The 128921-nt window shown below is 39.3% G+C and overlaps 14 protein-coding genes across 23 annotated transcripts; 6 read left to right on the top strand and 8 right to left on the bottom strand.

Moving 5' to 3' along the window:
- Window positions 1–404: 404 nt before the first annotated feature.
- Window positions 405–5787, bottom strand: RB195_000505 (uncharacterized protein; the record flags this gene model as incomplete). Its single annotated transcript, XM_064196892.1, has 10 exons — window positions 405–580; window positions 679–813; window positions 2269–2400; window positions 2454–2550; window positions 3292–3414; window positions 3665–3748; window positions 3841–3895; window positions 3955–4055; window positions 5549–5644; window positions 5734–5787. 10 exons carry the CDS (start codon window positions 5785–5787, stop codon window positions 405–407), a joined length of 1053 nt encoding a protein of 350 aa, XP_064052773.1.
- Window positions 5788–12394: 6607 nt separating this feature from the next.
- Window positions 12395–13056, top strand: RB195_000506 (uncharacterized protein; the record flags this gene model as incomplete). Its single annotated transcript, XM_064196893.1, has 3 exons — window positions 12395–12483; window positions 12842–12889; window positions 12987–13056. 3 exons carry the CDS (start codon window positions 12395–12397, stop codon window positions 13054–13056), a joined length of 207 nt encoding a protein of 68 aa, XP_064052774.1.
- Window positions 13057–14634: 1578 nt separating this feature from the next.
- RB195_000507 (uncharacterized protein) lies at window positions 14635–20874 on the bottom strand (the record flags this gene model as incomplete). 2 transcript variants are annotated; one of them, XM_064196894.1, is made up of 12 exons in its annotated part: window positions 14635–14772; window positions 14906–15039; window positions 15095–15214; window positions 15274–15322; window positions 15389–15469; window positions 16567–16692; window positions 16775–16888; window positions 16941–17047; window positions 17102–17229; window positions 19272–19366; window positions 19422–19553; window positions 20737–20874. In XM_064196894.1, 12 exons carry the CDS (start codon window positions 20872–20874, stop codon window positions 14635–14637), a joined length of 1362 nt encoding a protein of 453 aa, XP_064052775.1. The 2 variants fall into 2 exon arrangements, with proteins under 2 accessions (XP_064052775.1, XP_064052776.1); XM_064196895.1 differs by lacking the exon at window positions 20737–20874 and adding an exon at window positions 19608–19613.
- Window positions 20875–23954: 3080 nt separating this feature from the next.
- On the top strand, window positions 23955–32023 carry RB195_000508 (uncharacterized protein; the record flags this gene model as incomplete). 2 transcript variants are annotated; one of them, XM_064196896.1, is made up of 15 exons in its annotated part: window positions 23955–24119; window positions 24198–24341; window positions 24399–24470; window positions 24592–24719; window positions 25645–25713; window positions 25792–25918; window positions 26354–26450; window positions 26533–26651; window positions 27226–27332; window positions 27728–27829; window positions 28803–28906; window positions 28990–29093; window positions 29296–29430; window positions 30443–30547; window positions 31910–32023. In XM_064196896.1, 15 exons carry the CDS (start codon window positions 23955–23957, stop codon window positions 32021–32023), a joined length of 1692 nt encoding a protein of 563 aa, XP_064052777.1. The 2 variants fall into 2 exon arrangements, with proteins under 2 accessions (XP_064052777.1, XP_064052778.1); XM_064196897.1 differs by lacking the exon at window positions 31910–32023 and having other exon boundaries at window positions 30443–30616.
- A 427-nt stretch (window positions 32024–32450) lies between these two features.
- Window positions 32451–41961, bottom strand: RB195_000509 (uncharacterized protein; the record flags this gene model as incomplete). Of its 2 annotated transcripts, none has more annotated exons than XM_013440663.2 (6): window positions 32451–32499; window positions 32609–32812; window positions 35412–35507; window positions 35589–35754; window positions 36265–36422; window positions 41795–41961. In XM_013440663.2, 6 exons carry the CDS (start codon window positions 41959–41961, stop codon window positions 32451–32453), a joined length of 840 nt encoding a protein of 279 aa, XP_013296117.2. The 2 variants fall into 2 exon arrangements, with proteins under 2 accessions (XP_013296117.2, XP_064052779.1); XM_064196898.1 differs by having other exon boundaries at window positions 41795–41820.
- Window positions 41962–44231: 2270 nt separating this feature from the next.
- RB195_000510 (uncharacterized protein) lies at window positions 44232–64760 on the top strand (the record flags this gene model as incomplete). 3 transcript variants are annotated; one of them, XM_064196901.1, is made up of 21 exons in its annotated part: window positions 44232–44318; window positions 45666–45732; window positions 45809–45876; window positions 47507–47596; window positions 48238–48414; window positions 48477–48572; window positions 49285–49366; window positions 49886–49994; window positions 50061–50148; window positions 50974–51066; window positions 51769–51852; window positions 53355–53450; window positions 53626–53718; window positions 53771–53791; window positions 59617–59706; window positions 59804–59929; window positions 61127–61259; window positions 61374–61524; window positions 62501–62571; window positions 62778–62878; window positions 64641–64760. In XM_064196901.1, the coding sequence occupies 21 exons, from the start codon at window positions 44232–44234 to the stop codon at window positions 64758–64760; spliced, it is 2043 nt and encodes a 680-aa protein (XP_064052780.1). The 3 variants fall into 3 exon arrangements, with proteins under 3 accessions (XP_064052780.1, XP_064052781.1, XP_064052782.1); XM_064196900.1 differs by lacking the exons at window positions 44232–44318; window positions 45666–45732; window positions 45809–45876; ... (5 more) ...; window positions 50061–50148; window positions 50974–51066 and adding an exon at window positions 56431–56489 and having other exon boundaries at window positions 51763–51852; window positions 53626–53791; XM_064196899.1 differs by lacking the exons at window positions 51769–51852; window positions 53355–53450; window positions 53626–53718; ... (6 more) ...; window positions 62778–62878; window positions 64641–64760 and having other exon boundaries at window positions 50974–51135.
- A 3911-nt stretch (window positions 64761–68671) lies between these two features.
- Window positions 68672–74722, top strand: RB195_000511 (uncharacterized protein; the record flags this gene model as incomplete). Its single annotated transcript, XM_064196902.1, has 8 exons — window positions 68672–68729; window positions 68889–68944; window positions 72365–72437; window positions 72506–72778; window positions 73475–73537; window positions 73626–73706; window positions 74185–74292; window positions 74622–74722. The coding sequence occupies 8 exons, from the start codon at window positions 68672–68674 to the stop codon at window positions 74720–74722; spliced, it is 813 nt and encodes a 270-aa protein (XP_064052783.1).
- Window positions 74723–76399: 1677 nt separating this feature from the next.
- RB195_000512 (uncharacterized protein) lies at window positions 76400–90313 on the bottom strand (the record flags this gene model as incomplete). 2 transcript variants are annotated; one of them, XM_064196904.1, is made up of 25 exons in its annotated part: window positions 76400–76609; window positions 78343–78432; window positions 80552–80609; window positions 81612–81770; window positions 81833–81915; window positions 81976–82099; window positions 82216–82305; window positions 82640–82714; window positions 82777–82904; window positions 83322–83399; window positions 84262–84344; window positions 84411–84510; window positions 84567–84713; window positions 85728–85919; window positions 85992–86070; window positions 86136–86210; window positions 87153–87281; window positions 87414–87509; window positions 87718–87800; window positions 87937–88020; window positions 88415–88579; window positions 88640–88783; window positions 88842–88925; window positions 89979–90152; window positions 90218–90313. In XM_064196904.1, the coding sequence occupies 25 exons, from the start codon at window positions 90311–90313 to the stop codon at window positions 76400–76402; spliced, it is 2826 nt and encodes a 941-aa protein (XP_064052784.1). The 2 variants fall into 2 exon arrangements, with proteins under 2 accessions (XP_064052784.1, XP_064052785.1); XM_064196903.1 differs by lacking the exon at window positions 78343–78432 and having other exon boundaries at window positions 84411–84494; window positions 84563–84713.
- Window positions 90314–90568: 255 nt separating this feature from the next.
- RB195_000513 (uncharacterized protein) lies at window positions 90569–94948 on the bottom strand (the record flags this gene model as incomplete). The annotated part of the gene is made up of 11 exons (XM_064196905.1): window positions 90569–90631; window positions 91093–91258; window positions 92079–92173; window positions 92228–92357; window positions 92944–93074; window positions 93136–93256; window positions 93875–94006; window positions 94289–94412; window positions 94465–94561; window positions 94700–94840; window positions 94895–94948. 11 exons carry the CDS (start codon window positions 94946–94948, stop codon window positions 90569–90571), a joined length of 1254 nt encoding a protein of 417 aa, XP_064052786.1.
- A 217-nt stretch (window positions 94949–95165) lies between these two features.
- On the bottom strand, window positions 95166–98938 carry RB195_000514 (uncharacterized protein; the record flags this gene model as incomplete). The annotated part of the gene is made up of 8 exons (XM_064196906.1): window positions 95166–95276; window positions 95470–95566; window positions 96466–96632; window positions 96689–96820; window positions 97275–97380; window positions 97444–97598; window positions 98711–98803; window positions 98864–98938. 8 exons carry the CDS (start codon window positions 98936–98938, stop codon window positions 95166–95168), a joined length of 936 nt encoding a protein of 311 aa, XP_064052787.1.
- Window positions 98939–99317: 379 nt separating this feature from the next.
- On the bottom strand, window positions 99318–105518 carry RB195_000515 (uncharacterized protein; the record flags this gene model as incomplete). Of its 2 annotated transcripts, XM_064196908.1 has the most annotated exons (16): window positions 99318–99470; window positions 99525–99665; window positions 101528–101614; window positions 101794–101964; window positions 102059–102225; window positions 102280–102364; window positions 102426–102545; window positions 102625–102756; window positions 102830–102895; window positions 103148–103297; window positions 103353–103500; window positions 103553–103735; window positions 103813–103916; window positions 103994–104164; window positions 105387–105455; window positions 105516–105518. In XM_064196908.1, the coding sequence occupies 16 exons, from the start codon at window positions 105516–105518 to the stop codon at window positions 99318–99320; spliced, it is 1950 nt and encodes a 649-aa protein (XP_064052788.1). The 2 variants fall into 2 exon arrangements, with proteins under 2 accessions (XP_064052788.1, XP_064052789.1); XM_064196907.1 differs by lacking the exon at window positions 105516–105518 and having other exon boundaries at window positions 105387–105437.
- A 908-nt stretch (window positions 105519–106426) lies between these two features.
- On the top strand, window positions 106427–112158 carry RB195_000516 (uncharacterized protein; the record flags this gene model as incomplete). Its single annotated transcript, XM_013436096.2, has 14 exons — window positions 106427–106489; window positions 106554–106670; window positions 107774–107842; window positions 107901–107939; window positions 108003–108053; window positions 108639–108695; window positions 110096–110180; window positions 110246–110388; window positions 110463–110559; window positions 111412–111543; window positions 111607–111736; window positions 111796–111878; window positions 111928–112024; window positions 112083–112158. 14 exons carry the CDS (start codon window positions 106427–106429, stop codon window positions 112156–112158), a joined length of 1239 nt encoding a protein of 412 aa, XP_013291550.2.
- A 1565-nt stretch (window positions 112159–113723) lies between these two features.
- Window positions 113724–118578, top strand: RB195_000517 (uncharacterized protein; the record flags this gene model as incomplete). 2 transcript variants are annotated; one of them, XM_064196909.1, is made up of 12 exons in its annotated part: window positions 113724–113826; window positions 114720–114866; window positions 115927–116095; window positions 116160–116295; window positions 116587–116688; window positions 116747–116819; window positions 117667–117790; window positions 117851–117893; window positions 117951–118046; window positions 118114–118245; window positions 118314–118352; window positions 118417–118578. In XM_064196909.1, 12 exons carry the CDS (start codon window positions 113724–113726, stop codon window positions 118576–118578), a joined length of 1326 nt encoding a protein of 441 aa, XP_064052790.1. The 2 variants fall into 2 exon arrangements, with proteins under 2 accessions (XP_064052790.1, XP_013291549.2); XM_013436095.2 differs by lacking the exon at window positions 113724–113826 and having other exon boundaries at window positions 114731–114866.
- A 275-nt stretch (window positions 118579–118853) lies between these two features.
- On the bottom strand, window positions 118854–123887 carry RB195_000518 (uncharacterized protein; the record flags this gene model as incomplete). 2 transcript variants are annotated; one of them, XM_064196910.1, is made up of 5 exons in its annotated part: window positions 118854–119034; window positions 120100–120248; window positions 120339–120450; window positions 120572–120698; window positions 120822–120861. In XM_064196910.1, 5 exons carry the CDS (start codon window positions 120859–120861, stop codon window positions 118854–118856), a joined length of 609 nt encoding a protein of 202 aa, XP_064052791.1. The 2 variants fall into 2 exon arrangements, with proteins under 2 accessions (XP_064052791.1, XP_013291547.2); XM_013436093.2 differs by lacking the exons at window positions 120572–120698; window positions 120822–120861 and adding an exon at window positions 123826–123887.
- Window positions 123888–128921: the final 5034 nt, after the last annotated feature.

Raw genomic sequence — 128921 nt, forward strand, 5'->3', positions numbered from 1 at the left:
TATTATTTTTAAATTGAAAAGCTTCCACCCCTTCCATAGGAGCAGCACACGCTGAAAATTTCTGCAAAAAAAAATTGCAAATATCCGCGAATAAGCAAAAATTTGTCGTACAAACACTAGAACGAACAAATTTGTCGAGGTATGCAGGTAAAATTAAAAAATTTACAAAGTGACAAATTTATCACATCATCGATCCGTATTAGAGGAGGAGTGCAAATCAGTGCGAACAACTAGAATAGAGACATTATCGATTTTTACCTCAGTGTACATATACGTCATTTCTGGAGCGAGTTTTAAATAACAATAACAATGTACGCTCATCAATTGGTTTCTAAGGTTCTCCGGAGGTTTCACCTCTCACCCGTTTCCCATTCATTGTCGGTTTTTTTCTTTAAAACAAGACACTAAACTAGTCGTTCGTATTCCGGAAGTTTTCCCGTTCCGATTATATTAATTTTTTGAGGTTTTGGAGGATAAAAAGCATATACAGCCAGAGAAACCATCACAAGTGTCACTCCAGTTATCAAATTCAACGTGAGTATTCGTTCTCCGAGGAGGATCGATGTGACCGCAGTGAGTCCTGAAATTTTCGCAAATTGAAATTTCAAAAATTTTCTGAAATTGAAATTTCCGGTCCTCCTGATTTCTCGAAAATTTCTATAGTTTTGACCTACTTACCGATAGCTATAGTTTGACAGTATGTTTTTCGAACATTGTCAGCATATTTCATTACAGCAGATACCACTATTCCGCCCAGAGCAGCTGAAATCGTGGCTGTCCAAACAAGTGACGTCCATCCTTGAAAGATCCCCTCTGAAAGCAGAGAGTCTTTGTTTTTAATCAAAAATAAAGGCAATTCGAATTACATGCAGAAAAAATTATAAATGATGAAGAAATTTTAGTTCTCTATTCATTGATCGGTTAATTTTGACCGCGCATGTAATTTAAATTAACTTAATTTTCAGTCAATTAGTTTGAATTTTCAATTAGCTGATTTAATCTGGATTATTTTTACATATAATTCCTTAATTGCCTTTTATTGAGTTAGCTCCAATAGGAACTCCGTGACTATGATCATCCCATTGACGATAGCGCGCTTTTTTGCATGTCTGGTGAGGTGCAGATTTTTATTTTTCTTGTCTATGTTGTGTATAATATTATTCAAAGACAACAAACCCATTAATTTGAAAAAAAAATCCTAAATAATCAAGAGTTCATGAAAAATAACCGTGGAGAAGTGTACATGTCACCATTGAGACCATTTAGAGTCAAATGGTTAAAGAGTGCCCTACTTTTTATGTGGAGTTTACTCTACAAAATATTATTGAAAGATAATAAACGCATTAATTTGAAAAAGAACTTTAAATAATAAAGAGTTCAATGAAAAAATAACTGCGGAGAGGTGTGCGTCTCACCATTTAGAGTCACTTATTGTATGAGATATTATATTAGTTATTAGATATAGTATATTATATATTATTATATTATATGATATCATTTAGAGTCAAATGGTTGAAGAGTCCCGTATTTTTTTATGTAGAGTTTAGTTTACAAACTCGGTTTAGGATAATGTGCTATAGGAGCTTTTGATTTTTTTTTAGGTAATGAAATTTTGTAAAACTTACTCCTCAAGACAGGAACTGCAGAATGAATGTAACAATCACTAAATAATTGTTAAAAAACTAGCTTATCAAGCTTTCATTATAATTATTACTGTCAACGTTCCGGAGAATTGCCAGTGTTGAGTCCTCTACAGTAGTAGGTAGAGTTCGCTACAGATCCTGCATATTCACAACGAAAGCGAAAAACTCAGAACAAAAGCAGAAAACAGAGGGTAAGAGGAGATCAATGGCACCATATTATCCGACAAAGCGACCCTTTACGCTTGAAAAAAGGAAAAGGTGTTGCGGCTACGATTCTCTGTTCTACATATTTTTAAATGTTTTTTTTTAATCATTTCATTGTTTTCAGCGGTTGAGCTCTTTTCCTCTGATTCGTGGATTTTTCCTGTCTTTGATGTTTTCACTTTTCTCTTTTCTCAAAGTACATACGAGGCTCTACTTATAATGCAAAATAGAAAATATTCTGAAAGCTGCCTTTAACAAGTAACTATCACCATAGCCGCCTCTCCTAGACCTTAAAAAGATCCTCTGGATGGCACCGGCTTCTATTTAATTCAAAATGTAAGGCCGAAATAGAGTCAATTCCCCTTACTGTCATAAATTTACCAAACGTACTTGTAGCTAAGATTTAAAGCAGAAAACTCACTTTCCAGAATTTTTGCTCCATCGTTGGTGCACATTGTGAATGTAGCAAAAACTAACGTCATAATGCTGAGACGCATGTTTTGGATCCACATATTACTATTCGCATACTTCAACATCTTTTCAAAATAAACGCCTGAAAATTACTAGCAGCAACGGACGTGAAACCACGAATATCACAAATCGTACCAGCAAATGCACTCGTCCAACACATTCCTACAGTTGCGAGCACTCCGAGCCATTGATTCCCGCCTGCTGCACTTCCTTTGCTTTCTAAGACGTCTGTCTTAAAACTCGTCTATGGAACGTAATAAGAACTAATGTAAATGAGAAAAAGTAAGGCGCATAAATTGAAAAGTTAGAGAATTTAGGGTGCAAATGGAAAAGTTGGAGGCAGCATAAAACAAAATTGACGTTGTTGGGATCCACGAAAATATAGGACCAGAGGTGTGGATTACGATTAAGTACGTTATCACGCTCAAATCCCTCTACTCGTCCTAAAAAGTGGCGTGAGAAACAGGTTTCGAGTCCAAATTTTCCTACGAGGCACCTTATGACGCGCCACCACTGCACTCACGTTGCGCCTGCGAAACAGCGGACGAAAAACAGTGTGGTTCCCTCAGCAGCCTACTCAAACAAAACGAATGAGCAAACTGCTGAGACTCGCTCTCGGAACTTGAGCAGCAGTGGCGCGTTATAAAGGGCCTCGTAGGAAAATTCGAACTCAAAGGCGATTCCCACGCCGCTTTTTTTTTTGGAACGAGTAGTGGGAAATGAGCGTGATCACGCTCATACTCGTAATCTACACCTCTAATCCTACTTTCTTCGTTAAAGCTCTCAACATTGTCAATTTCGTGATATGTTGCCTTCAAGAACACAGTCGCCGCAGAATGTGTTTAATCGAGCAGACGCGTCGCGTCTGCCGCAACTTTCGCACTGATTCGTTCGATTGAACATATTTGGCTACGAGTGTATATTGATTGTTTGTATCACTCAACTAGTAGGTTAAGGTAAGTCATTAGCTCACCTGCACAAGTACAACACCGATACCGGACAAGCTTAGTGCACCCCATTGACATGCGGAAATTTCCTTTTTTAGCATCGCCACGGTAAGTATAGCTGTCGTTAATATCCGTAGTTGATAAGTTATCTGGAAATAATCGCATCCTACCTTTTCCATCCAGAACGAAATAAAAAACGAAACGAAATGAAATGAGTGAAAAACGAAACGAAACGAAATGAATCCAAAACAACTTGTCGATTTTCAAATGGAAGTAAGAGCCAAGATTGTTAACAAACTTTATTTCCGCGTCGTCACCGACAATCGACAAGTTGCAAACTTTATGCCAAAATTCAAAGAAAATCGAATTTCTACGCATCTGAATCCAAAAGAAACATACAGTGTAAGTTGTGGCATCTATATTCCCTAGTGCTATGTAGTAGAGATTATTCTGGACAGCATAGGCGATAGCTGGGACACTGACCTTTAAATTTCTAACATAAGCATATTAACAACTTTGAGAAAGATCAGACTAGGAAAAAATTGAGATTAGAAAAAAATCAGAAAATCAACAACCTTGAGGGTTTCCGCCTTGTTTATCCACAACGTTGAGTGCAATTGTCTTCCAAAGCTGGAAATTGTCGGGATTATGGAAGAAAAAGACGTCTTAAAGACATCTCCATAACTAACCTCGTTACACTTCCACAGGAGTATAAAATCACAGATGAACATAAGGTGAATTTAATGATCTCCATGATAAAAACACATGTTGTTGGAAGAAAAGCCTTGTCCTTAAAGCGTTATTCTGATTTGACTTTGTCAGCAACGATCGGATCTGTTTTTCTATTTTTTTCTTTCAAATGATTCCCACGGTTCTTAGTACTTGACCCTCGCATTCCCAAAATGGTAAGCGCCTCATCCGTACCGTTGACTACCTATAGTCGGGCTAAAGCGACCTGAAGCTGGCTACAGTTGTGTAAGCGGCTGAGGTACGAAGCGACGCGGAGGAGACAGATGTTGTAATCGATATGGGACCGAACTCGCGAACTGCAGCGATGAGCGGCGCTGGCATGGGTCCCTACTCGATCTTAACCGCCACGCTCCACCGCGTCGCTCCAAGCGCAGCCGCTTACGCAGCTGTACCCTGGTCTATTTCGCGTTGACCTTACTATAACTCGACATCATTGCCAAACCTCAAAAGTTTGGAATCGAGTTCTTTCTTTGTTGCTAGGATAGATTCATCTTTCCAACGGAATATGCTTTAGTTCTTGTATAATTAAGTTATGGAATAACCGTAAAGTTATAGGATAACCCCATAGCAGAAATGACCTCGCGAGGATTAAAGGCATCACCCACGAATCTGAGGTGGTGCAGATTTCAGGTGGAGTATTCGTATACGGGATGGGAGACTATGGGGAGGGGGTGATTCCGTCCATTTCTTCCTAATTGCCGTAAAAAACGTTTCGGAAGATGCGGCACGTGCACAAGGCTGGCGCGTTTCAATTGAACTCCTTGTAGAAAGTACCGCGCCGGAACGCTTGAAGCCGTATCGTCCGGGCCGTTTTTTTTACGGCGATTAGGAAGAAATGGACGGAATCACCCTTCTCTTCATAATCTACGATCCCGTATACGAATACTCCCTCTGAAATCCGTACCACCTCAGATTCGTGGAGTGATGCCTTTAATTTGATAGGACGTTCACGAATATGTAGCAACATCAAAGTAAACAAAAGTGCACTACGTGGGCTATTCTGAATAATCGAGCGCGGAAAAGCGAAGAGATTTTTGATGAGAATCAACTACATGGAATCATCACATCATTATTTCATTGGAAGCATTTCCGGAAGGGATGCTTCAGTCACTAAGGATAGTATAACTTGAGCGCAATTAAATAAATATCTCTAGTACTTACGCAGCTTACCAACATGGTTCATTTCGCTTTGATCCTACTATAACTCGACACAGTGGGGTCAAAATGTTGTTGTGGTGGGACTCAACCGATGTCTTATTTCTGAAAGCTCTACCTTTTTTTTCCTTAGTAGCCTTGACTTACATGTCTAAGACTAATGCTTAGGTTTTAGGGCGCCGACCAACTTAATTATTCACTTCCAGAAATAAGGACGCGATTGAGTGCCCCCTCCAAAGTATAATTTACTGAAAGCGAAAATTCACGAAAACAAAATAACTGAAAGCAAAAATCTTAAGAATTTAACATAAGAAGAAAAAACAAAATCCTCTGCCTTTGTAAATAAAATAACGTCACTTAGTTCCACATCTCACTCACCTTGTTGGTTGCTCTCACTAGGAAAGGCATGCCTGTGTGTTGAACCACAAGTAATATCATACTGAAGAATTCCACTGAACATACTAAAAACTGCACCTAAAAATTAAACTTTGAACCAGGAATATTGGAATAGATGACGGGGAATAAGTTCCTACGTAGAAATCTTCCAAAATGTTCCCTTTTACCTGAGCAAGACGATGCTTTTGAATAAAAATGATTAGGGCACGAATCGATAACATTTCAGCAGAAGCAGTGTGCACAGAGATTATTAGATATCGTCACCACGTTCGCAAACGTGTTGTTTGTACGTGGCAATGTAAGGACATTTGCGAGAAATTTTACGCGTTTGCGTGTGAGAAAAGTCAGAAGCAAACCGTTAGCGCCTACGAATATGGGATTCTCTCCTTCAGAAGCCTCTGATCTTCGAAAACTGGTAAAATACAGCATACCACGGATCTGACATCGTACGGGAATTTGCAGGAAAAAGCTAGAAATGGATCGTAGATTGCAGAATCTGGGGCAACTCTGGGTTCATCCCTGCCTAATCTTCGTAAGAAAAAACGGGGTGAAAAACGACGATCATTTTTTTCCAAATTTTTCTATTTGTTTTTTCGCGACGATTTCAGTTAAAACGCACCACCTTTGCACACGCGCCGCGACTGCATGCGAGCCACCGGAAATCGTAAACGTGTTGCCGTGACTGCGTGCGAGCGATCGGAGATCAGAGATGTGTCCTCATCAGCCTATTCAAGTAAAACCAACAAATAGGCTGCTGTTAAGGGGACAGAAAATGTGCATAGAGGAGCTCCCTAACGAACCTCGTAGGAAATAAAGCGCTTCCCACGCCTTTTATTTACGATGACTGAGGAGAGCTAATCGGAACCAGCCCTGATCCAACAATCTACAACTCCATTTCCAGTTTTTCCACTCGGATTCCCTCATCACGTCAAATTCGTGGTACGCTGTCTTTAAACTGAGGGTTTTGGTGTGTTTTGAGACCTCTGGTTCCGGCATTACAAGAATGTTCTCCAAAGTTTTGTTATGAAACTTGCAACCTACATCACGAACTCTATCTCCCCTACCTACACTAAAAACGAAAATCTCTCCAAACGCTAGTTTTAATATTGTAGACCCGAACACACAACTTCTTTGTGAAAGAAGGATGCCACCTCGCAATAGCTAAGCATTTTATTAACTGTTTTGTGGAACTGGAACTGGAATACGTACGTTCGCTGTCAAAGCCAACCGGACCATTTCAACCATATTAAACAGAACGGCTGGTTCGCTCAGGAAAAAGGGCACTAGCATCCGATTTTGCCATATCTGCGTCGCGTCTGCCCAGCTGAACGTGATTAGCGGTGACGTATGCTCTGCACATCAAATAAATGTTATAGTTCTAGCGTTGCAAAATTGTTCGTTAGAAGGTCCTTGCATACGCTCTGGTCCTTTCTACAGCTTATTCATTGGTTTCACTTGAAAAGGGCGGTGAGGAGCCATCATTGATTTTTATCCACTCGCCCGACGGCGCGGAGCGTGTACAAGAATGGAACGCTTTCACGTACCTCGTGGGAACAAACGCTAATTCTCACGCTGTTTTTCAGGACTACAAAGGGGAAGTGAGCGGCTCGACGTTCATACTTGTAATCAACACGCAGAACTAAAAATTTTCCCACACGTTTTCCAACTGTGTCAGTTTCGCGATACGCTGGCTTTAACGTTTGTCTGCTTCCGTGAACGGCAATTAAACTAGTAAAAGTGTCGAGCCTTTGAATATTAAGCTATTTTCTATGACATCAAAAATTCGGTTCTCCATGATTCCTTATTGTTTTTGCATCGTACTCACCTTCTTCATAATAGGTATTTTCTGCCTTAGGAGGATTGCACTTTTTTCTGGTTGCAATTCCATTTTTGGTCTTAAATTTGAAGCCATGTCCATTGTTTACTCTGAAAACACTAGAATTTGCAGTTTTACCATTTACCAAGAGTTGGGAAAAACACGTACATACATAATAATCCAAACGAGTGTCGTAAAAAAATGTAATAGCTGTAAAAATGAGTTGCTAGCTACTTGATGAAGGAAACAATAAAGCAATGGCAGCGTTAGTCAAAGTTTATAAGACTATTTATTGAGGTTGAATATACTTTTAGGGAAGGAGAAAAAATTCAAAATGTCAGCTATTACTGTAATAACTGATGATGGATGTGTTTTCACACTATCTAGTACTCGGTCCTGTAGCAAATAATGTAAAAACGCTTCTGAAAAAAGATATACGGATGGAAATAGAAAGAAAATAGGTTTCTTATATGTCTTATTCATTTCGTTCAACATTTAGCAAGCAGTCATATTCTTTCTTTTTTGTAACGTATCATCAAATACTTATCTTCTTATCCTCAACATTTGATTATTTTTATGCGATTTGTTGAATTATTCTGGAAGATAATACTTTATTAAATTTGAAACCGCGAACAGAGCACAGCTGAGCTCAGTGAGCAAGACGACAGTCTGTTGGCCGGCAGGCACTGCTCGCTATCTTATCTACTCGCCAATTTCACGCCTGCAAACTACATAGCACTAGAAGTGCTGCAGGAAAATTCTAAAACCTTACGTCCCACTCTCCGAAGTCACAAGTTTGGACGAATTAGAAAAAGTATCATGAAAATACGTAAAAATAAAAAGAAATTGAAATATGCATGTACGCTATGCAACTAAATGTAAATAGTACAGTAAAATTCAATCTGTGTAAAAAATACGTATATTATATGTATTTATAAATAAACAAGTAAATTTACTTATTTATTTGTATATTTATTTATTGAACGATACCACAATGCTACGATGTGTCGTTGCATGCTTCCTCTTAATCTGTTCACATCAGTAGTGACATCATCCATGTTTCTCCGAACTTCAATACAAGAGAATCTCTCCATCTTGTTTTTGGTCGGCCAACTTGTCGCTTTCAAACCCATGGTCACCATTCGGTAATCACCTTCATCCATTGCTTCGCTTTTGCAGCAAACATCTTTCTGGCCCACTTCCATTTTCATTCAATTTCGCTCTAGACCTGATATCTGGGAGTTTTGCACTGCTTTCAAACCACATATTCGTACGATGCATGAGAAAAATTACGCCAAGTATTGCTCTCATTATTTGCCGTTGAGCTATCTGTAGTGCTTGAGATCCTTGCAGCTTGTAGCCCACGTCTCACACCCGTAAAGGAGAGAACGTTCGGCGCACTTTCTATGAGGTCGACGTTTGAACTTTATTGGAACTCTTCTGCTTGTGAAGTATGCACGGAATTGGTTAAATGTATTCATACCGGAATGACTTCATCTATTTAGCCCATTTTTTAGATTCCTATCAAAAGATATGCATTGACCAAGATAAACGAAGTTCCTGCAGTAATGTAAAGGTGATCAATCAGTGAAGATCGGTATCTCTCCAGAACTGGTCAAGAGAAAAAGAAAAAAAAAAGTCTCAGGAAAATTCATTCTCACTTCTACAATTTGGCTTTTGCTGCTCATTCTTGAAGCATTAACAGGAGCTCTCGATGTTTGCACGCGAAGAGAACTACATCATCTGCGTGCCGGAGATGATTTAAACGGAGCCCATTGATGTTGATTCGCCTGCTAATCCAATCTAGGATACGGAAGACGGTTTCCAAAATGGCAGAGGGCAAGACAGATAGGGTCTTCTTGTCGAACACCTCGTCTAACGTTGACAGGAACTTGGTGGCCACATATTTTGAATGGTACAGCAGCAGACGCGTAGATAATGATGATATGTTTGATAAAAGATGACTTATCTTTTGATCTTTTGATGGACTCCCTGTTGGCATAACAATGTCCAGATCATGTCATTTTCCACAAACCGAGTCAACAAAGACTATGTACAGAGGAAAATTATACCCAAGGCTCTTCCCTATAAATCGGTTAATGACGTGAATGTGATATAGGGTGAAAAAGTTGCGTCGAAAGCCAGCTTGCTAGACGAGTTGATTAATTTCTAGGGGAATCATCCTTCTTTGTAAAATTCTGGAGGTAACTGCGATATATCTGACGGGCAATAGTGCAATTGGGCTGTAGTTTATTGACATTAAGTTGTTCCCCTTTTTAAACAGCAACATTACTGGAGAATCGGGAAGCGTAGTCGGAAAGTTTTCTCTCTTAAAACAATTGTTAAAAAGTTTGGTCAAGGAATCTTTGAACACATCATATCCAGTTATCAGCAATTCGGCAGTGATCAAATCTGGACCTAGCGCTTTTCCATGCTTCATTTTCTTTAGTACACAACTGACTTCATGTGCTAAGGTTGGTGGCACATCGTCGAGTTGATAAGATGCTACTGATCTGGGTAATCTTGTTGAAGAGAATAATTGTTCGTACAATTCCTTGACTTTTTTCGCGACGTTACTGGGAGATTCCACGATTGAACCGTTTTCTTCCCTTAGTTGTGCCAATGTTTTGTGAAGATTTATTTCGCCTGCAGAGCTCTCCATGGCTAGCATTTCTAGAGATTACTTGATGTAATCGCATCAGATGGTTCTGGTCACTGTCTCTTTCTAGAGAGTTGCAGTGGTTTACTGACGATTGAAAATCCCACAGTGTTTTTGGAAGACTTGATGTAAGATTCGACATGGGATTTCATACAGGCTTCTTGTGATATCGGGAATATGGGTCTTTTTTGTTTTTCTGGATGTGGCATCATTAGCAGATATCTTTATTGCTGCTTTTAGTCGCTCATAATTACTTAAATAGTTGCTTCAAAGTAGAACGGAAACGATTTATTCAGAACTGTCTTACACTTGGAGTTCTTTGAAAAATAGTGGAATTAAGACGACACACGAATTTTTGCCATGACAAGCCGATGATCACTATTAAATTCGAATCTACCAATGATATCTACGTTAAGGAAAGTGGAGGTGTTGATAAGATAAAATCAATCAATCAATCAAATTTCTTGGAGGTCCTATAAACTCCTCTCCAAATTCTCCACATCCAACTTTGGAACTAAAGTCCCCAACGACAAATTTGTATGTAGAACATCTAATTTGTGGAGAACTCTGGAAACGTGATGACAGCGCTTCAGAACAATTTGAAATAAACCAGCGTATTTGCTGTCATTATGCTCAATTATTGGTGCGTATACTTGAACTACACAAAATCGTCTAGTTTTTGTGAGAATATCGATGTGAGATACTCAGTCACAAAAGAGATGAAAGGAGGGGTAATTTATCCATTTCTTAGTGACCAGAAACCGTGTTGAATCGGAACAATAAATCATATGGCGTTAAAGGTTTAGAACTCCGTATCCTCGTGTCTGTGTGCTACATAATCCAACAACATCAAAAGATACCTCTTTTGTGGTCTCTTCTAACGCAGCGATTATTGTGCTGGAGTATAGGCTCAGACAATTCACAGTAGTGTTAGCAGTGAATCTGTCACGCAGTACACATACAGTAGGATCGCTAATTCTTCTACAGAAAATTTGCGGATTCGCTTCTTTTTCGTCTTTTTTGCATAACTCGCCTCAATTTGATCTTTATTATGAGATCTACACCTCAATAAATTCGTGCTCTTCCGATTAAATGTAATTAGAACTTTTAAAACATATCAAGGAAACAGTTTCCGAAAAAAATTACCTGTGGGCACATATTAACAAGGCTGAGTCCGAGATAATTGCGCCCCAAGGATATATGATTTTTGACGTGGACATATTTTCCGGAAAGTGAAATGATGGTTAAATATTCGTAATCTACATAATATTACGAAAAATTTGATATATTTCACAGCTATAACTCCATGACTCTGAAGATTTTGTAAATTTGACAAAAGGGACATGTTTGAACTTCAGGAAGGACCGACTTTACCAGCTTAAAAATTGTTTTCTTACATATGCAATGTGCGTAAAAAGTACAGTAAATTTTATGTATCGGAAATATGAATATAATTATTTATACAATTTACAATATATAACCATGCATACATTTTCGACATTTTTGGTTTGCCTGCAGTTAATTGAGGTGATAAGACCTCTACCACTGCATGTAAGATTTGTGTTCTGCACGAAAATAGGTGATGAAAAATTCGAAAAGGAAGGAGGAAGAGGAAAAGGAGACCTGCAAAAATGTTTAAAAAAAAACAAAAAAATGGTAAAACCTTAGGAAAATTACAGAATGATGGGAGGAAGTTGCTGGAAAGGATGGAAAGAATAGCAAAGAAAAGCATGTTTCTTCATATTCTTTGTCTACAAAAAAAACTGGAAAAGATGAGTTTTCAATCTCGCAACAACTGGGTAGACCGATGTGCGATCCAATTTGAGGTCAAAATCTGGAATTTTTGAGCGCGAAGACATACAGCAAGCGGAATTTTCAGACTTTGCTCCTTCTCAGTACACATCAATCTCTGCTTCGGCGGACTTATCGTCTGGATTAAATGCGAAGAACAAAGGTGTCGAAAATGTTCAATTTTGTCCGCTTGGCACTTAAGTTATCTGAAAGCGGAGAAAAAAAAAGAGAGAAATCTACTTATAAAATTGAATGGTCATAGTAGGCCCATCTTAGACTGGAAATCCTTTTCTGAACAACGAATTAACACTTTTCACTTACGAAAACATTCATCATCAAGAAATTATTCCTCAAACTATCTAAAAGATCGAAAAGTAATCTTACAACGCCATTAATGCAGTCGCTGTGGCTTTATCCTACCTCTACCTTCTAAATAACCGAGCCAGCTTATTATTATACTCCCTAAGAAATTTAATTTGCGTTAACTTACAGTTGCTGTTTGCGGAAGGTACTTTGAAGAAATTTTCGTTGCTCCAAGCTTCTGACGGCGAATTTTGGAGATATGATCGTTCCACAAGAGCGGATCAATGCGGTTAACCTAGCGCAACGGATTGCAAATTTTAACGGTTACATCCCTGATGTACCGCATAGGTCAGGTCCTGCAGAACAGGGATGTTATGCCACAATGAATGGCTTGAAAAAGATCAATTTCTGCTTGCCTTCGATAACCAACGACTTGAGCGATAGGGACTAGTGTGATATGATAAGGTGCGGTTTCGAGGACCGAGTGAGAGTTATGGAAGTACCTCCCACGAATCTCCAGGAGCAGTTAACTTGGCACAGAATGAACGATCGTTTTTCTCTCGCTAAGATCTTGAGTCGAGCGATAAGGGCTAGTGTGATAAGGTGCGCTCTCGAGGACCACGTGAGGGTTATGGGAGTACTTCCCACGAATCTCCAGGAGCAGTTAATTTGATACGGAAAGAACGATCGCTTTTTTCTCGTTAAGATCGTTGTTTAACGAATTAAGTCGAGCGATAAGGGCTAGTGTGATAAGGTGCGCCTCAGGACCCGTGGTTTCCATCTCCGCTTGGCCTCTCGTTAAGATCGTTGTTTAACGAATTAAGTCGAGCGATAAGGGCTAGTCTGATAAGGTGTGGTCTCGAGGATCGAGTGAGAGTTATAGGAGTACCTCCCACAAATTTCAAGACCCAGCTAATTTGAGATGGAATTAACATCAGTTTCTCTCTCTCTCACTACGATCGTCGTTTACCACAATATTCACGTGAAATAATTATGCAAAGGCAGTACACTTTAAAAAATTAGGCAGTGCGACCACTAGAAAGATTATAATGACAAGCATAAAAAGATGTGCACACAGGCTGAAAATTTGCGACCAATGCGATTAATTATTTGATGCAATCTGTGCACACAATCTTCCACAATGTGCACAAAGAGATTTAGCAGCATACGTGAATAAAATTCACATTCCATATGGGAAACTATACGTCAGAGATGACGCTCAAAAATTTCAAAGTTAGTGAACACAATTAAAAGTGGAACGGTTAGGACTAAATCTATTAGCTAGAAAGGAAATTTTCTCCAGATTCACTTCATTCATATTACAAGATAAGATCATAGCAACAACACCAACAATTCAAACATACTCTACGAGTGACGATACCTTTGCTGTGGCCTTTCCTGGGATCTTCTTAAAATCCACACATAAGGGATAATCCATAATTCATATGGGAAATTAGTGTGTTGTCGAGAAAGACTCTTTGCACAACTTTCTATTTTCACAATGACTACCCTATAGGCAATTAACTGCAGATAGGATCCGAAATTTGATGCTTATGAATAAGGGTAATATGAAGAAATTTTCCCTACGTTAATACCTTTATTCCCATTCCTTTCACTTTTAAGTGTGTTCCCTAACTCAGAAATTTCTTCTTCTTTTCCTTTTTTTGTTTTTTTTTTCCGTCAGGATCGCCAAGCTTTGAAAAAAATGTGCCAGACGTCTAGTGAATATGGTTTATGATAGAAGGTTCCCAGTCCTAAGTTCTCCAGAGTTCTCTAAGTTTAAATGCAGTATGCAGAAGCTTTCGATGTTCCCTTATTTCCAATGTTAACTGGAGCTTTGGAAGTAGAATTGCGGGGAAAACGCGAAACATTTTCGCGGATTCGACGACCAGGAGTCTCAGGAGGACAAATCCATGATGAAATGAAGGCATAAAGAGTTAGCTCATCGGGTAAGCTGACGCCATGGGTATTTCTGACGCTCTCGGTACATGGATTTCTAGAGATTTGATGATAATATTACGACGATCGTAGAGATTTTTAGTGATTACTCATAAGTGTACATCGGATTGAGTCCTACACATTGAATAACTATTTCCAAAAATGTCCACAGTTGCATTTTCGGATAACGTAGCCCTGAAGCTACCTGAGAATTACTACCGTAAACGTGAGAAAGAACTCTTTGAGTGGCAGACTGTAACAGGTAAATATTTAGCATCAGAAATCCGCTTATTAAGAAAGAAAAGGACCATTTCGAAAGTGAATCCTTAAGTTAATAGGAAAAGAAAGCAATGAACTGAAAGCAATTCATTTTTGTGATTTACGAAAAATTTGAATTGCGGAACATTTCCAACTCTAACCGAGACCACCAGTTCAACAACAATCAAAAGTTTTTCTGTAGAATTTGAGTCGTTTATTGTAGATTCCGATTAAACATAAAGTCGGATATGGCGCTGCGTGAGAGATGATTGGATTGATCTGCATGATTAGATAAAATAACTTCTACTTGAGCAATTGCTCGACGGCGTAAAGAATTATGAACGTGGCCCTTGACGCAGTCACTGTAGCACAGCATGAATTCCTCTCAGCTCGATGTCGAGTACAAAAAAGTTCCCCGCTTCGTTCCCATGGTGTAGCAAACTGCAAAGAATACACTTAAGGGCATGGAAAAAAAAATTAAACAAAAAAGTCTGTTATCTAGCAAGTTAGTGAAGTTTGGAGAAATACCGAAGTAAAAAAAAGTAAATCCGGATAGGAAATGAAACAGCCTTGCCTCTTCAGGAAGATGTTTTCCTAGTGCAGCCAGCCAACCTCCTGCCTCACTCACCGCCTCTCCTTGAAGGCAATCAGCTAGGGCGGCCAAAAAAGCGTCAGCAAGCACATATCTATCGTCCGAGCTGGGAAAACCTAAATCTTTCTCATATGAATTCTCGAAAATTTACACTACATGTACGGAAGCTACCCGGATAATCCAAGCCAAGAGATCGTGCGAGGTGCTGATTTGCTGCCAACATATTCCGATATTCCTGCTTTAGGCAGATGATCCATCGACGTCCCTCTTCATTAGCAAGTAAATACGGATCTGGAACATCCAACGAGGAATTTACGTTAATAACGGAATGAAATCTCATTAGTTCCCACTCCTATCTCCTACATAGAGACGATTGAAGCGATCATCTATGTCCTCAGCCTGCAATTGCTCAATTTTCTCCGCAGTTTTGTATGTTTACTTCGTCAAAACTTGGTGATCGCGTACCTCATCTGTGTACAACCCTACACGAATTCCTTGCCTCCGAGCTATTTCAGGCTCACATCTCCCCAAAATCTCCATCACTAGCTGAAAGATAGCTTCATTGGCTTCATTACTATGTATGTACCAATGATACAACAAATCGATGTAACTACGCGACGAGGGGGAAAGGAAGTGGAATACATACATGCACCTCAGTAATAGGGTCCCAAAGACGTGAAGCACGGTGGTGTTGTGAAAGCGGTTGCGCTCGAAACAGTGCGGCAGAGTGTAACGGTTAGGATCTGGGTGGGCCCCTTGCTGACACCATTCCTCGCTGTAGTTCGCGATGGTCCTACCTCGATCCCAACTACTATCTCTACGGCGCCGCTTCGAGCGCAGTACCTTGTATAACTGCAGCGCGCTTCATGTCACTCTGACCCGACCATAAATATAGTGGGGTCAAAACGACATGAAGCACGATGCAATTGCGCACTCCGCTTTTCTCGAAGCGGTGCGGTGGAGAATAGCGGTTAGGAGCGCACTGGAACCGTTGCTGGCACCACCCATCGCTACAGTTTAGCGACAAAGGTGAGACATAGTGGCGTCTTGTACTTTCTTGATTCTTCGATGAGTTTGGAAACAGTGTTACTATAGTCAATCGTGCTGAATCCTTTCCTGCCACTCTGCTTGCTCGCACGGCTGTCTCTCATCTAACACCTCTCAGTACTGTTAAGGATCACTTTTGTAAAGATCTTGTAGACGACGGGTAGTGGCAAGAGCGGTCTTGCTACTTTTTCACTGTTTAGGAAGCTTACACTCCGAAGGTAACGTATCAGGCGAATCTAGTGCCTGGCAAGCAGCATAAAAAAGCAAAACATTCCGTTGATTTTGTGATAGTGTGCTTGCGAGGTTTTTGGATTGAACTCTTTATTTGCCTGACGTTTCGGCTTTTTCGGCGAGGTTTCAAGACAAGAGAACATTCGAACTATTCCGTCAATTGATGTCTTTAGCTTTCAGCTCTGATCCCACGAGTTTGCTGTACTTTCCAATCACCTCCGATCTGTTTTGTTATGACCGAAAGAGACAAATAAACGCACCTACAGATCGGGGGATCTAGGTAAACATTTTCACTTTTTTAAAACATTTCTGGACATACAACACGACATTTTCTGAACTCGAAAAATTTCAAAAATTCTACTAACTTGTCTTTTATCCAGTTGAGTGGACGCAATCGTTAACGGAATTCGATGTGTTTCATTAGAGTGAAATTCAGCTCTACTCCTTTGGATTTCATTAGAAATTTGCCATGGACCAACCACGGTAGAAAACTATAACAAAATTTTCTGTGATTGTGCAAAACTGATCATACAACAGATTTGATATGTTCCACATAAGGAACAAGGTCCATACCCTATCTACAACTCCATCTCTTAGATTGAACTCATTCATGGCATATTCGGCCATGAGGCACATTCCATCAACGTTGCCGAATGTTTGAACTGCAGCAATAAGAAATCGCAGTTCCTAAAAATATGCTTTATGAAATAGTAGCAAATTTTTATATGTTTAATTTCACCTTGATCTTATCGATACATCCATCTGTTTGACTCATTATCGCATCTCTGACCATTGTACGATCTTTTTCATACTTTGTCGCAAAGAATTGATCCAAAGACTCATCTCCTGAACAGACCTTGTGCTCTCTATGACTCTGTGTCAGCATTTGCTCATTCTAACCATCTTCAATAGTAGTAACAGGTTGTTCAACTGCAAAAAATTCATCCTCCTCGATCTCGTCATCTGTTACGAACGGAAGGCGGCGGAAATCCTCAGAGCGCTGTTCCGCTCTACGACGTCGACGTGGTCTTAAATACACTTTGTACACTCTTCAAGAAATTTCGGTACTACACAGTCTTTGAAAATAGAAAAAACGATGGTTTGCAAACTAACTTGAGCTTCAAAAACTAAGAAATGCACTATGACTTATTGCCCTGAAAGCGTAGAGAAGGGAAACCGAAGAGTTAATTGCAGTAGACAATCCCAATGGCCCTTTAATGATGGCAGGTGCAACTCGCGACAGAGCCTCGCTAGCTCTAAAGGTTACTAGTAATCCACCCAAAACTCTCCACCCTCTAGCGACAGTACTGAGAGTGACATGAACAAATGGACCCATTTAGCCTTAAAGGCATCACCCCACGAATCTAAGGTGGTATTTTCAGGTGGAGTATTCGTATACGGGGTCGTAAATTATGGAGAGGGTGATGATTCCTTCCATTTCTTCTCAATTGCCGTAAAAAACTGCCGGAAGATGCGGCGCTTGCACAAGGCTGGCGCGTCCAATCGAACTCGTTGTAGCGCACCGGTACGCTCGAAGCCGTATCTTTAAAAAGTCTCTATCTTTTTTCTTTTTACTATCTTTTTTACGGTAGGTGATGTTCCTTTTCAATCAGATATAAGTTTGGAAACCTCAAACAATAAAAAAAAATTTCGCTTACAACTGCGAATGTTTCTGTCGTAGGTGATGATCCTTCTCAGATAAGTTGGCAACCGAGAAACCAGCAATGGAGGAGAGCGATAAAGGATGAGTGTTACATGTTTTTGTAATCAGTCCGTTTAAGATGTGCCAACGCGTTCACTTCAATTCAGAATCGTTTGAGGTTTACGAACCGGCGTCTAGCCTATACAATGTCCTGCCAAACAATATATGAAGGCAGTGTTTTTATCCTCCTAGACAAGTTTAACACCAATTTATCGACCCGGGAGATGAGCAGTTTGGTTGGCACAAATGCGATTTCGAACTATCGATCGATCGTGGAGTCACACCAGAAATTCTCACATACACCACTACACCCGCCCCTGGGGAGGGATAGAGGGAACTAGAGTGGAAAAATGAGGGTAAATAAAGGTTGGGGGTATACCTGTCAAGTACGGAGCGCGAAATATGTTGTGTTTGCAAAAATTATGGGAAACGATTATTTTACAGACGTTAGACGTCATGAATAATAGAAAAAAAATTATTCCTCCCAGACTGCTTCAAGAAGAGTAAGTGGTTTTTATTCACATCTAAAACAGTAGCTGAGGAATGAGCTATGAACCACGGAAATTAGATGGTAATCAGTTGATAAGTGTTCGTTTTTCATCATTTTAAACTTGCAATGCTTTTAGGAACGTTATCATTGCTTGCGTGGAGATCACTTATGCAAATCCATTCCATCTAATACCGCAAAATCTAACGGTCCACTCATCACCACAAGTGCAAATACTCAAACGTTTGTGTTGAGTGTTTCGCTTCGTGTAATGTTGTGCTTCAAAAATCAATAAATACTAACTGTTGTGTCAGTGTCGAACATACGAATATAGTAACAACCGGGGACAAAGAGACGTGCTAATTCAGATATATCACCAATTTCCCAACAAGCAATGTTCATTGCCGATGTCTCTGGCGATGACCTAAGTTTTTACATAAGCTCTCGGATTTTGCCCAGGAGCACCATTTTTGTGCTCCTCTTTACAGCACTCATATGCGAGAGGTAGGACTCGTCATTGCGCTGTGTGTATACTCGGGTCATTATGACATGTTGCTTGGTGTAATTGCGTAAATAGTTGGGCTAGAAACGGCGCGGTGGGGCGAAACGGTTGCGATTGAGGAGATTCTCGTACGAATCACTCATTGCCGCAGTTCATGAGAGCCTGGTAAAGGTCCCGCCAAGGTCCGCACCGCTTGCAGTGCCTCGTTGCAATGGTGAAGTAGCATGTTTATTTCATTTGGCTGCAAATATTACACAACACAACGTTGCTTTTCAATTGGAATCACAAATTGAAGAAATTGAAAATTAAATTGAAGGCTGCAGAGCGTTGCTTTTGATAGTACCATACTAGTTATCACCTTAAAATTCTGAGTACTTACACGAATTCACTACTTCTCACGGGGTTCGATTGTATATCGAAACATCGCCTCCTCGGATCCAATCGGGCCAGCTCCATTGCACGATTTATCCAAATCTGTAGTCTAGACTACCTTAGGCTGGCTGTTATGTGCACTAATCCTCCAGACAACCTGCTTCTCATGTGCTGTTAGCTTCTGCCATGCTGGCCTTGCGCGCTCGTACAGTAGATCACAGACAGGAGATTTTGCGCCACCGAGCTTCCCGCCAAGATGCTCTGCATACAGTGAGAAACCGCACTCCGTCTGGAAGAAGAACTCCATTTGGTTGTTAAGCGAGCAATATATACCGTCACTTACGCTCATCAAGCAGAACAACTGCTGCTTCCTCGCTGTTGAACTCTAAGTGAACATTACCCCATTCGTAAAGTATGCTATGAAGATAAACATGCTTACACGCAACTATCATGCTATATAAAAATCGGTTTATTCGGTCACGTGTGGACGTGTGTTTGAATTTGTATGTGTAACGAAGTTCCAAAAAGCTGTGAAACAGATCCAACGGCATCGAATTGGTACGTCGGCGCTAGTAATGGTATATTAGAGTCAAAACGACGCGAAGCACGGTGCAGTTGCGTAACCGGTTGCGCTTGAAGCGGTGCGGTGAAGCGCAGCGGTTAAGATCGAGTGAGGACCCTTGCTACCGCCGTTCATTGCTGCCGTTCGCCATGGTCCCACGTCCATTTCAACCGCTCTCTCCGCCGCGTCGCTTCGCGTAAGCACAACCGCTTACGCAATTGCACCGTGCTTTATGGAGTTTGACCCGACTATAAAATGGGTTGAGATGGACTCCGTAACGTCGAATCGGTAAACACCCATCAGAAAATGTTGGAATGAATGAGACGGGCGGCATTTCGTCTGATTGATAGGGTGTTGCCAGAAATAGCAAAATGGGTGAGACGGATCTCACGGTGTCGAATTGCTGCCCCGGCAAATTGGAATCAACGAGATGATTGGTGTGTCCAGACCGCACAATAAATCGAAGCCGTTCGCTCTTTAGTGAATCAAACCTTGTGAGATTTTTTTTTATGGCCATAACAACTGTACTTGCGTTCTTCCTTTCCTAGTGTACACCTCTGTTTATCCACTCTTCTATATGTTGCCCTCATCAGGCTTGCCAGGGCGTTTCCTCAGAAATTGCGCACGAACATACAGACAGCTGTTGAAATAGTAGCTAGCAGTTTGCATGATCAAGCGTTGAACTCTTATCTTCATCAGTATGATGGTGACGTTCACGTTCACGTTCATTTCACGTTTACACACCATTCTATTTTAAATGCTGGGAACAAAGACGAGAAGTACTTCGTCGTAGACTTCGAGAAATGGTTGCAAGTTGTAGCGGTACCGAAGGAAGATGGATGTACGCAAAACGGTGCATGCAGATATTGCAGTAGTCTGGACAGAGCCGCTTGTTTTAGTTCACAGCAACCTTCAATTCAAAGTTACGAGAAGCAATTTGTTGCCAAAGATCCATGTCCCCTCCGGGCATTTCTGTCATCAGGGTATTCGCTTTGCCAGGTTGCTGGATGACGGGACCTTTTTGCAATATATGGGAAATTTTTCTCATAGGGCAATACGAGTCGGGTCAAAGCGACATGAAACACGGACATTTGCGCAAGCGGCTGCGCTCAAAGCGGAGCGGTGGAGCGTAGCGGTTGGGATCGTGTAAGGATCCACGCTACCGCCACACACCTCTGCTGTTCGCCATGGTCCCAGCTCGATTTCAACGGCGGTCTCCACCGCGCCGTTTCGAGCGTGTACACAAATGTACCGCAACTACACTCGTGTTTCATGTCGTCTTGACTATATCTTATTTCACCTCCAATATTTTACGGTGAAACATCCGTTTTGAATTTCATAGTGACGCGGGGAAGGCTTTATCGACGTTAAACAACGTAGAAGTCGCATATCAGTATTATATACTCCAGAAACCAATCACGCAGTTGATAACAATGAATCAATTAACAGATCCAAGGAAAATGAATACAATTTTTCTTTCGAGAACAACAGAGGCTATTGTAAATATTATACATATTTAATTGCAGATCCGGAAATGGAGGTCGAGTAATTGAGAATCTGAACAGGAGATAATGATGAGGTCAAAGTTGACAATGGTAACAACGTGAATAACATAAAAACAATGTGCAAAATGTACAGCCACCTAAAATTATGGACGAGATACTATTACATTAATTCATTCTCATTCACCTAACGAAACGACTACTCTATACAGGAGGAAGATCGAAATACGCTTGAAAGGCTGTGAAGGATTTCCATCTGCCAGCCAGCATAACTCTTCCTGAGTCGATTCCACGCCGAATCGCAGATGTGGCCGCTCCACCGCGAAAAGAATGGGGTGTGAGTCGACGATGACCCAAACAAGCTTCCGATAGCGCGTTCTGAATTTGTCGGGCCACGTTGTCCTTTGATGGAGGTCTTCCATTCTTGTTTCTGAAAATAAAGTCGGACGCTTTGAAAGGTGAGCACGCATCGAGTGAGTCCTAGTTTTTGCGAGCTGTATTCCACCGGAATCACCGGTCTATTTGATCGGTTTTGGATTTTTTGATGAACAGCCACCAACTGAGCCTCCGTGATAAGCAGACCGAGAAAGAAGGGAAAAACAAAAAAAAAAAAAAAAAAAAAAAAAAAAAAAAAAAAAAAAAAAAAAAGCTTTTATGATTTGTGACGTTCTGTAGCCTTTGTCCTGTGGCGAGTGGGAGGTCCCGCCTTTTTGTGCGTAGTAGTGCCCGTTGAATCTCCATGTCCCCCCAGTAACTGGACCGAAGAAGTGGTTGTGCGCTACATGATTCTTGATCTAGTCCTTTCTTTTTCGATGAGATTCGCGAAAGGTTCTGGTTTTAGCGCTGAAAGCGGGACTTTGAATTGGCCGACGAACTTCAGGAAGTTTTTCTTGACCCTTCTATAAATACGAAGCGTTACTGGCGCTACTGGTCGATCGATACAAAAATCGATCACTCTGGATTCCAAGCCTAAACGTCAGGCCATACTCGCTGTATCTTCTGCTCTTCTCCTTCGGTGATCAAGGAGAAAGACTGAAAAAGAAAAATCTATGACCTTTCATCTTAGCAAGTATTATACCCTTTTCTTATAATTCTCCTCGTAAAAAATTGGGAGGGTGGCTGGGGCACTTTGCCGTCGATAAGCCGGAATGGCTATTGGTACCTGTGATCCTTGATCACGCCTTTTATTTCGTAATAGTGTCCCGCCCCGAACAGAGAATACCCAGAGGACACTATTACGAAATCACCCTATGCCCCACTGACCTATGATATACCCGCATGTACGCCAAAAAACACTCAAATAACCTAAAGCTGCCATAGGACAGCCTTTACACGCTAATCAATACCATACGAAATTCAAAACTCCACGTGTGTGAAGTAACTGTCAAGAGGAGGAGTTGTAGATTGTGAGGGAATTGACCAGTGTTCTTATTGTTGATGGTTTGATGCGTTGTGTAGAGAGATAAACTATGAATAAAGTATGTAAATAAAAATAAATGAATGTTGGTGATAAAAATGATAAATATGTTATGCAGACGAATACGTTGTTCGGCTTCTTTCGTTTTTAGTAACTACGAGTTTCAGAACTACAGGTGTTATGTACACTACCAGATGTGATCTATCGTAATGCTTTCATTGAAACACTGGATTAAAGGCATCACCCCACGAATCTGAGGTGATACGGATTCCAGGTCGAGTATTCGTATACGGGATCGTAGATTATGGAGAGTTGGGTGATTCCGTCCATTATTTCCTAATTGCCGTATAAAAGGAAGATGCGGCGTGTGTACAAAGCTGGTACGCTCCAATCGAACTCGTGGAAAATAGTGCGCCGGAGCGATCGAAGCCGTATCTTCCGGGCCGTTTTTTACGGCAATTAGGAAGAAATAGACGGGATCTGGAATCCGCATCACCTCAGATTCGTGGGGTGATGCCTTCAAACCAATACATTAGTACCTCATGTCGAAGATGGAGGCATAACAAGTAAGCTTCTAAGAAGTGCACCTGCACCTTCCCATTGCTACTAAACACAACTTCCTTGTTCTGTTCAGGACACATAAAACCGCGGTTGAGTGCCTCCTCCCCTCAATCAAACTTTACCTCTCCTATGTTGTTATTGTTCAAGGTCTCTATCTATCGTACTTGTAATGTTTCTGCCCTTATTGTGTGTTTACCACTTGCTCCGATGTGCTCCAATCAAAAATCCACGTCCCAGTGACAATATCCGGCTTTCTTTCTTGTATGATTGCCATTTATTTCAATGTTCTTCTTTTGTTCGTGGTAGGACCTCAAGAATTGCAGAAAACAGCAAACCAAGTAGCTACCTGCACGATGCGGGACCCTCGGCACACCCGCTAGTAAGTTTAGGTGCAAGTCCTCGGTCGGGTTCGAATTACAAGCCACGGATAAAGTGCCTATTCTTCCCTCACTTGTGCATTTACACTTTCTTGATTCTTTTTTTTTTCTTAAATCTAATATACACTTGCCCATTTGTAGGAGATAGCATGCTTATTGATTTTGTTCAACTTTTGATTCAACAACAATCGCTTTGGATTTTGATTTCGGTAATTTACTATGCCTAACGTTGTCCAACTTCAGAATCCAAGTCAAACACTCCAAGATACCCATGGAAGGGTCTTTGGAGTACAAGACAACCTTGGGTTTCAATAAACCTCAGCAGTTGCACAAAAACACGATATGTGAGGAACATCCTGAAAATCCAAATAGAATTGATGTATGTCGACATCTTCTAGTAGAAAGCGGTCTGATAGGAGAATGCCAAGAAATCGATGTAAGTTTGCTTGCACCTTTCATGGATGTTGGAAAATTATTGAAATCCTTGGATTCAGTTAAATTATCGTTTGTCCAGACATTTCCTTCTCTGGACGATTTGGATCTGCGTCAAACGCACGCCGAAGGTCACGTGAATAGGCTATTGAAAGAGGCAATATCCATGGACCAAAGCTCATTGAATCAATTATGCGAAGACTACGACTCTGTGTTTATGTCTCCGGTTTGAGAAACTAATTTGTATGCGTTGAAAATGTAGTCTGAAGTTCTTACCCTGCAGGGTTCAGTCGAAGCTGCGAAATCAGCTGTTTCGTGTTGTCGTTGGTTGGCCGAGAATATCGTTGAGAATAAGGTAATCTTTCTTCTGTACTTCATTTTTTATCTTTCTTTATTTGAACCAGCGTTTGTACTTGGTGATTCTTTAGAAGGAAGCTTCTCTACTTTTTAGTATTATTTCGATTGATTCCATTTAGATTCCCAATGCATTTGCCCTTGTCCGACCACCAGGACACCACGCTAATCGTTATTCGGCTTGTGGTTTCTGCTTATTTAATAACGCAGCACAAGCTGCAGAAGCAGCATTTAACTTTGGAGCCGATAGGTAACTTTCTGATTTCGTACTATAAATTCAGTCACCTATTTTTTTACCGTTGTCACTTTTTATTAAACCTCCAGTTCCGCTTGGTTTGTCCGTTATAGTATTTTTATATCTCAGTAGTTTATAAATATGAGTAGAAGATAATTTCTCTCTCTTTCTCCCATCATTACATTCTACGTTCACACTTACGAGGAATTCTTTCCGATAGCAAATGTGGTAAAGAGTAATATTATAAAAGATTTGAGATCACCTTAAGTGCAGGGGATTCAGTTCAAAAGTTCTCCAACGATTCCGTATTAGAGTAGGAAAAAAAAAAGAAAACCGCTCATAAATAAATGATATATGTATATAATTTGCAGATAAAACTCTCTCATCCGAAAGATAGTACGTTAATTTTTCCGATAATTCTTGTAAACTGACTTGATCTGCCTTTATTGCTTTATTTCTATCAGTATTTTTCAAGTCGCCCAATTCTTCCTTTTTCGTAGTTCTCCTTCTCCGACTTTTTCGACTGTACATACGTATATAAGATATATGTATAATGTAATAATGCAGGCTCTTTTCTGAGTTTCGAGTTTGCACCTCTTACCTCACATAATGTACATAAAGGGGACAACATGAGGTGCACTTCGGTATACAGATTGCTCAAAATTTCCCATCCCACACATACCATTTTCCGTCAAAATTCAGAGAACTCTATCGTCTTAAATGTAGCTCTTCCTTCTTCCTTTTCCCACCATCTAATTACTAAGTATTCTCACTTTTCATGAGCTTCGACGCTAGTCTTTGTTATTGTCCCATCTCAAAAGTGATCTATGTTCAACTTCTTTTGCATAATTGCTAAGTGGAGTGAAATAATCCCACTTCCAACAGTATCTGCTTGCCTATTCATTTCTGTGTTTAACGAAAAAAAAGAGAGTATTTTAAGGACTCTAATAGTTGATCTTGACATTCATCATGGACAAGGCACCCAGCAGATATTCTACGAGGATAAGCGGTTTGTCTTTGATTCCGTAAAAAGATTATTTACTTACTATCCCTCTTCTTTGTCACTACAAATTCAGGAATCTTTCAGTGTGTTGGTTTTCTCAATACATCGTTATGAAGACGGAAAGTTCTGGCCGCACTTGAGAGAATCAAATTACGATCATGTTGGCGATTGGGAAGGAGCTGGCTATAATGTTAACATTGCATTGAATGAGGTGATCACGCTGTTTTAGTTCACTCATGGGTTTTACCGATTCAATCAAAACAACGTAAGCATTTTTATTGATTTCGCATAAGGTCATGTGCGACAGTTTTACGAAGAGGAGTAAAAATTTGCACGGGGGAGGGGGAGGATTGGTCACCAGTCTAGAGGTGGGGGATGTTGGCATTACGGCAAGAAATCATCGCGAGTCTCTATCTCCCAAAAAGAGAAGAAGATGTGTCTCTCAAAACTTTTATATTCTGTATTCCATCACTATTTCAGGACTTCGTTCATTTTTCTTTTTTCTTTTTTTTTTGTTGTTTGAGGAACTTCTGTACTACCTTTACATATTATTTTGTCAATTCAATGACTAAGATTTCGATTGAAGATAAGGGCAAAACATCCATTTGGATTTCTTGGTGCAAATTAGATTTATGAGCTGATGTAGACTGGTTGTGGAGACGCTGACTATATGGCTATTTTTTGGAACGTTCTATGGCCACTTGCTCAAGAGTTTAACCCAGATTTTGTCATTGTTTCTGCAGGTGATTTGATCCTCGAGTTGATTCTGTTTGATTCTAATTTCTGATAATTTCAATTTATCGTTGAACCATAGTATGTTTATAGGTTTTGATAGTTGTTCTGGTGATCCATTGGGAGAAATGAGATTGTCTCCGGATGCTTACTCACATATCATCTACCACTTGAGCGGACTGGCTCATGGAAAATTGCTGTTAATACTCGAGGTAACAGTTTCTGTGAAACAGTTAGTGATCATCGTTAATGTATTGTTAAAATTATAATCTCACTGTTAGTTTTTGTTGGAAATACTCATGAAAATTTTATTCCTCAAACAATTGGGTCCCTCCAAATTTTTTTGTATCTCGTCGCACAACAGCAATAAAGTTTACACTGATTAGCAAGTTTACCAATTTTTTCAACCGAGTTCCAAACTGGATAGTTGGGTTTAGTGGATTGAGAAGGATTTTATAGGAACCGTTTCTACACAGCTTGTTACTTTGAACATTTGCGCTAGCGAAAAAATCTTTTTAAATAGGGCGTCAGCGGTAGAGCGGTATTAGAAAACAAAGTTTTCATGCTAGTTGGACGGTTTCTAAGGAAATAGAACTGAGAAAAGCACGAAGTTTTCAGTTATCTAGAAAAACATCCGTTTATTTATGTAAGAAATTAGTTATCTATTTGTAAGTTTCTCAACAGTTTTTTTGTGGTTTGAAGTGCATAACCACCATAGTTTCAATAGAGAATATTTTCTCCGTTTTTCAGTGATATTTCGCCTTTGTTTATTTTTTGTTTCAATAGGGAGGTTACAATCACAATGTTCAATCTGTTGGCGTTCATAGATGTTTGCGTATTCTCTGTGGATACAAACCGTTGCCGATAACGTTACTAGAGACTCCGAAAGCAAGGTATTTATATCTACGACCTTATTCATCTTCACAGTATCGTTTTCTAAAATTTTGCTTATTCCAAAAATGTCTGCATCACCAATAATCATAACCAATTGCATCGTAATCAAAACTGGGAAAATACGCTAAAATGACCTTTCTAAATTCTATTACAAGATATGTTCCGCATTTGTTTGGTTATTCTGGGTGTACTTGGCTTAGTTTGGTCCCTTTTTTGTTCCTTGAGACGTATTAAATGAAATGAAGTTAACAAAGGTATTTTTAATTGGTTAGTGTAGCATGTAGCGTAGTGGCAATGCGTTATTTGAAATAATGACAGAAGTTACAGCCTAATATCGAATGCAGTCACCAACGTTTTGTAAATTTTTTTATGGTTACAGAACATTTTCGTTTAGTACCGTGGTGTCCTGCCTCAACTGCATCTCCGCTTTAAGAGGATACTGGAATTGCTTCGACTTTTATATCAAAGCCAATTCTAAACGCAGATCCTGGAAAGTGTGAGTCCCCGTCGGTTTCTTCAGTTCATATTCTCTTTTTCAGATTCACTTTTAATTCAGTTTCCAATCCATTTGTACTTAATTTGGTGTCAAAGTCCTGACATCGCTTTATTTTGGCGTTAGCCCTGTTTTCGGTCACTGCGTTTTTGCTCTCCCAAGCTCCTTTCTTTATTCTTTGCTTCAGTTTTGTTCCTTTAAAGAGTCAATGATCGTTGATTATTTCTTGCTACTCCTTACTTCCTCTTATACTTTGTGAATCTTGCACATTTACACTTTAACTGCTGTTCACAAGTAGCGCCAAAATAAATAAGAAATTTTATTTTATATTACCATACACTGTTACCTTACTTTTAGAATAACTTGCAGTTTTTCTGAAGCTGTTTACACTCTGCAGGTAGCCTTTACAGGGGCGCCAACGCCTTAATGTTAGTCAGAGCCACTCATTCGTTATCTTCGCAGCCGAATCCTTCTTTTTTTGCATGCCTTAATCCTTTCTAAATTTCTCCTCGTAGAGGATTCATCTTCAGAAGATCCGAAACGATTGATTTAATGTTTGTTTTTATGTTTAAAAAAAACGAAATAATAATGGATAAAAATATCTTCTTCCTGAGAAAACGTTCAAAAGTTTTAATGATTCCGAAAAAGACCTCTCTACAGTCATGGTCTTGCAACCTTTCTACCTTGTAGAGGAGCCTGGCCCAATAAATAAGTTGATGTCGTGGGCAGTGACTATGTTGTTGATAGGTGACCTGTTTCAATGAAATGAAAAGAATATGAAATAGAGGTTGGAATTGATAAAGAATCATTTATTAGCCTTATATCACCACTACAAGGGATTTGAAAATGTAGATTCTCGAAGCCGTTCTCTTGAAAATACCTTTGTTTCATAGCACGACTAACCTTGAACTGAATTCCAATTTATATTTGTTAAATCTGTCTGTTATTGGTTACTACTATTTCTTCTTTGCTTTAGGCACAATCCTTTCGCCTCTTTCAATCCTCCTAATGAAAACGAAAAAGAAAACACCAGAGACATTGTGCAAAAAGATCTTCTCAAGCATACTCAGCCATTTATAAGTGAGTGATTTTTAGCAGTTTGTGGATCCCACTTTTTTATATTGCTATGTTGACTCACATCTCTTGAATATTCTCATCGCCAGCAACGACCAGGTCGAAGATGTTGCTTGTCCATAATGGTGACTCTTCAAAACATTTCAATTCTATTGAGCAGGAACACCCTGAACAGCCGGCAAGGACAGCAAAGGTAGAAAGCTATCTTTGATTTTTCTCCTTTCGGCACAGCGAAATTAATTTATATTTTCCAGTTGCATTTTGTAAAATTGATAGGTGCTCTGAATCCTATTTCTTTCTAATTCCAATCTTGATACTTTTTTCAATACTCAATATTCTGAACTTTTGCTTTCTTTGAAGTTCTCACTTTCCTAACATCTACCTAATGTATACAGATTATGGCACACTTGGAAAGCTGTGGACTCACTTCGAAATGCGAGGTCATACTAAATGATCGCATCGTAATAGATTCCGAGCTGGAATCTGTCCACGAAAGGCCATATATTCAGAAGATGAAGCGTTGTGCTGAGGTTGGATTAGTGGATTAATTTCTTTGTTGTATATAAATTTGAAATTTATGAATAGTCTGGAATGATATTCCGGAGTTTTCGAAGTTCTTATAACGATGTTCGAGGGTTCAGATTTTACGCGAAGTCTGACCAATTAATGTCTACAACCAATTAATATATACACTGTGGTTCCATGAGCCTCTTTTATTGTTTGTTTTAGTATAAAATGTAAAAGAAGGCAAAATAGACTTTAAAAAATCCAAGAAAACGTAAGTCGCAAAGTGTTGTACGGGATGGGACATAATGATTTCCCTAATTTTGAAGGGAAATAAAAAAGAATCTACATAAAAATACCAATAAAACATAATAAATATTTCTGACAAGTGCATGCAATACTATTCTGTTTATTGAGTTTTAAAAGTTATATCTAATGGGTGGAGGCCGTCGTCAATACATTAATGATGACGTTCCTGGAAGTTACTCATCACTTTTTAAATTAGCTCTGGCGGAATGGCGTCGATTTTCTGCCAGATCCTGTCCTTTAAGTCCTCTAGGGATCGAGAACAGTGCTAGCAGCCTGCGTCTACCCTTGTGGAGATTAAACGCTCGGGGAAAGCTTTCTCCTAACACTAGCGAACGTCGTGCAATGTGAGCTGCGGTACCGTCTTTTTAAAAACTACGCAAATCCTCGGAATCTAAATTGGCTAGCTTGGGGCGCAGAAAGATTTCCAATAATTCAGCGTACTGATCACCATTCATAGTTACCGTTGTACCATATTCCTCAAAAAAGTATGGGGTGATTGCACCAATTTTTAAGACTCAATAAACTCAAAAATGATATTTCATGTACTTTTCAGGAACATATTCCTTTTTTTTCGTTCGTAGATTATTTCATGTGTTATAGATGGGAGATTCCACATTTCAAAGCGCTGTAACAAATGCCCCACAACATAAATCTTGAGTTCAGAATTCTGCTAGCAACTTTCATTAGGTGGCCATAATTGATGCTGTTACTTTTCTAGAATTTTTGCAGATGACTGACTCCGAGCTGCGAATAACAGAAGATGGACTGAATTCGATCTACCTTACTCGTGACACATTCCATATAGCGAGTAGAAGTGCTGGCGCGACACTTGAGGTAATCATTTTAGACTTTTTCTCCATTATCTCTCCAGAGCTACGTATAAATATCAAATGGTCAACATAATAAGGCAAATATTTGTTGATACGAACTCTGTCCTCTTAGATGAGCTTGTCTTCATGTGGTCTGTTTTTATATGTAGTTGGAAAAGGACAAAGAAAACTGTTAGAAAATTCTGACAGTTTTTTGAAGGATTTTTTTATTCTTATATTTTTCGAACACATGCGAACATTTCACATATTGAGTTAGGACGATAGGAATATTCGAGCGAGAGCGAGTTTCGCTTTTTCCGGCATCCTGCTATATTACTCAGTTTTTAGAGCTTCTTTTGCAAATTATGCTGTTTGCACACACCACATCCAACGTAAATCTCTCTGTCGCTGAATTTGAACTACATTAATAGTAATAACGACTGTGTAGCTAAAATATTCTGCTGATCTGGGCCAACAACACTAGCAAAGTGTCGTTTGGTGGCAGATATTTCGTAATTCCTTCTGGGTTTGTGTCAATGGCATCTATCAATTTTTATAATACTATAACTTTAACAAGCAAAAATAACACGGAAATTGTAAATTTCACCAGTAAGCCTCAGAAAGCATCAAGTGAAGGTGTCACCATTCGAAACATATGCTTTTTAATAGTACTAGCTGAAGAAGACTAGTTATTTCTCTTTTATTCTTCCTGGCTCTTTCTTGTTGCACTGCTGATTCTATATTAATGCTCATTCGAGGTCAGTTTTGAAAGATATGAAATAAGAATGAAGGGGCGGATGTAGCGCAGTTGGTAAGAGGTTTGGTTGTGACTTCACGATCGATCGATGGTTCGAATCCGCCCTGTTACCGGCCAGACATTTCATCTCTTTGGAGTCGATAAATTGGCACCAGACTTGTCTGGGAGGATAAAAACACTGACTTGACTCAACGGCTCATTCCAACAATTCATTTTATGGGCTAGATACGCGTTCACTAACCCCAAACGATTGCCCTTTTTCCGCTTTATGAGATCAAAATCATATCCGACTAATCAAAAGTACCGGAAACTAATGTAGTTCTTACACATGTCGATATTTCGTTAATACTAGTCAGCTGTTTTCGCATTCCAAAGTTGCACAAGGTATTTTTGCTAATGAAGCTGTCTTCCTTACTTTTGCCAGCGGAATTGGATCCTAATAAGTGCCTAAGGTTTTCTGCCAGGTTAGAATTGGATAATCTTGAAATTGGTCCAATTTGACGAGAAGCAACGAGGTACTTTTCGGTATCGTTAACATGAAAGGAATGATAGCCTTGAACTTGATTGGGTACAGCGTGATATCTCAGGATTTCGAGGTTTTATGTATGTTATGTGACCCGAGACCTTTAGATAACTGTAATTCTGAAATCGGTGGAATGGGGTTGGAAAGTGCCCGGAAGTACGCAAAGTATGGCTGGCTTTGTGGTTTGGCTTCTGTTTCCTTTTCTGCTCATTCAAACTTAATGTACTAATGCGGCAACAAAATGCAAAAAAAAATCCTATCATAGAGGTACAGTGCGCCGATTTCGTGCTATATTTCGTCGGTTTCTTTCCGACAGATTGTTGACAGTGGTTTTTGTGCAGACGAATGAATCTATGGAGAAAAAAAGTTGGAGAAATTATGTTTGTTATAATTCTTTGTTTGCTTACTAATGTGACGAGGTTTTCGCGGTATAATTGCGGAGATACTTGAATTCAAAACGACGTTCTTCTTTTTTGATGAAGTGACAATTAGACCTTTGTGTATTTCACTTAGTTGAGCGCAGTTGTTTCTCGTGTCGTGTCTATGATGTTGTCGACGAAAACCTTGTAAGTGCTTCTTTAAAGCTAGCGTTTGAACCGTAATATTGCAGATATTTGATATTTTCTCTAAAATTCCTGTGCTTCCTTCTCACAATAATTTGTCGTCTTTTCCCTTGGAGACTTCTCTGTTGTCGTCCCTAAAACAAGCTGATTTATGCTAGTTTTAGTTTTTTTTTTATTTAATGATCCATCACGCTCTGAAGAGTTATCGAGCCTACGCGGTGAATAGGAGTTCCGTCAGCATACCTGTTAATAGCCGCTTTCTTCCTCCATCTTTGATCCAGAAATCCATCTGAGACTAGAACTCTGAAGAACAGCATGCCATTGATGACTAGGAATACAGCTGGTCCACCCAATGCGATGCCCACATAGAAAGGATGCATTTTGTAGATGTGTGACACAGCCCAGCGTACGAATAACGCTTGTGACAAGAATCGACAAATCACGAAGCTAAAAAAATAAGAATAAAAATTGAAAATCCGATTTTCGCGTTTTTCACATTCATCACTTTCTAATAGCCTACTCATCTCAATTGCTGTCAAACAAACAAACAACTTGAGGCCAATATTTCTAACTATACGATTTTATTTTATTTTATTTTTATTTATATATTTTCTTTTATTTTTTATTTTATTTCTAACTATATTTCTAACTATATGTTCACTTTCTTGAAAAAAAAACCGTTTCAAGTTGGATTGTTATGGTTGGTTCAGCCGGTCTTTTCTTTGGAAATGATATTATACAAGTTGTATTTTAATTTCACGGGAAAACTCATTTTTTCAACCCATTAACCGACAGCGTACTTTCTTTGCGTACTTGGCGCCAATACACTGTTACGAGCTATATTTAAACAATCAAACAATAATAAGAGGTAATAACAAACCTATGAAGTACGAAAAAAACCTTTAAAAAATTAAGAAGTCATGAAATTTGTGCGATGCAGTTCATTGAACCATTTCCGATTATGCCTAATGGATAATTGGACTATCTTCTGCATAGGATTGGTCTGCAATTAATTGTTGCTTGCTAATTACTTACTACCACCACATAGTTTGCGCTTTTGCGCACGCCAAACATTTTATCTTCTATCTTTGCTCCTGTAAAAATTCTTGGAATGGCAATAGGTTTGAATGATTCTATCAGCTTGCGCAAGTTTCTATCGTTTTTTTAAAAACAGTTTTTCAAGTGAGAAACAGTCTTTCAAGCGAGAAAGTTACTGAAATGTAGACGGATTTTTTTTATTTGAAAGAAAAACGGATATGAAGAGATATTGCTATTTATTTGAAAGTTTATCCAAGAAATTCTGTTTTGTTTTCCGTGCCTATGCATTTAAGTTTTTTGTCTGCTATTTTGTCCATTGATCCTACTGTTTTCTTTAATATTCCTGTTTATTAATTCACATTTTGTTTCCCTGTATGAAGGCAAATCAAGTTGTATAATAAGAGCATCTGTGGTGGATTTACATATGCTAAGTTCACCATGGAAACGGACGATTGCTATAGTCTCATGGATACGGGAACGAGGGCTTTTGACGTTTACGAACAAAACATGCGATTTATTATGAAAATGTAAAGTGCATATTCGAATTTCCATTAAGTACATGGTGACAGTGGAAGTTTTTTGGAATATTTCTGACATTGGAATAGGAGCGAAAAGCTATGAAGACTATGAATTTTTAACTACTGTCTCTTAGATTAACTTAAGACTTTGCGAAAAATATGGATAGTATAAGTTCCCCTGAAGCTTTATGAACCAGTTTCCTAATAAACTAATAGATTTTTTTAAAAAGAAATTCCATAGATTCAAGAAAAGCATTAATTCGACATAAATTAATGCAAAGAAGCTATCGATGTAAAAGTTTCTTACTTTGGTCGTTTACCTCTTGGGAAATATCATTATCAGCTCTTAATTTAACAAATATGACAATAGCTTCACTATTTCGAATTAGCCCATTTTCATTGTTCTTCTTTTTTTTATTATATGTTTACTGAAATTTTGTTTATTTTTTTGCAATTGAAGAAAATCAGGGAAATTTTCATGGAATCTGTAGTATTGTACGGTTACATGTACGTCCACTGGTGGTCTCAAATTGTATCGCTCAGAAGCTAACAATAAAGACCACGGTACAACTTTAGAGCATAATAGAAGGAGAAGGTGAATTATTCCCGTTCCTTGTTCTGGAGAAGAAAAAAAGTTTTCGGGCATAGTTATGCGCCCAGCGGCTATGCTATTAGAAACAGTATCCAGTACGGATCCAACGATTTTTTGAACATTTTTTTTAGTGAGATTCCTGGCGTCTGAAGTTCTTAACTGCAGCATTGATTGTGGGAAGAGCCCGATTACCCATTGGAAGTATGACACAATTCACTCAGAGTAATCTCAGCAAAGAATACATGCACCTCTTCACGTAATTTAAAAATCTATCAGCAATCCTGGACTACGGTATCCCGGTAACCTTGATATGGATGTTTTGGAAAAGGTGGTGATATGTTAAAAAATCGCTTACGTATTTTGAACGCAAAGTATTCGTATTACTTACAGGTTAGAATTCGTAGTATTGAGAGGAGTATAAATAAATATTTTGGTTATCAACAGACACTTACTTTGAAGGAGATTTTTTAAAGCAAAAAAAAACGGGTTTTTCCTACTAGCCATCATCCTTTCTAAAGATGTTAACTTGATCCTGTTCCGTCAAAAATAAATTTTTCAAAGCTAGCAAAATTGCCCGTAACCTTGGCAAAATTTTGTTTTACTGCTTTGAAGAAGGAAACCGATGGGAGTCGGAGCGTAATGACTTGCAGGTTTTTTTTTTCACTTGAAAAGCTAAAGCGAGTAAAAAGGACAGAAGAAATTATACGCAACTGAGAACGTTATAAATATTATGGCTGTAAGATCTGTGTAAAATTAGCTGCAAGAATAATCGTATACGCTTTTACAAAATTAGAAGTCGTTCTGAGTATTCTTTGAGCAGCACCTCAACTTATCATTTTGAATACTTTTTTGGTCAACATATGAGCAACAAATAGAAAAAAAAAACAAGATCACTCACGATACAATATTGCAGCGAACGACCCTCTTGAAAACATCCGGTTGCTGTAAGGACAGCCCTGATATTTGCATTATCGTACGTGTGTGTAGAAATATGCTGAATTTTCATGTTTGGAGAATCACGTGCAGTTCCAAATGGTTATTTTTTCTCGTCTTGCGAGTTTATCACTACCGTTACCTGTTACCTTCCATAAGGAGTGCCCAGTAGTTTGCGAGTAGGAATTTCTGGGGAAGAAGGCCACTGAGCAAAGCAAAGCAGGTAGCAATATGATGTAGGAGCAACTCAACAGTCCATCTGGACCACTCATGGTTCATCATGTCGAGTGCATCATGCACAAAGTAAGCTAAAAGAAATTGTTCCCTTTGGTGGCCAACAATTAAAGGCAGCATATCACGAATCTGATGTGGAGAGGGAATCCACAGGGAAAACTAAAGATGAGGTTGTAGATGGCGGGATCAGAGATGGTTCCGCTCACTCCTTCTTAATCGTCCTAAAAAATGGCGTGGGCACCGCTCTATTTCCTATGAGGAACATTAGAACGGTCCTCTGTACATACGTTCTGGTCCCATCAGCAACCTTCTCATTGGTTTCACTTGAATAGGCAACCCAGGAGAACTCACTGGCTTTTGACCGCTGCGCTCCTGGATGCGGTGCGTGTACAAGGGTGCCGTTTTGCAGCTGAAATCGTCGTGAAAAACGGAGCCTTTGACGCCGTTTTTTTACAACGCTTAGGGGAAGATGAGCGGAACCATCCCTGATCCTGCAATCTACAACCACATCTCTAGCTTTTCCAGCGATTTCCATCACTACGTCACATTCCTGATATGCTGCCTTTAAGCGATGAGCACCTCACCTATAGAAAGTATCGGCAGATGAGCGGCCCAAGGCTCATACCAATGAATAACGTTTTCGAACATCTCTCTAACATGAGTGAAAAAGAACAAAGTTGACCACAAACCCGAGATCATAGAATGAAGAAGACAGATCGATAAATTCTGTAGACGGTACTTCCTGAAATTACATAGGGGTGAGGATGTTTCAGAGAAGTTTCACATATTGAAATCTTTAAGTCTTTTGCAATCTTAAACTATTCTATGTCAAGCTTGCTTTGTAGTAGTTTTTTTTTGTGCTGTTCTCAATTAGTTATCCAGAATAAATGGTGAGAAAGACAAAAACTACCGAATATATACGCTGTTCTGAAATATTCTGGCATTCTGTACATTTTTTGGCGCTACATATTTGTTGTTGATAGTAGAAAAAAAAAGTTTGTTTTTGTTTCTACAAGGAAAAATACCACAAAAATTACGATTTTCTTCTCCCTAATCGTCGTAAAAAAACGGCGTCGGAACTGCTTTATTCCCTACGACTTATGTCAATTAGAACGCTCTTCTATGTACACGTTCCAGTTATCTCAGCACCCTAATCATTAGTTTTACTTGAATAGCTGAGGAGACCTCACTGATCTTTGACCGCTCGCACGAAGATGCGGCGCGTGCACAAAGGTGAACAACTTGCAACTGAAATAATAAAAAAGGGCTTCTTCCATGCCGTTGTTTACGACGATTAGAATGACTTGAGCGTAACCACCCCGAATCCCGCAATCTACAACCCCATCTCTAGCTTTTCCTGCCTATTCTCACTACGCCAGATTCGTGGTATGCTGTTTTTAACGCTTCTCTATACTACCAGTTAATATTTAACTTTCGCTTCCGGATAATCACATATTGCAGGTGCAAATAATTGTTTGAAATCAGCCGTCCGGATCAAATCTGTCCTAATTCACAAAACATGTACAGTAAATTGTATACGAGAAACTGTTGGCAGCAAGACTGTACCCACCTAGATTGTGCATATTCTTGCCATCGACATTCAAAACTCCGTAATATGCATGGATGAAAGTCTGGAGATCAGTTCTCCATTTATTATCGCCTCCACGCTACCGAAAAATTTTGTGCACTCCACAGAAGTGGAAGCCTTTAGCAGTTTTAAAGTTATTTTACCGAATAAAAATTTGATGGAGGACCCCGACACATCCTTCTCAACAGTTTGGGAACGATCATACACCGTAAAAGTCATAGATTGAAAGAGCATCCAGTTCAACATCAGTTTACTGTTTCTTGGCAGAGTTCTTGAAGATATAATCTATAGTTAATAACCCAAATGAAATTTTTATGGATTCGGCAAAGTACTGAAACCAAAATAGGAGGTACTGCAGTTTTTTCTTTCTACCCCTAAACAAATTCGAGGTCTGACGATGTGTTTGGCTTGAAAAGAATAAATTGTACGAATTATAGAATTTGATCAATCTCTATGGGGATCCGCATCGCGTTTGACTTAAGTTTAGAATCGTTTGAGGTTCTTGAACTCGTATACAGGCTTAAAATAATCTGCAAAGGGCGAGCCAATGTGTCAATTCAGTGTTTTTATCCTCTCAGACAAGTCTGGTACCAATTTCTCGACACCGAAGGGATGAAAAACTTGTTTGGTTCGGAACCATCGATCGTTCAGTCGCAGCCGAACTTCTTTCCGACTGCGCTACATCCGCCTAGTTCATGTCTTACATGTATGGAATGCAACTTTTGCCTATTAACTCGAAATTGACATGAATTTTCCTATACACGCACTTATTACTTTCGCAAACCGGTTTGCCACAGTCAGAGCAACTGACTTCTTGTCCTCAAAACCTCTGACAAGTTGTTTTGAGGAGCATAGAGATGCTTCCCTTGAAATATTCGAAGTAGATTTGGGGCCTGGATACTTTCGCTTTGAGCGGATTTCCGGGTTTTTCTCCGTCTCGCTTGGTTTTTTTTTTTTTTTTTTTTGAACTCAAATGCGTAGTTCGTAGGACTTCGGTAGAAATCCTCAAGTGCAATTCTTCAATTTTCAGTCCAATTTCTCAAATTGGGATTAACATACGACCACGTTATCACCAGGTCAATCTAGTTTTGACTCCGTGTTGGGACCCACAGAAATGCAATTTTGTAGTTACTTACTTTACTAATTACTTTTGTGAGGATCAATTTCAAATGAGAAATATAGTTGGGTCAAAACGACATGAAGCACGGACCGTTGCGCAAGCGGCCGCTCTCGGAAGCGGTGCGGTGGAGACAGCGGTTGGAATCGAGGTGGGACCATGGCGAACTGCAGAGGTGTGTGGCGGTAGCGTGGATCCTTACACGATCTCAACCGCTACGCTCCACCGCTCCGCTTTGAGCGCAGCCGCTTGCGCAAATGTCCGTGTTTCATGTCGTTTTGACCCGACTATATATATGGGGACTTTAGGACGGTAAAGATGTGAGTATTCCGGGAAATCGTGAACGTGATAGCGTAGATACCTACTTGCTAAGATAAGTCTCTGAGAAAAGAAAAAACGCAGCGATAGTAGTAACAATCACCTTGGAAACAGATCCCGCTTGTTACTATAGAAGTATAATTATTATAAGTTTATTATAATTGTATTGGTCGTTCTTCTTCAACTCAGCTCCTATTCACTTGGTCTGAATTTCTATCTTGTAGCAGAAATTTCCCAAATAATATGGGATCCTGGATCTATTGGCGGAGGAGGTGGCGTTGAGCGATTCAGTTCCTAGTTTAAGAGATCTTTTCCAGCTGTGTATCAGCTGAATAGAAAAGTTAGTTTTGCTCAACTGAACCCTCACTAATTTAATATATATATATATATATATTTGTGAATGACACTTTTTCTTTTCTCTTTGTTTTCCGTCAAATGCCATTTTTTGAACATAATATTTGCTCATAAGATATTTATATACATTTCTACAAGCTGAGATCTATTCTTTAAAAGAAAAGTGAAGTAGTGCCACAGAAAAACCTCGAAATATAAATGTATTTTATTTAGAACTAAAATTAGTTAATTACGTGACGCTCATATTTCATGAGACAATTGAAGTAGACATTTTTTTCGGAACTTAGGTTGTTTTCCTAATTATAAAAGGAGCACGGGGCAAAGGATGAAAATGTAGACGAAATTCGCACAGTGGGAGTACGTAACCTGAAAGGTAGCATACCATGAATCTGACATGGCCTAGATTTCTCATAGAAAGCTTCCATACGATGTCGCAGATTGCGGAAAACCACATGGTTCCGCTCATCTCTCCGTGATCGTCGTAAGAAACAGCACGGGAATCGCAAAGTTCCTACGAGGCGCGTGAGAACGTGCCTCTCTGTACACGTTCCGTTCTCCTCAGCAGTCCATTTATTACTTTACCTCGAATAGGCTGGCGAGGAGACCTTATTAGTCCTCGAAGGCTCGCTCGTTGATGCGGCGCGTGCGCAGAGGTGGCGCGTTGGAATGCGAGCCGTCGTTTAAAAAAAATGGAGGCTCATGAGCGGTTTTTTATAGCGACTTTTTTCACGGGAGTAATGAGCGGAACCACCTGGTTTTCTGCAATCTGCTATTCTGTACCGAAACTTTACTTGGGAAAACCATATCACGTCAGATTCGTGGTATGCTGTCTTCAGGCATTCATTAAATACACCTTAGCAACAAAAGTCTGTTGCTCAGTTATTCAAAGCTGCATGTTTACTGAACCTTCAAGTGTTTAGAACGTGAACTTCGCTGATCAATTCGACCACAGTACAAGTCCTTGCCATGTGCTATTCCTAGGAAAAATTGATTTGTCTATCCCACCCTGTACATCGCTATCGTTAGCGTATGCTCCTCCTTAGGTTGGCATTCTTTTGCCGAAGCATATGCGTAAAAACGATTCAGCGCCTCCTCCTCAAAATTGCTTAATTGGTCGTGTTACTTATCTGCCTATTGAGGCACCGCAGAAAAAGTAAAGAAATAGAAGAAATAGGAATCGATATTGTTATCACACCGCAATCAATAATATCACCGGAATTGAAGTAGCCCTGGTTCGAATTAGGTGGCAGTGCCGGCAACATATCTCGCTCTACCGTTAATACAGTAATGTACGTAAAACACCACAAGAACACTTAAGATTCCGGTCTAAAAGGCAGGAGGGAACTAAGAAAAAAGGAGTTTTTTTTTTGGGTACGTTATTTCAAGAGTCATTTCTGAGAGCGATGAAAACGGGTCCTTTTTTGATGGTCCGGTTAATACTTCACCAGCGTAAAATGGTGAGTCACATAGGGGTTCTTTTATCGAAGTGAATTTTATTGAAAAGTACAATTTGAGTTCTTCATCGTAATGGCTGAGAATACACTTCTACGATTTGTGATAGGATTAATCTACAAGCGAAACGCTGATTTCTCTCCTTTTCTTAACAGTCTCACTGGCGACGGCAGATGCTGGTAGGAAAGATCGTTGTCTTGTGTAATAGTGCCCTCAGGGCACCTTAGCTGCTTTGAACATATTTGCATTCCCTAGTCAAAATATATCATAAAAACAGAATAGAGCCTAAAGTAAAAAAAAAGTGTAGATCATTTCTTCTTCCCAGACGATCCACTTTTAGATTAGCCTTCCCTGACGTTCTTCAGCAAGGAAAGGGGACAAATCCAAAAAATAATAATAAAATATGAAAAGCAGATCCAAAAAAATGAAATAATAATAAATATAGAATAAAATGAAATAAAGTTATTAGTTATATGCAATAGTGAAAAATTAGTAATCCATGGAACAATAGATAGGAGTTGAAGTTATCAGGATCAGACTTAGTGAAAATATTGTCAGCTATAGCCGCTGGTTGCACGTATGACTACGTGTTGATACGGATTTATCGTACGGATAAGCTCTCTGCGGCTCTCGGATGTTAACTCGTACGTTCCGGGAAATACATAATTTCAGTTCTCAGTAAATTCTATTCATAATCTATTCAATTCAGTAAAATTCATTTATTATTTGTGAGCTTTTTCCGTGACACTATGCACTTCACTTCTTCCTGGCATAAATAATAGCTTTTAGAAACAAATGTATATAAATATCTTAAAAGTTAGCATGATCGTCTCGAAAATGGCATTTGACTGCAAAAGAGGTAGAAAAAGAAGCGTTATTCATAAATATTTTCCTTCATAAGGTTTTTTGGATGTTTTTTCAGTCTCAGTGATGCAACGATTCTGTTAGAATCACTAGAGTCATCGTCGTCAACGATAAATCAATATTCGCCTTTTCCTTGTTTGCACATCGTTTTTACGGTGAAAAGCTTTTAAAAAATGGAAATGGAGAAGCAGCGATTGAAAATCGGAGGTTTCTCTTCGAGAATGAACTGAACTGTAGGAATTAGAATTTCACTACTAATTTTTTTTATATTACAGTAGCTTGTTGTTATTTACAGCTTAATTATTTTACTGAGTTGGTTCTGTTCAGATCATAAAAACATTGAGTAGCTTAGTATGGATGGTAATTACAGTTACGTGGATTTTTTTAAAGAAACGATATATGGTGAAAATTACGAACGTACTTGAAGCCGGTATAATTCTGCCACATATAGGTTTTCACAAATAGACTAGCAAGTCGAAAAACGGCGAAATAGGTAAGAAATGGTACGAAAAACGACGAATGAAAGACATGTGAAAACGGTGGTAGTTCGAATGCAGCTCGATCATGGAAGGAATCACTGGCACTCATCCGAGATCCACTAAAAACAACGCGTTGTAGTAGTGGAGAAGAGATTATGCGAAAACTCGAACAGCGAAGTAAGTTACGGAGCAGACGAAAGAAAAATGAGAACATGGTCTAAGTGGTAGTAGAGGTATGAGAGGGTAGGGGGGATTTGCGTTGCGGCGACGAGGACACCACGCCCACCGGTCGACCTAACGATTTCGAAGAGCAAAGCGCAGGCGAATGCGCTTGACTGTACGTGTGTGCGTGTGAGTCACGCCGTATTGCCACGTTTTACTTCGTCGAAGAGCTTATCAGTGACGATTTTCGGCTCGACGCCGTGGAGCGGTGTCGACCTACGGATCTGAAAGATTCCAAGCCATGAAAAACAGCATGTCGACGTTAAATTGATGAGTAGAGTTGTTTTGACTTATTATAAGCACAGACGAGCGCGCAGCCCAAGGATTATGCTAGTGCGCCAGCGTGAATGTTTACATACACGGCTGCACTCGGCAACATTTTCCTGCACAATCAGTGTCAGTCAACTTTAATTGTGTTGCTGCGAAGAGTCCATGGACCTTTTGTAACAAATATTCGATTCTGCTCCTATCGCTTATTTGGGTTTTATTCAGTTTGCACAACTGTGTGTGAATCATCCGAATTCTCGTACTGAACTGGTTTCCATTGACTTATAGATAGTTTACTTTTGAATTTCCACGGAAATCGTCATTTTTCGTATTCTGCTACTGCTCATGGTAGCTGCCCTTGCAATTCCCCGATTTAAGAAAAGAATTAATCTAAAATTATAGCAAGGTATACGAAATTGCGGACCTAGTGGTTGCTGTCAAGAGTGCTGATAATTCTGTTTAAAAGAGAAATCAAACATATCAACATTGACGGAATAGTTTTCAGAAGGTTTCCGTCTGGAAAATGCATCGTGGATGAAACTTTGCATTAATTTTCAGTAGTAACTAACTAGTTATTAATATCTGAGTAGCGGTAGAAGGAATAAAGCGGACAAAAAAATGAAGCAAGTTCTGAGCTAGTTTCCTTGGCAACCTCTTAATAAGCGAACATCTGTCATCTCTGAGAAAAAAAAGTAAGGATCTAAAACACGAGTTAAAGAAAATGTATGGGTACGTGCAGATGAGCACGTAACTAGCATTTTCGAGGTTGCGTTTTTCATTGTGCTGATCCAAATCTATGATAACGTATAGTCCTTACCCGTTCAACATCACCAGTACGTCGGCCGGAAAATGTTTTAAGCGAATTTGAGCAAAGTGTGATGCAAAACCAATTACTTCTTGGGACTAATGTTAGTTAGTAAGATGTCATGACATTTTTTTGCGTTTTATTTTGTTTTTTTGAAAGGATCACAATATTATATTTATTTTTAAGGTGGAAATGTTAAAGATGTTGATATGACGTTTATGCATCAACGTGGTATTTCGAACTCCTATAACTAAGATGAGATTTATCCTATTTTATTTATTTTGAAGAGTTTATCTCCGTGAGAGAAGTGGATACAAAAAGTATTAGGAGCTTCCGACGTTTGCAAAACAAGGTGCATAAAGATATGATGTGTGACGGATATTATAAGTGCATAAAAATTGCTCGCTAAAAGTGTCTCCATCATCCACCTCATGCGGCCGCCATAATGAGGCACGCTAGTGGCATTAGAAGGTATAAGCCTGCGATTGACGAAGAAAACAACTTAGTCGAGTCGTACATGAATTATGAGCGTCTCGTATGAACGTGATGTAGAAAACCCGCTAAATATTCCCCTAGCCAAAATCAGAAGTAAGAGCCTCGTGTTTGCAGCAGAACACTTTTCCCCTCGTTGCTCAACACCATACTATAATATGTAAAGCGCTCATTTATACGTATGTCCGTGTGTTCTCGAATTTCAAAGTACACTCAGAGATCATGTATTCCTCAAACTTCCGTTATTAGACCGATCCACTGCACCCCTTGGTATGCTCCTCGTTCTCCATAACCCTTTCGTGCATTAAAGAAAAATAAACTGTATGGAGTTAATCAGTCCGCTTGAGTTGCGCCCCCACTTTCACTTCAATTCAGAATGGTTTGAGGTTTGCGAAAGTGTAACTGGCCTATGCAATGACTTGCGTGGCTAGCCGATGTGTCAGATAAGTGTTTTTGCCCTCCCACTCAAGTCTGGTACTGATCTGTCGGTCCCGGAGGGATTAGAGGCTTGGTGGTGAGCACCAGGGCGGACTCGAACCTCCGATCGATCGCGCAGGCAGTGTAACCTCTTACCGACTGCGCTACACCCGCCCATGTGGTACATTACACGGGCGGAATATCGGAATGTAACGTACGACGAAACGAATAAGGCAACATTTGAATGGAGAAAGAAGCATCAGGTTGAACACTGCTGTAATAAGCGATGAGGAGCGAGTCGAACAGCGAAGAGGTTGTGGAACATCACCATAAGCGATTATTGGATTTCTCTTTTTGTAGTACGGTGGAGGAAATCGGCAATGGTGATCACAAATATATTTGTTTGCTGCTCAATGCTCTCCATAGCTATCGATGTTACTTTTTTTTGCAATTTTGCTCCAAATCTACCACTTAAGCTCTGTGAAATGTGATGAAGGCTTACCTATAAGCTTCAAAGTGCTGACCGCGGACATTAGTAATTGTGGCAATACAATACCTTCAGACAATTGTAATTATCAATTATCGACAATTCTCAACATATTGATGTTCTTCCTTCTGTTGCCACGGGGGTAGTGAAAATTTTATCGGCTGATGCCTTTACATTTGCTGATCATAACTTTGCATATGCAGGAAACTTTCAAACTTCCTGAATTTTTAGAAATCTGTGGACTTCTTTTGTGATATGGTTATTTGAGGTTTTTAAGTGTTTTTATTATTATATATAGAGAAGTCAAATTTTACATATATGTATATATATTCTAATATCTCTATGCCATTGAACGTTGAATGTCTTTCTGACACAGGTAATCTAGGTTTTTTAGTGCCAACTTCACTTCCATTAAGAATGGAGTGTAAAGAAATATTTAGCTTTTTTTCATAAGAAACACAGATCACTTTTTGGAAGTTTTTTTCTTCGGTGAACCAAAAAAATATTAACTATGGATTGCCTATACTTCGTATTTCTCATGATATGAAAATATTGTTGAATGCATTTTTTCAAAGCTGTTCTGTTTCCTTTTGTGTTATCCATTTATCATCCAGCGAACATGTCATAGCGTCCGATCGATAATCACCGATTGGTGACGATGCCACACTCACCTAATTTCCATCCAAAAAATTTGAGATTGGCGCATTCTACTAACAGAGATCACTTTTAGTATGGAAGTATCAATTTATCTATCGACCACCACCATTTTCTTCCTTGGTCTTCGCGCACATTCCACTAGAGAGTTGGAGGCCATCAGTATCGTTTCGGTTATGGCCTGCAACGAAAACTACGAGTACTTTTCTCAAATCTCATCTGGAGACTTCATAGAACTTATACTTTAGAGTTTTACGATATCCATTTTTTCCTCTATTGAATTTATTTTATTATTTAAAAATCTCCTGAATGGTCAATTCTTTCATTTTGGTAGAGAGTGAACATATGGTCAACCCTTTCTGTCTCCTAACTTCGTTAAAAAGTGAAATCTAAAGTGGTCAGCTCTTTTTTCTCGTCCTAAATCATGATGTTATTTTTTGATATTATTTTTATTTATTTATCATTCCAGTGCGTTGATCATGTGCTGACCGCAGGTGTTGGAGAGCGTAATGCCTTTGCTCTAGTAAGACCTCCAGGTTAGTTTTTTTTTTCTGATGTCATCACTGCACAGGTATGTCATTCCATAATCGGCGCTCATTCTAATTAATTTAGGACATCATGCTGGTGTTGCTGAACCGAGCGGTTTTTGTATATTCAACAACGTCGCATTGGCAGCCCAGGTGACTCTTTGATCAGATTTGTTGATGTTCAAAAAATAAAAGCTCACTAACTTACAAGTTTTCTTTGCAACTTATCGTCTCTACGAGGTGCGTGATTAAGGCAGAAATTTTTGGATTCCAATGTTTAAAAAAAAGGCACTACTTTTTGGGCTGTGCTATCTCTTCCTGAGAAATGAGATTTTTCAAAAGTGCAGGATTAAAATCTACTTTCGGCCTACGTAAATTTGCAATCAGCACAGAAATGGCCGCCGTTTTGCAAAGAAAATCTTCATTGAATTTGCGTTTACGATGATCTTGCTCATCTACCATTCGTAAATACCTTCACAAGAATTCTTTCATCTTATATATTTCGAGCCTGACCCCCTATGATGAAGGACCAAGACGAGAGGAGCTCGCTCTGAAAACTATTTCAGAGTTTGCACTTACAACCCAAGAACAGTTCCCTCAGCCAAAAATCCAATGCTTTGTCAATGGCTGTTTGCCAACTTTAGCCTACGATGAACTCATGTTGGACACATTTCATGAGGGGCTGGAGGTGCTGATCCGCACCGAGAAGTTCTCTTTTCGAGCGCAGCCTCCGGTACTGAACTTAAGTCATTTTTTTTCGGGCTAGTAGCTACTCTTATCATGTATTTCTAGCGGCACGTATGAGTCCTATCAGAAGGAAAAGATCTTAGACCGGTGGAGATCTTTGCGAACCGTTCTTATCTACGAAAGGTGACCGAAGGGACCTTCCACTGCTGCTTGTTAAACTTGTTACTGCGCAACTGTGCTTGTTCAGCGTTTCGTTTTTGAATCATTCGTGGAGATCATTTTCACGCCCATACCAACGACGTTGGATGAAGCCAACCCTCATAAACAACCTTGAATTTGTCAGAATAGTAACAGGAGGACGTTAGGCAGTTGCTGCGATCGTTGGCCCACTACGCTCAAGGTTTTCCACCACCCTATCTCCATGTCCATTAGAAAGAGAGTACGACAAGACGATATCGTATCGACGAAGCTGCTCACGGCTGTGGTACAGTGGATAATGAAATCCCTTACCGGAATGGAAGTAGGATTCGTGATAGTGAAAGAATCCTTTCAGACCATCCTCTTGCGGATTACAGTGTCTCCTCTGTACGGATCAGTTGACAGACCATGACCTCCATCCCCCCCCCCCTTTATTTCCAGCGCTACGATGTCTGTAGTAGAGACGTTGCTGACACGTCCAGGAAGCTAATTCCCTCTCACTGAAGATGTTTTCCGGTCACCAAACACAATACCAATGTTAGGAAATTGTTCCATCCGTTCGACCTAGCCCCGGATATGGCTGAGGGTCGACATCAACGTCACTCATAAAACTTAGAAGGTTCTTGTGTGACGACTGCTAAGGAAAACCGAACGAAATCAGCATTAGGACCTGCACGGTCGCTGAAAACAACCCATCTGAGTATTCGCTCTTCTAAGCTTGACCTTATTGTTTGTGCGTAGTGAAAAGAAAATTGCTTCATTCTGGCTTATATTTCGTTAAGATTTTTCTGTGCCTTGAAAACATAAACTGAGTTCTCCTTTTTCGAAAATTGCGTGTAATATTGTTAATTTGTGATCACAATACTCTCCATAAGATTGTAAGTGCGCTATTGTTCAGTACGCCATCGATAAATACGGTTTGAGCCGCGTGCTCATCTTTGACTGGGATGTTCATCATGGGAACGGAACTCAGGAAATTTTCTGGGAGGTGAGTTTCTTAATTTCCTTTGTTTTCTATTGGTTGTTATTAGTGGGGGTAGGTGTGTGCTTTTTCAACTCCTGCGAAAATAAAATTTTGTAAAGTCCTTGGAAATTTGTGAATACTTTGTAAGGCAAAACTTTAGCGTTTTCCTTTGTCAAATGTATATTTCGACTTTTTTCGCACTCTCCGGAAAAAAAGCGCGGGGAAAAAACTTCAAAATTGGAAATACATGTTCTGTACATATATCATGATTTCTTAATACTTTATTATATATTTGCTATATTTATTATATTATATATTAGCAAATATATTTGTATATTTGCTTGTAATTTTTTTACATATATTTCTTACTTTGTTATTATTTATTTTGTACTGTTATTTATTTGTTTACTTTGTTTTTCTTGTTATTATACATTCCTTATTTTGTACACATATCATCTATCTCCAACTCACATCCAATTTGTTTGTAAAATTTGTACGAGTGTTCCTTTCACTAATTTCTAGTCGCTAAACCCTTATAAATTTCTTTATGAATAATAAATAATAATATCATACGTTCATATCGTAAATGTGGTTTACAGTGATCCTTACATTTTCCCATTTTTCCCTTTTATTACGTTCTTCCTTGGTATCCTTCTAACTTACAGGATAATCGCGTCTTGTATATGTCGATTCATCGACATGACGATGGGATGTTTTATCCAATGGGTGAACCTAAGGATTACGTGAACGTTGGAGAAGGCGACGGTCGAGGTTACTCCGTAAATATACCGTGGAATGCTGTTAAGATTGGTGATGACGCTTATCGGGCAGCATTTTCTAAGGTATGAATTTAAAGCTGTAGTTTACTCTGCGGCAAATTACTCTTGTCATTGAAAAAATTTAGATAATTATGCCGATAGCGTATGATTTCTCTCCGGACTTGGTTCTTATCTCAGCAGGATTTGACGCCGCTGTAGGAGATCCACTTGGTGAATGCAGTGTACGTTTTGTTTTCTTTCTAAAGATGACATGACAGTATGTCGATAATATAGATTAAGCGCAGTTAAGAACTTTCCGTTATTTTATCTGCTTCCGATCTTTCTGGATTTTTTTTTGTTGTATTCTAATACTTTTTTTCATTTCACAATGGCAATAATTTACAATCCAAACTGGATAGGTGAAGTAATCAGGCATTTACGAAGCATGGGTTTTAGTCTTGTGCATATTAGTTATTTTAATTTGTCTCTTGTTGGAGGTTCGAATCCGCCCTAGGCTTGTCTAGGAGGATCTAAACACTAAACGGCTAGCCCCCGCAAGTCATTGTATAGGCCAGTTACACGTTCGTAAACCTCAAACGATTCTGAATTGAAGTGAACGTGAGGGCGCATCCTAAGCGGATTGATTAGCGCCAGAAATTTTTCCTTTATTCTTGTTAGTTAGAGTTTCAATTAATTAATCGATATCTTCCAAAATTTCGCGTCCACTGTCAACATTTTCTCTAAACAGTGTTCCTCGATCAACGGTAACCAGCCTCATGTCTGACTCCGGTGTCATCTACGCATTTTCTTTATATTGGGCTATAAGAAGGGTTATATAATAAGATTACGTATTGGACTACATGCATGGTCTGCAAAAACACTTTCTGGACTTTATGAGCCATATAAAGGATTACGTATGCCTCTTCAAATCTCGGGTATCTTAACTTTTTTTAGGTGAACGCTGATACTTACGCTTTAATGACCTATCATTTGATGAGCCTAGCTGGCGGCCGCCTCATCGCTGTGCTCGAAGGAGGTGAGCTCTGCAAAAAGACATATATACTATTTCTGCAGTGTTATTTGATAAGGCTAAGGCAGATTTTATTTTGTCTTATTTAACCACGTGAAACTTGTTCTATAATATTCCGGATATCGGCTTTTGACATTGTTAGCATCGTGTTCACCAAGTGCGCATTTAAAAAACTTTATATACATGTCCATATGGTCCATGTTTAAATCATGACGTAACAAATAATCTTCGTCAGAAGCTGACGTCCCAAACCTTATGAATTGAACTACTTGATGTGAACTGATGTTTTGTTTGAGATTTCCTATGAAGGAGGAAAAAGAGAATTGAGTATAAAAAAGTTAGGTAAAGAGTTAGTTAGTTAGTTTATTTGAAAGTTGTCGTTAATAGTCTAGAAATGTTACGTACGGAAAGAGTGAAAAGGAAGAGGAAGAGTGAAATCAATTAAACCATATGGAGTTTGTGCTGGAATCGAACACGCAGCTACGAAACGAAAATTTGCGTTTTTACTAGAGTTTTTTTTTACAGGATATAATCTGAACTCAATCGCTGAATGCGCAAGTGCTGTATGTGAAACAATGATTGAAGGATCACTTAGAAAATCCTACAGATCTGCATCGGAATGCACGCCATATAAGTGAGTTCTAAGAATTTTGTCGATTCCATAGTATTCATCAACGTCATCTCTATACCTTATTTACAGAAAACGACTTCAGAGCAAGGTATGGGACAGCATCCGAGGAGCGGCCGCCACTCACGAGCCGTACTGGAATTGTCTAAAAGGATTTCAAGTGAGTTTTCCTTCTGATCGTTTCTGGGAAAGGCAGCATACCACGAACCTGCCGTGGTATGGTTTTCCTATGGAAAGCTCTCATACGGGGTCGTAGACTGCGGAAAACCAGGTGGTTCTGCTCATCTCTCCGTAGTCGCTGTAAAAAAAAACGGCCCCGAAGCCGAGCCGCAGCATCAACGGGTGAGCCTTCGAGGTTTAATAAGGAACTAGAGCTGTTACGTAAGGAAAAATCAAATTAAAGTAATGAATAGACTGCTAAGTGGAACGGAACGTGTACATACAGGCGCGTTCTAACGCGCATCGTAGGAAATAAAGCGATTCCCATGCCGTTTCTTACAACGATCGCGGAGAAATGAGCGGAACCATGTGGTTTTCCGCAATCTACGACCCCGTATAGAAACTTTCCATGAGAAACCCATACCAGGTCAGATCCATGGTATGCTGTCCTTGAGCTTTATGGGGTCCCTATTCGGCTGTTTACCCAAATTAAGAATGCGATATTTTTTTACTTTGACCTATGTTTGTACTTCTTCTTTTGCCAAAAGAGTGGATTTTAGAAATGTAGGAAGATGGTGCAAGTTAAGATTGCAATATTAGTGATGGGAATAGCTTTGGAGACTGTAGCTTTCCTGTACGTAATAGAAAGATTGTGAATGAAGTAACGAATATAAGTGTGATGTGACTTTAAAATGGGTAACCTTTAAAATCCTTGCATCATAGATGATGTAAATAGTTGGTAATTACTTCTTTAAAACCACTGTATTGTTTTCGGCTTGTGCTTTGACCTCTATCGGAGCACATTGTCACCGCCATATTGTATCAGAAGTGTATCGAGCAGAAGACCCCCGCAGAGACGTCGAAGCAGAAGACGCCTCAACGTGATCCAGTTGATCGTGAACCTGTCATTCTCACATCTGTACGGAGATCTCCACGAATTGCAGCTATGAATGCAGTTGAAAAAGAAATGGAAAATTTGAAATTGTGATGATACAAAAATTTACTACCTCGTCTAAACTAATAATCCATTCCAATTTACTCGTGCTGTGCGATTCGATGTTCTATTAAAACATTTTTGTGTGATAATGTATGTATATGTATATTGCGTTTGTACATATAGCTTTGTCCATACCAAATAAAATTTCATGGAACTCCTGTGATGTGCATTGTAGATAACTGGGATACGCTTTGTGCGGATACGCTTTTCTTGAGTTTTTTTTTTTACATTTTCTTGTTTGAATGATTTCTTTTTGTTTAACCCATTGACGAAAGCACATGTTTTTGGTATTTGGTACTTATTTTTCGCATTAATCGACTTTTACAAGCTTTATTTGTATTACGTTCAAAGATAGCAAACCCATTAAGTACAAAAAAAACTTGAGGAAATTAGGAAATCATGAAAAATAATCGTCGAGAGGTGTGCGGCTGTCTCGGCGGGTGGCATTGTCCCACGCGACGAAAAAATCACACTTCACCGTTGAGCCGCGCTGTCGTCAAAGGGTTAAACGAGAAATTAATTTCAATAAATTTAGATAGTTCAGTCTTCTGGGTGTTCACATTTACCTGGAGCCCGACAGTTCGATTACAATTAACGTAGAACTGCATTTATGAAGTTATGCAGCAAGGAAGCAGCTCAGAGCCGTGCGACAATGCCGAAGGCCTTCATGCGGTCGTTCCTCTGCCAACGTGTCCTCATCTGGATCAGGTTCATTTCGCATGTCAATAAAATCAATAAGTAGTCAATGATGATATCATAAAGTAAATAGTCAATAATGAGAAAATCGGAGCAATGTTTTTGGTCGATTTCTGGTTTAAGGTTATGGTGTATTTGAAAGGTAAGGATTAGCAAATTCCTAAACTTATAGCGTTCTAATGTCATTTCTCTAAGACATCAGTTGTAAAATACTCCACGAATACGAATGGTGGATCAAAATTTGATATTTCCCTTAAAAAGTCGGTTTTCATGGGTTATCATCCGATATCAAGCAGTTGTGTAAAATATGCTCATAAGGTCAGATCATTACTATAATTAGTAATTTTAATCTACTGTAATTCTGCTCAGCTGCCTCAATGAAAAATCGGTGATAATTCACAATCGGCGATATTCGACGTTCTTAGAGCACCAGGAGGCGAGAAGACACAATTAAGAATTCTAGGATCCAAAAGAATTCCATTTCTTTTCTAGACTTCCAAATTCCTCTACCAATGCGTCGCTCTCGGTTGTTTTCGAACCAGCTCGCTGCTCATTCTTTATCGATGAGTCAACGCTCCGTAATTGCTTTTTTCAGATAAGGCAGAGATGACTTCAACACTTCTTCTTGTATTCTTCTTGTATGTCGCTGCCTGCTCCATATGTGAGAAACTTTCCAGAAGCAGCAATACGGAGATAGTATAGGGATAGTAACCGAAAGGGATGAAAACGTAGGTACCCTTGACAAGTACTCTCTGCAAGTCCAGGAATCAGATCCTTCCGGTGTGCCAGAGACATCAGTTCACCTAATAACGCTACGCTTTTCGAAAATATGATAGCGAAGCCCCCCTCCCTCGCTCCTTCCCTCACTGAAGTGGATTTCGCTACTCGCACAAGTGTAGGTCGTGTAATTTCTCCGCTGGTTAACACGGTGCGTTTCGGTTAGTCAGGTCTATTTTTATAAAGTGATGTATTCTTCAGTTAGGTTTTAGGTTCTGGTGTTCCTTCTAGTGAATTTGCTGGGAGTTTCGTTGCCGTCGTTCACGAAAACAACGGCTCTAATAACACCTACTAGTGGAAAGAACTCAAAATCAAGAATTTCTCTGAACATTCTCTCCAAAGAACGAATATGTTCTTGTTGACCTTCGACTACTATCAAATAAAAAATGACGCTGTAGTCAATTATTCATCTTAAAGATTTCGGGATGTGCTGATTCTAAAATTTCGATTTACTTTGTCCAGAGATATCTACCGTACTCAACGATTACAACACCTCCGCACAGTATTTCGTGCGTCATTATCGATCACGATGATATTGCGATGATAGTCTTCCTTAAAAACTTACCACTTCCCATCAGCAATACGGTAGCACTCGGGCAAAATCAATTGTTAGAGAACTTCTATTTTAACATCTTTTGTATTGTATTTTCTTAAGTACTACTTAGCTTTATTCGGAATATTTCTGCTATTAACAGGTAAGATACATTCGTATAGGATCAGAGAGTTTAATTTTTTAGACAAGAGAGTTACCCAGTACTGGAATCGATGTGAAATCTGTCTGTAACACGTGCCAAACTCCAGCTGAAATATGGGTGTGCCTTACGTGCTACAAGGTGTGCATTACTATTCTTTCTATTTAAATTGAATTCCATTTTTTAATTTTCCCTTTTTTCCATTTTTTTTTCTTACTCAGATGAAGTGTTTTCTTCTTTTCTTTTTCTTTTCTGTTGCATCATTGGTGTACATGATTAGGTAAATAAATAAGGACATCTATTAATTACTGTTCAGACACATTGCGGACGTTATGTGTCCGAACACGCTCTCATGCATTACCTTGCCGAACCCGATCATGCTATGGTGCTTTCGCTTGCGGACCTGTCCGTATGGTGTTATCCTTGTGAATCCTATGTACATAACGAAAAGCTCATTCCAGCAAAATCCTCTGCTCATCTGGGTAAATTTGGCGAAGCAATGCCTCACTAAATTGTTTTTTTTTATTTGTTAGAAAATATTCATGTAGCTGTATAAAGTTGTCGTGCATTCCATGTTCTTCCTTGTATTGAAATCGCGTCAAAAAATTAAAATGGAGTTGAATTTGGACATCAAGGAGAGGAAATTTTAAGAAATTCGAGGATAAGATGAGTAAAACTGTTGAATACCCAAAGAAGTAGATTTTCACACATAAATATCCCTTTCATTATTTTTCAGAAGTCTTTGTATCAGTGCCATTTGTAATATGCCGGTGGAATAGGCTCGTTAATTTCATCGTTGTGAGCGATAATAGGACGTCACCACTGATTGTAATGACGTTACCGATAAGGGAACACTTCAAGCTGCTAAAGGTTCAACATTATGCCTCCTTTAAATCTCCAGTTATTTACAATGTCCAGTCTATCTATCAATGTCTTAAAACCTCTTCTATTCCTTGAATCTGACCGCACAATCCACAACATCCCCTTCATCATACTTCAGAAGTCTCAGGATATATCGTGAAATGTTTTTTTTTTCTAAAATGATTTGCAGAACCTTGGTCTTCTTTCCGGATGAGGGAAATGTTGATCATTTATGCAGTACTTGGTTAGTACTTTTATTCAGCTTTTTTAAAACTCATATTCGTAGTGATAGTTCGTCTCTGCTCTTAAAACGAATGGAAATTAACTTCTAAAAAATGTGTTCTTCAAGTGGTGCACACGTACTGGTGTCCTTAAATCTTGGCATGTTGAATACGTAGCTTTTTTTTGTTTTGTTTGAGCTGTAGCCAAGATAAGTATTGACCTTCCTTTATTAACAGCTAACGTTCCGGCGTTATCGCCTTCGTTAGAGCCTGGAAAAGTCAAAGCCAGTAGCAATTTCTTCTATCATTTGCTTCATCACCCTACAGAAGGTGTTCAGACGATAAACAAACACAAACAACAACATATCTGTGCTTAGTGCTCCCCTAATTTCCTAAATCTGGTTATATAATGTAATAGTAATGTGCTCTTTGTTCAAAAAGGTAATTCCTTACTTAAGAAAGAAAGAGGGAGTTGCCCAAATTTCTATTCCAGGTTATCTGTAGTGGTAGATAGGGTTCGGGATGTAATGACAGCGTAAAACGTGTTGCAGCGGGGTGAGGGGTTGTGACCTCACCCCGCTGCAACACGTTGATAAAAGCAAATAGGACTAGTCTTGTCCGCAGTTAGCGTCTTTTAGGTCGCATTTTGGGATTTTAGTACGATTATGAAAGCCCCAATAATGGATAGTCACACGAAGAAACGAAGGAGAGGAGGAACTGAATCCTTGGAAATTAAACAAAAGTCATAGAAACAAATAAAAATCATAGTAATTCTCTAGTAGCAAAACAAGAAATGAAACTAATAGAGGACTTTGCTAAGACTACGTTATCCTATTCATGGACTATTATACAAAAAAGTATAGAAATTATGAAAAACAAGAGGTAAAGAGCTCCGAGAAGTTTGTGAAAAGGCGCAGTACACAATGGGAATTATGAAAAACACTCCGATCGAACTCGCTGTAGAGAATAGCGCGCCGGAACGCTTCCGGGCCGTTTTTTACGGCCACTAGGAAGAAATGGACGGAATCATCCTTCTTTCCACAATCTACTATCCTGTATACGAATACTCCACCTGAAATCCGTACCACCTCAGACCGGTGAGGTGAAGCCTTTAAGGAACAGTGCCCATCAAAACCAGTGGCAGCCCTGAGATTCATATGCTTTCTATGAAATAAATATGAAATAAAATGGCAGCGGTGAAAGATAGACATTCGGAACTTCGTCGCGAGACCTAAACATGGACTTTACGATGAGTTTCCGAGTATAAATTGATCAGGGTTTCGTGAATGCGATTTGTGCTGCCGGTCCTAAACAGAACCGTAGCAGGTCCTGGACAGCGAGAGCCTCTTTCCAGCTTTCCAAATAATATAGCCCATTTACAGCGTTAATACTAAAGAACATAATTAGTCAATTTCAATAGTACAAGAATTAGCACAGAAAATTCCTTATTTGACTTTGCCTGTGCTCGATCTATATGACGAACATATTGTTTGGTGAAATCAGTTGAATTCTTCTCAATTTTTCTTGTTGACAGGAACTTACAATTGGATCACTCTCTCACAAGTTTTTTTGCTCAATATGGTTAGAAGATACTAAAGCGTGCTTATTTCTACATCTTTGAAGTAATACTCTGCTGCGAAGAGTTATGTCTACTTGGTGATGGAAGATCAACGGTTTACGGCTTAAGATTTGCTCAAAAATGCTCTCTTTTCTTTACAATTCTTTCTACTACAATGTGAGAGGTTGATATGAGTTAGGCAATCAGGTTTAAAGTTAGTATGTTAGGGGCAAAAGCTCTGAAGCGCGGTGCAGTTGCGAAAGCTGCTCCGCTCTAAGTGGCGCGGTGGAGCGTGGCGGTTATGATCAAGGTGGGACCGTCGTTAGCTTCAGCGACGAGTGGTGCCAACGAGGGCTTCCCCTCGATCTCCACACCCTACCACGCCGCTTTGAACGCAGCAGTTTACGCAACTACACCGAGCTTCAGTTCCGTAGCAATGAATAAAATATGAACAGGATTGTCAGATTCCCAATATTTTCAGGAATTCTGGGTGAAGTTTATGCTGGTGGTAGTAGCACAAACTACAAAGGATATTGGCAGGTTTGTTTATTTGAATTGTAGTTATCTGTTGTTGATCATTTGAACAATTTCCTTCGTTTAAGAATATGCTACGCCATTTAGATAGGTCCTCGTGAGGGCGGTTATATGAAAATCTATAGATTTCCAGCTTCTTTTCAACTATTTAGGAAGTTATAGAAAAGGAATAGCAAGGCCATATAAGTCATTTTAAGCAATTTGTATCCCGCATGTATAGGGTAGGGTCAAAACGACATGAGGCACGTACGCAATTGCGTACACTGCTTGTCTCAAGGCGCTTCGGTGGAGCGTAGCGGCTAAGAATGTGGTGAAATCCTTGCTGGCACCACCAATCGCTGCAGTTTGCGACGGTCCCAACTCGGTTTCAATTGCTGCCTCAGCCGCGCCGTTTGGAGCGCGTACGCAAGTGCACCGCGACTACACTCGTGTTTCATGTCGTATTGACCCGACTATATGTTCTATTTTTCTGTATTTTATGTTATATTTATTTGCACATTTTCGTTCATATTTTCTGATAAACACCTTCTAGCGGATCACTTAACAAGTCCACCCTGCCCTGCGGCAATCTCTCTGCGTTAAAGTACCAATCTAATCAATTTTTACGAACGTTTATAACGTTTGATACAGGCTAAGTTTATTCACCTTTTCCACATTACGGCTCTCGGCATCACAAATTGACCAACTTCTACGCAGTTTTCGTCTCCCATATCTATAATAACGGTACATGAGGGCATCTACGGCTGAGGTTTTATTAAGTATAGGGAGATTAAACGAGGAAATGACAAGTCGATGAATCGCCGTGTTCGGGCGTCCATCATAGTTGTGGTCGGTGGTGTGTGGTAAAACCGTAACTGCGGATGTTTCACCGCATCTGGAGTAAAATGTCCCCAAATCAATGAAATCGGTAAAATCGATCGATCGATCAGAACTTTAAGCGAGGGGTAGCGTATAATCTGAGTTCCGCTTTGGTGTGTTGTATGCAAATTTTGGCATGCATAAATATAGTCGGGTCAAAACGACATGAAGTAAGGACAATTGCGTATGCGGCTGCGTCCGAAGCGGTGCAGTGGAGACAGCGGTTGGAATCGAGGTGGGACTATGGCGAACTGCGGAGGTGGATGGCGGTAGCGAGGGTCCTTACGTGATCCCAACCGCTACGCTCCACCGCGCAGCCGCTTCGAGCGCAGCCGCTTGCGCAAATGTCCGTGCCTCGTGTAGTTTTGACCCAACTATAGCTGCTAAGGACTTCTAATTGATGTTCGCTGGCCTTCAGAATTTCTAAGATCCTCTTCAGAACGGAGTTACACGGAGATCAAGTCACTATCATGGCCAAAAGACAAGTTTATTGTTGGCAATCTGATGCTAACAAAAAGATGTCGCTTCCACAGTATACTCTGTTCAAAGTGACATGAAACTTTGTGCAATTGCGTAAGTGGCTGCGTCCAAAGCCGTGCGGCAGAAAGTGCTGCTAGGATCGCGTGATGACCGTTGCTAGCACCATTCTTCTCTGCAGCTCGCGATGGTCCCACCTCGATTCCAAACGCTTTTTCAACCGCGTCGCTTCGAGCACCGCCGCTTACGGAGCTGCACTGAGCTACATATCGTTTTGATCCGTGTATAGTTAGCGAAACGTTACCGTGGGAATAGTCGAAGAAAGAGTGAACGAGTTCGCTCATCAGCAATCGATTGAGGGTAACCTCGCCTGTGACCTTTGAGCCGCTCCGTTTCTCCACGATTTGCTTATTTTTTGCTTTGTTGTGCTCGCGATTTTCTATATTTTCGGTTTGATGCGTGAATATCTGCTACTTTTTGCCTTCTTCTCCTTCTGATGTACTTCTGCTTACGTGTTCCGTTCGTTCACGCCAGTCCCTTCATGTTCATGTTTTCTTCTCTTTCAAAGACAAATGTACTGTTGCTCCTCTGACATCTGGTTACTACTTTTGCCTCAGTAATGATAATATTCGTAATTAGTTTTGCTAAAACGGTTTAACCATCCTTATTAAAAATCACACCAAGCGTATAGAATCCGAACCCGCGCGAAAGTCGGTGTACAAGAATCCGAACGCTGCTTTATTTCCACATAAATACAACAGGGAACTAAGTGGAACTCTTGAAATTGTTCAAATTAAACTGGTAAAGTGAATGAAAGAGAGCAAACGTAAACGTAGTAAACGCAAATAAATCGTAAAACGTAGTGGAGATCACTCAGTAGCGCTTTTATTTCTCGTTGCAAATAATCAAATCAGTTGGGGCCCTAAGTCCTAAGCATCAGTCTTTGAGGATCTATGACATGAAAACTAAGCTACTAAGAGAAAAAAAAAAGTAAGTTAGAGCATCGAGAAATAAGGGCGTCCACTGAGTGCCCTTCCCCCTAACATCCCCCCTCCCCCCACCCACATTTTACCCAATAAGTCGTAATAAATGAAAAGAATAAAGAAATCCAAGTAAAGCTCGTCAAATATAAAACGCTTCGAAATATGCAACACTGTGTAGTCTGCATGTCCATAACAACATACATGACACCAAAAGTATCTGGAGGTTTCAGGCAAAAGTTCCATCTAAAAAACCTCGTAGGCACACTATTAGAAAACACAGACAGAATCTGCCGAGGTTTCAAGGCAAGAGAACGGTTGAACCTTTCCGGTGGTTACATTTCGACTTTTGCTTGGGAGTGAATTCTATGATTATCCGAAGTCATTAGATGAGTACTACTGTGTTCTTGCCCTCCTTCGCTTTTTGCAATGATGTTATGACTATGTTATGTTATGACTACAGTTCTGGATCAATGCAACAGAATACTTATTGATTGCTAGAGACTAAGGGTTTTCGCATCTTTTTTGATCATTACTGTTGCCCAGTGGAATGTTTATTGGCAGTATAGATATAGTCGAGTCAAAAGGCAGCTGGACTCGAAGCGGTGAGGTGGAGTGTAACGGCTGGGACCGACGGGGGACCCTTGATAGAACCGCCTATCTCTTCAGCTTACGATGGTCCCACATCGATCCCACCTGCTAGCTTCACCGCGTCGCTTCAAACGCGGTTTATGGTGCAATTGCACCGAGCATCATGTTGTTTTGACCCGACTATAGAATAGAACTCCACAATAAAACTAATTAGACATTTTTTCCAGTTCCCTGTTCAATTCCCTCCATATCCATGCATCGCATTCACAGGCCAGATTGACTTGTACTTGACATATACGGACAGTACTGGCAAAGAGGTTTTATTGATTTTTTTTATCTATTTTCTTCTGAAATTTTCATTTCGAATGTAGAAGTGTGCGTGGGGTTTTGTCAAGCTCAAACTTCAACTTTAAGGAAGACGCGGTTGTGCACGTATTGCCAACGTCCACCGTGAACGAAGATCTGAGTTCCTGTAATAAAGTATTGTACGTGGGGAATCAGCCTATTCTGAGTCAAGTGCTGCACATCAATCTTGACCATGTAGGTAGGTTTTTCCTAGTTTTCTTATATTTTATTCCATCTTTTACACTCATCTACAACAAATAGACCCACCACACCCTTTTTTTGTTTTTTTTATTTGTTTTTCTTTGTTTTGTGTATGTGTGAATAGAACTACGTTTGGAAAATCTTCCGTTCCTTTCGTTTTTTCCCCGTTAATGAGGTTTTATCACATACTTGCTAAAACCTCTGTTCTTTTTCCAATTACTGAAGAGAAAATGAATACATATTTTGCATGGGGCCTCTGTGACTACAAATTTGCAAATTCCGGAATTTTCAGAGTTATTAACTGCATATGTTTCTCGCTACTTTTACAAACTTACTTCACACTACTCGAAAAACTCCGAAGCGCTCCTCTGGAAATTATTGCGCTCTAGTATATCATAGACAAGACTACGTGAAGCATGATGAATTTGTGTGTAACTACGTTATAGGCGATGCGGTGGAGGTAGCGGTTGCGATGGAGCCGGGATGGTTGCTAGTTCCATTCATCTTTTCAACCATGAGACATGAGCGGATCCTGACGCGACCGCGACCGCTAGTTCCACCGCGTTAGTGGTGCAGTGGGGCTACGAAATAGTTCCAAAGGAATTGGGCTGAAAATTCGGGAGATATTGAAAGTAAACCTTCATGGCTATAGCTGCAGTTTCACCGTGTTGCCCCCTAACGTACATCATCACACATATACTCCTTTGTCATTCCCTTTATTTTATTTGTTATGCTCCGATTTTAGAAACGACATACATCAACACAGGTACTTAAATGATGGTTAATATGACCTATAAGACGTGATGCTCATAAGTGATGTATGTTGGATCAGAACGACAAGAAGCACGAACGGTTGCGTAAGCGGCTGCGTTCGAAGCGGCGCAGTGGTGTGTAGCACTTGGGATCGTGTAAGAGTTCTCGCTACTGCCACCCATCTCTGCAGTTCGCCATGGTCCCACCTCGATTCCAACTGCTCCCTCCACCGCACCGCTTCAAGAGCAGCCGCTTACGCGATTGTCCGTGCTTCATGTCGTTTCGACCCGACTACACATAACTCGAGCTCTCGGTTGCAGAACACCTATGACATATTTCAGTTAATTTGGTTAACCAAATCTATAACAGCAGCATTGAAGATGAGCCATAAAGATCATGTAGGGTCAGCTTCATTTGTCACACTATTTATTGTTTAAGTATCCTGGATGGAATATTCGATTCGCTTTCACAAAGGATGACCGCTTGAAAGTGCATAATCAGTTCGTACTGTATCAAGTCAATGTCACTGCGGATTATCCTGCAACAAAAACGACCATTAAAAATGCCCCAGGTACCTTTGTTGTATCTCTTCGCTAATAAATTCATTTCTTTCTTCACTTGTCCAGCAAGGGAAGTTCTCATAAAAGTTCCTAGAATACTTCTTTCTAGCTTAACGATTTTATAGATACTGTGTATAATTACGTACAACCAGTTGATCTCACGAACCTTCCGGACATTTCCAACGCCGTATTCGCTCACCTCAATACCTCCTATGCTTGCACTTCAGAGCAGAAATTTTGGATTAACAAGGACTCAAAACAAGGTCCTTTAGCTTCGTAAGTTCTTTGTGTGTTTGCAAGTTAACCTGTCTGATCCACAGGTCTGAGTTTTCTTCAACGTTCTTTGGAATTCGAAAGTGGAAAAGTGGGAAACAAATGTTCTGCTATTATTGGTTGGATCTCACATATCAAGGAAGTCATTCTTGCAAGGGGCCGGTTCTAAGAAAGGTTTTCTTGCACCAGCCGTTTCAGTTTAGGTCCAGTTGCACGAAAATTGTTGATTTATACGTCTTATATTCCGATCCGTGACGGACGGCTTCGGTTAAACTACGATACTCCTCCGAGTCTTTTGCTTGGATCTTTCGTTTGCCCGTGATAAGACTGGAGTGTTGTACTCTTGCTTATGAGATATTTGCTTTTTGTTTTCTATTGCAGCAAGTAATTAAGTAGTATACCCCAACGCGCATTCTGAAACCTCACCGATCCCCTAACAGCAGTAAAAACCCGTTAGTGGACCCCAGGAGATTGATACGTCAGGGACTTTGTCGTCTTTATTGCATCAAGAATGAGTTGCTATCATTTCTGTAACTTCTTCGTGTCCTTAGACTTCCGAATTATTAACGAAGCGAAGTAATACTAATGAACGAAATCAAAGAAATAAAACTTCCATGGTAAGGTACCATAGGTGAAAAATGACCCGAAATGACATCACAATGGGGTAAATCTATTTATTGTGGTGTCCCACATCTTGCAAGAGTGAGATGCGGCGAAAGACCGTTTTCTGATACGACATTCGCTTTTTTTCACACATCCTATGTCGAAAAAATAAAAATTTATCAGAAAAGAAAAAAGAGAACCTTATACAGCTTTTTTAAACAACATTTCCAAATCCTAATACCGATAGAATGTTATAAATGCGTCAGCTAATCTGTGTATTCCTCTAATGAAACATAAGAAAGGTATATGTTTTGGTTAAATTATGGACATGTTTTCTTGGCCAATTCCTGTGGCTACGGGTATTGAGCGATTACAGATTCAAGCTCACGTACTTGCAAGTGGAAGCATTCAAGCTCTCAATTCCAGTAACGAATAAATTCGATCCAGGTGAGTGGTGAGTGACAGTGTAGCAACGGGTTTTTACGGTCTTGTGTTAATAGATTTCTCCTAAAGATAGTTTTGGGTATTGTTTTGTTTTCTTTCTTTTCTTTCTTTTTTTCTAAACATTCTCCACAGTTAATTATCTTTAATGGTGCGGTTTGATCTTGAGATAAGTTGAGAAGCAAGGTTTTCTGACACAACTTTTTTTTCAGCCGAGACATGTCCCCGTGACCAACACGCTACAGATATGGTTCCTGTGATTGTTGGGAGTTGCCTGGCTGGACTTATTGTTATTACTCTTGTCACATATTTAGTGAGTCATTGTTTGGTATCTTAATTTATTTTTCTTCACTTTACCTTACATATTATATTTTAGACTAGTTTGTGGATTGATTCCTAACAACGGTATACCTGACTAGTTTTTATTGCAATTTACGTCGTTTTAGATATTTACATAGGCCTCTCGGCCTACATAGGCCCCAAAGTTACTGAGGTAGAGATGTGTAAACAGTCGACCGACACTACATGTGCACCATTACTCTTGGGGAGGGGTCGTTAGGTACCCTGGGCCGATTATGTGCAGCCGAATAAGTGCCTGCAGAAGAGGCTGTCGGTAGGTCAGAGCAGGGACGTTTTAGGCTAGTTTAGACCATTAAGCCATGTTCGCTCATCAGCACATCACTTATGTCGTGCGGCGAGTTTGTATCGCAATTACGTGATTGGGTTGGTTTCAGGGAGCGTTCAAAGAACAAAGAGGTAGCAACACACCAACGTAGAAAGTGAAAAAAAAACGTAAAAAATGGAAATGAAGTGGAAACGTAGAAAATTTCCAGAAAAATAAAACAACATAAAAAGAACTTAAAGCTGACTCCTTTCCAAAATTTTGAGCTTTGTAATGATTATTGCATAGCGGTTGTAGTAGTGTGAAATTTTGTGATAGGTTTAGTTAAGTCATCGTCGTTGCGGCTTCGAAACAGAGAATAAAATCTGACATTTTCTGATGTTAAGAGTTTTTTTTTTTCAAACAACCATTCATACACCATCTTTCTTTTCGTCGCTCTTCTCGCATTTCGTCGTGCCCTATTTATTTTATTTATAGGGCAAGATGAAATGTTACATGTTATATTTTATTTATCTTTTTTTTGTGTCTCCTCGTCTAAAAATTCTATTAGTTCTATTATTATGTAACACTGTACCTTAATAATGAGGCTGGCTCTTTCATCACGGTTCCGAGGATGTGTTTTTTGAGCAGATCAAAGCTTGCGTGGATCTGTATACAACAGATCATCAGAAATTCACAAGTGTTCCAAACACTCCGTTTTCGTGATGAATTTTCTGAAGAATTTCAAGAAATCTTTTTTTATGGAAAAAGATGAAACTTCGCCTTGTTTTTAGGAACTTCTTTGACGGAATCCAAAGTGATGTCTTTGACCAAAGCAGCAATTTCAGTCGTTAGCACCAATTGCAATCATTTTTGAGCTATCTTGGACCTTTTGTTCTTAACTGATCTTAATTAACGATCTTAACGATTACGACAACTATACTTATCAAGTACACAACCTTTCAGGCGAAACTAGACTAAAGCGTGGCTTAGATGAGCGCAATAAACACTACTACATAGATGGGTGCTAATTCGTTCAAGATCGAGTCTCTTCTACCTCCCAAGGTTTAGCGTATTTTCTAAAATAGGTTCGAAATTGCGAGTAACATTGGTACTATGAGATAAAAGCACAGAATTATTTATACCCTTAATTATACCCTGTATACCCTTGATTTATTAACTATGTATTGATTCGAAACTATTGGTAACTGATGATGTCGTCCTCTCTGCCCTAAGTTTCTTTTCTTTGCCAGTGTCAGTGGTTCAACTTGTGTAGAAGAGTAAAGGAGTATGATGATTAAATATTATATACGTGTTGTCAAATTTGAAACAATTGCAGACAATTGTGAGCGAAAGATTCCTTCTCTTAGAGGGCAATTCAAATCAGATGTGGCTCTAGTCAGCTAAATCTCAAAACCATGGTGTCGTTCAAACAAATCTATTTTTGGTTGAACTTGAATTTTTTTTTGTTAAGATATACCGATGTCAGCTTTCCCGTGAAGAGCTGGAGCTAACCAGTGAGCACTCTGAGCCACACACTGATGGAGCAGCTGGAGAACATCGAATAATCCACGAAAACAAGCATCATTTGTAATAAATGTTTTTGTTTTGTAAATTGAAATTGTTTGTGTCGTTTTTCTCAATATTTTGCTTTCTTTGAAAGGAATACATTTGTTGGGAAGATGTAAATTTGTTGGGAAGCTGTTCATTGCGGAGTTGGAAGCTTGAATTAATGATAGCGATTGACGACCATTGGAAGACTATCACTCTTTTTTTCAATTTCACTTTCAATTCTTGTTTTGGTTAGTGTCAATATCCGATGCTATATTAACTAGATCCTTGACTAGCTTCATGTCGTTTTGACCAGACTATACTATAGCCATTTTCTGTTCTCCTTCAGCACAAGTAGGAGCACCTCCTCCTTGTTTGAAAACGAAGTAAAAGTATTAAAAAATGAAAATGAAAATATAAAAATGTATAAAAGTATAAAAAGAGACTATAAAAAAGCATAAAAAGAAATCCGCGCATTGAAGGCCACCGAAAAAAAAAAACTGCGTTCAGGCCAGTGTCCTCTTACTTATTGTAGGCGATATCGTACAAGTGCAATTAGTTACAGGTTACAAGAAAAGGTTGATTAATACGAATGGAAATGCGTTTCTTGTTTAGCAAACTTTGGCTTGCAAAATGGTTCCTTTTTCATACATTTATGATACGAAATGGCAGGTACGAACTGGAACGAACATCTGTTGTAGAGTTTTTTGCCTATCGATGAATTAGAACCGTAGCACTGCTCCTTAAGTTGTCTGAATTTTGGAATCTCAACGAATCCATTTTTAACAGTATTAGGAACTTCTTGGTTCATTCTTCCATTAGGAACTTTTTAAACTCCTCCACTTTTCAAAAAGAGTAGAAGCTTTTTCTTTTTTATGCTCAGGGTACTTTAAGGATGTGACATTTGAAGAGTAGGAAGCCTCATATAAAAAAAATGAGGGATTACGTTGCAGCTCCCCCGCAAGGATGTCCTTATGTACACATTTCTTCTTGGACTATGCTGAAATTAAGAGTTACGAAAAAAAAAGAAGAAGGTAAAGGTAAGGTAAAAAAAAAGAGCGGAAGGTTTCCTCAAAATTCGTCAGTTTTGAGATGTTTTGTGCGCTTACAACACAAACAATCATTCCAGAAAACAGGTTTTTAAGTGTACTACGCAAATGTGTACGTAAATATATGTTTACTCCTGTCCTATGTCAACCTAATACCTTTCAACTACATACTCGTAAATTCAACTACTAGTTCGGGCAGAAAAACCTGATGGTCGGTGCAGTTGCAGTTGCGTGAACGACTATGCTCGAAGCTACGCGCTGGAGCTTAGCAGCTCGGATCGAGGTTAGACTATAAGTGGCCTCGCTTGGATCGCAACGATTAAAGGCATCACCCCACGAATCTGAGGTACGGATTTCAGGTGGAGTATTCGTGTACGGGATCGTAGATTATGGAGAGAGGGGTGATCCCGTCCATTTCTTCCTAATTGCCGTAAAAAACGGCCTGGAAGATACGACTTCGAGCGTAGCGGCGCCCTTTTTTCTACGAGGAGTTCGATTAGAGCGCGCCAGCCTTGTGCATGCGCCGCATCTTCCGGGTTGGTTTTTACGGTAATTAGGAAGAAATGGACGGAATCAGCCTCCTCCCCATAATCTACGACCTCGTATAGGCATAACCCACCTCAGAAACCCGTACCACCTCAGATTTGTGGAGTGATGTGTGATGATGCTAACAAAGGTCCCACCTCGACGGTGACCGCTACGCCACACCGCGCTGCTTCAAGCGCCGCTTCTTACGGAACTCCACTGAGCTTCAAGTCGTCTTCACTGGACTATACCTCTTTTGGATGGGGACTTTACTAACATCCATGCGGACATAATTAACCAACAGTAGACATATGCTTCATTGAGAGACTACTGGGTAAAAATTGCATCTCATGTTGCACAATTACGCGAAAATTGTTGAAGAGGGTCTGAGAAGTAAAGTAGAGATCAGTAAAGCAACAAAACTTCACAAGTGTTTCCGGAGGATCTAAAGTAGACGCAGCCCATATCACAGTATCATACATGTAAAGCGAAGGTCCCGCACTGATACCAAACTCGCTTCACCACAGCGTTTCGAGTGCGACTGCAGCAGGCTTTAGGTCATCTTGGAGTGAAGTGTCATTGTGCGGGACCCAACCGCGCTTTTATTTCTCGGAACTCTATCCTCCTTTTTTCTCTTAGTAATTTAAGGCTACATTTCATAGATCCTTTAAGACTAATGCTTAGGTTTTAGAGCCCCGACTGATTTATTCACTTCAGGAAAGAAGAGTGCGGATGAGTGACTTCCCCTAACTACACTTTACTCTCATCTTAACCCTACTACATGTATTATTAGATACAATTAACATTGCCCGAATCACATGCTCACGGGGCTGTGTTTTGCCGAGGTGATGGGTGGGTCCTTGGTGAGAACGGGCACCAGCTCTTCCCCACAGAACAATGTAATTCACCAGACACTACAAGCCTTCCTTCGGCTTTTGGTAGTTTTTAGTTCTTTTTTCGTGTATAGTCTCGGGTCAAAAGGATTTGGAACCTGGTGCAGTTGCGGTAGTTGTAATTGTAAAATATTCCGAAATCCCACGGAAAAGAACGCACAGAAATTACTCACACTTACTTTTTTCATTGATATATCTTTACTCTACTTAGATGCTGTACCTACGTTTACCTAATATACCGTACCTACGTTTACCTTATAATAACAAACAACAACAGAAGTAAGTGGATGAGTCGCAGTCTACATGTAGAGAAGGAAAAAAAGTGTAGAGATTCAATTCCTGCAAATTGAAGAATTTGAAGAGACAAGGCTGACAGCGAAAAAACTACCGAACCAGAACTAGAAAAAAAAAGAAACAACTGAGCTAGAACTAAAAAAAGGAAAGATTTTTCTAGGAGTACCGTCGCACTCCTAAGAAAATCCTACGAACTATGTTGATCGTGCATAATCACTGTAGACATAGAAGTAGGGCGCAGTTATCCTGCAAACTGCAAATCTTGAAGATGCCCAGCCAGCAAAACGAAACTAGCGAAAATTGCTCTGACAAAATCTAGTGGTCCCGTTGATACATTACTCCATTGAAAAAAAGAAAAACTATTAAAGGCGTCACCCCACTGATCTGGGGTGGTGCTGGTTTCAGATGTGTTATGCCTATACGGGTCGTACATTATGGGGAGAAGGAGGGTGATGCCGTCCATTTCTTTCTAACTGCCGTAAAAAAAACGGCCCAGAAGATGCGGCGTCGAACGCTATTTCCTACAACTAGTTCGACTGGAGCGCACCATCCTTATGCACACCAGCACCACATCTTCCGGGCCGTTTTTTAAGAATTAGGAAGAAATGGATGGAATCATCCTCCTCCCCATAATCTATCACGTATAGCCATAACCCACCTCAAAACCGCACCACCCCAAATTTTTGGGGCCAATTTGCCTTTAAAAACAAAGGAAGCAAAAGGTCATCCAAAGAGTTCCTCGTCCTCGATGAAGATGGGCCAGCGCTCGTCTTCACTGGAAATCTGTCTGGAGCAATCTTCTTTCCAAAATCTTCAAATTTCAGCGAATTTCGACTTAGTAAAATGTCGTTTTGTCTTTTTTGTTTTTCTTTTCAAGAACCAGAATGGATTTGATGATCTGGTTTTTCTATAGAAGTTGTGCAGAAAAAGCGTATTTACTATCTATTTATTACTCATACTCATAAAAGCTTTATTACCTAAGTAGGTCAAGGTATAAGTCACGATATAAGAGTAGATTTATGAGTCAGCACAGCTTCCTAATTGCTAATTCGACCAACTTGATCGTCTCACGCGTACACATAACACTTCCCTGTTGTTTGTGGGCGGCGCCACCATGGGTGCATTGCCACAAAGGATCGCCGGACGTATATATAAGTCGGCGATCGCACATCATATCGAATGTACGCACGATCATGATCTTACTACCGATTCTCGCCGTCAGTCTACTTTGTTACACAGCTTTAGCTCAAGGTTAGTTCGTCGTAGAGCTTGGACAGATGTCTCGGCGGAAGAGAGACCGTTTTGTTTCCCCTGAATGATTGACTAGCCATACAACGTAGAAATTACTTTATTTATTACATTTCCAACAAGTGAATAGGTGAGATTTTCTGCTAACGAGAACGGTTCCAGGTCCACCCGGTGTAAGCGAAGGTGGTGGTGGCGGTGGTGGACGAGGCTCCAGACAGGTACGAAAATCTCTTCACATATTCTCAGAAGTAAAAAAAAAACAGTGATGTATCGTGAACGGATTCTCAATATGAAACAAGAGCTCAGATATGATTGATTTGATTCGAGCCATTTTTACAACGGTTAACGTTTCGGCGGCCACAGAAATGAGTGATTCTACCACGCGGAGGTCCACTAACACGACAACGCGGCTTCTGAAGCGTTGACGAAGACGACGAAAAATTGAAACGTTAGCCGTTATAAAGACTGTTAAAAATTCTGGCTCTTGCTTCACACTGACAATCGACAATCGTTGCAGTCACTATGCCAACATTCAAGGAACGTAGAATTTTTACGCTTCTGAAAAATGTACTAGCAAAATTTTTATGCACAGAAAGACAGTCACGGTATTATATTAAACGTGAATATATTGTTGTAGAAACTGCTTTACTGATCCTCAAGTGAAAAATTAGTTAAAATATAATATAAGATTTTTAATACAATATTATTCAAGATATATTAAGATTTTTAATACAAGATTTTTTGACGCTCCTCAGTTATCAACAAAGCGAAGATTATGTATGGACGTATCTAGGGAAATCAAGCATGCGAGTCTCTATTTCAATATAATTCTGCATTATAATTTCATCTTCTCAGGATATTGTTGAACAGAAAAAAAGATATGTAGGGGCAAAAAAAAATTATAATAATCAGTAATAATGTAATAGTTAATAGTACTCTGAGCTTAGATGTAGGGAATGACCTACTTCTGGAGAAATAATGATGAGCTAATGAAGGAGAGCTTCTCAAGACCCATATTCCAATTGTACTGTGCATAATTTCCAGAAAAATCAACCAGAAATTAGTGCATGAGAATCATGTCCCGTTCTGGCAACATTTTGAGCTCTACGGCAATTTTTTTCTTCTTCTTCCGTAGTATTGTTGTAGTATGTAGTAGTGTATGTAAATAGTAGTATTGTTCCTTTGCTGCGCTCATACACTTTTAGTTAGTCAAAAGTTATTGTTACTGTTTTTGCTGTTGTTGTTGTTGTTTAGTTGTGTAGCTGTTCAAGCACTTTTGAAGTATTTTGTTTAAAAAAATGTGTTTAATCGCTTTTTAGCCTATTTTAAATATGCTTTCTCTCATGTTTGAATTTCTCTAATGATAATTCACTTTGCAAAACTTTATGGTGTTTGATGTCCTAACATTGACATTGAATGAGGGGTATGTAGTCATCTGATCGGATTCACTCTTCTTTTGTGCCGACAAAAACTATAAGAGAAAAAACTTTATTACAACAATTTGTCCACGTCCTCTACGGGAACGTTTCGAGTCAAATAGTGTAACATAATAATAAGAGTCTAGTAGTATAGTACAGTTGTAGTAGTATTGTAGTAGCACAGTAATATGGTAGTGTAGTAATGTAGAATTATAACAGTGTAGTAGTATAGTAGTATAGTAGTATAGTAGTATAGTAGTATAGTAGTATAGTAGTATAGTAGTATAGTAGTATAGTAGTATAGTAATATAGTAATATAGTAGTAAAGTAATATATATGTACGAATATAATAATAATATAATATAGTATATAAAAGGGTGGGTGTGGTGTAGCGGTTAGAGGTTCCGCTTCCCGCTCGATCGATCGGAGGTTCAAATCCGCCCTAGTGCTCACCAAGCCTTTCATCCCTCCGGGGTCGACAAATTGGTACCAGACTTGTCTGGGAGGATAAAAACACTGACTTGACACATCGGCTAGCCACCGCAAGTCATTGTATAGGCCAGTTACACGTTCGTAAACCTCAAACGATTCTGAATTGAAGTGAACGTGGGGGCGCATCCCAAGCGGATTGATTAACGCCAGAAACTTTATCCTTTATCCTTTATAGTATATAATAAGTTGTATAGTTATAGTATAGTGATATAAAATATATTTATATATAAATTAATAGTATAGTAACATAATAATATAATATAGTAGAATGTAGGACACGATATCGTAAATTGGACTCATTTCTAATGGATTCACAAAATTTTTACGAGGATTTATACCCCTCAATGCGGTTTCGAGGTCTTCTATTCCTTTTTTCCGGTTTATATTTTTCAATCTACATTTATTCTCGGCGTTTCTTTTCAGTTACGTGAAGAATAGCCACATGTTGTTATTCTAGTATGTTTACGTTTCTTCTATTTAAAATGTAATCTAGATGAAATTCATTTTAAATTGAAAATGATCCATTGTGAAGTGGATTTATGCTTTAATGTTGTAATTATATTTCTACAACACTACATTATGATGAATTAGCAATTTTACTGTTATAGAAACAATACGAATAATATAATAATAAGAAATAGAATATACTTATATAGAGTACATAAATCCAGTTCACATTGTCGAGGTTCCAAGAATAGGGGACTTGGAAACTGGAGTTCATCGTATTTATACAGTATACCTGCCTCGCGCCTCCTTTTTCAAATATATTACCTTTTTTTGAAAACGAATCAAAATCCTGAAACGGACTTGACTTACATTGCATATGTTTTTTTTTTGTTCAGGATTGGCATTTATTATACTTTAACGACTATGTTCGGGATTTCTTTTTAATTCGGAACATGCTAGCTGCGTTTGGTCACTTTTACAACTTCATCAACTAGTTGTTTAAGTTACTGCCTCTTTACGATTGCCTTGGAACCAGTCTCAATTTGCAAAACAGCCTTGAATAACTTTATATAAAAGCCTTCTGTCGAACAACCTTCAACCATTTACCAAAAGTGAACGGAGTAGTCGGTAGCAAGAGGCTCAGTTGACATTTGGATTCAATTAAAAAGCGGAACGAAGAAAATTCACTGCATTCTAGTGTAAAAGTTTCATTGTAAAAGTAAAAGTAAAAGTTTAAAGTAAAAGCTTCGTGTAAAAGTAAAAGTTTAAAAGTTAAATTTTTTTTAGAAATTTCAAACATTGAGTGGCAAATTTTGCTTGAAAAGATCACTAACAGTAGTGGCCGCCCAGAAGAAAGAAGCGAAGAAATTGCACTTGACTTCAAAGTCTTTTGCGTTATTTTTGGGATGAAATTTAATCTGAAAAATTTAAAAATGTTTTTTCTCTTTTTTTAGTTTTAAAAAACTATAACTTCAGATTTTGTTTGGAACGTAGTCAAATCTCAACTAAATTTATACACAAGCGTTCACAACAATTTTCTACATTTTGCTACAAAGGTCATCAAAAAGAGGAATGAACCGAGGAAGCGCTTGTACTCACAGTTCGGTGTTTCACTCTCTGATCACATTCATTTCTACCTCTTATGTTAATTAAATTCAGTTTAATTAAAATCAACTGCTTATCTCAGAAACCGAAAAAATCCTGAGCTATTTTGGCGATTCAAAAAAAAAAATACACAGAACAACTTCTATCATTAATCTTCTAAAAATTCGTGGATTTTAGGGTGGATGGGGCGGCAGTGGAACAGGCAGTGGAACAGGCGGTGGAAGTTGGGGAGGGCAAAGTGGAGGAACAGGTCAGTCGCCTACAACATCTTGCTTATTCCCTGAATATCATACTAGTCACAGCTGTAATGATTTTCAGGAGGATGGGGTGGTAGCGGTGGTAGTCCAGGAGGTGGTGGACCCGGTGGCTGGGGCGGTGATCGCTCACCATCAGGAGGCGGAGGATCTGGTGGGTGGGGCGGTGACCGCTCACCACCAGGAGGTGGTGGATCGGGTGGCTGGGGCGGTGACCGCTCACCATCAGGAGGTGGAGGATCGGGTAGCTGGGGAGGTGACCGTTCACCACAAGGAGGTGGAGGATCCGGTAGCTGGGGAGGTGATCGTCGACCACAAGGAGGTGGAGGAGGTCGTGGTGAGTGTTTTTGACACAGTGAACAATGGGCAACTGATGACATTTTAAGAAAAAAAGGAAAAAAGGTACAGTAAGAAAAAAAATCTTAATGAAATTAGATTCATATTAGATTTACACATAGGAATTTTTTTTACAATATCCTATATCAATCGTACCGGCACGAATTTTGGAGCCGACTATATGGCAGTTGCAGTTGCTCACCTCTTACCGACTTTATTTTAGTAATTTCAAAGAAATTTTTTGTGATGGAATGTATATTAGTTGTGTTCTTTTGAAATCAAACTAAATTGACAGCTAGAGCAGATTCTGCGCTAGTACCGCCATGCTACAGTTCTTACGCCGCTGACCGCCGTCAAGGTTTATGAGAATCTTAATGTTTGAAGCACCAGCGAATTTGCTAAGTACAAGTGTTGTACTGTGTTTGCTTCACATTTGAGCAAATAATAATTTAATTAACTTTATTTTAGAAATATTTCAATAAAATAATTTGCCTTAAAAATGAGTTCACTTCCTCCTTTACAGTACCACCTAAATTCACTTCGAGAAGAACTATGTATAAGAACGAGCTATGAGTGAACAAAATATCAACTTGTTCACTCACACCGAAGGAAATTTTAATGTCATCACGTACCGTCGCGATGAACTGAGAGCCCATGTTGGAATAGGAAGGCCGCATAATTTAATTAAACAATTAAGGTCCAATGGGTGGATCGCAAGGAGGTCAAGGTGGCTGGGGAGGTGGAGATCAAGGCGGAAGAGGTACCTGTTAAAACTACTTGGAATTTTCTATTTTTCAACTTTTTCACCAGGTTTCAAATTCCATAATAATGTTCTAATCTAATCTTAGGAGATTGGGGAGGCCAAGGAGGCGGAGATCGTTGGGGAGGAAGCCAAGGAGGAGGAAATCGTTGGGGAGGAAGCCAAGGAGGTAATATTCAATTCTTCAGAACACCTTTTAATTTAAGATTAACGAGGGAAAATGAAGAAAAAAAGGCTGACTAAAAAAAATTAATGCATACGATATTCCCTTAATTATGTGGAATATAAATTAAATTTCTTATGAAACAGCCATGAATACTTCGTTAGAGGATGAGCAGTTTATTATGATTCAAAATGGCTTTTTTAGACACAAAAACAAAAAAAAACAACAAAACAAACAAAAACCGGATTATTTTATTTGTTTTCTCAAGCCAGGATTTCTTATCCTTTCATATTTTTTAAGGTGAAAAAATGTAAGAATACAGAACAGAGACAGATGAGAACTTTATTCAACCCTGCTCACCAAAAAAACAGTGAAAATACTAGCATTACCACTAGCTCTAGCCTAAGAAAAATTAACATGAATTGATATAAATTTTCTAACGGCAACTTCAATTTGTGAAGAAAGAAGATCTGTCTGATTACAGGAGGACCTGGAGGATGGCAAGGAGGTCAAGGCGGCGGCAGTTGGGGTGGTAACCGTGGCTGGGGTGGCTGGGGAGGACAAGGAGGATGGGGTGGATCAGGATGGGGAGGTGAGTCTTAGATACAAGCTAAACAGTCCCGCTCATTTACTTATTACGTGAAAAGCAATTGAATAATCGTAATTATATGGTAGTAACGTATTTTTGAAAATCATATACTAGATTCATTTTACTCATTTTCATACTCATTTTTGCCTCCATAACTCAACTTGAAAATACTAATTCTGAAATAAACAAACTGATTAAAACATTAAAAAATCAAAACTAGGAATGAAAAATACGGCTCTGACAACGAAGATACGGTGGTTTTCATCACGAGACCTAAGCATGCAACATACGTATATATTTACGATTCAATGCAAAATGCATTTCATTTTTAGGACGACCATGGTGGTCTCGAAATGGATGGGGAACATGGGGAGGTAAGCCAAATTTCTTCAGCCCTAATCAAATTAAATCAATTCAAAATCAAATCGATTAAAACGAATTCCAAAATAAGATTCATTATTTATCTGCAGCAGTCAAAAATTGATCCCATAAGCCTGCACAGTTCCGTTTTTGCGTGTATCCAATCGGGAAAAAGATCAATCTTTCGGTCAGGTGACGTCGTACGCGCGTCTTGCTTTGTATCACAATTCCCCGATAACCCGTTTATTGACCTCGAGTGGTTTATTTACGTTAAATAGACTCAACTTTTTAAAAAAAAGGCAAAAAAAAAAGAAAAAAAACTTCCAACAGTGAAATTCACGCATATGTGTTTTGTCTTTGCATATCCTCCTTTCCATTTTTGAAAATTTTCATTTTAATAGTACAAATCAAGGATCAACAATGTAATTACCAACATAGCATGTAGCCACTTGAAGGGACAAACTCCCGATGCCTTTCTTCCAGAAGGAGAGCAGCTGAAATGATAAAAAGTCGTTGAGTACGTTTTTGAGGTCGTCGAGGGCTTGGAAAGTTTTCTCGCGCAAATTCTGGTGATAGTCGGATGAGACAAGGTGTAGGGTACAAAGATTGTGGGGCTCGATCGTCTAGCCCAAGCCCTCCAGAAATTTCTGCGTCACCTGTTTGCTGTGTGAGGTCTCACATTGTCATGCAACAGTGCGGTTTCGAAACGTTTTTGGGCGTTTTTCTTGCACTCCTTCCGCCCAGCTTCTGGAGTTTCTTCACGTAGAGATTGACGTTAGCTGTCTGATTAACCTTCAGCAGCTACCAAAACAGAACAACTTCCGAATCTCAGAACAGAAAAAATCAAAAGCGGAAAAAAGCTCAAGGAAATCAAGAAAAGTGGGAAAAAAGATATGCAAAACCCTCTATTTACCTAATAAACAACTTACTTTCGTGTACATATTTATCACATATCATTCATTTGATGAAAATCCATAGATGCAGAAACCTAGACCCTATCCTTGCATGTCGCAAAAATATGATCTACACTTCTCATAGTAGGGGGATTCCTCGGAAATTTTTCTGGAAAGTGGTCATTTTCGAAGATCCATCAGTTGGGTCCTTTATCCTATTTTTTCCTTCATCTGCTAGCTAAAATGAAACAAGGCGCATTGTTTACAATCTCCAACCATAAAATTTTTATCTTATTTTCTTCTACCGTAGTTGGAAAGTCCGCTGCAGATCCATATTCGCCAATTAACACATCGAATCTCTGTGATATATCAAAGCGCTTATGGAAAAACATATACGAACGAAAATTTACAGTTATCATTGTGATGTGAGGAATTACAAGTAGGAATTACATGAAAACTGTCTTCATATGCCATTTCTTTTATTCACACGATAAAACGGTAAAATGATACGAAATGTGAAGCGGATCTACGTTTCTGCATCTATGAATAGTACTATACTACCGTATACTACATATACCGTATACGCATACTCACCCTACAGGACCATAAAGCATGGATCCGCATTTGAATAATATATATTCTTCGATTTCATTTTAAACTATTCTATTTCAGTGTAACAATTCTTCAACCAACAATCCATGCAAAGAACAATTCATCAAAGCGATATTGAATATTTTTCACATTACGGGAATAAATAAACATTTACAACAAGTCCGTCCGTAACAGTCGTTCATATCACAATAGCAGTGCAACGGTAGATTTCCTGATCTTAACATAACAACCTACCAGGTCCATAACTACTCATCGAATGGATTTGTACTCTTTGCAAAGGGATTTTTCGTCTCATCATATGTTTGTCGACGTTGAGTTGTTGAAGAAATGGAGTTTCGTTGAATAGTCGCTTCAGAGGATGTGCTACTTATCGTACTTGATTCGGTGAAGAGACCTTTGTCGTCTTCTTCGAATGGATTAGATCCTGATTTTTTCGCCAAACTTGTAGATGAGGTCTAGAAAGCGAGTATTAAACTGCTGGAACATATGCAAACAATGTTCAACCTGGTTTGAAATCGACATTAGGTCAACAACAATACCTTCCAATCTTTTTTCCATTCAGGATTCTCATTTCATTCTTTCTTTATTCATTCTTTCATTTCATTTGAAGGCATCACCCCACGAATCAGAGGTGGCGCGGATTTCAGGTGGAGTATTCGTAGACGGCATAGTAGATTATGGAGAGGGGGGAGGGGGGTGATTCCGTTCATTTCTTCCTAATTGCCGTAGAAAACGGCCCGGAAGATACGGTCTCGAGGGTTCTGGCGCGCTATTTTCTACAACGAGTTCTATTGGAGCGCGCCACCCTTGTGCACGCACCGCATATTCCGGGCGGTTTTTTACGGCAATTATGAAGAAATGGACGGAATCACCTCTCTCTCCCAATCTACTATGCCGTATACGAATACTTCACCTGAGATCCGTACCACCTCACATTCGTGGCGTGATGCCTTTAAAGCATCGTGGATTCCGAAATGAAATCTGGTGACAATGTTCTCGATTGACAAATGCAATTCGATATTCGGAGAATAAAGCCATCATTAGTTCCATAAATATATGAACAATACAGCCAAAAATGAAGTTTCAAAAAAGAAGAATGATATCTTCATGTTTTCCGGGGAAACTACAAGAGTCCGACTGTTTGGCACCGTAACACGATGTCGCCTCACTTTTTAAGGGGAAACTAGGTACCAACACATATTCATCGCCAACCAGTGCAGTGGTTTTCCCCTACTGAATTAGCTACACCGTGTAATATTTTCTTGATCATAAATCAAGACTGTTATTGATCTTTATTCGGGCTAACGTTTCGGCGTCGTCGCCTTCTTCCAGAGCCGGCAGTGTCAGAGAAGCAGATCAGAATCTTGGTTAATTTAAGAGATCTAAGAAAGTTAGCTACGTTCATCAGAAATCGCTTCCAACTCTTTCTCTTTCTTTTTCTTATTTTTCCTACATTCTGCTATAAATCCACAAGTTACAGCGGTTCTCTAAACCACCCCAAACTAGAAGTAGAACTGGTCCCTAGAGCATTCGGAAACAGAGGAACTGGTAAAGTTTTCTTCGTCGACATGGGTTTCGTCATGAAAACTGATCCCTTCCAAATATTTGCAACCCGAAATCGCCGACTTCGACAATTTTTGGCGCCTATGCTCCAGTATCAAGCTATGACAAAAAGCAATCTGCACCAAGTGAGAAAAGGTCATGTTTTTTTTACAAGGCCACCGTTGATGAATTCAATGCCAGGAGAATATCCAAAAAACTTCACACTGGAACTCAGGTTCTACGATTAAGGAACAAGGTTGGATGGAACCTCCTATGTTCATCCAGACGACGAAGACCACTCACCACAGCTTACAATTCCAAAAGTCAACCCTTATCTGCAATCTACACGAGGGTCAACGAGAGGATGGGACGATGAGTATTGGGTTCTACGAGCTATCAAAAGCACATCAGGATGAAAACTTTTCAAAAAAAAACTGTGGTGTTTTTCCTCTTCCCCGGGCTAGCGGAAACCATTGAACACTTCTTGAACTCTACAAGGACGATTGGGAACAATAGTGGCGATGGCTAAAGTAAATCGAAAATGAACGTAATGAAACGTGACGCGCAAAAAATGAGACGACCTTAAACAGTTTCTGTAAAGAACGCTCAAGAGAAAAACTATAAGGAATTTAAAAGAGACGTTTACCTTCTTTTGAGAAGTTTTCCTAGATGGGTCAAATAGACCATTCCTTAAATATCTGGAGATTACATCCATTCCACTTGTGGCACCGTTCAACTGGAATAAAAATTATTTCTGCTGCGCAAACATCTGAAGAGAAACATACAACAACGCTCTTAGTTCCAGTAAGGGGAATACGGATTCCATTAATTTTGAAAATTATTTCTTAATAAATTTGATGAAACCAAATTAATTTTTCAGTAATTTGAGCATCTGCACTACAAAAAAATAATGATGTCAGATTTCACACTAGCGTAAATGGACAAAGACAAAAAAAACAGAAAAAAAGAGAAAAAAAAACACTCAAAATTGTGCTACGTACAGAAATGAGATCTACTGACGATGTTCTCTACGACAAATGCAGTTTGATATTCGGAGACTTATGGGATCATTAGCTCTGTTGCTATATGACCAACACAGCAAGATATCAAAAAATTTATGTCTTCATGATTTTTGGAAGAAATCATAACAGTGTGACTGTTTGTCACAGTAATACGATGGTGCCTCACTTTTTAAGGAAGAAATTAGGTAATAGCACATGATCGCTGCCCACTTGCTGTGATTTTCCTGGATCTTTTCCACAAAGATTAATTTTCCCTGGTGCTGAAACCTTAATCAGGTCAATATTTTTCTGAAAAGAACATCAAAACAAGATTTTCTGATGTATATGAGTGATACTTTGAGTGGCAAAGCAAACAGATTCGAATTCGTAAAAACTTATTCGCAGAAACAGCGAGGAAAACCTCACATCTCATCAAGAATCGTTTCTATAATTCAACTGTTCTGTTCAACTGTTTCTCGAAAAATCTCGCCTTCATTTCCAGGAAAGGAATATGCACATCAGAAATTTTACTCCGAACCGATGTTCAATACAAGCAATTATTTTGACGTAATACGTAGGGAACAAGATCCTACGGTTTCACTTATCAACTATTTTAATTATTTCACTGTCTGAAAGATAAAAAAAGATAGTTTTCGGCGACGTGCGGCGACTCGTTTGAATGCAATCGCATTCGATTCTGAATTTCTGTGGTTTACGAACGCGATTTGGCCTTTGAAATGAGTTGCCGAGGCCAGCCGATATATCAAGTGAATGTTTTTATCCTCCCAGACAAATCTCGTAACAATTTGTCGAACCCGGCGGGATGAAAGAGGTGGTTGGCACCTAGGCAATTTCGAACCATGGACCGTGCAGCTACAGCGGAGCTCTTACCGACTGCGTAACACTTATTTATTTCACTGTACCATGCTACACCTGACGAATCCACCAATCAAAATGTGAACGTGAATTTATTTTCTTTTTTTGGAATTACTCCAATGTGAAGCTCACCACATTCTTTGTATTAATACAATCAGTACCTTTCAGGATATTTTCACTTTGTTTCATACGTGCAGTCAGCGTAAAAAGTATTGTAACATGACATACTCGGTGAACGTGTACAGAGAATTACCTCTATAGTATGCGAAAAAAATCCCCAAAACCCTTTACTTTTTCATCTTTATGTTTTACACTACTTTTGTTACGAGCGTGGTCTTTCCAGAGTCCCATCCAGTTAGTTTTATCGTTTGTTTTGCTCCGAGGTCTCCCACTTCGATGCCTCTGAGATTTTTGTTTCTAGAGATTCAATTTCTGTCCTACCTCGTGTAATTGTGCATGATTACTTGTTATAATCGGTTTCATAGTAAAATCCTAAAATTTAGCCTAGAGGAAAGCCACCTATGCACAGTTATACAAAAAGAGGGCAAAAAATTAAATTCCTGCAAAATGAAGTATTTGGGGAGACGCTGAAATCAGGGGAAATTGCCGAGCCAGTGAAAAAATGGTTTTATGACTACGAAAGAGGTAAATCGCTAAAAATCGTAAATCGTAGAACAAACAGAAAGAAAAACCCTCAGAACTAAGACCTTAAAGGCATCCTAGGAGCAAAATAAATCATAAAACTAAAGGAAAGGACCTCGTTAGGACTATGTCATTTTATTCATGCACTACTGGAAAAATAATGAAAAAACATAAAAAAAGCGAAAGTAAAAGAGGTCCAAGAAGTTTTCCATATACCGTAGAGGGAGGTCAGTGCAAACGTTCACTGAGGATTATATTACATCATCACTTTACAGTAGGTTCTACGCCGACTGTAACTGATCTTCACAAAGAAATAAAAATAAAAAGAAAACATACTTCTTCATGAAACTTAGTGTAGGCTGCCTTGGTATCCAGATTTTCTTTCACATTCTCTCTGAAAACAAGTAATCTTATACGAAATAATCACAGTTTAAAAAATCTGTCACATTCGATTTTTGCGTATTACTGTTAATTCGCATAGAAATTTTTCGAACGCTGAGGAAGAGTTCAGTCAGGAAAACTCATCGCTGAGGATTGACTGAGACGAGAATGAAGTAGATTAAAAGCGACATTCAATAGATAAAACAACTATTGTGGTAAAATGGTAAGACTTTTGATGGATGTTTATCAGAAACGTGTAAAAATGGACTTCAAAATAAAAAGAATAAAAAACAAAAAGTAAGAATAAAAAACGAAATGAAAAATAAAAAAAACAAAAGTGAAAAATAAAAATAAAGAACTAAAATGAAAAACAAAAAAGCAATAATAAAAATAAAACAAAAAACAAACAAAAAATAAAGATAGAAATAAAAAATAGAAATAAAATTAAATGAAATCTAAGCGCAAAGATGGATTCAAAACGGAGTATGTGAAGTGTTATATGTGGGGCTGAACAGAAAAAAGGTAGACCTCAAAAATAAATGGCAAAACGGAGGATTGGACGTACCCTTGGTTCTGATTCATACGTTTTGCCTTAAAGGCATCATCCCACGAATCTGAGGTGGTACGGATTTCCGGTGGAGTATTCGTATATGGGATCATAGATTATTGAGAGAAGAGTGATTCCGTTGATTCCTTCCTAATTGCCGTAGAAAACGGCCCGAAAGATACGGCTTCGAGCGTTCCGGAGCGCTATTTTCTACGAGTTCGATTGGAGCGCGCCAGCCTTGTGCACGCGTCGCATCCTCTGGGCCGTTTTTTACAGCAACTGGGAAGAAATGGACGGAATCACACCCCTCTCCATAATCTATTATCCCGTATACAAATAATGCACCTGAAATCCGTACCACTTCAGATTCGTGGGGTGATGCCCTTAAGGCAAGACAACATAAATTTAGACACGTTGTTTTTGCCTTTGAAACGAATCTAGCTCGTCTCACGAACAAAATGGACGCACCTAGAATTGGGAACGGCGCACGCTGGACACACATCAGGCTTCTCACTGTACGATTCGAAACAATGAACGTGGTAGCTGTGTCTGCACAGGAAATGAACGGCTGGAAGTTGAAGTACCGTGTCGCAAGCACTACATTTATTCACTTGTAACACTTGAACGCTGAAATAAGTGCTGTTACTATTTTGATCTTTCGTTCTGGGAATTTTTTAAAAGTGATCCACTTGAATTTGAGTGATTCAATTTGTTTGTCGACCTCCTGCATTCGCCGTTCACCTTCCACAATAGCTTTCTGATCGGATTCTATCTACAGTACAATCTTTTTTTCAAAAATAAGTAAAGAAAATGCTATTACGATCTCTGGTACCTGCTTTTTTTGAGCATCCAGCCATTTAATGATGTAATCTTTAACAGCAGCCACCGTTAAAGTGTTGCTGCGTGATAGAACTTCCAAAACTACCAGTGGATGCAAAATCCCGCTTGTTTCTATTCTAAACAACAGAAGGATCCGTGTATATTGAAATAAACCGAAAATAATTAAAATAAGAAATATCAGTGTAAGATTGTACTTTTGAAAATTAACAACATCATGATAAATTTCAACAACCCCTTAAGCATGTCTTGAATCAGCTTATCGCTCACTGGTACCTCCTTTTTAGAAATGTACACGAGCAAATCCATCCACATTTCTGCTTTCCTGGAAAAAAATCAAACAGAATGTGTAAAAACATACAACATACAACGTGGATAAAAACAACGTCGAAAAAGAGAAAGAAAGAGAGAGAGGAGAGAGAGAGTTTTGACAGCATAACAAAAGTGAAATTTATTAAATTGTTGTATGAAATGTATGTTTTGTATGAAATTAAAAAGAGGTATTAAAAAGAGCTGCAGCTCCAGTCAGCGCTTTAAAAATTTAATGACAACACTGATAGAATGTAGATGCAAAATCCTTGAAAATGGATCTTGGTTCACACTCATAAAATCACACAAAAATCCTAAGCATAGAGAAAACACAGAGAATGGAAACTCACTTTTCTTCATCACACAAGGCAATGGCTTCATTTATTTTGTCATTTTTTAAGTAATATTGTAGCAGCTCCTTTGTTCTGTAATAGCATAAATTTTGTGAATTCAAAAATAAACACAAACAATAGACATAAATTTTTACCTCTTAGTTTTTGCTAAAATGTACTGGACAACAGGAAAACAATGAAAAACGCGTGCAAGATGTAGAGCGTTTGGCATATTTTCTTCTTCAATAAATGGGATTAACATCTCCTCACATTTTTCATCCTCCTGAATTTTAACAAAACACATAACAAAAAAAAAATTTCCTCGCCATTACACAAAGATTTTGACACTACTCTACATCTGTAGCGCGAAAAAAAAACTTTGAAATTTCTGTAAAAAATTTCCCTAATTTGCTGACCTAAGCAAGAATTGTCGACTTCGAATACAGTCATGCGTATTTAATCTTCTCATAATGGCAAAGCAGCGTCTTCCTTTTTACCTCTACACACTTTGTTTTTTTTTTTGACTCTGCGATATGCAGTTCCTACAGTAAACCTTCCACAACTTTGCAGGATACTCGGTTCAGTACTCCCGTTAGCCCCTATCCAGTATTTAAGCGAAAAAAAAACTGAAACGATAACTACAGAATGTAGAGCAGTGCCAGGACTTCAATAATGTGCAAAGAAAAATCGAAATACTCACTATATTCCCTTCAGCATATTCGCGTAACCGCAGTTCCAAGATTGTAGCCAAAAGAACCGAGCGCGATGGTCCGGATACCTATAAACTTGCCAATAGTAAAGATAATTCCTTTTAATGTTCACAGTTGGGTCAAAACGATGCGAAGTCCGGTACAATTGCGTAAATAATTTTGAGAAGAAGAATTTATTCTCTGCACTTCGAAAAAAAATTAATTCTCTGCACTGTGGGAAGCGAGGGTGCCGCTTCGACTGTAACCGCTAAGCGCCAGTTCTAGCGCAGCCGCTTGCGTAACTGCACAACAGCTTCATGTCATTTTGACTCGACTATAAATAAAGGGACATTGACACAAAAAAATATATCAAAAATTTAAATTGAAATCAAAAATATAAAGCAATATCAGGAACATTGGGGTGGGAGGGGGGTGCAGCCGTACGGTCGATGGTTCGCAATCGCCCCAGTGCCAACCAAGCCTTTCATGCCTCCGGAGTGGACAACTTAGTACCAGACCTGCTTGGGAGGATAAAAACACTGACTTGATCATCGGGTAGCCCCTGCAATCCATTGTAAGGCTGCACGAGCGCGTTCTGAAACTTCAACGGCTACCAGTAAAAAAGTGTTGGCGCATCCCAAGTGGATTGAAACGCCAGTGATTTGTCCTTATTTATTTATCCTTACTCCAGGGCAATGACTCATTTACTCTAGTACAAAATTTCTCAAGGAAAGCAGAAGAGTCACAGAACTTGAATTATCTGGTCTTCTCCACTGTCGAAGATAAGAATTTCCTGACGTACAATTCACTGGTCAATTGTTGCCAGAAGAAACCGTCGCCTTAGTCGATGATTTTCGCAGCAGGAGAAGAAAAATAAACTGTCCAGTTCAACGAAATAGAGGATATTGGTGGTGACATGTACGAAACAATACAGCTTTAAATTAGACTCACCTTTTTGAGAGCAAACTCGATGAATGCGGTACTTTTGGCGAAGTCATTAATAAAAACCTTCAGAAGTTGAGTGGGATCAACACCTAAATACCAGTTCGCGAGTATTCCTTCATTCACAGAATGTGCATAATCAGCTATATTTCACTTACTTTTAGGAGATTCATCGATAAGATGTTGCAACAATTCCATTGTCTCGTCAGGACACGCCTCAAAAAGTGATCGTCCATATTTTTCTATGTACTGGCAAGCCTGAGAGATTCCGTAGTTCTTCTTTTTAGGACAAGATCCGTATTTTCAATACTTGCCTCTTCTGGTGGACGTTTCTCTATGTATTTAACAGCTGTTGAATGACGACCAAGATCTTCTATCATCATGGATAATGCGTGATCATGCATGTTCAGTTTTACAGCAAGGAAACTCGCATCTTCAGACACTTTTAAAGAACGGAGTACCTGAAAGTACAACTTTACAGAACAAACACAAGAATATTCAGCGCTATTCAATTAATCTCCAGAAATCCAGGGATTATTATTAGCACTAGCAATATTACATGTGAATACCTTTAAAAAAATTGCTCGAGGTGTTAGTTTCCAGTTAATTACTTAGTTATCCCCATTAAACTGCAACAGTATGCCTTTTCTCAATAACTGCGGCTCCAAAATATTCCGAAAAACAACTTCAAATGTAAATTACTCAGCGACGAAGAATTGCTCGCGATCACGATCATCAGATCACGCATACGTTATCTAGCAGCACGAGAAGCGTTTTTTTTTTTCTGAAAGGCGCACATCCAAGACAACTTTCGTGAGAATTTCGTGGAAGGGGAACCAATAGGAGATAAAAATTATCACAATTTTTCACAGTAGAGAATCTAAACACTCCGAAAAAAAAAACTCGCTTTCTCCGCGTTCATCTTTTCAGAATTTCAGGTCTATCCGAACTAGGACGAGGTGACCGGCAGAAGTGCGGCGCTCTTTCGCATGTTTTATTCTATGTCATAAATTGGATAACAGAGGACAAAAAAAGCAGCGCCGGTGTTTTGGCGAGAAGTCGCATGCACCCAGAAAAAGCAGTATAGTCTCTTCCCCACATTTCATTTTTTTTCTGATTTCATTTTGTTTATTTTTCCTAGAAATGGCCTAAACTGCGACAATTTCATTTTCTGGTTATCATGACAAATCCTTGTAGCCCTACTTTGAAGAAAAAAATGAAATAACGAGATTCTTGAAAAAAAATTAAAAGGGTGGAATATTCTTAACTATTTCAATTTGAAAACAGTCATATAAAGATACTTATGAAGTTCTAGATCTGGGATGTGTCGGAGATTTTGGATGAAGTGGACGAATTTGGAGTGTTCCACGAACAGAAGATCATTTTCTGGCATTTTTTGTTAAGAAGATTAAGTCATTTACCAAGACAGGCGGTTTACCAGAACATGAACCAAAATAGTCAGAATGATAACTCACCTCAAAAACGCTGTTCATATCCGTTTTCCCATCCACTGCTATTTTTTCCAGAAATTTTTTCATCTTTTTTCGCTCTTCTAGCTGAGCATAGCAGTTGAGAAGAATATTCGTATGATACAATGTGTAGCAATCCGTATCATGAAGAGCTTCCAAATAAACACATAACTGCCGCAATCGGGACCCATCCAGATACTAGAAAAAACAAGCGAAACTCAAAGGAAAAATTTAGCGAAAGCACTGAAGTGCTGAAAATTTTTCACCCACTCTTTTGATCACATACGATGGTTCCAGCATCCCTATAGTTTCTTTGTATTCGCTCACTGCGTTGTCAAAATCTCCTTTTCTGAAGAAAAACAGCGACTTAATTTGAAGTTCAGAATAAAAACCGCGGAAAAGTTGAAATCCCACCCATAAAGATAATCTCCATATTTGGCATGAATAGACTTCAAATGTTCTGCACCATCTTTGCTGCTCTTGGCAAGGCTGTAAATTCAACAATTACTCTAGAGCAAATACTTTACCTAATATTGATGATTACCTATTCGTCCAATTCTTTATAAACACACGCATTTTAATAGACATTTTTATAGACAAATTTTTTATAAACATCTTTCACAATCACTTTCAACAACTTAGCACCTTTGATTTCCAATCCAAAAATAAATCCTACTTTTCCCAAAAACTTGAAAGGAACCCCAACAAATATCGGTCCACGACACTTTCATCGCAGATGTTCTTTACAAATATTATATAAAAACCGCCCTAAACAAAAATATAGACCTCATTACTTTTTATTTTTTGGAATTTTCAATCAGCTTTGATGAAAACTTCTATCAAGGGACATTTGAAAACATTATTTGGGAGTTTACTAAACACTGAATCTTGAAAAGTTCAATATTGACAGCCGGATAACGCAAAGGATTCCTCATGATTTCCGTTTTGAACTAATTTAGAGAAATCAATTACTTCCAGTTCGAGGAATATTGCGTTTCTTTTGAAATCTTTAGTTCCAGCGGAAATAATCCAGAATGCAAAAGTTTTCATAAATCTTAGATTCTATATGGATATGGAACTCTTAAGGATCTCGGCCAAGCATAGTCAGCCACCTCCTCTAGAAACAAAAGTAGGGTTAGTTTAGAAAATGTACTTTTACAGAAAAACAACTAGCTTTCTGCGAGAGACTTCGGTAGAAATCCGAGAACGTTAGGACTTTTTCTATCGCAAAACTAATGTGGTCTTGCACACACGTCTTTGATTCAACCTCAACCCCGGCTAAGAAGGTTCAGAACGTGAATGGGTCGCCGTTTTTGTATGTTTTATTCACAGAAGAAGCTTCGCTCTTGCTGAAATATTTAGTTAGCGTTTCAAAAAAGGCTCAACTCAATTTATTTTCGCTTTTCATTAATTGGAATCGGAAGCGCTTACATGACAGCCACGTCGTACAGATTCTTCTTGAAAAGGATGTCCAATTTCGCACTTAAATTTTTCTCGGTAAGTTCCGAGAGTGTTCCGTCTTTGCTCAGAATCATTAAGCACTGATCAACAGTGAACAATCTGAAAAAAAAAAAAACAAAACCGTAAGATGACTACTGTGTAAATAATTTAATGTTGAAAAAGTAGTTAACGGAAAAATCTCGCGTAACTTGCTTGAATAGATAAAATTCAGAAAATAAGTTGTACATGCACCTGCATAAAGAAGGAATAGAACAAGAAAATCCGATATACTGTCCTTTCACGTTATACACTGTTACCATAGACATGAATTCTGCTTCGTCGTTTGACCTGAAGCAATGAAAGAACTGCAATGAAAAACTGTTGCCACATTTCAGCAGAAAAAAAAACAAAAAAAATTAGAAGGAAAGGTTTTGTAGACTTCAAAGGTCACAACAAGGACAAGCTTTCCGCCTTCCTAACATTTTTCCCATTCATTCATTTCTTTTTCCAAAAAAAAAAATCCAAAAATAAATCAAAGAATTTCTCTACTACTTACGGTATAAGAGCATGCTGCTTGGTAAGAAGTACGAGATGTTCTCCCAATGCAAGCAATTGAAGCTTCTCATGGCTTCTTCCTAGCTGAAGACACCGCCCACGGTATCCATCTGCTTCCGTACACTGATCAGCTTCGTAAAAGAAGACCATCCAAAAAAACAGGAATTTAAAAATTAGAAAATTGAAATGGTGATGGAGGTTAATAATACGAACAACTTACATCACGACTAGCCACCACAAGAGACCCCGTTCTTTCATCGAATACCCAGCAATCTTTGGATGCACCAGGCGAATCGTGTTTGAGCTAAAACAGCACATAATAAAAGAACACATTTTCAAATTCCCAAAGTTAAAGCCTATACAGGCCTATTTATCGAAATAAGTGGAATAAACGCATCGAATAAATGGTTGCAACACTACTGCTGGTTCAAAGCTAATCTCTGTCGGGAACAACAAAAATGGTATCAGAAAAAGTTTTTTGGTAATTTTATTTTGTTACTGAGAATGGTACGGTAAGATCAATTCGCGATTTGGTGATGAAATTGGTTTGGTGGTGAAAATTTAGAAATTAAATCTACGTTTCGAAAATGGTCAATTTGTTAGAATTTTTAAACCAAGGAATACTCTTGCTCCAATCATCGCCGCAGGCAGCTGGCCCTACTTCGACACCGCTTTCAAACAAATCGAACAGACCTTACCGTATTAGTGACATTCTTAGCTTCTACAACATAAGAATGTACAGACTTGGAAGTGACCACGAATACAACAAGACGCTCTCCAGGTAATTTTGCGAGAGCCACCCCAGTAACAGGACCGTCAAGAGGAGACGCTTCTCGTATTCGTTGCCAACGTGACCCCAAGGCCTAAAAATGCAAAAATAAAAATTATGCAGACGTTAATTCAGCTTTGAACATTTGCAGAACCTTGTCCTTGATGAGGTCTCCTTGGTAGACAAGAACCGATCCATCTACAAAACCGACAACTATCGACGATAAGGAAGAGTGCACTGCAATCGCACACGATGCTATGGAACTATGCCCTGTAGGATGGACAGCACTAAGTCGAACCTGGATAGGAAAACAAATTAAGGGCAAAGCTTTAAGCTTCACAGACAATCCCGCTAACCTCTCGTTTCAACACTGGAGCACTTTTCTCGTGACGATCACGTTCCCATATTTTCAAAATTGAAGTCCCACCTTCTTCATCTTCCTAAAATAACATGAAGGACACAATTCGAAGAAAATATAATCTGCTATCACCATTGATCCCATAAAATACTCTGACGAATTAATTTACGAAACTCATATTATTATCTGAATGCCATTTTATTTTCAGAAAACTGAAAAAAATGACCATACTCGAAAATATATCCGGATCAAAACGACATGAACCTCGGTGCGGTTGCGTAGGGGGCAGCGTTCGAAGCGATGGAGCGTAGCGACTAGCGGTTCACTGTGAAAGAATAAAGACAGGAATATGGTACTAACCCAATCTTAGTGATACTAGCTTCGAAACAACACAAAGTTTCGTTTTGAAAAAAAAAATCTTTGCTAATGTTTCGCGGTCAATGAGTCTGAATTCTGTGAGGGAATAGCTTCCAACGAATCTTTCTCGGATTTACTCTGGGATTCTTAAAAGAGATGATTTTTTGCCGTTTTCGTGGATCCCAGCTAAAAACATTTTCAGCGTCTGTATGGCTTTCGGCGTTTCTTAAAAAAATAAATTCAGGCAACACGACCAACTCAGTAATCTTGGAGTTTTTTTAATTAATTTAATTTTTAGAAATTATTATATAGGTGTCCACCATTTTTGTTTTCCATACACTTCTTACGTGTTGTTATGCATTAGAGAGTGATACAATGAAGTAAAAAACATCATCGTCAAAAGGAACGTGAAGTTTTGTTCACACGGCCTCTACCTCATTCGGCACTCCTCAGAGCAATAACTAAATCATTCTGCTCTCAAATCTACCATCTACATTGGCATCTTGTAGAGTTTAATATGAGAACAGCTTGGATGGTATGTTATGTTATTAAAAAAGCGAAACCTGAGCAATATATATAGTAAAGAAACGTATGGATTGGATTAGGAGTGCTTTCTCCAACTATATCCACACCCAGAAGCTGCACGTGCTTCTTTCTCTATTGCTCACCTTTGAGGAGGAATTTTGTAGCTCGCAAAAAATGAATTAGGAACATTTAAGGAAAGAAGTACGTGAAATTATAATTAATGACTTGCCTACGAAAAAAAAAACTAACTAACTCCTATTGAAAATATGTATTTGTCTGCTGCATGTAGAGCGGTAAGGGACGCTTGATACACTCTCCAGTAGTATTGTTCCAAGTTCTTCCCAAGACGAAATACTCCACCCCGAGACTCCCCGAGGTAAGCAGCCTCGCCGCCGACGCCGCTACACCAACAATCAACACAGACATCCTAAAATTAGCAGCTTCTGTTTTTGAACTAAGGCAAATAAGAAGCTAAGAATGGCACAGGACTACCTTGAGACCTAAGAACTTCTCTTCTGGATTTTCTGGGTCCTGAACAACATTTTTGTCGAAGAAGTTGAAACGACGCCAGCCAAAATCAACTGACATCTATCGCCTTTCCTTACAAACTCCGAACTTTGCTACACTAATTCGCAACTAATTTTGGAAGATTGCGATAAAGATGTAAGATAAAGTGGTGGAGAGCCACTCCAGAAGAGACCACAACACGAAGCTACAAAAGCTTTATAAAACTGAAAACATTAACAGCAACAAACAACATTAATAAATTATGAAATGAAATTATAAGAAATCATTATGAAATTTAATTCCACAAACACTAACGTGAGAATATCGCCGACACATCTATGAAATTAGAGATGCAAGTTTGTAAATCCTGGAATTTGATCCATACGCACGTCCGAAAACCTAAAACCACGTAACTAGTACTGATGATGCACCACTAATACAAATAAGATCACGCGAGAACTTTGAGGGGACAATCCTTCATTAGGTGTCCCGATTATCATGAGTATGTGTTTAGAAAAAGTTTGAACAACGATGAATAATTTAAAAAAGAAAAACCAAAAAAAAAATAAGGTATAAAATCTGACAGTTTTTCGAGACTTCAATAATAAACAGTTTTGATAATTCAAACTAAATTCTAGAGAGCAAGATGACTCATTTTCGATAAACCTAAAATATAAACATGTGCTATGTCGGATGACGAACAGATATGACAGCATACTGTTTATGTAGCATGGAAATTTGTGGGAATTAATCAGTATTGATCGCGGCTGGAGTGTTGATCACATTCGTTTATACCTGGTCTTCGTTATAAAAACACTAAGCGTTAGGAAAAAAAATCCCAGATAATGAAACGCACTTACCTCTTTCACTCCTTTAAGCATTTTTTTACACTCGTCGTCCTTCTCAATTGATTTATACGCTTGTGCAAGGCCAAATTTCAGATGACACAAAGCCAAATCATCCTGGTCTTGGTATTGTTCTTGCAAGAGTAACAGTGCGCCACCGTATTTGATAATTTCCTCAGCGCTAAACATAAAAGAAGCATATTCTAAAGCAAAATAATAAGAAAGGTCCGGGTAAGAGGCCTTAAAAACTATAAAATAAAGTTCATCGAGTAATTACCAACAGAAAAAGATTTCACTGTCTCCATCAACTGCATAATGTTTCTCTCCGCACACTTTTTAAACGTATGTTACTAATACTACAAGATCATCACAAATTAAGCCTTTTTTTCGCGATATTCACGCTGGGGATGGACAGAGAAGAAAAACCCCGAAACTTGCAACCCAACAGTTCAACATATCAAACAACACGCTATTATTTTCGTTCACAAAAACTCTACTGCATGAACTCTAGCTACCAAACAGCTTTAACTTTTGGCTTTTGCCTTTACGTCCTATCTGGCTCGTCATACTCATATAATCGGGTCAAAACGACATGAAGCTCGGTGTAGCTGTGCAATCGGCTGCGTTCAAGGCGGTCCTGTAGAGCGTAGCGGTTAGAATCAAAGTGGGATCATTGCGAACTGCAGCGAAGTACATGTTGTACAGTGCTTCATGTTGTTTTTACCCTACTACATGCACTTCCACCATTTTTTTATTACGCTGGTTGTAGACAAAATTCCCCAAAGTCGCACTACCTCCTCCCATTCCGTAAGCAAAATAAACAAAATGTACGGTAGTAGTACATGAAAATTAGTGCCAAATCATGTGTTTTGCACAGCACTTATACGAACCCATGAATGTATTCCACACGGATGGTGGGTCTCGAATTACGTCATATTGAAGACTACTTGGGTGAGCTACAGTGTTGTGGAATAGCAACCAGACGAACGGATACAACTCACTTCTTTTCAGTGACGGCATTCCCATAAAGAGTCCGTAGACTAGGGATCCTGAGTACGTTGAAAATATATAGAGCTCCTTCAAAAATTGGCATCATCTGAAAAAAAAGCAATAATTGGTACTGAGTTAAACCTCCAGAAGTACTGCTCACAGTATAAGCCATCTTAAGCTTTGCTTCACGTTTGTATTCGTCTCCTAAGAGGACCTTGTTACCAGACTTGGCAGTTTCTTCCGCTAATCGACATACTTCGTAGTGGTCAAGAGTTATTTTCCATCCACACCTGGAAGTTGTTTCTTATTTCCTAGATGCATAATAGGACAAACTGAACCATATTACCGACATACAATACTCGTAATCCAGAGACAGCTGATACCCAGAGCACTCAAGGCTAAGCTGACTTAGGCGGTTTCCATAATGTTAATGCCAAAAACATAGAAATTCATGCATGTGGATTTTAACCGGAAAACTCAGTTTTTAAATCGTTTCCAGTTCATCAAAATTTTACATGGAAGGGTTTCCTGTCGCGTTGGTTGAAGTGAAGATAGCATGAAAAAACACTCAAATCCTCAGTTTCAATCAGGGCAGAGTTTTGAAGAAAATTTCAACGAAAGTTCTCATAAAGGAGTTTCTAAGTTTGCAGACTTCGAAGATGATCGAAACTGCATGAATTAGTTTGGTCCACTGTCTAACATAGGACAGTGCGTCACGCCGGCTACAGGATCACGACACAGCAGACGCTGTCAACCTCTTCCAAACACTACGTAAAAGAAATCTAGATATGTCAAAAAAATATTTTTCATATGAGCCCCAATCAAAGCCTATTCACTAGAACCGAAATTTGAGTGAAGTCTTTACATTTACCGCACATAGAGCACGTTGAATCTTCTCGTGGTGGTAACCAGCCATCTTCACACTGCTCACAATACCATCCTTCCATGCGTTCGTTTCGTTCTTCGTCTAAGCAGCCTTCGCATGAACAGTCGAAGTTGTAATCTCGCTGAATAAATGACACTGCAGAATGAATCAAAGTAGGAAGCAAAATATTTTTGAGTCACTACTTTTAAAATTTCCTGACGCATTGTCCTTGGCATGAGCTCGTTGATGTAGGAATGTTTAGCTTCTTTAAGCGTTAATGGAGTTTTTGACCATAAAGTAGGGACCATCAGCGCATAATTTCCTCTGGAAAGAAAGATTCTCTTTCACCTACCACGATGACAATTTCAGAAAATGATTACCGGACGTTCTTCTGAATTTTGAAGACAATTTAAGGTGGTGTCAAACTTATATAACGCGTGCAAATTCGCCATGAATTTCCCACCAACTTTAGCTCTTCTGGGTGCCCCAACTCTACTATAAACTTCAGTTCTTTCTCACAACAATAAGCATTTTGATTGAGTAAACAGTTATTTGTAATATGCAAACAATGCTATCAGGGTGGATGTGGCGCAATTGGTTAGAGGTCCGCTGTAGCCGAGGGTTCGAAACCGCCCTAGCGCCAAGCAAGTCTTTCATCCCTCCGGGGTCGATAACCTGGAACCAGACCTCTCTGGAAGGATAAAAACACTGACTTGATTATCGGCTGGCCCCCGCAAGTCATTGTATGTAGTAGACACACGTTCATAAACCTCAACGTTTACGACTTGCAGTAAAACGCGTAGGAACATACCTAGTGACTTTTTCCTTTAAACCATGCTATCGTTAGAATTGAATTAGAAAGTAGGATCAATCGCAACGCAACGTACGTCTTTAGGTCACAAGCCACGAGGTCAAACTCTGCACAAAATGAGGTATACGTACCGATAAGCATAACGTACATTCGGGCGGCATGAGTGATCAATCGCACTGAGTCGAACACACAATGATATCCCGATGGAGGTTCCGTATTCATTTGTTAAAGAGAAGCTATTCACGCATGTAACCTTGCACAACCTGAAATAGAAATGGGAATCATTAAAGTAAGAAACTAAGATTTTGACAAAGTGCGTCTCATTTTCTAGGAGCGCATGGGAATAAAACTGCAGATTATTCCAAAACGACAACAAAGACTAACCAGTGCCTGAGAGGCATCCTAGAGGTAAAACATGCAAAAGACCAATAGAAAGTACTTCAACAAGACTATCTAACCCTATGAATGAACTATTATGGGGAAAAAAAGAAAGGAAAACTATTAAAAATGATGAAAAGTTCCAAAAATTCAAGACATAAACTCACCTTTTAATCACATCGTCGCTTACAATGCGCTTCCGAAAAAATTGTTTGAAATCTTTCAGAAATAAACTGGCTTTCTCCTCAAGTACATCACCATGATATTCCAAGGTGGAAAGGTTACGAACCACTAAAAAACACAAACAAAAATACAGTTTTTCGTTTAGCAACTTTCACTTTACCTCCATCTGCTTCAGTATCTCCCATTTCTCCTGCAGCCCATTTCACAGCCAACCTCATTACTAATCGGATGTCTTCATTCGAAACTCCATCACAGGCCTAACATATATTTCCATACTGATCAGGTGGAATCAATAGAAAAAATGAGAAGAGCTATTAGCATTTCTACGAGAAAAAGGTGTTAATTTGGCCGACGGTCGTAAACAAAAGAAAAATAGGTGGTGTAGCAAGTAGAACCTTGCAAGCCGTGCATTCATTCTTATGTAACTGCCAATCTTTCTTCTGACATGATGTGGAACAGTAAACAAACATTCGACAGCCGCTGCATTTTCGTAAACCTGACCCACTGTTGAAACATCCATGGCAGTAGGAGAGTAGCTTAAACGATGCTTAAATAACATTTACAACAATCACTTCCAAACCCTCACATACATGTTCCACGGAAAGGGCACTACAAAACACCTCCTCCTCGAACTCACTGCGCATGTCTGAACCCTAAACTACTCATGAAAAGCAAGTCTAGATCTGCTTTTTTCAAATCTCTCGAAGCATTGAGAGGAATGAGCCACATTTCAGAACAAGATCATCATTTCAACTATTTATAATGAGCAAATGACGTGTAACAACAATAACAACGACGTCAAACTTGCTCTAATATCAACACAGCAGTAGAATATTGTGTCAAGATTACAACTATCAAAAACTACCGCTTTTTGTAAGCGCAGGGCTTCAGTCTTAGACCGAAAGGGCGTTTATTCTCCACCTTCTCGATTTTACGAAATTCCATCAGAATGAAGTAGTCGGTAATGTGCTGCTGGAAACATACACAAGACATTAAATGAAACTAAAGAAAAAAGGAATAGGAGAAAATAGAATTAATAGCCGATGAAACTCGTATAACGATAGAGGAAAACTCCAAGATATTAATAAAAGAAGGATGATGAGTTCATATAATGAATAACTGTGAACACTTGGGACTAAATATAATAACGTTGGATGATACTCACCTTACTAGTTATAGCAAAACCCAGCTTACACACAGCATTACAGAAGAATTTCACGTTCACGAAACGACTGACGACTTCGGCAATCTTCAATATACCACTGTAAAAGAACTGATCAGATCATATCTTGAAATTTCCAAGAAGACATTTTTGTGTTCAAAAACTGCATGCGACAGTTTCACAAAAGTACGTCAAAACTAACAGCATTCAGTTATCATTTAATTGCTAGATTCTCATGCAATACAAATATTTAAACATGGAGTGGAAGACACCATGACATTGTTGCTGCTGGCGAAATCCTACTAAAAACAACTGCAAAAATTTCTCTGTCCATGTGCAAACCTATCAAAAGTGTGCGGAAAACAGAAATAGGCGCATTTCACATATGTCGGAACTCTAGAGATCCTGCTTAGCTACTACTTCTCAGACGACAACAAATCAAAGGGCTTTGAAAAATTAAAACACATTTTCTTCGCTACTTTTCGTTTCCCTTTGGTCATCATCTTTCGTTTGCTGAGCCAGGAATCTTCTTGTATCCACTGATTAAAGGATAAAGTGTTTGTGTTGACAAATCTGTTAGGGATGCGCCAACTCAGTCAACTGCAACTAACGATTACCGAGAGTTTCTGACGGGCATGCGGCCTATGCAGTGACTTACAGGGACAACCTCTGGACTGTGCAATGACTTACTAAGACAGACCAGAGGTTGTCTCTGTAGATCATTGCATAGGTCCCGTACTCGTCAAAGCAGGGTCCAAACTCAGGATCACCAGATTTTCCACGTCTGCAGTAAAGTATAGGATAACTAAGTGTGCCTTATTAGTTAGCTATTAGCAGTAGTCGATCACTGCCATTTCTTAGCGAGCTGTAGTCCAGCTGCAGTCTAATGGAGGTCTAGAGAGTATTTTACCACAGTCATCCTATATAAAGTCCAACAATCCATGAAAGTTAACGTTTCTGGTTCCCGAAAAAACATATTTAAGACCAGATGCGACTCACCCCATCTTCAAAACGCGTCGGGCTTCTTTTATGTAATCAACAAGATTAGTGCCCATCAAGGAAAGGCAAAATATAACCACATCGGCAACGGAAGATTCTGAGGGTAGGTGAGCCATATCACACTCTGTTACCATATCATTCGTGCTAACCAAATCGAATGAATGTACCTGAACAAATCGGACAATTCAAATGCACCGTCACAAAGAGAAAATATCGGTCCAACCTTGTGCATTTCACCAACATCAGCCGCAATTTTTGCGTCTCCGCATCCAAGATCATACACAACAAGCTGTTTTGATTTTCCTTTCAACCACCGTATTATTTCGTTGAGTGGATGATTTGGCCACTTTTTTACCTGTACGGGAGGTAACACTTAGGGGATGGAAGAAATTAAATCCTAATAATAATAATTATTATCGTAGTCCAATATTCAAAAATCCAAAGTCGCAAGCATATCATAGAGTTTCTTTCTTGTCAGAACAAGAAAAAATAAAATTTAAGTGCTTATCGCAATCTAGCATTTTAATACCTGCAACTGCATCTAGTGAACAGCTCAATTCCATGTTTGACAATTCAGCAAAAAATAGCAAGGGACTAGTATTATTTGACTATTAGTACGGTTCCTATTTGACTATTAGTACGGTACGGAGAGGAACTCAAAAAAAAATTGACATAAAAAAGAGTTGATGTTATGGAAGTTAAAAGGAAAATACATAATTAAGGCGGATGAACGTCAATCCAAAACTGCGTAATGAAGCGATTTGAGCATGTCTCACTCGACCAATTAAATATACTAATTAAGATCTTACTTGTTCAGCAAACCCATTGTGATAACAGCGGAATGCGTCAGGATCTTGTCGAAAATACTCTAACGCTTCACTACCCGTCATATTGTAAAGTTGTTCGTTTAAGAATCTGAAAAATTCACATCTATGAGAAGAACAACAAAGCTGAAACACAAATAACTAGCGTCTACACCTGAAACGTCCCGCTTCCAACTTCTTGAGAGCATCTTGAACAATAGGTTTCTCTGAATTACCATCTGCAGGAGTCTCCTTACAAATTTCCAGAGTCTTTTTACGTTTCCTTCGCTTCTTTTTAGAGACACTAACTTCATCTAGGTGTGGCTTTACCTGTACAATAACATTATCATTAACATTTGAGCAGATGGAGAACGATCAAAATGTAGTCGACGTCGAGCGCGTCAAACATATGAGTGAGGCAGCGGACTGGTGTCTGTTTTCACCGTAGATATGTGCATCATCTGCTATTTCACGCTTAGTGCCGATTTTCGCATCATACCAGGCAAAATTGTTCAGTGTGGAGTGCTGAGTTAGATGTCTAACATAAGATGTAACCCCAATAATCCAATAAAAATTGTAAGGATTTGCATTCCTTACAACACTTTCGATCATATTTACTAGATCTCTTCAAATGAAAATGAAAAATCAGAGGAAAAGCTCGAATTGAAAAATGAATAGCTAAACATTTGTCCGCTCCTCTACTCCGTCCATAAATTTCAACAGATTCTGTATTGAGGTCGAATGCGTTGGGTATTTTAAGTCAATTTATTAACATTTGAGAACTTCATCCTTTATCTTTTATTTTTAAATTCCGTCCAGTACCTTACCTACTAATGAGAAGTACCCAAAGCTCCAATGGACGTTGTCTTTATGTAACATATTCTGAGATCTGGTGAGACCTAGCACGGCTGAAACCTACCTCTAATTTCCTATAAGGATTAACTTCACTAAACGTAGGCCAAGAAGCTGCAAGGGCGTAGATTGTTTGATTTGGAAGAAAAGAAGTGGTTGTCTACTTGACTTCATTCCTATATAAAAATTTTAAAGATCTTCACAGCAAAAGAATCCTTTTGTCACGGCGGAAGAGTGCCATCTAGCGTAGTTTTAATGTGGATACGTGGCCACTTCAAATTTTGGGTGTTTTAAAGTAGCTGCCAGAAGTGATCAACCAGGCCAGTTGCTAGGAAAACACTGGAAACGCGGGGGAATTGTACAGCCATGGATATGAGTGTCAGAGAGACGGGACCACGGCACGATTTACGGTGTGGTTGAATGCATTCGAGACCTACTGTAGATGGCGCACACACTATTTGTAATGAAACAGAACTTAATACTGTACAACTGAAAAGAAAAAAAGTCGTACAAGCGAGTTATTCAGTTGCCCAGCTTCATTTTCTCGATAGTCTTGCATGACCAAACATGTAGTGTATACGTAAAATCACCTCGTTTTCACATTTCGTCACCAGCTTCTCCCGATCAGCCCTTATTGCTTCTTTACGAGCCTTTTTGCGCAATTTATCACGCCACGGACGCCTCTTAACGATTAATAGATGGTTTTTCGGGAATCTCCCTGAGCTTAAACCAGGAACTCTGACCTTCACCCTCTTCAAAGCGGCATCCGTTGTCTTCGTCGCTGCATTAGCTTCTGATATGCTGCTTATCTTTGTCATTACCTTAACCGTCAGTGAATAAAAAGCTTTGAGCCTCAGTTGGAAGAAATAGTACGCTTGTTATATCGAGAATGCAGTGACTCAATAGAAAAAATACTTCCAACAATTTACTTTGAACACGAAAACAGCACAATCATAAATCTGCCTCAACGTAACAAGGGATTAACAAATAAACAAAAAAAAAAGAACGAACACAGTCCATTAGCAAACCACACAGTACGGATAGAAAACAACTCTGCTCAAATCTCTACAGTGGTTTTCAAAATCAACAAAAACAACGGGAGCTGACGTCTCCCAAAATGGACTGTTGCAACAAAGAATTTCAGCATTCTGCCATACGAAGGTTGCCCCAGAAATAAAAACAACTTGATAAATTTGTTTATCTTCTGTCTGTTTTCCCCATTTTCCGCTTCCCACTAAACAAGTGTTTCGGTTTCAAATCGTATACATGACGATCGGCTTCTCCCTTTCGGGCCTCTCGTCGTAGTCGTTTCATTGCATTTACCCGCAATTTAGCGGCTTTGGCACGTATCTATAATGGGGAATTTTTATAAAATTAACTGATATCTTGGATTGTCAAGCTCACCTTCTTATCGGGAATGGCGACTTCATCTCGTGGCGGTGGGCGGGATGCACTCAGGCTGGGTGATCGGCCAACCTTAATCTTCTTGCCAAGTTGCGGTTTCTGAGCTTGTCCAAGCAAATTCTTCATACGTTTTGTGTTGACCTATAAAAGCATAATCAAAAAGACCAGGTTTCGGAATGAAAAATGAAGAATGCTCTTCCTAAACAACATTTTAAAAAAGTGAAGATACAAATGAGTACATTAGAGTTCATCACAAACTGTTTTCGCTATCTCATCAAGCTACTTTGATCCCCAAGCGAGCCGTTGAAAAATCGAATACAAAAGAAATGACGATAAAATGTTTCAAAGAAACTTTCGATATAAGTTCCAAATCATAGACTGTGCTTAATGTTTGACTGCTGCTAAAGTGTGCTTCCTCAACGGATGAGTTTTACCTCTTAAGTTTTTTTTTTTAAATGAATCGATAATTCCAATCAGAGGATGATTAGATGCACACTACTAGTGTTGCAGTCAAGCACTTGCCGTCGATGAGTAGTTAGAATTGTGCTTTACATGAAATAAACAAGCCAAAGTGACTCCAGGAGGAAGATGGGCGATACCACTAGTACCGACCAAAAATAATTTTATTGAATGCTTTAGCTCGTAGAAGAACCACGGAGAAGTCACGAGATTATGATCCAGCCATTAAGAGGGAAGCAATTACGGAGTTAGTATCATAACAGGACATTCAACTGGTCCGCTTCGTTCTACCAAACTGTCCACGAAAATGAGAAAAAATAACTGATAGCATCTTTGGAACCAAAAGTAAGGGAACTGCCCTCCTAGAACCTTCGATATTATAAGAGCTTGTGGATCGTCTGATCTATGGACTTCCAAGATTTGATAATTCTGCAATCTACAAATTTGTATGTTACCCAGACATCCCTTCATCTAAAGAGGCATTTGAAATGAAGTTATTCGAATTGAATGTTCCTCTAACTTGTTTCGAATGAAAAAAATCTAATTTAAGGATAATTTAAACACCCCACTAGGACTGAGACAAAACTTCCGCTGCCTATCATTTGTAAAAATGCAATTTCTCTACTATTAGGACTATCCATTCAAAAGTTTATAATTGGGCCGATCTCATTTAAATCAATGTAGTTGCCCCTAGTGCATTAAAGCCGAGCTGAAAACAACAATGTTGATCTATGGATCTATGGACAACGAATTAATCCCATACTGGTGTCAACCCTGTATCATTTTTATAAGCTGAGATAGAGAAGAGACGGTGAAGGCACTGCAAAGTACTTTCGGATGATACTGGATATCGCTGCATAGTCGGGTCAAAACGACAAGAAGCGCGGTGCAGATGCGTAAGCAGCGCGGTGGAGACAGCAGTTGGAATTAAGATGGGACCATAACCACGTCCAGCAATGAACGGTGGTAATGAAGGTCCTCACTCGATCCTGACCGCTACGCTCCTCCGCACCGCTTCGAGCGCAACCGCTTACGCAACTACACCGTGCTTCATGTCGTTCTGACTCTACTATGCATGGTGGCCAGTGCATCAATATCCACCAAAAAGGGATTCCCATGTAGAAGATATGAAATAATGCAGTACATAAATCGAGAGGTTTCGTGGATTCGTCGTTGTGGACTAGTGAAGGAGAAATGGGTGATGTAACAGAACATGACAAAGAGAGAAAAAAATGTACTTCACATATCAGTAATGCTTCATAGGTTAGTAGTTTACAAATGCATGCTTCACTTGGTGTTCCTTAATAATTAAAGAAGAAATTTTTGGAGGCTCACAAAATAGGATTTAGAAAGAATTTTGAACAACCCTTGACACTTCATGCACTTTGGGTGCGAAGTCCAGCAACTAGAAGTTGGAAAAATAGAACGGCTTGTTAAGACGCCCAATATTTGGCAGCATTGTTGATTGTTTTAAACATTCTATTGTCATGCTTTTTCCTTTAAGATATGAGACTCATACATTTCAACCAATTCAAAAAAATAACCTCAACACCAAGCTCCTGCATCTCTTCCTCTAATCGATTCATAGATCGTTCGCGCTTCCGTACATTTAGACGCGACACATGGCTGCCCTGAAAATGAAAAATAGACAACGGAAAGCGAGAAGTTCAAAGTGTTTGGAGCTCATAAACTTGCATGGAGATGACCAGAACTTTTACTTCTGTTTACACTTCATTTCTTTTGTCAACAGTCGCTAATTGCCATTTTGCTAATAGTGATCAGTGATTCATTCTAGCCCGGAAATACTCACCGCTTTTGACTTATTCAAGTGATTCTCCAAGGCTAAAAGCTTCTCTTTTTCTCTGATCTGCTTTGCTAGTTCCAATTTTTCTTTGGTCTCTTCATCATCACTATCCAAATCAGAATCATACTCTCCAGCTTTCTCTCGCAGTTCTTCTTCGGCTAAGAGATCAGCCAGTTTCTGAAAACGTGTTCTCGTGACTATATGTCAAATAATGCACTAACTTAATATGATATGATATACCAAACAGTGTCAAATGGAAAGAAAACCACACTTTTTGAATTTCAGGGTCGATAAAGTCGGCAAGGTTATGTCCTTCCCAAATTTCTGGGACGATATCGTACTTCTCCTCAGGATTTTTGAGAAGGTAGTGCTTCTTCAAGTCCAAAATATAGTCGTCTTCTAGTTCCAATTCCAATTCACGTTCAAGTCTTCGCGTGTCTTCAACATTCCAACGTAATGTAAGGAAACTAGAAAGCGTTGAAAAAAGCTCACTTTCATCTCTCTCTAAATTATTTTCATTAGTCTCCATGTGTTGTTTACGTCGTTGCACTGCTGCAGGAATATAAGGAGCACGAACCTGAAATCATCAAGTCTAGATTCTCTTAATGGACAAACTCTTTTTTATTATGGTTACTTACTTTATCATCCCTCGGTGTAGGAAAAGCAACAAAAACACGGCTAAGAATAGTGTCCTCGACAGATGCCCCCTTCGATTGCAGTTTAGCCTCCACTCGTTGCGCTAATAACTCATCACAAGCCTTAAAAACAGTAACGATAGAACTACTGATTCTTGTGTCTCATAAAATTGTCTCTCAGATTAAAATGTGTCGCTGCTACCTTGTCTCTCAGATTTATAACTCCTTCATGAGTAACGGTTGACATTTCTATCACCGGTACTCCTTCACCTTCAATTTTCTCCAGCTGTGCTGCTTTTTCCTTTGGGAGATCGCTCCGGCGTACAATATCAATCTAAAATGGCATCTACTTCAGATTTATTGTAACAAATCTGCAGCAACAAGAAAAAAAAAGGAAATCTGTTAACCTTATTCAGTCCAATAAGCACTGGCTTGTTGCCAAACAATGGTCGAATTGATTCAAATAAAGATACCTAAAAACGACTTTGAAAGTCAGAGAAACACTAAGCAGAAATGTATGATTACGCCGGATATTTGATCTTCACAGTCGATCTAGTTGGTAAAGAAAAGGGAACAGAATACGCTTCAATTTTATGACACTTCAGTTGTCATAAAATTGGGAGAACTTCTTGTACAAATGCAGTTCACTCTATCACTTTTTTTTTTTTTGTTTTATACTGTAAACACACACAGCTAAGGTAAGCTAAAGTGTTTGAAGTACACACCTGTTCTTCTATAGTCCTGTCGCACTGTTCAGAAATATCCATCACAAAGAGTACAGCAGCTTTGAGATGAGCGAGAGCAGTTACGGCTTGCATTTCAATGGTATTCCTTTCTTCGAGAGGTTGATCAAGTATACCAGGAGTATCAATAACCTGAAATAATACGAAAGTAATATAGAATGAGGAAAAATAAGAGGACGAAACCAACCTGCCACCGTAGGAATTTGTAGTCGAGGTGACCGACGTATAGGGCCTTTGTTGTGAACGCATATGGTTGAACTTCGACGTCTGCTCTAGTAACGCTGTTTATGAAAGATGACTTACCAACGTTCGGGAAACCACAGAGTATGAGAGTTCTGGAAATGTATGTAATAAAGTTTGCAAGAAAACTTTTGTGGCTACCCTCACCTTGTGCCAGGATCAATACTTGGCAACCGCGAAAGATGCTGCCGAACCTGCTCGAGATATTCAAAACTAGACTTCTGCCGCTTTAACAGTTTTACCATTCTACCCAACGCTGCTCTCTTCAACATTTTGCATCGATACAGTGAATCACCATACTTCATCAAACGCACATACTCGCGAGCAATTCTGAAACACGAGACCACTCTTCTAAAGAAAATAATCAGATGTAACTCCAGAATTAGACATTTGTTGGTGCAGCTTACCCGTCTATCAAATGCCTGGCTGTATTCATTTGTCCTAATGCGATTTTGTAATGGTCTCTATCATACAGAATATTCATCAAGTCGGAATAGAACGGATGAACTTCCTGCGAAGATAAAACTTAGTAGGATAAATCAGAAATACGAGGAAAAAATAGAGTTCAAGTGAGAAATCCATTCATACCTCCATTTTTGGGAACTCATTTATGATCTGAGTCAGTTTATCATGCAAAGTTTGTTGGAGAAACTTGATTTTACGAGCATAAAAAGCTCGTATGCGTCCAATCGCATATTGCCTATGAACGACAGTAGGGGTCTTACGCTGTGTTTTTGATAAGACGATGTCCTTGAGCTCCTAAAAAGGTATTTCCTCATAAAAACATGATTTTAAAAGAGTGAAAAAAATAAATTAAAATGCGCTCAAAGCTGATTCACTGCTCACATAAGACACACTTTCATCAACTTTCCTTTTTTTTCTCTTAGTAATTTTAGCTTATATGTCATAGATCCTCGAAGACTAATGCTTCGGTCTTGTCCAGACAAAAATAATGGTGCAGTTGAGTGACCTCCGACTACACTTTGCCCCATTACGGCTACCACTCTACACAGATCAGTTACAATCACTTGAGAAATCCGTCCAACGTTCGTTCCGCTCTGCTTAGATTTGATCTATAGCAGACGCCTGTATGACGGGACCTACTCACTACAGAAGTAATCAGAACGATTTTTGGAACTAGTGCCTATTTATGCCTAATTGCTAAGTAGCTATAATAGTTTTACAAAGATCGTTCTTGCGCGATCATAACCCACCGAATAATTGATGGAGAACTAACTGGAAAACAAGCAAGGATTTCTCTCACAATTTCACCTGTGTGGACCACTACAGCTACCACTGGAAGTGGTGCGACTGCTCTCGCAGAAGATCGAGAAGGTTGGGCAGAGCTGTGTTCAAGGACGGCACACCTCGGCGAAGATGCGGGTAATCGCGTCAGGCGATGACATCAGCCCGCCGATTAAGTCAAGTAAGTCAGGTGCGACTGCTATGCTAACACAGAGTAGAATCGGAAGATCAGAAATTTCCAACTAAGGTGACACCTGGACAGACCTGGCGCGAACCTCTTACAGAAAACATGACACACAGAAAGAAAACTTTAGGTGGGCTTCATTCCTAGACACCGTACCATTTCCAAGTTAGGAGGTTCGCGCCAGGTCTGTCCAGGTATAGGTAGACTGAGAGTCCGTATAAGACGTCTTTGTTTATGGTGCAATATTGTACAAGTCGTGACATAGATGTCACTGCGATTTTCAACCGCTCACAGGTGACTGATAGGTATCACTGGAGCTAAGATAATAGTTGTATCACGTCGAAGGAAGCGAGGAGCAACAACGAACACAAAAGAAGATAATTCGGAGATCGCGGATTTTTTAACCGAACTATTTCCTTAACCAATCTTTTTAACTAAATCCTAGCGGAACGTCTAGTATTCTTTTGGGCAGCTGATCATTGCGGTAAATTAGACAGCGAATATAACAAGTATATGAAACAGAAAAGAATGTGTAAAAGATCAAGAGCTTACCGAAGCTGTCGGAACAACTGTAATCCGTTTAAAGTTGTACTGAGACGTCATGGCGCATAGATGACGATTCTGAATGAAAGAGAAAAGATATACATATGAATTGATATCTTAAAATCGCAGTCACTGCACCATTACATATAGTCCACGATCAATAATAGGAGAACTATGTACACCTAAATATCAGAGTTACCTTCTTTTAACAAACTTGAGAACGAATTATCAATAAATAATATATCAATGACGAATAAATAATCGAGTGGCCAAATGCTCTCTACGTGTATACAGGGAATCGTGTTGGAGATCATGAATAGACAATTTAATGTTTCGTGTAACAAAACAAGCCCAAACAGTGGCTTTTCTCGGCCATTCGAGCTCGAAATAAATTTGCTTACGTAATTTTAACCTGTGAAAGCACTGAATTTCTATAAAGCACTTAACAACTAAATAACAGAAGAACTCGACTAGTAATCAGACATTAAAAACCTAGACCTTAGATAAACCTATTGAAAAGATGGATTCTTGAAAATTCTGAGGATTCCTAAACACTTCAATTCAGAATATATCCCAAACAAATGAAGTTCATCGTGAAGTAAATGAGAAAAAAATTGGCACGACATAACCTATGGCGATCCTACAAAATAGCACTATATGTAGTGACGCGATATTGCAAAGAGAACCAAAATGCACAGGTTTTTCTGGAACTGGATCTTGGCACCTTCTTTTCTCTATTAGTCCTAGAAACAATAAAAGGTGACTTCACCGCACAGGAGATATCGGGGAGAAAATTCTACCTCGTCATGTCGTAAATAGGTGCGCAAGTTCTGTTCTCACAAACTAAACGTTATAGTTGACATTTAATTTATTTCAAGAGTACAGTACAGTGTTTTTTCTCTTAAGATCGCAACGTCTTGGATTTCTTGGTTACAATTCCAGAATTGTGTTTTCCTCACTCTTATGTTGATATCTCATTGCATATTGATGTTTTCCATCGGGGAGTCTTAGTTTTCAATGCTTTAAGATCATTGTAAGGCCTTGTTGCTATGTTTGTATCACTAACCAATTTGGTCGCTGAGGCTGGTTATGATGTTCCTGGCGATATGACGGTAGGTTATCTGTTATCGTTTATGTCTTGTTGAAGGGGCACAATGTATCTGGTCTTTGTTTCAGCTCAACGATTTGTTAGCTCTGTGCTCTAATGAACTTTTTGGGAAGGAAATCCCTCCACAAAAGATGGCCGTTCTAAAAGACGGGAAGCTGCTCAACAATCCCTCTCATACACTTGAGGTACTGTTTAGTGTAACGTAGATACAATCGGAGAAGAATAGTTTGTTAGTTATTTTCTCTTCTATTCGTATTGTATTCCGTTGCGAGTCAAACTCATCATCTCATTCATAATCTAAGCAAAATACGAAGTGCCTTTGCGGTTGTTCCACTTTTTGAATTTTGACAGGGCCAGTGTTTGTCCGTATCCATCCATTATGCCTTCTTGGCTACATGATGACCTCTTCTTTCTGATTTATCATTTCGGGGCCTGTCGAAGCCTTCGCCTTCAAATAACGCGCATATCCGGTTGATTTGTGATCATTCTCACAGTATCGCAAAAATAGCCGGCCAAGGTGCTGGTTTCATGAGTCTAAGTGATGATACGATGAGATAAAGCTGGCGAAAAAAGGAAGACAATAGTTGCATCCGTATTCATTGAAGTAGTAACTGCTAAGCCGGCTTATGTAGTACTTTGAAATGTACACAGCATATAATAGCGTCATAAATCTACAATTAAGAAATGTGCTCTGCTCTGATATGAAAATAAGTGTTTATAGCTTTGTTATCAGATCTAGTCTTTTTATTCAACGTCGTACTTGTCTTTCTTTATATTGTTGCTAATATCGAAACCTAATGGTGTTAAGGAACTAGAAAATTTCACTTTTCTATATTTTTGGAACATGCAATGAAAAAAATCTTTTTGACAACAAAGAAACGAGAGCCTTATATTTTTGAGTATTATTTCGAAGAATAAAATGCCTCCATGCTCTTATGTCATTTTTACTTTGACTGGCCAGTGCCGGATCTTGCTGAGTACTGGCAGTAGGTTTCAAACTAGTTCTCTGAAATGAGAAAGAGGAAGCCAAAAAGGATAGAATAAGCGGTTGTGTTGCTACAGCTATGGATAAGTGAACCTTCTCTTCCAACGGTACAGCGGCGCATTCGCTCTTTCAATATCTCGAGCGAATGCCACATGATAGAAGTGGTGGAACATGGCAGAAGCTAACGATTAAACCTTTATCAGCTTGGAATGAACACGACTACACCCCTTCCTCATCATTATCAAACTGATTTGTGTCCAAGCTTAAGCAAGTTTCTTATTGGGTTTTAATTTGTTTCTTCAGGCACTTGGTATTCAAGCCGATGATGTGCTCTTAGTTCGTTTGCTAGGCCCGACCACACAGTCTGCTCAGGTGAACATTGTAGTTGCCATACAATAATGTCTGTTTCAAAGCAAAAAAAGCCTTTTAGGTTCCTTCCTCATCACAGCCACAAACAACACACTCATCTGTAAGTACATAGATGATCTTTTACGTTGTGTGGTCTCATTTTATTCAGTTTTTTTTTTTTCAGGTGAATGTACCTAACAATGAAAGACTGACGGAATTGATAAGATCCATTAAGGTTTGTTGGTGCTTACTTAGTTGCTCTTGACGTCACGGACAAGTTTATTTGTATTTGAACCTAAAAAAAGTGCGAAAGATCCATCCGTTAGACCAACTGTAACGTGCTCTGCAATGTTCAAACGCACGCAGCTGCCACCGAGTTTCACCGTTGCTGGCGCATATTAGAGCTAAACCAAGAGCTTTTTGTTTTGTTTCTTGCTCTGGTTAATACGTAATGTTGCTAGAAGCCTCTTAGGAGAAATCGATCGGCTTCTAAGTTTAAACTTCCATTATTCTCTCCACAAACCTTCTGTTTCTCCCTCATATCTTAGCAGCTCTGAATTTTTAACTCCCCAACTGATTTGTGTTTGATCTGCTATCAAGTTAAAAACCATAGGATATTTAACCACTTGTTTCATTATGTCATATTCGGATCGGATTTACGGATAGCTAGATTCCGTGTGTTGTTTTGTTGGACGTATAAATAATATTCTCAATTAAAGTTGTTTTGAAGATTTTTCTTCTTTGTCATGACGGTGATGTGATTTATCCCGTTTTTCCTAAAATAATCTCCTTCAGCGGTATTGATTTACATATGTCTTAGGTGCCCCCAAAAACAAGAGACCCGTTGAGAGAGAATGCTCGAAGGATATTCGAATTGGTTAGTTCATTTTTTTTTATCAAATTAGTTGTAAATCATTCAACGAGCATGTTCTGCATTCATCTTTTCCAAACTATCAGCAGAAACCAAATCCTCTATTAACGTGATAAGCCTTACTAAGGACTGGAATCGAGACGTCTATGAGCACTGAAGCAGTTTAGGTGCTGCAGAAATATAATTATCACCTATGTATAAGCTGCTATCGAGGATGAGCGGTAGGCGGCTACGTTTGTAAAAGCGCTGCACTGTCAATTGAAAATGAACGCACACTATGAATTGCTTAAGAATTAGTCGAAGTTTGTTCGAATGCTCGTATTTGAGCTCGTTTACTTCCTTGTCTTCCTTCTTTTGTGCAAGACGACCTTCTCCTGGAACACATCTAACTTGCCTTTGCCGTTTCTTTTCATTCTTCGCGACCTAATATTTCGTTTATAATCTTGTTAAGATTAGCTGCAAATATAATGTTGTTTGCAACATAGGATAACTTCTTCGTTCTAAGGTTCCCCTAATTCATTTCTGCAAAGTTAATGGTAAAGTAAGATGCAGATGAAATGACAACAAATTCTTTTGTTTTTTCTAATGCTCATAGACAATGTAATTGTTGACAAGTGTTTTCTGCGCTTGTGAATGATCCAACAATCCAGCGAACGTTTAGACTGATTGACGATAATGTCACGCTGTTTTCCTATGAAATATTCAAGGAAAATGAAATGATCTTTGAGCATTGCAAATCTCAGGTTTTTTCATTCGAGCTTGCACAAAGTGAACTGCTGTCCTCGTCCAGCCCTAACTTTGTACTCAATACGATTGATTTAAACAAAGGCATGTAAAATTGGACTGGTATGACGCGATTCTGCAATTTGTTCAATCGAGTTCAGTTCAGTAAGCGTATTGGCTGCATCACACGGCGCTTTGAAAAGGAGATTTGAGCAGAAGGTTCGCGATCTTTTGCCGTGCTCCACGTGCAGATTTTTTTTGTATATCGAACCACAGGGGTTAATTTGAAAAACTGATGCAACCGGATAGGAGTTGGTAAAGCAGTTGCTTTCTATGTTCGAAAGAATAGTTTTGACATTTTCATAGTAGTACAAACGTTGTGAACACTGGATGTTACAGTTGAGATAGTAACGCTGGTTGTCGGATTTTCATTAGTACTGATCATGATAGGAGGGATACGGTTTCCTCTGCTATCACAGTTTTTTTTTTGGTAGGAGGTATCGTAAGATATTCTTCTCGTTGGGAAAAAGTAAAGGTCTGTTTGTCCACAGACGTAGTTAACACTTTTTATAGAATTATCTGACCTCGCCTGTTGGATTGGTCATAAAGCATTACGAAAAGTATTTACTTTCTTCAGCTTTGGATTGAACTGTGTGTTTGTTGATTAATGCATGTGATTTTAGTTGAAGAATCCTGCCCAAAGAGCGCATATCTATTTCAAAGCGAAGCCTCTTGTGGACCAGTACATGAAAGATCCAAAGAATTTCGGTCATTACAAGTTTCATATTCTTCGTTTAGTTACTTAACTTAGTCATAAAGTTAATGGTTTTCAGATGCGTTTGTCGAAGCTTATGAGAAAATTATTCAAGATGAGATTGAAAAGGCACGTCTGATGGCAGATCCGGCGAGCGCTGAAGGTCAGCGTCTCATTCAGGAACAGATCCATCTTGAAAATATCAACTATTCTTATGCACAAGTAGGAACCAGTTCAACCGCCATTCTTGCAATTAGTTACTTCTCATATTTCGTTTCTTCTAAATTGTGTTGCAGGCACTGGAACATACACCTGAGGCATATATTCCTGTTCATATGTTGTATATAAAAATGGAAATAAACGGTCATCCTGTCAAAGCATTCGTTGATTCTGGTAAGTTCTTGACATTTGAAGTATGAGAATCTGGACTGAATACCCGTATGTGTCTTTGGTTTTCCACTTTCACTTTTGCCATAAGACTGACCAGTGTTACTTCGCCACTTCGCAGATAGAAATGCTTCTTGTTAGTAATGAATGTATGCCTTTGCATTATGAATCCAATCACAAACTCATTGTCAGGGCTTCTCACATAAAAGGAGTGCTTTGAAATCTTTTTTTTCTCTTTGGAATGTTCTTCTATTATCAGTTATAATGAAAAGAGGTAGTTTGTCCATTCGACGCGAATTCCCATTGTAGTCAAATATTGCTGTACCTGAATCATTGGTGATTAGACATTTCATTGCGTACTATACCACGCTGCTAACCATAGGTGCCCATAATACGCATCCATAGACTCTTCATGTCGCTCTTGGATTAATAATATAATTTGCAACTAAAACTACGAGACACTTTTAAACGGTTTTGGGGGCGAGTGCTCAACAGTTCTATAGCGAGCAATAATGGAGAGTGAAGCAAGGCATGAGGACGCAGTCCGTGTAGTGATTGTGGATGGCGCTGAGACGTTGGGCTTATGATAACAACATTCCGCATCTGGCTTTTCCTCGTTTATTGCGTACAGTGAAAACTATAACTCGGAAAACATGTGTAGAAGCAGATACATTTTAGTTGCTGAGGAATTAAACTAGTGGTAGTAAAATTTAAATGTCCAATCTCGTATGCAATAATCAAACACTGGCGAACTTTCGTCCAGTCGTTTACTCCAAGAATCCACCGTAGACATCTACATAACCAGAAAAGAGAAAAAGGAGCAATCTTAAGCAACTACTTTTTACGGGCTTTGTTCAGGTGCCCAGGTTTCGATTATGTCAGAAGCTTGCGCTCGAAGATGTGAACTTTCTCATTTAATCGACAAACGTTTCACGGGAACAGCTAGAGGTGTTGGAGGACTTCAAAAGTTTGTGGGGAAAATCCATTCTTGTAGGTCTTTCCTTTTATACTCATGAAAATTTCCTATATCTTTGATCTAGTAAGAACTCTAAGGTCAAGTGAAGGTGGAAGACCACTATTTCCCATGTAACTTTGACGTTATGTCTGATCGAGAAATGGACTTGTTGTTAGGACTAAATATCCTCAAAAGACATCAATGCAATATCAATCTGAAGTCCAATAAGTGAGTTTACAACAACATTTTTCTCTCATTTAACTTTGTAACTGCGCCAATTTCCCCAGGTTGGAGATGGGAGATGGAACAAAAACACCATTTTTGTCAGAAGCGGAAATCAACTCACATTTGGAAGATCTTGCTGGATCAGGTAACATAATATTAGCAGCAGATTGTCACAACATGTCCTTTTTATTTAGATGGAGCCGAGTTTATGGTTGATAACGATCTTCTCTCTCAGGCCATGGACCTAGGATTCTCAGAAGCGGAGGCCAAAGCTGCTCTGAAAATGACTAGGTTTGGCGTATCAGCATAAGCTATTTGTTTATCGTCGGCTATTTGATGCATTTTGCAGAAATGATCTTGAAGCTGCGTTGCAACACTTGTTCTCGAGAGCCGACGAAAGGCAAAATGCAGGCAATCGAAACTGAAAATACCACTTTGATGATCTGTTTTAAGACGTGCCCTACGCATTTTTCAGAAAATTGTGTTTGTACTTACTAGGGGATCTTTTCCATTCTCAAAATATTCTATTGAATATTGTATATCGCCCTTTCTAAACTTGAAAATGCATATAGAAATAAAAAGTATTGGCAAAATGTTACATCATTTGATAGAGAATCGTTCACTGCAAAGTACAGTTTTGTTCTAATGCTTTAATATCATTCATTCTTTTTCTTTCAGGTGATTAAATTGGAGTGTCAAGTGGGCAAAACGGAACTTTTTTGAGAGCGGTTTTTTGCATTATGTCAAGGTGATAACACCGCTAAAGCCACGTGAGATTTGTGCTGTGTATAGAGAACTTCGAATGGGGGATGCAAAACAAAAGTAAACAGAAAGGACATAAAAGAAACATGGAAAAAATCACTTTGTTCTAAAAAACTGGTAAAGATGAATCTTTTCTCAATCCGCGAGGAAATGCGTGCGGTCCGCCGTTGAGATCAAACTTTCCCTAGGCACAAAAACGTACTATCAAGCGTTGCCTTTCCATACAGAGCACCAATCTTAACTTTAGCAGTGTTATTGGTTGGATTAGAATGCCCAAAGGAATTTTGTCGGAAATGTTCTTTTTCCCGCTTGACAGTCTAATTCAATTATTTAAAAAAAAACAATAAAATTGAAATATCAAGACGCTTATACTTCACAGAGCGATGAATTCTCCATCAAATAATATGTGATATTTAGCCAAGGCATTCTATTTCTATATGTATTTTTATGTTTGAAAAAAACCCCTCACTCACTGCTTATTTCTCAGCTCATTAGTTGGAAGTTGTGGTAGTCCATCCAGGGAACAATAGAGCAGGTGCTGGTTCAGGTAGGAGGGACACACATCTCGTCCACATTCTCCTAGCAAACAACTTGAAAAGCAAATGTGGTGCAGCGGTAGTCATGGAGCTACGTTTTTTTTTTGATGAGGTAGCTTTGGGGAATTTTTCAAAAGGTTTTCTGGGCCTACTCCATTGCTCTCTGGATCTTTACAACTTCAATGATATCAGCTCAAAACCCTTTTGTGGTTGGAAGAGATTCTACGTCGGGCTCAGATCTTTTCTGTAAACTTAACTAATCATGTCGAAATAAATGTCGAAAATTTATTTAATTGGATACTTGTCAAATTATTTCACCTGAAAGACTGCTTTGGTAATGAAAAGCGCTTTCAGGTGGGATCTGATTTGCTCACTGGTCTTGATTCCTACAATTCTTGCAGCGTCAAAACGACGTAGTTGCGTAAGCGTACAACACCACGCTGACTTTTTTTCCCCCTACGGGATGTTTAGGAAGCATGTAACACTTGTAAAATTGTGTTTCTATTAAGAAGCTTGCAAGCTTTCTGAAAATAAATGCTTTTTCTTACAATCCATATCACACTCAGTATTTGGTGTTGTCTATCGCATATTATTGAAATCAGCAAAACAGAAAAAGAGAAGATTACAAAATCGTTTCATTAGCTGCGGACGCCCTGAGAGAATCTGAGGTCAGTTTGATCAGTAGTCGTGAAATGATAACGAATACTTTGAACCGTCGAGGTAAACGAAATACTTCCGTCATTCAACTACCCTGTATTTTACTATATTATCTGAATTTATTGGGCAGTTCCATAAGTAATGATTTTTCGAATATTTTCCAAGTGAACTAGTTTATTTTTTCGTTACGAACGAACGAATTTTGGGAGGCATTGAAAGTCTGGCACGAAGACAGAAGAGGAAGGTTTAAAATTTTTTGGGGTTTTAAATAGAAAAAAAAAAAAAAAAAAAAAAATCGCGAACTACAGCGAATAATGGTGTCAGTAAGGGTACCCCCTAGATTTTTACGCTCCAATCGCACCGTTTTGAGCGCAGCGGCGCCGTGTTTCATGTCATTTTGATCCTACTACATATCACAAAGATTTATTGTGACAGTGAATGGACGTTTGTTCAGTGTTTTCGTAGGTGATGGTATGTTATCTAACGTACAGCCAGACATGTTGTATTGACATGTGCATCGTAAAACATGTTGTATTGAGGTGACGCGTTGCGTCCTCTGTGAAAACGCGCACAGGTCCCTCTCTACGAAGCGTGCCCTTCGGGCCTGCGTTATTCCTGTTTTGTGTAGTAATGAGTACGCACATGTGGTCTTAGCAAAGTCATTTTCCATTAGTCTTATTTTATTTGTTTAGTGGTTAGAACACTTTTATAAATTCACTCCCTTTCTCCATGTAACTCTGTACGGTTAATTCTTCTAAAAAAAATAATCATTGCTGAAGTAAAATACCAAAATACTACTAAGAAGAACCCTGATCATTGCACCACAAAGTACAGCAGAGATACAGTTCCTACAGTTCTTAGAGTCAAAATGAGCTAAGCACTATACCGTTGCGTAAGCGGTTGCACTGTGCTTCACTGTTTTGACACACCGGTTCAAGCTTCATGTTGTTTTGACCCGAGTATACCACACTAATATTTCACTAATTAAACCGACATATTATTTTGGGTTGTTGGAAAGCTTTTCGTTTCAGGAGTTCGAGAAATGAGCACCGATGTTTCGGAATCATCTACACAAGAACTCAGTGAGTACTACGAAAAATTGCTGAAGATTTCATCTGATCTAGAAGAAAAACAAAGGATTGAGAAATCTTCACAGACGCACAACGCTGACGGAAGTGGTGAGATTTATATACCTTACCTTGTATCCCCACACTGTTGCATCTTACCTGAATTGTTTGTTACGTTATCCGACGTTGGAATATGTTTTGCAAAGAAGAAAGACCTAATCCACTATCTGCTCAACACCTACTTTTTTGCTATGGACACTGCTTCGTTAGACTCTTGAGTTTTTTTTCTGTTCCCAGGACGCAGTTACTAGGACTTGTCTTCAAAATGATCTCCAACTGGTGCTTAGGGTCAACCGTTCTGCTACAATCTTTGCCAAAACTACAAACTATGAGGAATGTCAGAAGTGTCTTGGGTGTTATTGAACTATATTTTTTCCTTGCAATGTTTAAAATTAAGAGGACTCTTCTGCCAATTCTTCAGTATTTCTTCTTTTTTTTTGCTTCCTTTTGTCCTTCAGCAACTGGATGTTCCTTAAGTTTAGAAATTAGTTGTACTTGGATTCACTCCAAGATTCCATAGCGGTATTGTTATTTCAAGAACAATTTAGATTCTGCTGCAGTATCAGCTGAAAACGGATTCCTTCGCAACAAGAAAAAAACATCTTACAGAGCAAGAAATGCAAATTTCCTGGGATTGTTTTTCATCTTGCAGTTGCAGAGAGCAGGTCTCTCATTATTACGTTAACGATGACTGTACGCAGCTAGCTTACGAAATCTCTGGTCTAGTAGCTATAAAGAAGAATCTGCCTCTTCAGAGGCCAGTTATTTGGCAACAGCCGCATCGTTCAGACTTATCCGATCGCGTCTGACCCGATCTATGCCATCAATTAGTAGAGGAGTTTGTAAGTGGCATAACCCTGAATATTTGTAACCTTGGCTGACACGAGAAATTAAAGCAAATAATCACGATTTTGATGTGTATCTACTTTTACATCTAATAGAAGTTCTGGGTGTGAAGCGATCTTTTTCCAGCAACAGTTATTCCACAGTTTTTTTCCGTTCTGACTTTGCCGTTGCCGTCAAGATATGCATAACACTTAGTTAACTTTTGTTACTGAAATATGCAAAGGAAAAGTGCGTTCCGAACAAAAAAATGAAGAGGTCATTTCAGCAATAATTAGAACATCGATGCCACCTGAAAACATTCTCAAGCATGTGGATTATGAAGAGCCACCTAAAGGCATTGAACCACACACACTTACTGACGTGATGCGCCGACTTCATTCTCTTACGGCAGCTGAAATGCGAACGTTGCTAAAACAGGTGCACCAGTCAGGACAGTTAGTTTATTTAGTTTTATCTCCTCTTGTTGGCTTACCTTTTATAATAATCGCTTTAAATTAGAGGCACCAAAAAGCAATTACGCACACGACTACGTCGATACTATCGTAAGGAGTTTTCGATGTACCGGATGTTACACGATGTGGATTGTGTTCCTCGATTCGGAAATAAAACTGCTCGTTATTTCGATTACCTTGTGGTAAGGTCGTGTTGATTCTTCCTATGATATGTAATTGTGCTCAGCATTCTGGAATCGTATCTTGAAGTTGGGAGAGCTGTGCAGTGGTCGAAATAGAAATCTCCATAATTCCACTATAAAATTGCATTCTCATTACTTCCTTTTGAAATTTGAGTAGTAGTAAATTTGTAAGGTGTTGTTTGTGGCCCGGCTGTGTTTTTTTTCTAGAGAACTCGAAAGCAACACAATCTATATTAGAGTTGGTCAAAAAAAATTCTTCATGTACAATAAAACTTATCATCTCTGATTCAGGCAATAGATTTCGAATGTACCTGTGTCGAAGTTATCTATGACTACCCACACGAAATTATCGAATTTCCTGCAGTTCTAATTGACGTTGGACAGATGAGAATAGTGAGTCTTTAAAACTAGTTGTGCTGTGTAAATAAAACTTCTAGATTAATTGATTCAGGTAGACACTTTCCGAACGTTTGTACGTCCTGAGAAGAATCCTATTCTTGATCCTTTCTGCATCCAATTAACTGGTGCTGTTATATTCATATAATTGCAGATTTTTTGAAATTATCAGCATGGATATCGGACCGTAGAGCTTAGTTTCTGAGGTCTAGGAAAGTCAGATCTGGCCATAGCCACTCATTTTCTTTCGGTGACATTTTGGTGAAGCAAGGAAACATCACCACGCAACACTAATCTATAGGATAAATCGAAAATGTTCCCTATGAAGATTTGAATCAACTCTTTCATACATCTAGCGCTTTTTTAAAATCGAATATGTATTACGCGGGAGCTTGCGGAAAATGTAAGCGAAGAGAAATCTGACGAAATTTTCGAATAAGATGAACACTAGATTTGATATTCTTTTCTTCACGCGTATGTGTATGTGTGCTTCTGACTCTTCTGATCAATGAAATAACCTATTAGAGGGATTCATTTTTGTAAGTGACTATCAGGATAATGTTAAGCTGAATCAGCAGGTATCAACCAAAGATGTATAGGTGGGTCAAAACGACATGAAGCACGGGCAGTTGCGCAAGTGGTTGGGTTCGAAGCGGCCCAGTGGAGCGTAACGGTTGGGTTCGTGTAAAGATCCTCGCTACCGCCACCTATCTCTGCATTTCGCCATGGTCCCACCTCAATTCGAACCGCTGTGTACATCGTACCGCTACGGCCGCAGCCACTTACGCAACTTTCCGTGCCTCATGTCGTTTTGACCTGACTATATAATTAAGTTGCAGCTGCATAGTCGTATATTTGATCGTTTGGAGGTGATAGGTGCCATTAATTAATTAATGGGAATGGAATGAAATCTACATGGTTAGACGAAGAATTCGTTTCTACTACTTGTCTCGAAAATATTATTACTTACTTAAGGTATATCTCAAGAAACTGTGGATTCTGCACCAGTGTTCAAGGATGCTTACAGATTGTTTCGTGACTGGATGACACAGCACAATCTTGGCGATAGTGGTTATCGATATGCGTTCGTAACCGATGGGTGAACATTATTTTTGATTCAAGAAACATTTGTAACACCGAGAAATGTGGTATTTTGCAGACCGCACGATTTGTGGAAATTTTTCCAGTTCCAGTGTATTTTGGTTAGTTCGTGAATTCTTTTCACCCACGTGGCAATAGCGCTCACTAGTCCTTTTCAGTCCAACTTCGGAGCTGTCCCTCACGACTGCAGATATTTCATCAATATTAAGCGAATCTTCGAGCAAAGAGTGATGAAACTAGTCAAAGGTAACGGGGTAAGTATATTAATCGAAGTGAACTTAAACACTGTAGCTATTTTTACTACGTAAACTTCAATTCTAGCAATCAGGAATTCAAAATATGCTTGCCCATTACAACCTTTCTTTCGAGGGCCAGAAACATTGCGGTCTCGATGATTCAATCAATATCGCACGGTTGTGCATAAAGTTAATGCAGGATAAGATTGAACTCAGGGTATGCATCATACATCACATTTTTGTAGGCTTTTCAATTCATTTAATTAATATCATTCACTTCAAAAGATCAATCAACGAATGACCCAACGACAAGACAGAAATGAGGTATCCACTTTTGGCAGAGGTTGTAGAACAAAAGCATTTCGGAATTGCACACAAAAGCATTTAGGATCGTCGTCTGGAGGAACTCGCAAAGTCTGACAGAGCCGATGCCTCTGATTATCACATATGGCACCGTAAACTACCGCTCAAACTGCGACAAGTGACTAGGGATGAATTTCTCAGCGAAGAGTACCTAGACTGTGATTCCTGTGACGATATTGATGAGTAGAATGTGCATCACTTGCAGCTCAGAGCAGAAGTAAAAGCCTTTCGGACACTGTTACCGGTAAATCTATGTTGTGGGTACAATAATAAATAAATCATGTTTATTCAAATATTATACAGTTGAATATATTATATGATAACTGTTATCCCAGAACATCAAGGATTCTTTCAAATAAGAAAAGACGTCCCAACCCGTTACATTTAGAGACCAGGAATAGTATTTGTGCATAAATGTTAAAACTAGACTAGAAACATTTTTGACGACTTGTTAGCAAATTACTAAAATAGTCTGCATGTCTGGATACATAACGCAAGAAAAAGTATCCAAATTGGAGTAAAGACAACACCATAAGATGATCGTACTGCCACTTGCCCATGTTCAAAATCTCCCTCTATTTTGTAGCAAAGAAGTACCTCGAAAAGAGCTATCAAGGCAAGTCGCATCATGTTGAATCCGAATCTGAACTTGGAAAAATAAGCGCTGGCATCTAACAGTGCAGTGATCGGAAGCTATCCACCGTACAGGTATAGAGGTAGTCTCTATTGAGCTATCTACTGGGATCCAGCTAGCATTTTATTTCAATATCAATCGTCTCCTTAACAGGTCAACCATGCTATCACTTTCAATGGTCGCTTTCCAGATATTCCCTAATTTTTCTACACCTACTATATAACACCCAATATTATAGAATCTATACATGTAATTGTACCTCACAACGCCAATGTGCTAGATTCTACATATTCTTGTTTCTATTTTTACAGCGATACAGCGATGTACACAGAAAATATTACGACTAGAGTTGCGAACTGAAGATGAACAAATTGAATAGAATTATTATAGAGCTATATGCATACGGGGCAACATAGGTGCGATAGGGAGAAGCCAGACCCTCCTCAGGTGAAGGGGGTTTAGCTTATGGGGTGCAGCTCAAGTGAAGGTGGTCCTTTCGCCAACCGTCCAAAAGTAAAGGAGGTCCCTTCCCCAACTGTTCAAAAGTGAAGGGGGTCAGAGCACTGGCTCCGACCATCACATCTATGCGAGGCAATCTCAATAGACTTAGTCGATTTTCAGGCAGCTCTTCGCATTCTTATTTGTCTTCGATATCTATCTTTGATGTGTTTACAAACCAAACTTTCCTTTTTGTCTACGCACGCACATGTACACTTGAAAGTCCACTTACAAACACTGCGCAGGAATCTAGCTTGCCAACCACCTTGGCATACACCTCCTATGTAATGGAAATGCAAGAGAATTTAAAGAGAACCCCTTCGAAATCAAACAGATATGCACTGAAGAAGGAATCATTGCTAAGTGGCAAAATATTGCGGATATCTTGTTCTAAGACTCCCCAGTCTACAAGAAAAAAAAACCCATATTAACTGCAGCATACTTAATTATAGACATTACTTTGTGAATACTGTCACACTGAACCCTCAATTAGTTTTAAAAGTGAAAAGGTACCCGACAGTGGTAAAACAGTTTAAAAGTAATAATTCTTAAAGGAACAAAGTGACAAGAACTTACTTGAGAGCGGGTCCCTTGAAATCTTTGTACTCAAAAACAGACCGCACAAATATGATGAAAACAAAGTAGGAGTTGAATGTGCTAGCAATAAAAAGCGGAGAGAACACCATCCAATAAGACATAACATAAATGTGATGGATTTTGAGAGGCTGAAATGTTAATTTCCAATACATATATATTCCATAAGAAATAAACTTCTGAATAACTCCATAAACTTCAAACACTTTAAAGATACTTACAAGTATGACTAGGAAGACGAAGAGCGAAGTAGCATGCAACCATAGCTCAAATAAAGTTAACCCGGTCCAGTATATCAGTTCAGAAAGCGAGGGCAGCATTACAAAGAATTTCCTAAAGAAATTTTAACGAAATGTCCATAGTGAGTCGGCGGCGAATGCCTTCACAAAGGATAATGCGACAAAACTGCTGCAAAGGACGGATTTTCTCTGTTCGGCATACATCTTTCTATTACTTCAGTCGAAAACGCATCTCAACCATGCTATTGAGGAAATTCGGATCTTTGGCTAGGATCACCACAGAAAGACGGATAACCGATTTCCTGCGTGCATAGTGTTCTGTACGGGACTCGGCTACAGTTTCTGAACATTCACTGACTGTAGTCAGTAGTGCGGACTCTATGACGATCCTGTCAAAACGTCTCCGTTTATTTCTCAAATGTGTCGGTAGTTTTCCAGCGTTAAATGCTAACACCTACCACAAACTTAACAGTATTGTGTGCAACACCTTCAATTCAGCTAGCATAACTCAAATAAGCAGCAGAGGCTCCATCACCCGTACCATCGTAGACGTTTTGCGGATTGCTCCGCTCTATTATCCGAAATAACTTGCATCGTAGGGGTCCTGGATGCTAAACCGTCAATCTCATGATGTCCTGCTTATAAAGTACCGCTCGATGACGGTAAGCAGCAAGGAGAACAGATGATTTTGACCCGATAGAAAAATGAACAGTCAGGTACATTGCGACGCGGTGCTCGACAGCTTGAAGGTGACCGGTAGCATATCATAGCGCAGCTAATGGATAGCTTCTAACACACAAGCAAAGACAAGAGGGATAGCGCAAAAATTAGGCGACGACTTTACTGCATAAATCTGTATTCTGTGTAAATCCGTCAGAAGCACAACGAAACGTAACACGTAGATCGCAATCGCCGTTCCCATCTAAATAATACTTAAATTAACATGTACAACCAGTTGTGCTGTTAATGCAAACAGTATTGCGAAAAAAGCAGGTGCGATAGAGAGCACCTCAACAGGTATATTGCCCCAAGTTCAGAAAGGTCAGGAGTAAAAGGGGGGGAAATCATCAAAGCCAAACCCAAATATGTCAAATACCTAGAGGGTGCATGGAATCTTTGGGTAAAAACTGCCCATTTCGTTACGCTGAACTGCCGGAAATTATCGACCTGAGGTGCTCGAACCAACTGGTGTCGATAGGCGTTCACAGGAGACCCCAAATCTTGCAGACTATGGAACTGTGATGAATAGATGGATTCTGTTCGAGCATTACATCGAGAAAGTTCGGCAGTGCTGCGTTCAAGGACGGGATGCCTCGGCGAAAATGCAGCTAACAGCGTCAGGGGTGAACACAAGTTCGCCGAATAAGTTAAGGAACTCGATCTACTACTAATGAATGCGGTATTACATCGAGCGACAGTACAAACAAAATGATGACCAAAATATCCGATGAAAATACGCGTTTTGGTGGAGTCAACACACGTAACGCATAATATTTACATCTATAATATTATTTTTTCGAAGTGTTCAAAGTGTAGCTGGGAGCACTCGACACTGCTCCAGCCTAGAATTATACTTCCAAGCGCAAAAGACGTTCTTAGAGCGCGAAGACCGTTTTTTACCTGTTCGATGGGCGATCGCTGCAAGTCGATAGCTGAGCCAGTCCAAGCACCAACAGCTAAGCATTAGTTTTAGGGTATTCATGACATGTAGGCTAAACCTAATAAGAGAAAAAAGGAAGATGGAGCTGGAACCACTAATGGTCTAACTTTACTAAATTCTCCAAGCAGGCTTACAGGAACTGAGTTGCTAAATCGTATAATTTAGCAACTCAGTTCCTGTACGGAACCGAAAACGGCCTGAGAGATGGCATCTCCGAAATCCGCATTTGACAGTTAAGAACGGTCCTACTCTCAAATGCGAAAACCATCAGACAGTTGAAGACTTAATTGTGAAATCTTGCCTTTAAGAAAGTTTTTCTTGCGCTCTAAAGTACGGTTCGATTAGAGCACTGTTGGAAGCCCCCCCCTCAAACTACATTTTACCTCAAACATATTTACAGCGGCGTCGGTATCTGTACCAACTAAAACTACACTGGATGACGATCTACACCACAACACTGGAAAACTGTAAGACTAGGGAAAGAATCCAGAGATCCTTTGAAATGCAAATGGAGGCGACATTGAGGTTTGCGGGAGGGGGACAAACGTGAGACATGAGGAAAAGGAAAAAGAGGAAAATTTGCCTTCAGTGGTCAGCAGCGGGATCATTTAAACGCGGTCACGTGCTCATGCTAATTCTACATTATAAATCTGTTCCAGAATGCTACACCAAGTAACGGAAAACCACAGATGTCATTTGAGAAACTACCGCAAGGATTAGGCGTCGGTAATATGGTGGCCTGACAGTCTGCACACACCACGCAAGCATATACGACATACCAAAGGATACACTTAGTGGCGCTCTTATTTCCGAAAGTGAAGAACTATGTCTAACTATGGCCCCTAGAACTTATGCTTAAGCTTTAACCTTAGAGGTTCTATGACATGTATGCTAAATTTACTAAGAGAAAAAGGAAGATAAAAAGGATAAAGTCACTGGCGTATCAATCCACTTGGGATGCGCCAACGCGTTTTACTGGAATTCGTAATCGTTGAGGTTTTGGAACGCGTGTTGGCCTGTACAATGACTTGCGGGGGCCAGCCGATGATCAAGTCAGTGTTTTTATCCTCCCAGACAAGTCTGGTACCAATTTATCGACCCCGGAGGGATGAGAGGCTGGGTTTGCACTAGGGCGGTTTCGAACCCTCGACCGTGTGGCTACAAAAGAGAAAGATAGAGCATCCAGAAATAAGAGGACGGTTGAGTGCTTCTCCCCAACTACATGTTCCCCGGAAGCGATAGATTGAGTCTTTTCAAAACCTATGGAATTGTAATCAAAGACACTAACACAGGCAAAATAATAGACTGATTATAGGTAGGGAAGACCAGAATCTCCCATAATTTCCATAACATAATAGTCATGGAAATTCTGGAAGATTTCCTCTATCCCTCAAAAATTATTCAAACACTGCTCCTACTCTTTACCCTAAACAACGTATTGTCAATGGAGGATTGAGTTGGATCAAAACCGTATATTCAGTTTTCGACGCGAACATAATAACTAAAGTGGAGCTGAGTTCGAACACAAGATCGAACACTTCGGAAGAAGTGCAGTTGGAAGATTGTGATTTTCAAAGCCACGACGGAATATACAACATTGGAAAAATAAAATAGAGAATTCCTATCTTGACGTAGCCGAAAAACCCCGAATAATTGATCTAGTGAATCAATTTTGTAGGTTTCCGTTGACATCATTTGCTGTACCTTATGTCTTCGTATGTTGTCACATTTCCACACTCACACGAATCATACGATGCTCTTCGAAGATGTTAGAAGATTGATGTATACAGAAGCGTATAAAATACAAACTTTGCGGAAGTTCCGCTCTCAGTTGATGTCTTGCGTGCAGGCTTACATGTTTGTTCTATCATGTTCTTAGCTATTCGGGAGTTTTAAAGGCATCACCTCACGAATCTGAGGTGGTGCAGATTTCAGGTGGAGTATTTGTATACGGGATCGTAGACTATAGAGAGAAGGGTGATTCCGTACATTTTTTTCTAATTGCCGTAAAAAACGGCCCGGAAGATACGGCTTCATTCGTTTTGGCGCACCACATTTTGTACAAGAGGTTCGATTGGAGCGCGCCAGTCTTGTGCGGCGCCGCATCTTCCGGGCCGTTTTTTACGGTAATTAGCAAGAAATGGACGGAATCACCTCCCTGTCCGTAGTCTCCCATCCCGTATACGAATACTCCACCTGAAATCTGCACCACCTCAGATTCGTGGGGTGATGCCTTTAAGGGAAATATCAGGCAATCATCCCGATCTTCTTCCAGAGCGTTCAACGATTTGCATGATTCCTCTAACATCGTTTGCTGTACCTTGTGTCGTCCTTTTTTGTACATGATCATTCGAACCATTGGATGGTCTGGAGAGTAGGCGTGATGTGTACTTGTAAGATTCTTACATCAGAGCATCTTATAACAAGCATGAACGTCACGAGGCAAGTCAAGAGTTTCAGAACGCAACACGCATTTTGTGGTGTAAGTAGAATAGACGCAAAAGAAAATTGCCGACGTCCATGGCTATTTGCAAGAGCAAAGAGCAGAATTCATCGCTCAAGGTAAGAGCTGTTGGAAAGTTGCCGTCTCAGGATACCCAGCACATAACTGTGAGTTTTGTAATGCGATATTCAACTGTGTTAGTGGGCATACCCGACGTAGATCAATTGTGTTTACGATTATCTCGTCCGCGTAATAACCGTCGATCACAATTTTATTTGTGAATTCTTCTGATATTAATAAACTTGCATATGTAGGAGTCACGGTCAGCTCGCAGAGCATGCTAGTCAACAACATGCCGAAGACCGACGAGTTGACGGTGAAGACCATCAGTTTCCAAAGTTCTATGAAAAACAGGTCCAGAGCCTTCTGAAGAAGGCTGAATGCTCACATCAGCTTCTGTCTGTCTGTCTGTCTGCCCTACGAGATCACCGGCCAAACAAGTTTTTCATCGCGCTGACTTTATGCCCATTTCCGACTCATGGACTCGATATTTATTTGCTCACCATTGCGCATTTCCGGCTGTTGATCATTTTAAACTGCCGTTAATAATTGGCATGTAATCCTGGCGTAGTTCACATTTCTTAGCAGCACTTCCGTTACTTTTCGTTAACTGTTCCGTTAAGGCGGATATGTTCCCATTTAACTACATTTTCCTCAGGTTTTTCGCGGGAATTTTGGCTCTGTTTGTTCTGCGGTACTGCTCGTTTCGTTTTACCGCAATGAGCGACGGCAAACAACTTGCGACGTCACTTACACGCAATCTTTTTCCTTCACTTTGCGAACCACTTTGCGATTCTTTTTGCTTGCTAAGTGTTGTTCGTGTGACATACTTGCGTAGGAGAAAATGTCAAGTGCAAAAACGTTCAACAATCCGCGAAAGTCATGGATGTTCGTTGCGCACGTTCGGTGATGACTTTTTTGTTCGTATTACTGTACAAATCCTATGCCATTAAAAAAAACGGTTAACTAACGTAGTTGGATTTTATTTGTTAAAATTATTTGTTGTTTTGTTTGTTAAAGGCGATATCCATACTATCTAATAATATTTGTCAGAAATACAATAACAAAAAATGTAAATAAAATAAATAAATAAATAATAAATAAATAGAAATGGGTGAATTTTTGTAGATTTCTACTAGGAGTTCTTAGCTATGCACTTCGGTTACTAACTTTTTACTTTTGTTTTTACTAAAAAGTGCGAAATCTGGCATAATTCGCATATTTTAAGCGGATTCGATTGATTACTCTGTTTCAGTGCAGGAATTAGGAGCGTCGTCTATGACATATTACGGTGATACGCCTTTGTGTGTGGTTATTGTCATGTTATAACCGAATGAGGCTGTAAAATCCTACATCGTCATTCGAAATTGTCCAATCCGGTTGAACTCGAACTATGATGCTTGTTTTCTAATCCTGTAATTACTTTTTGAATGCATTCAAGTGGTATTTTTTGTGTTTTTAGAGTCATTATTAAAGGAGAAATGATAAAGTGTGCGGCGCTGATCAATCCGCTTAGGATGCCCCGCCAAGTTCACTTCAATTCAGAATCGTTTGAAGTTTACGAACGCGTGTCTAGCCTTTACAGTAACCTCCAGGGCAAAGCGATGTATCAAGACAGTGTTTTTTTAATCATTTCAGAGAATCTGGTACCAATTTATCGACCCCAGAGGGATTGAAAGCTTAATGAGCACTAGGGCGGATTCGAACCGCTGATCGATCGTGCAGACATCAGGAACCTCTTACCCACTGCGCTACACCCGCCCCAAAAAAACAGCTAGAGAATATCTGAGAATATGACGAGATGATGTATTCGTAGGTGTTTCCTCTGGCTACTATTTTCTGGAAGTATTCAGCTTACGAGTAGAAATCACTTCGCTGAATCTGTTTAGAGACTTTAGCGACAGAGATGAGACAGAACCTTGGTAGTTACTTGCCTCAATTTTTGTTCCTTGCTTTCATTATCCCAGCGTTTGGGGTTATAGACATAATAGTTAGGTTTTGTGGGGTCAAAGTGCTTTTTCAGTGCTCAGATAAAGTTTTATGGTTATATGAGGATAAAAAGTTCCGATCACTGGCTATGGTATTTAGAACTTTTCGCTCATATCACATATCAACGCCTTGAATTTCTGTTAAAATCATTCATAATATGATTAAAATGGAAGATAGTAAAGAAAAAAATTCCGTCAAATTCTAAATCTACTGATACTGTTCTAGAAAACTGTGTGTCGAGATGAAATGCTCTTCACTTTCCGCTGATAACCGGCAGATTGACCGGCAATCAACGAATCTAGCCCTACAGCGCATAGCACTTGACTTAAGCAATCAAGACCGGCGAATATCAGGAAGTTTCATCTATCCACTCATTTCTCTTAAGTGACTGATCCTTCTGTTTAGGCTCTGCTCTCTTCCTTTCCATTTCTCTTTCTTTCCTCTACTCATATACGAGACTACCTCATTTTCTCGCATCACAGGACAACATCAGTACCTGCTTGCTTTTACTTAGCCATATTTTTTCCAATCCTTGACCTCACTCACCCTCTGTGTTTGCTGTTTGTTTAATGACTTCGCAACTTCTAGTTGAAATACACCTCGCTACGGCCTTCTCGAACCTATACTGTACATTAAACTTGTAAATCTGTACTTTAAATCCTTGACAAATTTCTAGTATCGGTCTAAATGTTCTGTCATGATGCGAAATCAGTTTACATTACGATTTAGGTGTTATTACACAACTTTTCGCTTCTACTTCTTTACATACTGTAAATATGCTTTCGAGATGAGATTGGTGTACTTATTAAAATCGTATCCTCTAGAGCCTGGATAAAATTTTTTTGAACAAATTATTATAGTGTATACAAACAACATGTGCAACTAGAACGCAAAAACTCCACGACAAAAATGGATGACAGCTCTTGAAAGGAGTGTACGATCGGCAGCACGTCAACAAAACGAATGTAAACGTTCTAGATCGGAATCTGTAGATCAGAAGCACATGTTGAGAAAAAGAAAATAACAGCAAAATAACACTGTGGATTTTTAAGACAGCAAAAGATATCGTCGTCATATTCGTTGAATTCTCTTGGATGTGCTCATTTTTGTTTCATTTTTCATTTTTGACGTAATGACGTCATGTTTTACCAGATCCTATCCGAACAGCCAGTTTCCTACAGCCTTCAACCTCTTCTGGTCATCGGAGACTAAAATCAGTAGCTTGGAAACCGGTCTTCGCTATTCTCTCTGGATGTTGGTTACAAACACTTGAGAGCTCCTGGCGTCATCGCGCAAGGGGAGTACCCGGACACCCGCTGACGGACAGTGGACCTCATTTCCGTGACCGTTTGAGAGGCGAATGAGGTTAGAAGTAGTGGGAAGGGAGGAGAACTCAAGGAGATACGTCAGACAGTAAATAGATCATTACAATAAGCTTGGAGGGCCTACTAAGGTGCTCTACTGATTAATTTTTCCAGCGCCGGAACGCAAACATGGAGCAGCATTCAAGATGATACATGTATTTTTACTGCGTGTCTATCGTAACGCGCATATCTACACGATAAGACAGTATGTACAAGCGAAGCCTACAAGGGTAAAATATAATTAGAAGAGGGTGGCGGGACCTAGTGGCTCCTTTATTTCTGGAAATAAATAACTAAATCAGTCGGGACCCTCGGACCTAAGCATTAGTCTTAGAGGATCTATGACATGTAAGCTAAAGGTACCAAGAGAAAAATTAAGATAGAGCGTCCAGAAATGGACGCCACTGAGCGCCCCTCCCCCTCCTTTCTCCCCCTAACTACATTTTCCTCCTAACAAATACTTAAAGACTTCCTGAGTATCATAGTAGATGTCACATCTTTCCCGAAGCCATAAGCAGCATTCTTTCCATTTTTCTGGAGTAGCAATGGGCCTACCGACTGGATTCCTGAATGATGAAAAATGTTCTTGTCAGTTTTACTGCGCGTAACACTCGAGGCTCACTTCCGGCTCCCTTCAAAAGCCGGAAAATCCGTACATACCGCTTCCATCTGAGTGCTCAGTACATGACTTGGAAGCTTGTTCATGGTGATTCCAGCATTGAGCGGTTGATATATCAACTATCGTCTTCAGGTCATCTAGGCTTCTTTAGTTGTTCTCTTTTCAATAATTGTTTTCTTTAGTAGAGCCGTACACGAGGTTGTTATAATCCTTTATTCGTGGCTAACGTTTCGGCAATATCGCCTTCTTCAGAGCCTGAAAGGGGTGAAATCGAACGTGACTAATCCGATCAAATGCCTTATCCGCCCAACAAAGAAAGTCCTACATTAACCGTTGGGCCTTTTCTCCTGTTCTCTCCTGTTCTCTTTTCCTTTCACGACAAACCACTTCTGGATGTCTGGTAGATACTGCTAATGATACAATCGCGTTA

This window comes from Necator americanus, chromosome IV (genome assembly GCF_031761385.1).
Source record: "Necator americanus strain Aroian chromosome IV, whole genome shotgun sequence".
Taxonomy (NCBI): domain Eukaryota; kingdom Metazoa; phylum Nematoda; class Chromadorea; order Rhabditida; family Ancylostomatidae; genus Necator; species Necator americanus.